The sequence below is a fragment of the Astatotilapia calliptera genome, chromosome 1 (assembly GCF_964374335.1).
Source record: "Astatotilapia calliptera chromosome 1, fAstCal68.1, whole genome shotgun sequence".
NCBI lineage: Eukaryota > Metazoa > Chordata > Actinopteri > Cichliformes > Cichlidae > Astatotilapia > Astatotilapia calliptera.
In genome coordinates this window covers 24330436-24474614 of record NC_137422.1, presented here as the reverse complement: position 1 = coordinate 24474614, position 144179 = coordinate 24330436, and the positions used below count along the sequence as shown (strand labels likewise).

Here is a 144179-nt window from a genome sequence, read left to right as displayed (position 1 = left end):
TGCATGGCCAAAAAAGCTCATACATATAGAGTTCACCAGTTTAGAACAAGTTAGAATTTAAGATACAAAAGCAAGCCAAATCACCTGCTTTTTTCAAATTGTGATCCATTTCTTGAAGATTATCTCATTAAAATGTATTCAGTGGAATTCTGGGATAATTTTAATCATAGTTTATTCAGAATCTTTATTGCCAAATGTTTTTTTTATTGATGTAAAATGTATATAAAGTAATTCAGTCTCACTTCATTAAGTTACACTGTCTTTTATATAGTGAATAGGAACACAATTCTAAATAAGACCCAGTCACACTTTTCTTTAATTAATATTAGTCTTGTTAGTTAAAATAACTGGCTATATTACTCTAATATGTATTTATTTCAAAGTGTATGAATGTGTGGAGTGTAAAAGTACACTTGACTAACTTTTTCTTCTAATATTAATATATGTTTATTTAATATAAAGACATCTTTATATAAGTTATATGATTTACTTATTATCACCACCATCCACAGCGTGGAGGTTGCACAGCTTCTTTGGGGTTTTCCTAATGTCCGAATCAGAAAATACATGACAACAGACAATAAATACACTTTCTGGCTGAGCAATACAGTTCCTAAGAACCCAATGATGACCCCAGCACCAGAGAAAACTGATCATTTATTGGTCTAAAGGTTGTTAATCCCAGCTGGTTGGTGGGAAGGTTTATAGTGCTGTGTAGACCAAGGGATGGAATCTATCTGTATCTCTGTCTGGGAACCTGACAGCTCTGGCTTTAGTCTGCACCCAGACCTCCTACATGCATGTCTCACTGTTTACTGCCCGCCTCACACTCCTCCCTCTACACATCTATCATTTCAGCAGACCACACACACATACGTGACATACACAAAGACAAATACACACATACACATACCCTAACTCAAAGGTTATTATCTCTTGATTAACCTTAACCCAAATCAAAGTCATCATCCTAATAAAAATGAGGCCATAACTCTTACTAACCCAAAGTTACTGTCCTGTAACTTAAAATAAAAGAAAGAAACTTTAACCCTTGACAATTATAGCCTCATCTTTGAAAATATCCTCATACTGAACATCTGAAACTCACTGGGTTCCCACTGGGACTCAAACACATGAACATACTGATTCTAACTGCACCGACTCACTTGCTATTCAAACTCTGACCTGCATCAGTGGGTCCCTTGGTACAGATGTGTCATAGGGAGCCAGATTGGTGCTCATTCCACACGCAATTTCCTGTAATAAAAGAGCAGTTTGAGACGATGAGCTCTGAGCAAGCTGATGCCAGCCAGTGATACCTGCACACCAGGGAATTCTGCCCACGTCTGACCCCCAAAAATTAAAGTGTTGTCTGCATTCCAATGAACATTTACCAAACACTATAAAGTTAATTACACTGGTGTAATATATGGCGTAAAAAAGAGCAAAAGATAACTGATGCATTGATGTTTAATATGTTAGCATGTATGAGGATTTGTATGGGGATGTGCTTGCATGTGAGAGGAAAGCTGTTTCTCAATCTCTGGTCATTAAAAAAGAAGACTGTTAAGGTCAGCTTAAAAAGCAGGAAGAACTTCCGCCCCATCCACCCACCATTTTCTTACTTGCACCATCCATTTATCATTAGTCAGACTGACTACAGCTCCAGGCTTATACACGCTCTAACCACAACCCTGCCACTAACCCTTAAACCCAACATGGCTGCAACTCTCAGCTTTCCCACATTAACCCATTTCCTGGGAGAGCTGGAACAGCATTTTCATGCCCACTCTCAGGAAATTACTCCAATCTCTGACTACAAACATACTCATGTTAGAATCTTTTTTTCCTCTTTTTTAGGCGTCTGTTTTTCTGTGGACTTGTGATCCCCTGGGTTGTTCACATGTCGTATTCAATGCAAGTGTGCATGCTGGTGGGTGATAAGTGACTTTACCTTGTAGGAGGGATTTGTTAGTTCTCTGCTGTCATGCTTACCAGTGGTTTACGGTACACGTAGCACTAAAGCAAATCATTATTTTCAATGGTTATGTTGTTAAAAGACCGGTTTGTTGCAACACAAATCTCTGTTTACTGTGAAGCTATTTATTCTTAACATAAAGACAGATCTGCTTAATCATTCCAGAATTTGAGATGTGTCATCTGATACTTCATTACATCACAGCTCTGTGTGACTCTGCGCTTTTACGTCAGTGTTTTTGAGAAAAAACAAAAACAAATTCAATTTAGATACCAAACAGATTACAACTGTTCCAAGTGGGAGCAAAACATGTGGAGGCATTTTACCCAACTCCATAGATATTAACCTCATGGTGGAGCTAGAGGAAAAGTCAGGGGGATCATGAAAGTTAGTAGAATAGATTGCCTGCCATGAATTTCTGCAGCTACACTGTCTGTAAAATGCTATGGCATTTAGGCCAGCAGCTGACCCACAGACTGACTTTGCTATCCACTAGAATTGTTACATTTGAGTCATTTCTGGAAACAGCATCTCTCTTAGGCTATTCAAGAGAATCCACAGAACACACTGCCAGTTTTCTTAAGGCCAATTTCTTCGGTAGACAGTTCCAATAAAAACTTGTTGATTGTATGTCATGCTGAATGGTTATCTAAGTATAGGGATGGTTTCTTAAGTTTGAGTGCTGTGAAAACCACAAATAAAATTCCATTTGCCCTCATCCTGGTGTGCAGTGGAAGAAATTTCAGATGCGGGTGCCTCAAAACCTGCAGATATTAAATCTTTTGTTAAAAGAAACAAATAACAAAATGTGTTTTTGCAATTTGGGTGAAAATACCATTTAAATAAATAAACCTATTTAAAAAGCTATGTGCAAATTCTGGTATAAAACTTTCATGCAGTCAATAAAAAATGTAATTTAATAGCTAAATTGATTACAGAAGTATAATAATCCAGTTCTATTTCTGTGAATGAGCCTCATACAAACACAGCCTCGTGTTTCTTTTCTTTCCTTGTGCTGCAATCTCAGAGGGATTACACGATCCAGCAGATTGCTGTCTAACATGAACATTTGCACCAGGTCACACAGACAGGATGTTGATAGTATCTCTGTCTCTCTTTTGCTTTCTCTCAGCCGACCTCCACTTTTGCCCACAGCAGAAAGTTCATCATAAGAAGACTGAAGCGAAAAACAAAAATGAAGATGAGAATATGCACAGGAGCAAATGTACACATGTGAATGATCAAACACAGAAAAAAACGAGATACTTGCTATCTTAATCATCGACCATCGTCCATCTCTGGTTTTACTCATGGTTGCAGAAGACGTCTTCTTTTGAGGAAATTTAGGAAAATCCATTGTTAGGATGTTGAAATTTCATTTTGAGTGTTTACACTATCCATGCACTCTTGTGTAATCTGAAATCTTTGGATTTAGGCAAAACAAAGCAATGCTACACGATAACATATTACTCAGAGTAGCAGCGCAGGACCCCAGAGAACTTTAAATGTTAAGGTGAAATGTTTCACCTTAACAACCATCTCCATTCATAAACAACTGCACACATACATGTTTAGTAATTCTGCTATATTAACATGTTAAACACTTAACTTTAAACCTCAAATTCTCTCTAAAAGTCATTCAGTTTCAAAAACACTTTTTGGCTGGCCGAGCCAAAAACATACTGACTCACAGTCACTGATGCTAAATTAAATTTACACCAGTATAAATATTAGCAGCTCTCACTGCTATGATCAACTTCTGGTTGTTTGCAGCTCGAGGCTTTGTTTTGTTTTTTTTGACCATCTTTCCCATCAGTCTGTATGGTGAATGCAGTATTTTCTTTTTTAGAACCAGGGGGTTTGCGGTTTTACATTTTATTTTGACACAGTGATACCCAAATAGCTGGAGTCCTCTCTTTGGTGGCATCACCGGAGTCTAAGTCGAAGCTCCAATATTTAGTCGTGTTTTTAAACGTTCTCAATTCTCAGCAGCTTTGTATAAATTTCTCCTCCATGCTCTGACATTAGCTAGAGCATGAGGGTTATGCTGCATTTACTTGCATGCCTCCCGTGGGTTGGCAGCTGTCCAGTGGGCTTAGGACTGCTCAAGCCCCTTGTCGAGTCCGGCCTGTAGGCAGGATCTTCTGGGCCTGATTACAATACTGTCACAGAATGACAGATGAAGGCTCTAAAGAGCTCTATCTTTAGCCCTGGGTAAGGCCGTCACTGCTTCAGCTTCCACTTAAGGGAAGAATGGTGGGACAAAGAGAGAAGCAGATGGAGAGAGAAAATAAGTCACTACATGGGAAGAAAGTCAGCTATGGCACTGGTTTGTTGTACCCAAAAGAATGAGTATGGCATGAAAATCTCTAAAAGTCTGCAGAGTAAAATGCACAAGTGAATATTAATAGTGATTCATTTAAGCATATACCTAGAGCAAGAGTGTCTTCTGTGTCTTCACTCCCTATCACTGACGCACTGCTATTGCTGTCACTGAAGAAGACAAAGCAGAATTTTCCCTGGCCTCCCTCTGTCCGTCCACCTCCCCTCTCAGGCCACTGTTGGTTTAACCCCAGTGGGCAGCAGGCAGGCTTGACAGCACCCAGACACTATCATGTAATTTATGGTACGCTCTGAGAGTGGTGAGGAGATGACCACTCACATCTGACCCCTGCCATCTTATCGGCCACTCATCAAGTAGAGAACACTCAGACTTATCGTCACTTACTCATTCGTACACCGAGCCAGCATAGAGTATAGCTAGTCATAGCAGTAGGCTGTATTTTTTAGAAGATCGTAAAGACAATGTATGCTTGTAATAGTAGATGAAAAGGATAGTTTATAGTCCTTCTGCTGTTCTAGTTTACAAATGTGGTGAAGTAATAAGCATATAAACAGATATGTATTGTATATTTCAATGAACCAACGAAGTGACATCTGTGAGTTTCATTTAAAGAAGTTCCTTCTGTTATAGTCTACCAGTGACGTTATCATAGCAATGTAGGATCAGTGGCCTCATAATTTATCATAGAAATGATAAAAGACTGGTGCCGATCATTTTATCACTTTGTAGGTTTGATATTGCTACAAAGCAGTTTGTGGATTGGGTGTGTGGAATTGTTTTTCAATTAGCAGCAAACGGTTTTGCAGTGTAGCCTAAATCCTGTAGGGGGCGTCCTGCACTACACTATCACACCTGAGGAATAACCACAGAAATCAGCACTCCACTTTGTCAGAGCTTGGAAAGCTGCAAAAGCTCATTGTCACTCTACCCGTCCAGTTAAACACTCACAGTGGTGTAAGATCTGCAAATACTTCTTCACACAGTAATATCTAAAAACTGAGACCTTTGAAGCATACTTTTGTAAATCTGTCCCAAATTAGGGCTCAGCTTCAAGATGTGAAATCGCTGTTAACTCAACCAGGGTGAATTTTATAAGTATACCTGGTGATTTCTTTCCAACCCAAAGAAAAAGAAACATTTTTTTCCACAGAGTTCACCACAGAACATCTTTCAAAACAAGCACTGGGCTGGGTTTAAGGTGATGTAAACACAAATCTATTTCTGTGGCTATGACACACCATGGTTTCTCTGGAAAGGGAACAGCAGGCCAGCATTACAACAAAGGAGGCCACACAGACAGTGGCGGTTAGAGCATCTCTTTGGACGTAGACATGGACAGAGAGAAGGATAAAAGGAGCGAGGGTAGACCTTCAAAGCCAAGTGCAATACAATACTAAGTTACTGTAGGCCTCAAACCCTAAAACATACACTGCACGTTTAATAACGGGCAAAACAGATTGCTTTGGCTAGTAGTTACAATACCTAGTACTTTCTAAACTGAGTACTTTTTAAAAGAAAAGCAGAACTACCACAGTAAAGAATAAAAAACAATTTGAAGTGCTGTAGAGGAAGAAATGAGCCAGATCACTGTGGTAAAGTCACCCTGACACAGAGACACAAAACAGACAGAGAGCTCTCCCTCGTAAACTCAGCAGTGAGTCTTCAGCAGTTCATCTCAAACCAGCACATTCAAATGCAATGAAGCCTTTTCCACTTTATAAAGATACTTTAATATGTGTGTGAACACTGAGCCATAGAAGGAATTTAATCTGTGTGCGTACCTGTGTGAACGTTTTATCAGTAGTAGAGCTTCTCTGGCCCACCACTGTGCAGGGATCGATCAGACAGCAGACAGCTGAGGGCAGATGTTACCCGACACACTCCTCCTTTCAGTGAGGCCTGGCCCACCCAATTTACTCCATCAATCAATGGATTGGGTGCCAAAAACTCTCCTCCCTAATCCAACAACCTCCCTCCCTCCCCAAACACGCAAACACATCACAACAGCTCTTGCTCACTTACACTGCAGACCAAGTTGTAGCTCATCTCTAAAGAGCAAAGGTGATTAAAGGGTGTGGTGTGTGGTAGGATGAGGCACGCTGTCCCCCAGAGACACACAATTATAAATACATTTAGGAGGTAAATATAAAAAATAGTCAAACAATAAATGACCCAAAAAACAGTTTGTTCAGATTTTGTTCATTTCAGCTCACTGGCCAAGGAAAATTGCTTAATGATGCACTAAAATCCGAGATGACATGTGGAACAACACAGGCTTACTATTCTCTTCATCACCTACAAGAACATGTGGGAGCTGGAAAAATAAAGAGCAGATGATGCTCACAGTGCGGGGGCATTGTCTGAGTGTGTGTGAGCCGGATGCAAATGACGTCTTTGATTTTGTAATCCGCAGAGCTCAGAAGCCAGTGCTTGTGCAGTTTAATGTCTGTTGTGTTTTTTTGGACTATCTGGTTTCAGCTGCACAGTTGTGGATAGTTAGCATGTAAGGTAGAGTATGGGGGATGACTTCTTTTCTGGAGGAGTATACCTGAGTCATAGATCACTGGGAGACAACAATGAAAGCCATTCAGCCACTCAGTGAAGCACTAAAATCTGCTTCACATAGATTGAGTGGCTATAATCGGAAGTGTTACAATGCTGTGCTAAAATCTCGGGCCAACCTTAATTTTTAAAAGATATTTGTCATTCAAAGCGGCAGACATTCTTGTAATTTTTCAAAATGGTCTTGACCAGCAGTTCTCCAGGTCTTCTGAAGGTCTTTCACAATTTTTCTTTCAACATTGGCTGCTTTTTCACTCCTTTTCAGACCAGACCTTGAAACTGATTATTTTTAGAGGAATGCTTTTTGTTTGCCTAGACACTTAAGACTGACCTATGAATCATTCAAGCATAAATCAAAAAAGCAGGGATGAACCAGTGTTGTTTTTACCCATAACAGATGATTTGGCAAAGAACAAATTTTAAAATATATTTTCAGGTACTTTCTATGTAGTTATTAGCAGTTTGTTACAAAAACACAGTTTTCCCCAATCACGTCAATTGGCTCTAAAGAAAATGGCAGCAATAATGCAGTTTGACAAGCATATAGTATTAGTAATAGTAATAGTATATTTGCATCAAAAAGGAGATTCCCAGAGAGCTATTAGCTGAAAGCGTGGCATTTCCCAACATGGTGTGGAGTGTGTTCTTAAAACACCTGAGAAAACTACACAAGTAGAAGACAAATACAAGTAGAAAACCTATCTAAAGCAGATAAAAGTGATCTGAAAGTCATGTCTTTAGTAATGGATAAAAACTCTAGCCAAAACACAATACTGAGAGATTGAGAGATTAAAAGTGTTCTAAGTGTTCAATGAAGCCTCATTGTTTCAGGGTGGTGTTGAGAAGCACTCTAAAGGAAGGAAAACAAGGAGATATGGGTGAGGTATGTAAAATTATACAAGAACTAGACTCAAAATCAATGGCAACGGGTCTCATGGAATCCAAGTTAAAATTTTTTGGTTCATATCCTTGTCACTCTGTGTGTAGGAGGTCAGAAGAGAAGTATGACAATGAAGGCCTATAGCGATCAGTGAAACACTTCGGAGGCTCTGGACTGAATGTCCGCCAGTGGTGTTAGACATAAAACTGAATTGCAGAAAAGTAAGAATAGACTTTAATCCCCCATCCCCTTGGCAATAGCTTTGTTTTTGAGCATAACAGTGAAAAATGTCAAACACAATGCAAATGCCGTAAAAGGCATAAAAGATGGATAGAAAAAGATACAGCTGAACACATCAGTCATGGACTGGCCTCCCCATAGACTGGACCTCAGCATCATTAGAGAACTGTGGAATCATCTTGACAGCGAATGGAATAAAAGGCAGCCAACATCCAAATAAAAGCTATGGGATGTCCATCAAGAGGTCTCGTGAATTATTCCTGAAGACTATTTAAAATTACAAAAAATTACAAGAAAGTTTGAGTTCAGGCTAGAAAAATGATGGTTATACCAAATATTGACTTCTAAGCTAATTAGAACTGTGCAACCTCTGTTTTTGCCTTATATTCTGCATTTCCATTTATGTTTCTACATACCTCAATAAATTACTGCACCCATAACCCATTTTCCTTGCAAAATAGAAAGAAATTAAGGGTTGCTCAAGATTTTTACCTAGCAGTGCTGTGCACATTCTCCACAGTTTCCCATGTCTTTTCAATTTTACTTCTATTGTACTCATCCAGTAGTTATGGCAGTTACACAAAGGTGAAAATATTTCCAGCTTGCTACAGACGCAGGTTGTTGATGACTAGCTAGCCACAAACGCGTCATTCGATTTACAAACAGATAACAACAATGATTTTTTTTGGGAACCATTAAATGTGACAACATCTCTAAACACTGATGTCATCTCTTGGTGCCCTTGAGTGAAATAGCTTCACGATGACAGGATTAAGCAACAAATCCCCAAAAAAGAAAAGAAAAGATTTATCTTAACTAGGAAAATAAAAAGTAAAAGCATTTCCTGATACTCACGATGATAAAACTGACACAAAGCCTCCCTCTATGCTTACAGTACAATAAATTATCTTATTGCCTGGGGTAAATCAAGGTAAGGCTTGTCAGCTCTTCTTCTTTTCACCCTTCTAGGCTTTACGCTAGCTTCTGGTTTATTTCCACTCTTTTCAGGTCTAGTGTGACACACATGATTTCTAATGGCAAAGAAAAAAACTGCTGCTTTTTATTGCCTTTCCAAGTAACCATTTGGGTCTCCACTTATTGTAGCAGTGGAGGAATCATACTGGTCAAGCAACCAGTGCTATCACCACGAACAAGAAGAAACGGCTTTATTCTGATGTGTCTGCGCTGGGAGAGGGAAACTGACCATCAGTTTATGTGATGTGGCCATTCTGTGGCCATGAATGAGATCACTTTTTGTATGCACATTATTTTCTCCTTGATTTTTTTCTGAGCAAAAATACTATACATTATTTTCCTTATCTAGAGTAACTGCATTTTCCATAGCAAAAAAAAAAGTATTTTGAAGAGAGACATTTAACTTGCTTTATAATCAAAAAATATTGTTTTTAATTATGCTACACATCCTGACCAGTGTGGGGTATAATCAGATTACATGTTCTGATAATTCTGTAATATCGTGCATTACTGTAGCAAATTCAGTTATCACTTTACTTTCAGTTCACTTTAATTCAGTTGAAAGTAACAAATTTGCAGTTTCATTTATATTGTTAATCACAATATCAAGGACAATTTTATTTATATAGCACATTTTATTTTAACATTATTATTTATTTTACATTTTTTTTAAATAGCTGCCTATTGTGCAGATAAGCAAAAACACCCTACCAAATGTTCCTTTTTCCCCTTTGCACTTGTGTTACAATCATCTGATTTGAGTGCAAAGAGGAGAAAAATGATCACACTATCTGCAAATTTTGAGATGTGATGATATGGATATTATTTTTATTTTTATTACATGAAAGGACAAGTGCACGATGGTAAAATCCAGGACAGAAATAAGCATTATATATGCATTAGACTGCTAACACAAAATTGTCTCTTTGCATAACACAAAATTAGCAAAACAGTGATGATAATGTTGAGCGTATGCTGACCCGCAGCCAGAGCCTGATTTCAGCAGGTAACAGAGGCTGTGATGAGCAGTTTAGTTCATTGTAGCCTCAAACTGTAAATGTTTCTGCAGTAGAGTCAAGGTAGCAATCTAAATCTAGCAAACTAAAAAAAACTGCATGTCCTAATTTTATTGTTATTTTGTAATTATGTGGCAGAATATTTCAGTACATGTTACAGAGGAATTTTAAAGCAATGCAAAAAGTAGCGCAACAAATTGCTTACTCCAAGGAGTGAGTAGGTAATTTAATTAGTTTTCAAATAAAGAAATGACTAGTAAGTAATACATAACTTTTTTGAGAAATGATCCTTTGCACTCTCCATTGCAGCAATTATATCTCAATAATGAATAAAAATAAATACTCAACGATTAATGACCAAAATAAAAACTAAAAAAAAGGATTTCATCTAAGCATGAAATTACATTTTGTGTTGGGTGACCCACATACTTACTGTGACTCAACAGGCCAGCAGTCAGTCTTCGCAGTTAAACAATGAAGTCGTGACCTCTGTTAAAAGAGCCTCCTCATTTATCAGCTATGTTGTTATTGGTGTGACACGAAGGGCCGCAGTTCAAGTAATCCAATTTATAAGTATGAGCTAAAAAAATTCAAATGGAATAATGTTGCATGGTGTTGTTCATGTGTGCTCGTGTTAACATGTGTGCATGTATGTTTGTGGCTATGATGTACACTTGTTTGTGTTAAACTGCCACTGCTTGCCTACTTTTATTTCCCCTGCAGGGACACCGATAGTCCCTCAGATAAGCCCCATCTCCATTTACAATCACAGCTCCTGAGATTGAGTCTTTTTTCTCTAATAAGTAAATTACCTCTAATACCTTCTGTGCTGTACTTGGCTGCTCTCAGTCTGCTCAGACCCTCATGGAAACCAGATGTTAAGCCAGCCTGCTTGCACATACATACGCCAATGTAATGTAGGGCTGGGCAGCAAACTACTAGCCCTGAAAGGCATGTGCATTTATATGCATGTCTCCAATGAATGTGATAAGTAGCTGGTCATCTTTTTCATTATCCAGTCTTCAGTGTAAAATGAACCCTTAAACAAACCTTCAATATTTCCATTTTATGCATTTCCTTCCTCTCAACACTACTTTCTCTCTCTTACCTTTCTTTATTTTCCTGTCTGTCACCATCTCTCCTGTCCTTTTATCGGCGCAGCCAGCTTTATCCCCACTGGGCTCATTTCTTTCTCACAATAACAAACACAGATTTGGTATTGGGTTAGGGTCACATCCAGTTGGCTAATGAAGGTATCAATCGATCTTGAGGTGTAGCACCACTAGCTGAAGGGGGATAAACCTTTTGGTGATCAATAGTCCCACCTGGAAAACATATTTATCCACGCTGCTTGTTTGACACTCCTCAGCAGCTGTGTATCAATAATGTAAACATCATGAGGCTGTTAACTATTGCTAATGATATATCCTCAGTTTACAGATGCATCCATCATTGGTTGACGATAACTTCTGGTTTTGGACAATGAAAAGAGAGGGTTAAAACCGATACCATATGTGGTGGTCAAAGTATGCTGAGTTCATGTGTGCAGAAAACTGTGTCTGTATGTAGAATGTGTGTGCGCGTGCGAGTGTGATATTGACCGGGGGTAGGACAGTGGGTTTGTGGATGCTCACACCCACTGACAAGCCTCCATGAATGGTGCACCATGGGTTCAAGTGGAGATGCTGTTCTGTATCATGAGGTTTCCAAAAATACACAGTTACAGACACACATCCACCACCTCCACCTCCACCCTACACAAACACTCAGCGCAGACACAGTGAGAAAGCACAGGCTGACCCTCCATGTGTGCTGTTGCTCGTGACCCATACCTGTTTCTGTGGGTTTTACAGGCAGCTTCACACCAACATGTCACGCATCGCCACACTGTCGGACTCTGAACACTGTCTCTTTGTGCGGCCACAGCAGTGCGTGGGAAGGATTTTCTCCCACACACCACATTGTGTTCATCTCTTAAATTTCATTTTCATATGTGATTCTCAGGGGTGAAAAGCGAGTAAAAAATGTACTCTAGAATGCGTTTAAGTAAGATTTATATAAAATAAGAAGATTTATGTGGAGAAAATACATTTGAGGTCATTTTATACTTGTAATTATTTTCTCCTACAATCTTTAGTCCACTTTATAAATGCAATTTGACAGTTTTGTTGTTCTAATAAGGAGGTTATTACGTACAAAAAAGACAGTGCACGCAAGTTGGAGGCTCTGGTGTACAACTGAGCCAGAAGACAAATACATCAGCGTCCTCAAGTAGCAGTTTAAATGGGACCCCAAAATATTAGTTTCAGTGTTAATGTTGAAGAAGTGGCTCCAGGTTGCTGGCCTACTTGGCAAAAATGCCAAAAGTAAACTTTTTTTTAACCAAATATGGCTTTTTGTTGAAATTGTCTCAAACTCACTAAGTTAAAATTCTCCATGCATGTTTGTTCATCAGTAATACTGACCCTGCAATATATTGGAACTGATGTATATTAAAATAAACTGAAAAACAATAAATATGATAATCTTAGATTTTTCTAGTGACATTTAGGTACTTATGTAGTTTCTGGTTCTCCTATGGAATCACCGCTTTGTTACTTAATTATCTTTTACACTGAGTTTTGCCGTATTACAGGATGTGCACACACTAATTGTTAATCACATCAATTTTACATGTATGTCAGTTCGTTTGTTGGACCTTGTTTGTTGTGTGTGTGTGTGTGTGTGTGTGTGTGTGTGTGTGTGTGTGTGTGTGTGTGTGTGTGTGTGTGTGTGTGTGTTGTGTCACTTAGAGCATGTGTATTGATATCCTAGTGGATTATAGTGGTCAATGCGCTGGAGCAATGCAGGGCTAATGAGCCCCATCTGGAAACCATTGGCAGAGACTGGAGCCCTGCAGCTACAAGAGCTTCTGCCCACTTTATCCTCTTCTCACAGGGCAAAGACTCTCAGTCTTTCTCTCTGTGTGTCTGTTTCTGAGTCTCTCCTTCCATCTTACTTCCGCTCAGAAGTGCATCCAGAGAAATGAAGGTCTAATGCAGATAAACTTCCAGAGGTACACATGCAGTAGAGACTACATATACAGAGAATGACTGACATAACACACGTGCGCGCACACACTTACATCCCCGTTATTGGCAGCATCTCTTCTAGTCTGAGCCCAGAGGGAAGCGGTGGACCGAACTGAAGATCTCTATCACTGCGGCCCCAGAGACATGGAGTTGATTGTGTGTGTGTTTGTGTGTGTATGTCTACGTATGTGTAGAGGACAAGCCGAGTCTCTGGAGAGCGGTGGATATAGAGGAGCCCTGAGGCCACAGGAAATCCACAGAGACAGACAGGCTGAGAGAGTGAAGGCTGTCAGAGAGAGCAGAGGAGACTGTGAGAGAGATGGGGAAAAGAAAACTGAGGGAGGGATGATGAGCTGGAAAGAGTTTGTCTGCTGATAGACGTATAAAGAGGTGGGGCTGCTGATTTTCTACAGCTCCGTGACTGTCCGCTGCTTTGCTTGATGCTGTTGGACGTCAGATTCCTTAAGAAGCACTAAACCTCACAATGGAAATGTTAACACTTTTTGAGGTATACAATTGTGATCATCACTCTTTATTTTTTAAATGGTTTTCTTAATTTTAATTTCTTTTTTGGTCATTTTCCCTGTCCAGTTGCTCATATGAACATAGAATTAGATGGTTGTAGTCAGGGCTGGCAGCAGGAGCAGGCGTGTATGACTCGAGGTCTTTTCCTTTCCTTTACTCAGACCTGGCTTTGGCTCTCCGGCTATTTAAATCTATTGAAACTTCATTAGGTGAATCGGCCATCTCATGAACGTTTCCCCTTGTGAAAGAGTTGCTTTGTAGAGGGGAGCAGCCAGGCCCATCCACAGACCTTCAGCATGTCTCAGTGGGACACCGTTCCCTGCTCTCCGTGAGCTTTTTTTCATTTTGGAATATTGTGATTTCATTCAGGCTGCTCGTGTGGCCTTTAACAGTTGACTTATACTCGCAGTGTAGAGCTTCAATGGCTGTGTGCTCTAGTTTTAGAAGACCACCCACACACACATTCGTCTGCTGTCTCATTTGCTCCCTTTTCTCTCTCTCTTTTATACGAACGCACAACACACACACACACAAACACACACAAGGCGGCATTACATGGCGTATTATCTGGAAGAATGGAAAAAATTCATTGGGGAAAAAGATAAAATTGCTAAATAACACATAGAGGGGTTGTATTTAAAAGTCTTTGCGGTGTGCTTTTTCTCCCACAATGGTTATATGTCTGTGTACGTCCTGTCCTTCGCCATGTTTGATTACTTTGACTGAGTTAAGTCCAGGGACTCTGAGTGCCACTGGACTCCATTTGGTTCCTAATCCCTTGGGTTATTATCTGGGCAAATTTCTGGTCCGTCCGTCAACATTGCTCTAGGGCTTAGACCTGTAGCAGCATCACAGAGGGGCCCAGCTAACTTATTGGGCTACAGTTTTTGTTATATCAATGAGCAAGTAAGAAAACAAAGAAAGAAAGAAAAGATTAGAATAGAAAAGAAAAGAAAAATAATCTACATGGATTTTTACGTGCATTAATGAAGGTATGTGATATGTTTATTATGTTGAGCAGTGTGACATTAACAAAAAAATGTGACGAATGATAAAAACAATTATTCTTAATGACCAGGTATCTTGGTCGTAATCATATTCAGGGTTTCTAAGGCATCAAATTACTATTATTGTTGTCATTGTAAAAATATAAACTAAGGGAAATGATACCAAAATACATAAATAAATCACTTTAGTGATTATAAAATGTAAAACTATCATATGTATTATCAGAATTTTGAACTCATAACTTTAATGTGAGTGAATATGATTTTTTTTAAAAATAATCTAAATAAAGCGTGACCAGAGAAAAATAAAACAAAATTGCTACTAAAGGTTTTGTTTCAATGCCATGGACACAGTTTCATTAAACTACATGAGAATTATTACTTTAACATGTTCAAACACTCAAGCATTCAGCCACCCACTGAGGATTTTAGAGCCACAGTGGATATCAGATAGATGGCGGATCTTCTAAAGCTCTAAAACGGAGCTTGCAAATTACCATCACCTCATCCAGTCGTTCACATGCATCCCTACTTTGGTTCAATCCCACTCTTTCCTCTTCCCTCTTTCTGCCCCCTCTCTCTCGCTCTGACATGCAGGATCTCGTGTTACTTTGTATAGCTTTTGCAAGGTTTACAAGACAGTTAAGTCTGGAGAAATCCCTGAAACCAAGACAGGAAGAATTGTTCCTGAAAAGACATCTCAGTGACATTTTTACAGAAAGAAAAAAAAAAGTCTGCTCCTATAGCCTGCACAGTGTACTGTTGCATACATACACATAACAGGAATATACTCCTTTTCTCTCTGCTGCCTTTTGTTGTTATATTACTCCAGCATAAAGACATGACAGATGGATATGTTATATAAAAACAAAATTTATTCTTATCCCCCCCCCCCCCCCCCGAATAATGCCTTGGAAAAAAAGTGTGTATAAGCTTTGTCTTGAAGGTAGGCAGTGCTGAATCAGTGCTTCTTACTTTTCTAATTTGTACTGATACTAAAAATAGTTCAATTCAAGTTGAAACCAAGGAAAGCCTGTTTTGCCCTTTTTTGCTTCTGTTATTATATCTAAATCCTTTTTTACTTACTTTATTTTACGTTTTCTTACATTACACTGACTTAATGATATTAACTTCCTGCCTCGCTGAAATCCAGTCACTCCTGTGTATAGGAGTTTGTGTGTGTGTGTGTGTGTGTGTGTGCGTGTGCTTGAGATAGAAAAAGAGGGGGTGTATTTTTACAAAGACATGCATTTGAGTGTGTTTATGTGAGTTTTGCGTATGTTTGTGTACGTGTATGTTGCATGACAGTGCATGTGTATTTTTTTGTATACGTGTGTGCGCATCCACGGCTGTGACAGAGAGAAGACAGAGAGAGCGTACCTTGTTAGGTAAACTGTTTGACATTCACGTAGAAGATGTGATAAACAGGAAGCAGTGAGACCCCCCGCACTGTCCCACAGCCACACGCCAGGGTCAAACCAAACATTCCCAATATAAACACGTCTGATATACGGACATTTATAGTTATCAAGTCTGTCAAAACATCAAAGAATAGTATGAATGTTGTCTCTTTTCATAGAAACTGAGATTCTGTGATATGACTCGCTCTCTTTCAAACCGTGATAGCCTCACATTTCTTTATGCTTGAGAAAGTTGAACAAGAATTAAAAAAAAAAAATCCAGAGCTGGTGCGATCAAATATATACACAGAAATATGGTTTGATTAACAGGAAACAAAGACAAAGCTTTCAGTTGTTTGTATATGAATTCATAAATTCATTCGATATCATTTCCGCTGTTTAAAAGAAAAATAAAACAAGTTTTGAATCGCAATCTTTAAACCTGTAGTTCTTCCGAAGGTGCTTATTGTTGCTCAGGCTCAGTGTAGCTTTCACCTCTGCAGTGAAACCTAATGGCAAAGTCAAAGAACGAGGCATAAACAACACGTTTCTGTGTGTGGCACGTCACTGTGGCAGTCATGTGGTAAATATTGTGTTTCCTGTCCACTCCTTAACTGTTCTGGTAATTGGCTTGTGTTAACCCTGTGACCCAGTTACTGCACGCCCTGGCTTGGTTTTTGCGTGTGAATGCGAGGTTCTATCAGTGCATAATGAGAAGACTGAATGATTATTTTTCTACATATTTTGATTACTTTGAATAGTTAAAACACGTGACCAATTTACCTGTAAAAATTTGTCTAAAATTTGTTTAAAAGAAACTGTTTAAGTGGACGCAATAATCTAGTTCTTTTGTTTGTGTTTTTAGCCAAATCTTATTTCCATTTCTTTAAGAACGCAAATATAGTCTTGTAATACGAGCTTTAGTCATCAATATATTTTTAAAGATAGAATGTCTACAATAATAAAATAAAATATTAAACTATTAAAAATAAAACATCAAAAAAACATGTCAGATAAGGAATAATCAAAGAAGTTGCTTAAATATGTTGATTTAAAAGTAAAGAAAGTTGTAGAGTTCCTGTAAAGATACCACTTCAGCAAAGGACTATGCAAAAATAATATTGAAAATAAAGTGTATTGGTTTTAACAAAATAGTTGAATTTGGGGTTGCAATATGTCCTCAGTGACAGTTTTGTTATCTTGCCCAGTCTCAAGCATCAGTTCCTTCTCATTGTTTAAGCTGCTGTCTAACTGTCCCGCCAAGTTAAATCAGCTTGAACCACTCTAACCACCGAACCTGACACTGGTCTGATGGACAGTTTGTCTTTTTATAAAATCGATTTGACTGGATTCCCAGTTCTCTCTGTATGAGCTGCTCTGTATGAGACCGTCTGCTAAATGTATATTTGTAACTTTGTAACTAGCTTCAAGGTCTCTGGTCTGCATTCATTTGTGTTTTCCATTTCTTGTACACATCATATTTGTAACTAAATGCCATGATTACAAGTAAACATCTACTGTGTGGGCATGTGCGTGTGTGCATGCAGTTAGTCGGAGCACAGGGGAAGGTGGGGGAGGTTGAGGCCGGGGCTAACTATTGTTGCTGAGTGGTTGGAGATACAGAACAAATGAGTAATTAGAGACCTCCTCTGTACCCCTCTTTAGTCCTGGCAGGCTGATTAGATTGGCTGTGACATGAGAACAGGCAGAGGGCTTTCTTTCAGCAAAACCTCTCATCTCTCTTTTCCACATTTCCCTCAGTCAAATCTTGGTGCCAAAAATGGCGGCAAAGCAAAATATTACATGTGGATTAAACAAATCTGAACTTAACCAGAAGCCAATGTCACACATTTGAAGAGTGAGGAAAAATTAGAAACTGAATTTAAAAAAAACAACAACAACAAACAGCATCACTTCTATCATACACGAATACACGCAAGCACAAAACCATAACGCACAATATTTAGACGTGAGCTTTTTTCAGGTTCTGAAAAACAGAGATTTTAGAATGGCAGCTATTGTAATGATCTGGGTTATTTGCAGAGTTTATGGATTATAAATAAAATGCACAGTTAAATTTTTTAAGTGAATGTTTTAAATGATTTCATTAAAATGTTAATATTTTTACTTAACAGTATTTTCAGCCAACTTCTTTCCAAATTTCAGATGATGCATTTCTGGTAGCATTTTACAGATGAAACACATGCTTCTAAAATAAAACTTAAATCAATCATATCTAAATAAAGTAATTTCATCATTCATCTGTTGCATACTTTTTCTCCTTACGTGAGAAACATACAGCACTTTCGTACTATCACTCTGTGATAGATTCCACACTCTTAATAATAATTTGGCATTACGGAAACATCTTTGGACTGGACTTAGTTGAAGTGAAAACCTGCAGGATCTCCCACAGCACGGGATTGGTTGCAGCTGAGCAGAAACATTAGGTGCACATGTATTTTGTTGTTCAGTGAAACAGCACTAGCTGAGCCAAGGTGACGTCACAAGGGGCCAGCAGTCCAACATTGTGCTTTTTCACTCTCTCTCCAATTAGGCTGCCTGCACTTCCACTCACTCATCTGGCCCTATCGCAGTGGGACATGGAAGCTGGTCCAAACACAACATCTCTTTGTTTCCACTGGCAGTGGCCACTACACAGCGTTGGATTCTCGTCAGCTCTGATCTGTAACTCTCACACTTTCTGTAAAACTAATTTCAGATTGAGTCCATGTGTCTGTGTGTGTGTAAGATGTGGCATCCTAACTGTTTGTATTTACAAATGATTGATGCACTTAGCAAATTTCCCACACTGAGCAATACATTTTTCACATTTGAGAGGAAAATAATAAGTGCCATAAATGATACTGTAATTTAGACTAAATTATATTTATGTCTTTATTAATCAACCTACTGCATCATCTTCTGAAACGAGGCAAAGCCGCAGATTCGTTATTGTCTGTTGTGCTCAAAGTGTAAGGTTATCCTCAGCAAAGCTTGTCAAACATTTGACATGCCATGCACTCAAAAGTGAATCAAGCTTAACCGGAACCAAAAGGCATTTCCTTTTCTTTCTTTTTTTTTTTTCGTTGTTTTGCGCATTGTGTTATCATGGCAGTGCAAAGATGGACTATTATGGAATATCTCCAGGGAACAGGTCACGACAGAGAGATATGACTGATATCTTCAGCTAGAGAGTCCATGACCCCAGTACATAAACAGTAGGACTGTGTGTTTTAGGACAGGAGAGGCCAAAGCAGAGGAGACACAGTGGGACAGGGCTCATGCTTCAGCCACCACCACCATCCCACCCTCAGTCTGCCATAAAACATCCATCCATCCATTCACTTTACCGCTTATCCAGCTCGGCTTGCGGGGCAGCTGGGGTATATCCCAGCTGACAGTACTGGGTGTCAGACTGAGCACATCCTGGACAGGTCCTGCTATTAGACAGATAATAAATAATCGAATGATCTTAAATGGCATCTAAGAAATACATAGTATGGGGCACATGCTTGCAGCAGCAATACATTATAAAACAATTTTACAAATTTCTTGGTTAAGTGAATAAAATAATAGTATAGTAATTATATTTTGCCTGAAGTCACCACGGTACCTTTTAAAACCTCAACAGTATAAAACACCTAAATTCTGACTGTGCTACCATACCATTCCATGTGCTAGAAAGCAGCAAGCAGCAAATGCATTTTGCTCAAATGAAAGTTGGATTTTCTAGATAGATGTTTTGTTGCTGTTTACTGCACAACTGAACTTTGTGAACACAATAATACCAGAATCCATCAGATCAGTTCCTACACAGTGCTTCTGTACTGTCACTGGCTATTCTGGAATAAATTAAACCCAAACTTGTACGTCCAGAATTTCTTGTAAGATACAGTTTTCTGTATTTCTTTGTTTTTTAGGCTGGCAATGCAGGGTTAATGTCTATGTTGATTTTGGGAAAGAGAAAAGAATCAAAACAAGCAGAATATCAGCACCTTTTTTTCTGTCTTCTTGTTTACTGTTTGGCAAAGAATGAACACGTTTCAGTTATAAAACATCATCAGTGGAAACACAATAGTTGTAACACATTTGTTGTTTGCCCCCACAATAAAGATGAGGCCACTCAGAGAGTATTCTGCTTGTTTTGATATTTTCATGACCGTGCGTTCAGGGCACATTTTACGATCTGGAGATGAGTGAGTTAGCCTTTACTTCTTATAAAGACAGGAGCACAGCCTTACAAAATAACAGAAAGGAACGAAAGACACAAATATACTGTGAGACCAAGAAAGCGATGGAGAGGGAGACCAGTACCACTTCACTGCGCTCCTGGGTGGTCCCATTTAGGAGGAGTACAGAGTACAGACAAACATTCACATGTAAACTGTAAACCAGCTCTACTCTACAATAGGCCAACGCTGCTGGCACCGACCACAGAAACAACGTGAGACTGTTGCAATGACATTTTAGGAAAGTCACAATAGTAACGATTACAGAAAGATTACCAAACACTGAACTGAGAAACACGCTGAACAACAGAAATGTGATGAATCACGAGTTTCCAGAAAGGGGGGAAGGAAAATGCTATATTTTCTTGAAAAGTAGGACGGTCGCTCTTGCAGTAAACTTCAGATGCACAGGTCACATAACAGCCTGCAAACTTTAGGCTGTCTAAGGAGATCAGACAGCCGCACGCACACATGCACACACACATGCATGGTGAGGGCTACAACAAGTAGGAAATGACACAATTTGCTTGTGATTCCAACTGTCAAACATGAGGACGCTGACCCCAGCTGAAAAGGAGCAGTGTAATCTCATAGCAATCAACTGTATGCTTAAAGAGAGCCATGGCCAAGCAGTTTACCTTTGCCACAGCATTTGGTGTCTTGTGCAGTAGGAGGAAGGGGAAGGGACCAAAAGACTAGATTTTGAGCCAACTGAGGTAGGTGGGGGGACTTGTTTGGTGACAAATCCTTTGTTGTGGATTAATTTTTGGGAAATGTGTCTGAGTGTCTGGCTTTCTCGTGGCTTTCTCTGGTACATTGGGAGCGAGGCATGTTAAACTTGCTGGAAGACAGACAAGAAGGAAGGCGGGGAGGCAGTCATCATCCCTCACCTCAGGAAATTAAAGCAAACAATCAAGACCTTGTATCCTGTCCATGTGACCACAGTATACTCTGATCAGAAAGGTTTGAAGCAGTAAATGTGTGAATGTGTGTTTGCAAGTGCACCTAAGAGTGTGTAACTGGGCTCAAACAGTCCAAACGGATCAGTGTGCTCCAGTCATTCAGATATCTGTCTGGGCACAGCTACGTGAATGAATTATACCATGCTACAATTTTCAGTGTTCTATGCATGTTTTGGGAGAATTTGTTACCTTATGAAATGTTTTAGCTTCTAATTTTTTTGTCAATAATAGACAGATTTATTTATTTTGTTTACCTGAACCTAAATAATTTCTCTCTTGAATATGTAATGAAATAAAAATAACAATGTAACTCTTTAAATTTCTCAGATGTTCTCATTATTTGCGCTGCAATAAAAACATTTAGCACTGTATGTAAAAGCATAAAGATTGCAGTCCAATTGGTTTCTAGTAAGTTGTAAATGCCAGTATCCAAATTTACAGAAATATTTACATTTTAAAGGAAAACACTTCTTTAAAAATGTAATGCTAATTATATATAAAGTATGTGAAGTTTACATGTTGACTTTCAGTATTAGGTTCCTATAAATTGCAACAAACATAAAAATGAATGCATAAACAAATAAATAAAATGAAATAAAAGCTTTACATAACCAACTTTCAAATTTAACGTGTTTCACTTTGACTTTTAGATGAAAGTGTCAATGAGTATTAATATTTAACCCTCTGAGTAAATGCAATAAATATCTATGGATATGGGGTTTGGATGCAGACTTTGTTCTTAACCAAACAAATAAAGCGTATTAGATGAAAACTTCCATCTGAATTTTTATTCAACAGTTCTGTTTGTGCAATTACTCATGTTCTGTCCCCACCTCTTTTTATTCCTCCTCACCTTCACGTCCTGCCCTCTTAATCTGTCTACTTCCCCTGGTTTCTTCTGTCCTTCCTGCACTGTTCCTCCCCTGCCTCCCCCTCTGGGGTTCTCAGGTTACCTTGCGTCGCTGGTCCAGACAAGCTGGGGATTCTTTCAGCAAGCAAATTACAGGCAATTAGGAGCCCAAAGGATAACATTTAGCATGGAGAGGAAGGCCGAAGCAAGAGGACAGAGAGTTGTGCTGTGGAACACCCAGATCCTGGACAGAAAGGGGAGAGGAGTGTGCATGTTGTGTTGTATTAAGTGTGTGTTTACATGTGTAGATTGTCTCCTGATAACTACCACTGAAGAATAAATGGTTAATCAACTACCTTGCTGGCATGTATACAAACGCTACACTTCAGAAGAAGAATCCTTAGTGAAGATACTAATGGGATAGAAACAGTCACAATGGGAGTGCCACTCACAGGAGTGTTTAGCATGTCTAAGTGAACCACTGGCATATAAACTACAGGATACTTGAGGACCTTTATAGCTTCAAATCAGTATGAAAACCATCATATGTTTGCATGTGTGTATGTGTGTGTGTGTTTGAGAGCAGGGGGGTTGGGGCGGAGGTGATGGAGTGTTAGGATCTGCTGCCATTATGCATTTACCATTCTGAACCAACAGTGAGAGAAGAAGAGATTACATCTGAGTTGGATGAATCAGTAGGAATGGAAAAATCTATCTCAGCATCTGCGCACGATGGGGTTTGATTTCTCAGAGTATCTCAAATGAGTCCAATTTATGCTGCGGGAGCTTTGTGCTAAATGCACATTTGGTTTGTGTTCTGTTTCAGTGGGGTTCAGAAGGTCAACTTCATCCCACTGATCATTGCTAGTATGATAAGGTTTCACCAAGAAACCAAGAATTAGTAGATCAGTGTCTGACCACTCATGGTTATTTGACCATTTATTATATATAGAAAAAGCCTCATCAAAGCCTTTAAGGGATAAATCCTGACACATTTCTCATTCAACCAAACTTCATGGCAACTATGCCCACCACTCTCAGCACACATGGACAGCACTCACCCGACCTGCTGAATTCACTCGTCTCATATATTTCAAAATGTGGACTTAGCAAACTATTGCAGCAATGTAACCCTCGCTGTAATGAGGTGAGAAAGGAAGGAAGAATGAGAAAGGAGGATGAGTGTACAAAGGATGCTGCACACTACAGCTGTGAACAAACCGTGCTGTAGAGCCAGCATCATAATTCCAGGCCTATCATTGTAATCACAGCTCCATCACAAAATGGATTTTGTCAGGGCACGCCAAGTCTACTAAGAGCTGCTCCAGTTAAACATTAAGCAGCTGGTCTTGCTCCCCCTCTTTCTTTCTCTCTCTCATGCACACACACACACCAGCACACACACGTGCACAAACACACACAGATGCATACTTATGAGCACCTCCAAAATATATAATTTGGCTTTGGTTGTGCACTTGTGAATGATAAGAATCTTTTGTAGATAAATGTGAGCATACCTGTGTGTATGGACGTGCGTTTTGTATATGCATGTGCGTGTATCTCTGAGTGTGTGTATCTCAAGTGAAGCCTGGAACTGGTTTGGATTAGCTCTGTGTCTTGTTCAATCTGACAACAGTGACGTGTGCCCCGGTGGCCTGCACTATTGCAGCAGCAGTGGGAGCATGCGCATTTACTCCAGCATGTGTGTTTTTTTGTGTGTGTGCATGTGCTTGTGTGTGTGAACTGGTGTTTTTGCTTGTACCTGCCGCCTTACTGGCTGGCTGGGAATGCAGGGAATGCTTGGCTCTGACCCCACCCCTTGTCCTACTTGCTCAGCCCACTCCAGTGGGACACTGATGGGGAGTGATGGGGGCGCTCGAAGGGAATGGGGGTAGTGACAGTTCAGTAACACTCACCAGAAACTGCCGTCCTCTGTCGCAGAGTGGCATCGCCCACCCTCAGTGCCAGAGGAGAGAGTTTATTTTCTTAGCTCCTGCTCTCCCGAGCGCTGGCTGCAGAGGACCACCGAGCGCGGGGTCTCTTTCCGTCTCTCTTCGCCCTAAGCCTCTTCTCCTCTGGCCGGAAAGAGATTTATTGGGGAGGGTGGAGAATGGAAGAAAAAAAAACTGCTTGTGACCTCCACTTAACTTGAAGTAAACACACGGCTGTGGTAGTTTAATCAAAAGTGCATGCTCTTCTTTTCACTGTCAGAGCACAGGGGTTATGGGAGGGCTGTAAACAGGTTCTACTGAGATGAGAACATGGAAATGTCAGTGCAAGACTCTTTGTATTTCCATCAAAATGTGGTTATAAAGGGGGGGGGGGGGAACCTGTGCTAAAATCCTGAAATGAAAATATACACAGTGTGTCCAAAATAAAAAAGAAGAAAAAGCTGAAGACTGATTAAAACCTTTAATTTAAATACATTTAGCTTTATTGAAGCAATGTGAGTTCATAACAACAGTTGCCCTATGGTAGGTTAATGTGACACAACATCGCAGCTCATGGTTTTATTTGCTGATTACATCTGTGTATTAGCGTGCAACTCATCTTTGAGCTCATCTCCATATGTAATCACATCCAAAACTCCTGCTGAGTAATTAAAACATGCCAGAGACTGTTAACCTGCATCTGTGTGACATCATATTTATGTGAGAAAACGAGAATGTCCCTGCCATTCATTAGTTTTTAATGAACGGCTAAGTGCCTCTTTCAAAATCATATAAAATAATTACTGAACATTGCAAGCTGGGTAGAGGGACAGTTGTCTCATTTTCACTAGGACACACACAAACAGACACATGCAGGGCAACACCTTTAACGCAGTTCAACAATAAAAGCCTTTCAGTGTGTTTAAAAAACTGTGAAATGTTTCTGTTGACTAATGTGAAATAAGGAGGTTAAAATAAAGTCTTCAATTTAGTTTTTAACTGGAATAAATTTCCTAATTTATCATGTTGACCACTAAGGAAGATGATATTTTACTATTTATTAAACAGTAACATTCATGATTCAAATACAGGTGCATATTTCAGTTTCATGTTCAAAATAAGCGCAATCTGCAATCTTTGCAAATTTGCACATTTAAAACATAAATCATCTCGTATGACTAATGAGATCTGCTTGATTTCCAGTAAACTGCCTGAAATTCAGGTGCATCATTATAATGACGTGGAACAGGAGTTTCACTTAAATAAATGTTAGTGATTGCACCACTGATACACAATTTTACATTTTTTTGCATGCTGGTGAAAAAAAACAGCTTTCTTCTAAAGTTGTTCTTTATTATTTTTTCTTTCAGAATGAGTCACTGCTTCCTGTCCCTCTTCCCATATCTGTATCCTGATCTTCCAGGTCAGAAATGAAAAATAATAATAACTTTGCAATGTCAGTACAAACGTTCTGCTATGATATGGATAATGGTGTTATACTGACCTGTTCCTGCCCTCCTGTTTTTCCTCACTTCCTGACATTTTCTTTCTTTTCTTGTACACTACCAGTACTGGATGCACAGACTTCTTCAGTATGAAACTAAATTACAGATAAATGTTTAATAGCAGCCCTTTGAGCGACTCTTCTTTAGGTACTCATAAGATATTTGTGAACATTTTAACTTTGTCATAAAATATCATGCACAGGAACATTTCTCTTCATTTGATCCAATTATTTTTGCACATATAAAACACTCTTTTCATTTTAATACATTTACATGTATTCAGAAGAAATGTTTTTAGACACACTGCTCTGACAATTCACACCAACAATACTTATGACTCTATTTTATTCTATACTGCTCTGAATCACTGGTGAACACAGATTTAATCCACTATCCAGCTCGTCTGCTAGGACCAGTATTCTGTGAGGCTTGAGACTGGAATTCCTGTCTGAACCACTGGAGATAGGGTTAATTAAATGCTTAACGCTGTCTGAATATTGGCTACAGCATCCATCTTCGACTCATTCCCGTTGAAGCAGACCATCACACCTCTACATACACCTATGTTTCCTCTGTCCCAAACCCTCGCCCCCTTTCTCTTCCATTGCCTGCCTCCCTTTCCTACACCCTCCAATTTCAAACACCAAATTGCACTCATTGTCACTCTGGAATTCTTCCTCCCCCACTCATCTCGCCTTCCCTCGTGCATGCGCACTGTCTTTCCAAGGAGGAGCATCGTTTACGAGACAGTCCAAGAATAAATGGTGGTCAGCAGTTCAGCGTGTTGGCTCGTCCAGCTCTGTAAATATGGCTGACTGGACCCAGGCAGAGGGAAAATATGCGAGTGTCTAAAACAGCGGCTGCACAGCTTTGCCAACAAGAGCACCTGGATGGTGTTAATCACAGCTTAACATAAACACCACTTCAAAACAACTGCACATGTATGACCAAGTGCTCATGCACACAACCTGTCTCTTTTATGTGTGGGGACAAGTACACATTATACCAACCCTTGGTGATGTAATACATATTGCATTGTACCCATCAAAAACCATCTGTTAAAATTATTTCCTTAAGTGAGCCACAAATTCACGCAAGCGAGTTCATCCCACCAGCCTGATGATGACAAAGGCCATCCAGCTAAAATTTTGTTTGATGAATGCTGGCACTCGGACATAACAGGTAGCACATGTTAGACACGCTTGTGTTTAAAGGCAGGTTAAGATAATAATATAGCGAATCATATATCATAACGTATATAAAGTGTGCACAAAATGTTCTTATATAAGATATAAGAAAAGGAGAATTGCAGATTCACTCAACTGAAAATTCGGGCAGCAATTTTTCACATCAGTACCATTATGAAAGGACATGAACTTTAAACGATTAAAAGTACTGTATACAATGCTATACATTCGTTAATGTAACAAGGTTGGACATGAGTTTATTATAAAGCAAAGCACATCAAAAAAACAATCAAAAATGAAAAAATATAGATTAAATTGTATTGCTCTCTGCCCTAAAATCAAGTAGTTCATCTGCCTTTATTGTATGATTCTGAAAATATTGCACTGAAGTTTTATATTAAGATGCAGGGAGACACATTTCATCAGTGTGATCTCCTTTCACAACAAACTTTTTTCTTTTTTCTTTTTTCTTTTTTTTTGTAGATTGGCCTCGTGGCACTCGGCCATCCAGTCTCTCTGGGACCTGGACTCGAACTTAATGGATAAGCCTCACTGTCACTTAAGATACAGTCAGCACCGTAATAAGTAAACACATGCTGTCACACATCAGCCTAACAGCCAAACCTCTTCAGGCTCTCCAGCGGAGGGGGCCCTTGGTCCAGCTTCTCTCCCCGAGCTGCGTCTGTGTTTGTCGGGCAAAGAAGAACGCACGGCTGGGCTTGGCGCTGACAACGAGTGTGCTTTATTACCCGGTGTCTGGACTGAGATAAACACAGTCAGCATGCCACAAGAAGGTTGTGTGTGAGTGAGTGTGTGTGTATATGTGCGTTTGCTTATCAGTCATAAGAGAAAGACATATTATCTGTTTAAACTCTCTCAGTGAAGCTCGGCCACACAGCAGGCCTGCTGCCTATTTTATTTCAGCTTAGACAATCTGGCCTTCCTCTCATAACTGCAATACTTAACATTTTTTTTAAATGTTATAATAAATTCCCATTCCCAATTCCCATTCCAAGCACCCGCAGTGATGTAATACCAGTGTGACAAAGGCAGGCTGTAGGAAAAACACAGTTTTCAGTCTAAATGGGTAAAATCGTATTAGTTTAACTGATTGGTCTCCTGCATTTCAAATATAGGGCCCACTGATATTGGTAGTATTGATAAATCTTAGCACAGTAGAAGCCTGTGAACGTTTTTTAACTCTCTATTTGTGCTTTCCTTGGCTCGTGGTCATGCTGGTCTGCGCTGCCAAGCTGTATATTTTTCATCATGCTAACCATATGACATTCTCTGAAATGTTTGCTTTCTCTCTGGTGTTTAAAGCCCACATTCGGGCAGACGCAGTGTCCAAACCTCTACCACAACAGGCCAGGTTGGTTTGGAAAGAGTGGTAAAGTTTTGGAGGTATATGTTACTGGATCGTATCTTTTCTCAAGAGACAATGTTATCATTTTATTGCTAAAGCTAATAGATAGTAGAGACGTACAAACTTAACCCTAAATCTGTAATCAACACTCATGAGAAAAACACAAAACAAACTAAGATTAAGGTTTTTTTTTCTTGAGTAGTAGTGCCTATTATTTTCTTTTTTTCTTCTTCTTTTTTCTTTATGTTGCAGTTTTTTTTCTTGTAAGGGATTTTGTTTTATGCTCTTTTACAGAGAAACTCAGACTGAACCCATGACCTTTACTTTATGGGAGGCACTGTAGTGGTCTTCTTATTCCTGCGGAGCCAGCTGGAGTCTCTTCACTCCCAGCCCATTAGCATTCTGTACATCCAGCTGGGTCTCTGTCAGGCAACAGGTCGGTCCACGGCACATTACCAGCTCTTCCTGCCTCACTTTTTATCCTCCTCATCCCAGGTAGTAACTGGGATCAACCAGTTAGTTTCATTGTCTCCCCACTTTTTTCCATGAGCAGCTATCCTCAAACACAGATCCAACACCATGTGCTCCACGTGGCCCCAGACCTACCCCATCTACTCACACATTGATTAACCCTGAGAGTGTTTGGCCATTAGAGCTTAATCTGCAGAAATCAAACCAATATGTGAACTCTGTGATTAGTGTCAAAAGTATTACAGCGCCTTTCACTCAGAAGCCAAAGCCCGGCACATTCCAGTCCTGCTTCCTATATCTCTGGTATGAAATACAAATACTCTCCAATGAGGGAGAGAAGCACAGGAGAGCTAAAGGGTGGGGGTTATCGAGCTGCTGCATTTTACCCATGTCAATTTGGAGAATATGTCACCCTAGTTCTCCTTTTCTCTCACTTTTCTATCACAAACACACACACAATCAGTTGTGAAAATATTTCTCCATCCCCAAATGTCCTGGGGCTGGTAAGGCAACAAGATTCTCCCCAGCGGGAGGCAGATCAGAGAAGAAGTCTACACTCTGTTTTACAGTCAGACTTCCTGAAATCCACCGGCTGCCGTTCACCTGTAAAGGCAGCCCCACTGCACAAAAACAAGCACACAGCCCGACAGAGTGAAGGGCAGCAATACAACAGAAGCTTTCTCCCAGTGCAGACGGAGCCCCCGACTCTGAACAGCAGCCAAAGACATGAATGTCTCCTGTATCGTTTTCACCGTTCCAAACCCCCAAAATCCAAGGACAGGAAAGAAAAGGAGACAGTGGGGTTACAGTACAATGGCAGGGGTGTTGGAAGGATGGAGAGGTAACAAGAAGGACCTTCACCACATTGCGTGGGTGATGAGGACACAGAGGTGGTACGATGGAAGCCCAGGGATGTCTATTTATACTAGGGGTGATTTTTCTCTCCCATCTACCACCTCTGACTCAGTGGCAACGTGCTTACTGGAAACTGCAAGAAGCCCACGTTCTACTTTATCCTGGGCCAGAATTGTCTTTTTGCTGTCAGTTTAGGAGAGAGTATGACCTCATGTAGGACATTTGGCATAGGGATGTCCCCCCTAGGGACAACACTTTCTTGTGCATAATAGCTGAAATTACAGAGTCATAATTGAGATATGATATCATATATCGCTCTGAGGGGTGGCTGGCATGAGGACAGAAGCCAAGCAGGAAGTTAGAGATAGGAACAAATTGCTAAGAGGAAGGAAATGTTTATGTGCAGAGGGATGAAAGCTGCTGATTGTGCCTTAACACACTTCTTAGGACAATTTAAGACGCTGTGAAAGTTGTGCTAACTGCGCAGCTCCTAACTGTTCCGGGCTTTTGACGAATAGGCATGCATTTTGAGGATTGATGTAGTGCTTCTTTTGTGTTAAGTCACTGTGGCAGCTATTAGTGTTCCTTTCATCCAGCCGACACCGATGTTCAAGCCAGAAACAAAGACAGGCCTAAACCGTAGCATAGCAATTTTTGTTGTGAGGTTGGGATTTCCCCGTGATACCAAACAGGAAGTGGCTTAGAAAATGGGTGGAAAGTCACCATTTTTCATTATGGAATGATAAAGTGAATACCAAGATTTTCCAGGACATATCTGACACTATCTGCTCATAACATTTACATAACAAGTCAAATGATAGAAGTATTTTTTTTTTTACAGGCAAATGAAGCTGGGCCTTTTAAGAATTTTAAAAATTATTTACGATTTTTGTTGCTCTGAAATCCCAATCATTTCAGGAATTCAGATAAATTATTATTAAATTCTCCAGTTCTGCCCTGAAGGCATGTACACTGTACAGTAAGGTTTTGGGGGTTGACTACAACAAAAACACTGACCAGAGTTAACTGACACTCACATGCCCACTCTTCACTGTGACGTAACCTGCATTATCAACAAGTTTTTGTCACATTTTGTGTTACTGCCCATGCTGGAAGAATCACATGTGGGCAACAGCCCTGCTGTGGAGCAGTGAGCCAATGGAGGACTGGAGCGCTTCTCTCCGCAGGTTTAGTCTACATGACCAGAGGACTACATACCTCACATCTGGATTTGACCACCATCAACGCCATCAGAACTAACTCAATGCCAGGGAACGAACACCACCATGCCTAATAGAATATTCTAGAAGCCCAAGTGGAAGCCTGGACAGAAACCATAACGTAATTCACCGAGTGATGGAATAGGATCTTTCAAAATAATGTGCTGTGCCATAATATAGGTGTTTACTCTTATCTACAAGATCTCCCAGCATAAAAAGAGTTTTATAGCTCTGCTTTGTCTCTGTATAGGGCTTTATCTCTTGCAGTGAAAATGTGTGCATACACCTGTGTTTTTAATGCACTTTAAATGGTTGCAGCTATGTTGTGTGGAGCCTTGCCAAGGTGTTGGGGAGTAGTAAACAGATATTGAGCAGAGCGGACTCTTATGGTCTACCAACCAAGAGGCCACTCACAGTTCACTACACATAGCACACTGGAGTACTCTTTCTCTTTATGACTTTCTGTCTTGCTGTCAGTCTCCCACACACTCAATCTTCACTGCCTCTGGGTGTGTTTTCAACTAAGATAAGGATACAGTATCATAGGTAAGATGCCAGTTTGTTTCCCGGAATGTGTACGCAGCCTTTTATATCTTTGAATACATTATTTTTCAGACCTAATAAATCCACCTTTGCTTTCGCACATTTGGCATCTGCCTGTCTTGTTTTTAGGAAGCGCATAAATTAGCTGACCTCAAAGGACAGATTGTTTTCCATTACCTTTCTTCTATTCTTTCAAATGACATACGTGGGAGCGCAGGAGCATCCAAAGTCGCATGTAATGGCAAAATTCCAGCAGCCTCACTCGGATGTCCCCTCTTCCTGCTATTCTATATATGTCACCGGGCCTTTTAGAGGGGGCTCTTATGGGAGTCTTGCTGGCGAGAGATTAGCTATCACACACTCACACCCATTTTCCTTGCACATTTATGCATGTGTGTACATATATATGCTGGACAGCTGCACAGATGTGGAGCCACATACATACACACCCATGCAGCGTTGCAGCATCTGAGTATGACAGCGAGGAATGGATAGCCAAGGGCTGCGGTCTGACACCTCTCGCTGTCTGTGTCACTGTCAGCCATGGGAAACGCTGCAGTCCAGGAGGGCTTTGGCCAGAGGGTGACGTGATGGGGCAGGATGTGTTTCCAGTGGTGAGGTTTAACCATGCATGTGGACATGCTCAGAGACCTGTGGAGGAAATTCTCAGCACCCCTTGGCCTCTTCATTTCGTGGGTGTCAGGAGCCATGTGCCCCAGCTGGCCACACACGCACGCATGCGACCAAATACATGGTTTTGCACTACAAAACAGTATGCACTATAGTAAAATCTTCAGTCTCACCTGTTAACATAGCATGTTTACCTGTAATCTTCCCTGCTCTTTAGAATTTAGACTACTTAATTAAAGGCTACATATGCTTTTTATTCATCCAGAGGAGCAATGAAAGTCCCACTGGAGACCATATGTTGGCTAAATAATAGCAGTAGTGATTCATTATGTTCCCGCTATGGAAGTTATGACCTCTCATTGTTACTCTCTAAATTTAAGCGTGCAATAAAAGCATCAGCTATTTACATTAGGATGCAATCCGTAATTTAAATTGCTCCCATGCTGCTGCACGTAAATTTCATCTGACAACAATACAAATCGTCTCTGTGCTAAAATGACTGTGACAATCCTTCGGAGTCTAACAACAAGGTCACATGTTTTTGATCCCAAACGTACCCTTCCTTTTATTTTCCCTGTTTTATCTCTGCCTCTCACGGAGTGATTATTTCTCTCAGTCTGTGTACCTATTACCCCCCCCCCCCCACCTCCACCCCCAAAAACCCCTCCTTTTGGCCTCTGATAGAATTAGGAAGCCCCTGAACCATGGTGATCATACTTCCTGAAGCAATTACTATTAAGCAGCAGTCACCAGAGAGCGCAACATGGAAAGAGCTTTAGAGGTGGGAAGATGTTTACATGAAGCGCCGCAGGGAGCCTGGTGACACCCACGCCAGATGCAGCCGATGACGGTTTCTTTAGGCTGGCATGAGAAGATTAAGTCTGTCTGTTAGAGTGTGGGTGTAACCGTGTGTTTTTACAGGTTCTAAGCTGTCAGGAATTACCCATATAGTATGAAATGTTAGGAAACGTTACATTACAGACAGATGTTGCTCTGCTGTACATGGAAAGTTGGGGTTCTGGTTGCACACACTCTATACATAATGAGAAGAAAGCAAGCTGGAGACAGCCATGCTCAGAAGTGGTGGCCCTTGAATGTGAAAAAGTTCCCTCACACAAATTCTGAAACTGAGTATTTTTTTTCATTCAGTGGCACAGTAAACATATTTTCAAATTTACAAAATCTGAAAATATCATAAAATGTAAGAAAGCTTGTTTGTAGATTATGACAGCATCCTCTGATGAGTCAGTAGTTCAGATTCCCAGAAATAAGTGATTCCATGCAGGCCTTTTAACTCAAGGATATCATGTTTTGTTTTAGTACTGCATCATTCCACTCTAATTCAGGACTCCAGTAATATGCCAGTACGTTCACGAAAATCCTCAGGAAGTTCTAAAGATTGCCTGATGCTTTTCTTAAACAAAATTTACAACCAAGTCATTATTACCTGCTCCTCTTCTGTGCCTGTAAAGCCACCTCCTCCAACAAATCATTTCATTTAATACTAGGATCAGAATAAATATATGCTTAAACCAGCTGTTTATTTTTGGAATGGCCAGTGCTAAATCTAATTTGTGCAGGATGGATGCTGGAAGACCCAGGAATCCCCTGCAGCCTTGGAGGAGGAAGATGAGGAATTTGACCCCCAGATGTCAATGGTCGCCTCTCCTGGGTTACAAGGGCTCCTGCGCAAGGGCTCGCCCAGGGTCACAGGTCAGCAGGCTCGCTCATTCGGCTCTGCCTTGGCGCCTGCCGGCATAGCCCTCAATTTGTAAAGCAGTAGAGGGTGACCCCAGAGGGCCTTTCCTGGCTTCCCTGGCCAAACACAGGTCTTAAACACTACCAGCCTCCCCCTGATTGTCTTCTCCCCAGTTCCAAAATCAGGCCCTATAGTTCAACACTCGTGCATACACACTCAACACCAATCCATCCTTAATAAGAGGAATTACCAAAGACAGGGGAAGAAGAGAAAAGGAGGGGGGTCGGGGCGGGGGGAGCATGCCACTCTTCCACCTCATTACTCTGTGGATTTATGTAGGATCATATGCCCTGTGTATAGTGGCACACTCGGCCATTTAACTCTTTGACCTTCACTGTAAATAAGTTAATTAATAAATGCAAACCTTTGGATTTTCTGTGTATAGAGGTGGGTGAGACAATAAAAACGTGATAAAGAACATTTAATACAGCAGATAGAGTGTAGCACGAAATCCAAGCACACATTTCTAACCAATTTCATGCTGATCTGTAGCGATATATAATACTGAAGTGGATAGAAAATATACATACATACTGAAAAACTAGAAAATTTGTCTCTCCTCTTGTTGTCAGAACATCTACCCTCAATAATGCCAACATCTGCAGGCTCATATTTTCGAAAAAAAACAATGGTTACCTCCAACATCTGAATGTCTGCATCTGGGTGAGTTGCCAGTCTGTCTGTTTCCACTGATGAGAGAGACTGAAATGTTCCTGATACTGACGGTTACAGAGAGACCAATTATCCTGGCCAATGAGGACAGGCCTCTGACAGCATAATTACAGGCAGCTTTGCCTTGCAGCAACCATATGCCTGAGTATGGCTACCAGTCACCGAGAAGTTGGGAACAAGAGTGGATAGGAAAGCAGAGTTGGGATACGTGGGTGGATCTGAAGGTGTCTTAATCCACCAGGACCCAATGTCCCATCTTGTCCCACATTCTGGGGCCTCTCCATGGGCTGCTGAGAGCTGGAGCTGGGGCCTGATTTGCCCCAGCTGGAGGAAGCGGGCGATCAGAGTTCAGTTGGTGCAGACAGAAGTAAAGTAAACAGCCGTGGTCATTGGGCAGGCCGTTAGCAGGCCTCGGACAGATGAGCAGGGGGCCGGGAAGACCACACACATACACATACAGGCAGACCACACAGGGGCCGGGGCTCAGGGGCCTACGCACGCAAGCACACGCCCCATCGGCAGGGTTCCCCTGTGGGCAAAAGCATACGGCAGGTCAGGGCGGAGCAACATAGAGCACCGAGGAACAACAGACTGGCACATGGTTGGCCTAGGACCTTGTGTGAACCTGGATGACACCGTCAATAGCCTCACTATTACCGAAAGACCCACAGGTTTCACACAGTGCAATCTTTCGATATAGCAGTGCTGTAACACTAAGTAAACACAAACAGGAAGGGACTCGTAAGTACACTGCTGTTCTACTGCCAAATCTCAAAGTGCAGTTTGAAGAGTGTGTCCGCCTCCATGTCGGAGGCATGCAGCCTCTTCTGGGGAAAAACCACACATAGATTAGCTGGGAAATCACATCATGGTGATTAACCAAAAGTCACAGTTGAGTTGCTTATCAAAATATAAAAATACATTTTGTTGTCTTGATCTTTACAGCACAAATGATGACACTTTGATACACTGCTTTTACTTTATGTGGGAAAAATAACTGCATCTGGAGATATCTTAATCTCACTAAATCCCACTATAACTTCATGATTAATTTCTCTGAAATATTAGATGAAGAGAAAACAGACATTTTGCAGAGAAAACACAAGGTACTGCTTTAAATCAAGCATGCACACGATTAACGATTCCTTCAAATTTCTGCTGAAATCCGAAACACGGGGGAAAAAAAGCTTATCATACTTCACAAATCTCGCCTTCACACACAATTTAGAAGTTTGGCAAACATGTTAACACGCAAAGGCTAAACAAAAATAAATATATACCACACAAACACTTACACACATACACACATCCTTTTTCTCTCTTTCCACAAGTCCACATAACCATCAGTCTCATTCTTTATCTGGACAGTGTCAGAATGACCCATGGGAGAGCCTATGAATGTGTGTGTGTCTGTGTGTGTGCGTGCTTTTTTTGGTGGTGGTGGGGGGGTATATCACCGTGACATAGGGTGGAGTGAGAAGTAATGCTCTCAATCACAATTACTCCCCACTGCCACCAGTCATGCCGCCTACCCCGCATCACTTTACCATGAGAATAGATGCGCAGAAACACACACACACACACACTGAAACACAAGGTCAGCATTTCCAGTGGAAAGACATGATGTATTCTGAGTTCAGCAACGACTCCAAGCTCACCTCCATCGAGGATCTAGTGCAGCTGTCAGGGGGATCAGGCAGAGCAGAGCTGGACTGCACCATCTGTCTGCTTACAACACACTCCCACCCGTGCATCAGTAATCCTCAGCACCGCGCCTCCTTCTTCTTTCATCGCTTATCTCCACATTTAATACCACATTTATGATAACGAATGACAGGTAGCTTGGGCTGTGTTCCCTCCTCATCTGGCCTTTATCTCATAATGGAACAAGCTAAATTCTTGGTTCTTGCACACAGCCCTCCAAGGCTTGATAAATCCCGATCACAGGATGGCCACAACACCACTATCTTTTTTTTTTTAGCTGTAAGAAAGGATAGTTGAGAACACCTATATTGCTGCTAATATATTATGATAATTGTAATATAAGGGTGGATTTTGCATTGTGCACATTAATGAGGTGCAACCAACAGAATTGCTAAAACGACCTAGGAAGCATTGTTGTACTAGCCAACAACAAGTTCCTCAAGAGCAAAAGGAAGGACTTCTTAACAAAGCTGTGAGCTAAGTTGGAAGTTTGAAGCTGCAGTGGGTCAGCTGGACAAGGACATTGGTATGGGTCAGTGTCTGGACAGGAAGAATCAGGGGTTGAGAAACTTTTGTGACTTGAGGTCAGGACTGTTTTTGAGGAAAAGAATTGGAAGCAGTGTCCCTAAAGATGGAAAATGGTGCTGTAGGGCAGATATATGATGGCGAGGTTATATCTGTTGACAGGAGTTTTGGGGATCCATGGCACTGAGGAGCCCAGGCAGAGAGTTTCAGGGGGAGCTGGACACTTGCCTGCTGAGTAGGGAGCTGGTGAAGGTCACGGAGCAGTGAAATATGGTTGACAGGTAGCAGGGAAGAATAACACAGACTCTGTCCTTCCTGGCCTGCCACAAGAGTGTCTGGGTCCCTACCAGGGAACACAATGAGGTCATGACCTGTACACGGGTTGAGCCGAAGTTCTCACACATATACATACATACATACAAGACCTCTTCCAAAGCCATAAGATATAAAATATTGATGACAGTCACGGTAAAATTCACTAGCTAAAACTAGCAATAAATGAAACTCTTGGAATAGATATTCCCTTTAGGAAATTAGTCAAAAAATAATACTTTTTAAATTTTAATATTTATTTTATGGGTAATTTGGATAATTTACAATTCTTCTTCTTTATTTATTATGTTTATTATGGTAGATTAAAAATAAATGAATACAATATAAGACATGCAGATGTCTTGGCCTAAATGGGGAGTGTAAAGTATGAATACGACCTGTTTTCAGGCTCATTTACTTCAGACACTGTCAGATTAAAAGTTAAAAGACTTTAGCTCTGAATCTTCTATTGTTTCCCTAGACAGATGAAGGCCTAAACACGCTATATTGGTCCTTAATGAGACTCTCACGTAGGCCACTTCCCTTATGCCCCCCCCCCCCCTCCCCAAACATCTTAAAGCCTGTCCCCAGGTTCCTCTTAGGAAAAAGGAGGACCAACTGGTGAGGAAACCTAGGAGAGGGAGTAGAGCCACGGCACAGGAAGGCTTGAGAGAGAGGTGACTCATTCAGTTTTTTAAAAGGTGGGCATATGGTCCTAAAATGCTTCACTGCATTTCCCATCTTAGCTCCAACCTTATGTGTGCAAAGGATGTCCTCTGAAAAAAAATCCATAAATAATTATTTAAAAACCATTTTGCACCAAATGTTTGAATTTTTCGTCCAAATTCTGAAACATTCTAAAAATCAAATTAATAATAATAATAATAATAATAATAATAATAATAATAATAATAATAATAATAATAATAATAATTTATTTTATTGTGTTTATTGTTAAAAAAAATTATTAGCCCATTTTATATAAAGAACGTAGCAAAACAGTTTTATCATTCAGAGGCTAAGAGTAGTTCATTGTGTGGAGTATTTATAGAGCAGTGGTTTGCAAAATATAAGCAGTTTATTTTAAACATGGCATTCTTCTCAATGGCAAAATCCATACTTGGAGTTTTGGTTTGTCTGGGCTCAAAGCGCACTCTGTGTTTAGCTTTCAGAGGTGAAATACCATACAACTTTTGCTACTTTCAACACGGTGGCTTGTTTTTTTTTCTGTTGTTGCTATCTAAAATGCATTGTGCCAACAACACGCTGCACGGGTTATAACCAGGATATCGTGCATGAAACATTAGAATTTGTAGCACTTATCCTGGGGATGAAAAATGGTTGTGTTCTGCACCCCTCTGCCTAAGAAATGAATAAAGTATCAGACAGGTCCCTGCCTGGCATGATGCATTTTCTTTGTTATTAAAACTATAGAAAAAAATCCATAATTTTGCAACAACATAGCAAATAAAACTATATAATGAAGATGCATCCCAGCTGTTTTAATTAAATCTATTTATTGCCACAGTCATTGTCAGTGATCACAGAACAGTTGCTTTTTCTTCTTTCTTTCGTCTTTCTTTTATCATATCTAGCAACAACATTTTAAATGTTTCCCAGATTTAAAAATGATCAAATCTGAGATTTTAAGATTGCACTTGTTGCATTTACTCTGCAGCTTTGGCAGACTTAGAATTATGACCTGCGCTCAATTTACACTTGTGTTTCCACGCCGATGATGATGACTGTCTAAAATTTCTTTAAGGATAAACAGTAGTGTATTTTTTTCCTTTGTAATATAAGAAGCTCCTTGGGTTACAGTATTGCTTTTTCTTAGAGTAATTATTTATATTATGAAAAAACCCTTCATTGTTTCAATGCTGGACATGAGTCTGAGTGTGTGGCTTAGTAGTGTGTATGGATTGCTAATAGCACCCTCTAGATGGCGTTAACATGCTTTGAGGGTCAGTGTGCTTTTACCTGAAAACGTCAGTTAAGTGAAGCTGTTTTGTAATTTGCGTTCCAATTACTCAGAAAACATGAACTCACATTTATTGCATTCTTTTATGCTGGTGGTGTGCACAAAACATCACAGTGACTGAAAAGTTGATAGCTGAGAAAAATCAACTTGGGAGCTCTACATAGAAATTAGAATCATAAAGCGCTTCTTGAAAAGATCTTAAAATCTCTGACTTCTCATACACAGACATGGTGTGACCTATTCATCATTCAGACGTTTTGGTTTGCCTGCTGCCCTTTCACATATCTTCTCATATCTGCTGTGCTAAATGCTCATAATTGTTGCATCAGTCTGTCAGCTGGAAGCACATGATTGGGCTAAAACAGTCCTGCCAAGGGGTGGGGTGGAGCATGAAGTGTCTCACAGACCTCTTATATCTAATGATTTGGGGTCCCAGGGTCCCAGGCTGCATGGCTGTGTGGTCCTGAGCAGACACAGCAGGCTCAGTGAAAAGCAGTATGCCCCCCCCCCCCCCCCCCCCCCCCCCCGCCCTTCCCGGGACAGAAACAACATTCATTCTCTGGATCAAATAGCAGCATAACACTCCAGTTAACAACAGATCGTATGATGGCACAAAAGAACTGTTGTGTCACATTATCAAAGGGTCAAGCACTTAGACAACTTCCAAGTTCAGTGTCAGGAGAATGCTTGTGAATGCTTGCTACCATGTGAAGGAATTTTACGTAGGAAATTTTCTGGAACTGTTTAAATTCAGATTTTTAATATTAAGGGGGGAAAACATTTTTCTTATTAACTTTCTCACTGCTTGAATTTGTTAATTTTGTTAGTTCCCACCCCCCTCGTCTATATATAGAAACAGTAATGGAATACAATCCCATGGAATCCAGGGATGGACTAAAAGCCAAGAGGATCTGCTACTATAAAACGTCTCCCAGGCCTTGTAGAGCTTTAAAGGACAAAGAAAGATAGTTGGACAGGCCTGTTCTCAGGCTGCAAACAGGCGTCTGGCTGCCTTCAAGACATCTCTGTCGCTCTCCCTTTCTTCCCCTCAGGGAAGCCTCTTTAATTTTCAGATTTTCTCTCTGTTCTTCTCTTTGTCTCCCTCCTTTTTTCTTTTGATCTATTTTATATCTCTCCCCTCCCCATGTCTACTCTCTAGTGTGACTTCTCTGTGTCTCAGTGTCTTTCCTTGTACAGAGAAACAACCAAGGGTCTAACACAGCTATTTAAGGGTATGTGTGCATGTGTGTGTTTGTGTCAGTGTGTTGGCAAGGGTTGCAGCACAAGTCTGGAGAAACAGTAACCAGAGAGTATCGCTGAAGTGTCGAATGGGGTCACAGAGAATGGAGGGTCTTCTGTGACCCATCACGGAGCAGAGCAGTCCACGGGGAGTTCTTGTCACACAGGCCCCGTCATTCACAGACACATGAATGATGCCAAATACACACATGCATATATGCAACTGACTTTGCCCCAGAGCTTCTGCACAAACAGCAGCTGACACATCATATGTCCTAGTACAGTGAAAACACAACTATTTCAGGCCTTACTTGTCAATGGTCCTAAATTCCTTGCGCACTCGGGAACATATAGATGCAAACATTATACCCAATACAATTTTCTAATTAGAAATTATGGGGTATTGAAATGGCATTAAAATATTCTGGCTTCATGTGCGGTGGACATCACTTCAACATAAACCAAAATATCCCCTAGTTTTCCTCACATGCAGGAACCCTTGAGAAAAAGATAAACAGTGAATCACAGCCATTAAATTTAAATTTATTTTGAGCAGAGAGTGGACTCGTGCTTATGTGGGCGAGTGTTTCTGTACCTCAGTTCCAGTCCTCTGTTTGTGTTGTGCGTTCCTGCCTCTTGTGTGTGTGAGAGAGTGTGTGTGTGTGTGTGAGTGTGCAGGCGGTTGGGGGAACAGTTCAGTATGAGGAGTTAGCCGGCTTTCAGAAAGGTCTCGAATGTCTGTTTTCCTGATGTGTGATCCATAAATATTTAAAGTGAAAAGGGCTGAGCTGCGTTGTAGGACAAATCTAATTAACCCAGAACTTCCTAAGGGTTCCTCCGTCTGTGGGGCTGTGCGGGTGTCTCTTACATTGCCAATTCACCTCCTTAAAAGGGTCTGTCTCCTCAATTAAGTCACTCAAACCTTGATATATCATTCACCCACCAATCTAAAATACATGGTTTTAGTAAAGGAGTTAAAAAGAGGAAGAACTGCTACCCATGGTAGCTTCAATGCTTGTAATCACACCTTTTGAAATTGGCTGGCTAACTGATTTCGGCTTAAACTGCATGTGACAATTTTCCATAAACTAATACCAGGACTTAATATAAATATTAGATTATTAAATTATAGTGCAAAGAAGGCAAGGGCAGCGGGTTTCATTTAGACACGATAGTCTGTATTTAGAGAGTGTTGTCACACTCTGTGGTGAGACAGAAGGAAAGACAGAGACAACCATATAACCAAAGGCAAACCTTTTTTTCGGACTTTCTGTCCTGTTTCTCATCAGACCATCCATATAAAGTTAAAATTACGACTCTTGGCATTGTCTCCAGAAAGGTCTTTGTGTTTGGTACACAACTACAGTAGCCTATGATTCAGTGCATTATACATCTCTTCCCTCTCTGTTCTCAATCTGACCCTGGCAGGGAACACAGTGCCTCTGAAACACTAAAGTGCTGCAGATTGCGAGATAGCCTACCATCCTTTTAGCCAGATGAGACACGCAGCCTTGTCTCCTTAAAACTAGCAGTGGGATGCCCAATTGAAAAGCCGGCTTGGGTGAGGATGTAGGGAATGAAAAGTGGTGCATGGACCTCATTCCTGAGGCCTAGGGTTGCTGATTTCATTAGAGTGCACCACACTATTAGAGTGGCCTCAGTTTGCTTAGCACTCGCTGCGAGCCTCAAATTTCCATAATGCAGCAGAGGATTTAGTTTCACATGAGAAGACCACGCTCGAAACATTTCCGCCTTAAACTGCTCGCTTAAGTTATTATACATTTTCACAATAAATACAAAGAGAAATGCGGCCAGCATCTCATTAGAAGAGGTTAGCTCTAAAGCAACTTCAATCCACACCGTGTTCCTGTTGGTGCTGTGTCAAGTGTCAACTTACTCTGTGATAGAAAAGTAGATTTTTTCTTCTTTTTTTAAAAAATCCGCAACATATTCAGCTGGCTGAAGAGTGCACAAGTTGAAATAAGGTGAGTGAAAGTGATGTGTGCTGCCATAGCAGGATTGTATTAAACCTCGGAAATGATCACCATACCTGGTGTCATACTATAGCCTCATAAGCAGCCAGTGAGATCTGTTTTGCTGTGCTGCCAGCAATTATTAGACGCACGGACAGAGGGCTAACGCCTGCTCCAGATGTTCCGGCACAAGGAGCAACGGGGAATTGGATGAGACCTTGAATTAAAAAGCATCACACACTGAGCATAGTGCACTTCCCCTGTGCTCCTTAGAAGTGCTATTCTATTTCACTGCATACCACCAACAGTGTACCACCGAGGCAGGATAATGAGAAGGGCCAATTAGGATCTGTTGGATAGGATAAAAAGTTTCAGAACAATACTGCCTTTATTTTGATTTTTTCCATAGCATTAGCACTGCAAGCCGCAGCTGGGAATACAGTCACCAGTGGAATACGTGTGATTTTTGTTGTCTGCGATGAAAAAGGAGAAAGTCGGAGTTTGGATTAGTGTGTTTTTTTCTGTTTCTTTTACTATTGCACTGAAGTTGTTTGCATATCACATGTTAGGAAAGCGGAGTGTGTTTACTCCAGCTGTGGGAAGTAAATTCATTACATCTGGACAAGTACAGTTCTGATTTACATGCGCTTTAAATTCACTATTCATATTTTAACTTATTTAAATAGATAGATCATTAGTCACATATAATTCAGTGCTTTTGCCTCCCACTCTGTTATATTTATTTGATTAGACGAATTAAGAATTGCAGATTAAGTTTTTACATTTGATTAACTTAAAATAATCAGTTATCGCATTTAAATAGCCAGTACGTGACTGTGTGAACTAGTAAAAAGTACAGTGGTTCTTAAATGAACGCTTTTTGAAAACAGCATTTTAACTATGCAGCATTCCTGCTTGTTCATGCTAAAATGATCACCGCTGCACGTGCACCACTGGTGTCTTAAAACTCACAGAAAGTTCACAGAAAACCGTTTGCGCCCTTTATTCTATGTGTCTACAGTCTACTCTTTGAGACAAAGACAAAAGTGCAAGACCCTTTATTCTTTTTTGTGCCATGATGCTAATGAAAGGCTATACTTCACATAACGAATGAGACATTACAAAAAGTTGTTTAGTCTCAGTGGTTGTTTAGTGCAGACCACTTCAGGCCCTGGATGGCAAACACAGAGAATTTCAGTTTTGGTGTACATTTTCTTATGCCTTGCAGCAATAGTCAACCTCGTCATATGAAGTAATCTGATTCTTTGTTCCAGCATTAATTATTAATCTCAGATGTGTCTTACGGTAAAACCATTGCATTTACTGAACTTTTTGCACTTTGGTGGCCAAAGTAAGGCACTAATATTAGTGGCTGTCACAAAGTGACATTTGAATTTGTGATGGTTGGGTTTCACACAGTCTGAATTTCGTCAACATTTAGTTTCCCAGCTCAGACAGAAATCCACAGCTACTAATTCATCAGTTCCCCTAATTGATACACACAAGGAGAAAACAGTTTGACCTAAATTGTGCTCTACTTAAGCTAATTTGTCAGATAAAATAACACGAAAAACACTATGCATGTGCCAGATAAGCTGACAAGCATCAAAGAATGTCTTTGTAGATAGTATAATTATTTAACTAGTTGATGAAAACTGTACCCTAATGGATAAAAAACTGATTTGTGAAGTTTTAAGCCTTGTAATAATAGCTCTCCTCTTCCCCCTTTTCCCTAATTTGGTCTTATCTAGGTTGTAGTGCTTGATGGTGAGACAGTGCTAGATCATAGAAGGAAATAGAGAACATGCATGCCATGTCGTCAAGTCAGATAAGAGACTACTCTGGGTGTATGTCTATGTTTAAGTGCAAGTGTGTGTGTGCATGTGTGTGTGTGTGTGGCGTAGAAAAGTCTGGGTCTCTGATTGCCTTTGCCAGGCTTCCCACATTAAAGTGGTCTCTGCCCCAGGGAAGAGATTCCTGACTACATGGCAAAATGGAGAGGGGTGGGGGACATAGCAAGAAAAAGATATGGGAGAAGAGAGTGAAGTGGGAGAGTAGGGGCATTTAGGTGAAAAGGGCTGCCAAAACAACTCCCAGGCTTCATCTGGCCTGCATCCAACTGACGGATACACACTTGTTCACTCTCTCCCTCTTTCTGTCTTACAAACACACAAATACACAGAGTCAGCCCCACCACATGTTCTTAAGTGTGGACCGCACAGGGGGTAGCCCCCTAACCTCCCTGGCCCCATATCCCGTTCCTCTCTTCCCCCTCTCAGCTTTAATTGAGAAGACAAATGGATCTTTCAGAGCCCACTACTACGCCACCATACATCAGTCATGACAATGTTAGCTTTATAACGCTGGGCCAGTCATGAGCCGAACCATATGTTTGGCCCACGCCACACGCACGAGCAAACACCTCAGTTCCATGTTAATGGTGCCCCGGTAATTGCCTGTTGTTTTATTATTAAAGGTAATTTAAGGCCTAATGGAATTCATTCAACATTGTGCATCAGCTCCACCCAGACAGCACTGTAGAGAGATGGCTTTTTTTCATGCTGGACATCATGAAAGGCTTTTATCTCCAGAGAAATAAAACATTATTTGGCATGACAAAACAGATTCAAACTTCCCTTTCATTTTAGCCCCTGCTCCAGTTGTCCCAGTACTACAGTATACGGTGTTTTCCCATCACTCTTTTTCTCTCCAGGGTTTTCATCAAAACTAAATTGATATCTCTCCTCTTCTATTTTAGCATTTGATAGCTGTTATAATGCAGTTATTAATGGAACCTGCAGCTTTTCACCACTAATACCATTTATAGTAAAAATTACTCAAGAGTTTTATTTTCAAGCTCAAGATGTATTAGGTCAATTAAGTGTAAATACAAGTCTGACAATAAGAACTTGCTAAAAAAAAACAAAAAAAAAACAGCTGAAGAGCCAAAGTGTCCTTTTATAAAGACATACCTTTTTCATCATCATCATAGAATTAGTTCAGGCTTGCCACAAAGTGAGGCTAAATCACTACCCCCCCCCCCCCCCCCCCCCCCCATATCTGATACAATTCTCTCTCTCTCGTGCTGCTTTTACCTGCAGTCTACAGGTTATCTAATCTGCAGGCTGCTTTAAAACCCACTTTTACCCCAACTCCTCCATTTCATCTGTTTTCATTGGTGCATGCTGCTCACCCTGCACATATGCGCACACAGGGACAGGAAGCATTTCATTTCTACTTTCAACACATGCACCTCATCAGGTAAGGAGGAAGAGAGAAAAGAGAAATGTCAACAAATATAATTCCAGTAGATAATTGGTCTTCACTTAAGATTGGACCAGACAGAAAGTAAGATTTAACAGATATCTACCTTATTTGGCAAATTACCTAGCACTGACAGTGCAACGGCTATCTGAAACGGTAACTCATAGGTCACCAACCCTTACACGGGAAACAAACTATTCTTCAAACGCAGCATGAGTCAGTTAATCAAGCGGTCCTATCAATGGACTTACAGTAAAACGTAAAGTTGAAAAGTCCAACAGGACAAGGTACAATGCCAACAAATATAAACTCAGCTTCACATGAATACAAAACTCATATTACTGCATCTATCAAACGCTGTATTGATATTTAGAGAATTTTTGGGAAACCAAACCAAACACATTAAAGTAAATACCAGGCTGGTAGTTCAGGATGACTGGGAGTGTCAACAATTCCAGGAATTACCTGTCTAGAAAACTAAAAACTGTGATCAATGGTGGTATTGTGTTAATATGGGCCAATAACATATAACCAGTCAGATTTTCATTACCTGACTCTATCAGGTTTTGGTAAAACGCCTCTTTTGATTGAGAAAAGTATATCATAAAAAATAATTGGCCAACTCCAATGACAGTTTGCATGTGTGCTGAAAGTTCTCTGACTGAGTGTACTGATTTCATCTAATTTATTAATGGCAGGATCTGCTTCAAGTGGACGGAAACAGGTAACTGTGGTCTTATTTATGAACAACTACACAGAGTTTTTTGTCAATGATATTTCTGAGGTACTGTGTAGCTATAAACAGAGAAATAGATTGCATAACTGCAGCTGATATTTAAAAAATGCTGATATTCTTCGGACATGTGCGAAAATGTCACACAGACTTTCACAAACTGAAAATCTGCCTGAAGATTTATTAATGCATGACACTGTGTCAGTGTAAGGTCACTTATAGAGTCCACAAGCACACAAAGCTGTGTGAGTCCTGTTGAGCGCTTATCAGTTCATCTCGTTCCCCTTCCTTCCTCTTTACTGTGATCTTTACTGCAAGTTTTCAGTTTTTTCAGCTTGATTAAAACTGAAGTGTTCTTCATCTCATTATATCTTACTTCGCCTTTTCCCGCACTTCCTACCCGTGTCTAAATCTCTTATTGCGTTTCTTTGTTTCACAACACAGGAAGTCAGCGTGGTGCCCTGGGATCTCTCTCTTCTTCCTGGTCCCTGCTCCCATGGTTTTTCATGCCTGGCGTCAAGCATGCCTATCCTCTGACTGGATTTACTCTCATCTGGGGCCAAAAACACCAAAATAACAATCTTCCCTCCCATCATCTATGCACTCGTACACTCTGGTCTGCTTTCCACTGTCTTACAACTACTGACATGTGACACATGTCTGTGAGTGAGTGTTCTCATGGTTTGTGTCGTCGTGACCCCACACAACATTTTATTACATCATTAGAGGACTCGGCAGAGGTATGTTAGGTTATTTCTGCTTTTGTGACAGTCGAAATTAATCACGCTTGCTGTTTCTACATTCTCTCTCTCTATGTCTCTTTTTCTGCCTCTCTCGCCCTCTTGTTCCCAGCAGCATGTGAACATTAGCCAGGCTTTTTTATCAGGAGCTTCCAGCAGAACTCCAACAGGCCTTCCCAGGAGAGGAGGCTACAGGAAGTCGTAGGATGATAAAATTGGGCCATTACTGGGCCAACACAGGACCCCAGGGTTCATTGCCCCTCCTCCTAATCTCACTCTTTGACCACAGCACAACCAAGCCCTGAACACACCTCAAATGTGATGCCTGTTAGTTATTTTGTTTTCCTCAGAATCTCTAGAAGTCTGGCATGCTTGAACCTAAAGAAGAGCTTTTGCCCAAATACATGACAAAGAGAGAATTTATTTTGGAAGAGGATAGTAGGAGGTAGTAACTGCAGTTAAATCATTTATAAGAAGGAAGAACATTAAAAATTCCTCAGCATTAAGCTATTACTCAGCACTCTGCCAGGCCCTGAGAGTGGGTGCAAGGAGGACATAAGAATAAAAACAGCTGCCTCTGAGACGACGTCACAGCCTTGAACACCACTGATGTAGCTCCCAGGAATAGTACGCACAACAACATGGAGCTGCTGCTCTTGAAAAGTAGTGTAGGGATGCGGAGAATTAATTGGCAGTGATGGTCTTGCAGACGTGATGACAGCTGATAGAGAGAGCAGCTGGAAGTGACAGAAGCGCCAGAGCTCAGAGTCATGTAGCAGACACAGAGCAGCGCAGAAACCACAGAGTGAGTGACAGAGGGATAGGAAGAGATCTTAGAAATATTTTTTATATGACCGGGACCAGATTTTGCATGTATAGAGTACATAACAGACAGTATTGTAATAATCATAATTGATTATTATGAAAAAATGTCTGAATGAACGTGAGATACGTTAAATGATGGCGCTTTCACCTCAGAACCCAGAATCTGCTGTGAGTGAGCAGAAACAGGCAACTTTACAGCTAACTGTTGGTAAAAGGAGGGAAAGCCTAGTGTGGCTTTGTCCAAAGGTAGCAAAACCTCTACAGGTGTAGCAGCTTTTACAGGTGCCAGTCTTTGTGCAAAAGTCTTGAGACACTTATTTCCTTTATTCTTTACGTATCGTTAGGAAAATAGAAAACAAGGCCAGTGATTTATTAAAGTATGCATAAACATATAAACATACATTATTAAATACATTACAATAAACTACATTGTTACAAATACATTATACAAAGCAAAACAAGAGTTTGTATTATTCCGAAGAGTATGGAAGTCAACATTCGGCAGGACCACCTTTATTCTTCAACACAACCTGAGGTCTCTTAGGCAAACTTTCTCTGAATTTCTTCAAGCAGTCTTCAGGAATAGTTGTCCAGGCTTCTTGAAGGACATTCAAAGCTCTTCTTTGGACATTGGCTGCCTTTTGTTCCATTCTGTGTCAGGATGGAACAAATTCCAAAGGTATTATTTTTCCTGCATTTAGACTGATGTGATGAGACTTTGGAGAACAGTAGGTAGGTAAGTCAAAATTGGTTCTTTGCTTTGCTAAGTTTTCTGTTATGTGTAGACACATCACTGGCTCATCCCTAGAGTTATGTGCCATTTTTATCGTTGAATGACTCGTAGATCAGTGTTAAGTGCCTTAACAACCTTTAAAAAAAAAAAGACCTATAGAAAAGCTGATGAAGAGCTACTGCTCATACCTTTTTAAAGACTTACAAGAAAGTCTGGCCGCTTAAAACCAATAAATAAAAAAACGGGGCTAAAAGGGGCTAGCTTAAGATTTTTGTACACTACTGTATTTTCTATACAAATTAAAATCAGTCTCCAAATGTAGCTTGGACTGGAAATACTTGTGTTCAGTATAAATATATTTCAATTAGCAGATTTAGTTTTTAATTAGTAAAAGTTTTCCACATTTGGCGACTCGACGCTTTCTTGCTATGAACATGGGCTTTATAGTTCATTTTGAGTTAACCCTACGTACCCCCTGTTGTAAATACAAAAACAGCACGCCCAGTTTACAGCTGAAATTTCGGAGAAACTCGAGTAAAAACTACAGAGTTCAGCTACTTTGTAAAGTGAATTAAACTACTAAAAGTAAACATTATATATCTACTGTAGGTTTATATTTGTGACCTTAAAACCCCCAAAACTTTGCATCCTCTGTGGGAACGCATTAGCTTTGGGTCAGAAAGTCAAAAAGAATTAAGAGACTGACTAACAAATTCTCTTTAGAAGTAGGTCTATAAAATGTGTTTGGTTGTGTCTGACATTCCACTGACAATCCAGGGAGAGCAGCCAAATGACCCTGATGCTCTGGGGACACCACCCCTTCACTCCCCCACCACCGCCTCCTCATACCAGCAGATCAACTGAGCTAGTTTCCTTATCTGTTCACCCCTCAATTACCCTGTGCTGGAGAGGGCATTTGAAGCCTCAGATGAGCAGCCTGGTGGTTACATGGGGCTGGACTGGGAGGAGGCAGAGGCTGGTGATGGCCTTTTAACCCTCGCTGCACAGATAAACGATGAAGGGGTGGGATGTAGTGGCTCAAAGGTTCACTGAGTGTAATCTGCTGTTAATTATGTAAAACTGTTTGTTTAGTGTACATAATTGCTGTGATAGTCAAGTTGCTGATTACTTCATTTGCTGATTCATATGCCTGCGAAAACAAAGTTCACCTTCCATTTTGTTATATAAAAGCGCTGCATTGAGAGAGAAATGAAATCAGAGAATGATATCATTTTACTTGACAAAACTACTTTTTTAATAGTCATTTATTATTTATTTTAATAAACCATATTATGTTTAAGCTCAGTGTATGTTGTAGATATTGTGTAATGTCTTTTGTCTACCTGTCTTCTGTCTTTCTCAGCAAAGTGTGCTGTTACTGAAATGTTTTTTTCTGAATTTTCAATTCAATTCAATTTTTTATGTAGCACCAATTCACAACAACAGTCACCTTATGGCAATTTATATTGTAGGGTGAAGAGTCTACAATATTAGCGAGGAAACCCCAGCAATCAGACGACCAAGCACTATGCAACAGTGGGAAGGAAAAACACTATTGCAACAGGAAGAATCCTCCAGCTGAACCTGACCCAGGGAAGGGAAGCCATCACATGGGACTAGTTGCAGAATGACAAAACAGAAGAGACCAGAGGAATCTGCATGCTTACTAAATGTGCAACCATTTCTCAGGTCTTTCTCACAGAGGTGAGCTTAAAGAAGATTAAAGACAACCAAATTTGTTCAAAACTAATGACTTGACTTTGGTTACATTTTTTAAACAAAAATATTCCACCCATCAATTCATTTATTTATGAATTTTATTCAGTGATCAATAACATTTTCATTGTATGTAGAATAAACTTACTGAACCTGAACTTATGCACCCGCTTCAGATGTTATCATCCATCCAGATGGAGGATCACTAAGACACCCGCTTTGGATATTATCAGTCCATACAATGGGCGTTATTAGCAGAAATCAGTCCCATAGATATGGGCCAGGAGGGACCTTCTCTGCCTCCTAGACTGTTCAATAATAAACTGTGCAACCATATTCTGCACCAGGACGTGAATGCTACCATAGAAGAACCCAAGGCTACTACTGCTAGCAATGCTAAGGTTAGCAAGACTCTGCAACCTAATCTGACAGCGTGTGTATTTGCAATGTTATACAGACTGCAAGCTGCCACACATTTCAGCAACATTTAAAACATGATTTGTTTAATGAAGAACAAGAGGAACGGTTTCATATAGCTCCTTAAAGACACACAGAATATTTGTTTGGCTAACTTTAACTTTGTGACTTTATAATTAGGAAACAGGTCCTAGTTTTAGAAGGTGCAAACTTAAATACATTTTTTTTCAGAAGCTATGTGACTCATAAATGCATATTCTGGCACATATAATGTCACTCTTCCCATATATGTCAGAGTTTCTTTAACATTCAGGAAATATTTTCTAGTATGCAGGTCAGTAAAGTCCAACGGTCTACCTCAGTCATGTTTTAGGCCGCCTAATGAAGAGGTCTGTGTGAGCTTTCTCTGGAAGCACCAGTGGAGGAAAGCTGGACAGATAAAGAAAAGGAAATAGAGTTAGGATTGAATGTATGACTGAATGAAGGCGACTGCAGTGACTGGAGAAGAGGGAATAGAACAGAGCCACCATCTCCTATCATGTCTTTCTGCATCTGTTAGATGTTTCCTTCCTTTTAAGGCAACAGCGATGTTCTGTTTTCTCTTGAAGGGTAGCTACAAAGAGTTTTGTATTTGGACTACTCCAGTAATTTAGGATCAGTTACCATTAATTTTGGTAACTGTAATGATTTGACTCATTCATTCTTTGGTATCTTAAATAAAAGGGAATTCCAAGTTAGGCGTGTTTACAGTATCTTTATCGGTCAACTTCTTTAATCAGTCCCTCGGTGCTATTTCTTAAAAGTTGCTGTTGCTGTTTGTCAGCACCTCTAACATGCGCCAGTCTCGCCAATCTACCAAGTTATCTGTGATCTGTTAGTATAAACTTATCACTCTGTTAACACCTAGTTGCTTCTTGTGAGCTATCGTGCTCTCGGTGACAAGGGTCTCCTCACCTGTCCATCCATCACAGCCAAGACCTTCAGTGGTGTCTCTGGGTGCTTGCAGGCTTGTCAGTAATTACAAGGGAGGTAGTGATACTGAAACCAGCTGTGTGCAATGCGGGCTTAGCGGTCAGTCAGATGACAAGAGTCAGACAGGGAATTCACGACATGTCCACAGGTCACATCATCCACAGTAATACAAGATAATCGCTCTTCTGTTCTGACATAACAATAACTGGAACTGAAATAACATGGAAAGCATTTTTTTCTTATGAAGCAAATGGTCATCTGATTCTGGAGGGATTGGATTTTGTGCTCAAGGTCACTACATTGTTACATGCGGGCTTGCATCACAAGCCATTCAGTTAAAGGGTGGTCTTTCTGCTCACTGCACTGCCCTACCAGGCCAAACGCCAGCAATAGAGAAAGGCTTTAAAAATGCTTTGTCGGTTTGTGTATATGTGCATGCCTACATGTGGGTCGCATGTGCATGTGTGCAGAAATCCAACTGCAGCAATGTTCTCCCCTCCTTATTTTTCTTCATGTGTGTTCCACGTGTTGCAGCCACATTTCTGCAAATATTTATACCGGGTGTAAAATGCTCTTGATCTCTCTCCTCTGTTTACTCTCCTGTTCTTTCTCATAGCTGACTCTTACACTGACCTTTTTTCATCCTGACTAAGAGTGACAGCAGGGAGGGGACCGAGAGTCGGGGGGGGGGGGGGGGGGGGGGGAAGGAGCAAGTGAGTATGGAGTGAGGTCAGGAGGAGAGAGAGAGAGAGAGAGTAAGAAGAAAGTCTGTTTGGAAGAGAGAGATGTGAGCAGGGGAGCAGGGAGAGAGAGTGTTCAGCGTGATGGATGACTTGTCATCATATTGAAATCAAAAGCCCAACTTACCAAGCCCTTTCTAGCAAAAGCACACAATGCAATCGTGCAAGGAGGCCCATTGGCCTAATTGTAGAGTAATTTGACATCTGTTGACGTCTGAAAATGTGTTAGCTACTACTGAGAGAGAGAGCGAGAGAGAGAGAGAGCGAGAGAGAGAGAGAGAGAGCGAGAGAGAGGGTGGTACTGTAATGATCTCTGCTTGATTTCTAAATGAGGCACATGCTGCTGACCAAACTGTGTGTGCACGCCTCTGAAATGAGAACAAAAACATCCAGATCCAGTTACAGGACCAAGTATCACATTTGTGGTCTTTGTCATCAACTTAGCTGAATTCACAGCGGCATGATCAATGGGCTTTTTGTAATGATATTTAACCTGAAACATGAAGTAATGTGTTGCTGAAACTAATGAGCTTTGTCGTTGGGTGGCCTATTGGACACCACACACACACAAAGGCTTAGAAACATGAATATATCCTGCTCATCTTTCCAGCTGTTATTTGTGTTTATTCTTTCATAACAAACTCTGATATTTTAATGTAATTTAGCCTTTCGGTCACGAAAAAAAGCCCAGTACGTAGATTTTAAAAATTATGAATCGGTAATTTGAAGACACTTGTCACAACATATAGAGCTTTTTTTTTTTTTAAATGAAACTACCTGTTAAATCATTAAAATCTCAGTCAAATGGAAAATATTTCTTCTTTCAAGACAGCATTAGAGAAGCTAATTCGTGGCTTATTTTTCAACAACAGAGATTTCAGAGCTGCTAACAGGGTGCTAACAAAGCTCCAGCTGTGACGAGTCCTTCATCTCTACCTTCACATTCCTTCCAGTGTGAAAGGCTGCTGTTCTCTGCTTGCTGAAAGGAAACAGAGCTGGTAGCTGGATTCCTCTGCAGTGTTTTGGCAAAAGCTATGGAAGAGGCCTTAGGCTCATTAGCGAGGCTGGCATGAGAGTTTGAAGGATATCTGCTAACACTCTGCCATTCTTCAGCTAGAACGAAGACAGCTTTTGCCTTACTCTAATCACAGGGGCAGTTTTACTCTCTTTTAAATGGCACCTGTCAAAATAAGTCTTTAAACACAAAATAGTCAAGCACCGCAGGCACGTTCCAAGTCTCTACCCATAAATGAATTGCTGACCGTGATGTGCCGTGGACCTCTGTGCACTCCCTCATAACCCGCGCGAGACCTTGCAACAGATCTGCCAGACTGGCCTTGGACTTTTCTGTCTATATCGACTGCGAACCCCTGAGCTAAGCAAAGCAAAGTGCAGGAGTTCAAGACAAACGGGAAGGAAAGGATGCTGTAAGCAGACAAGGGTGAAATGGAAAAGTGTTGGGTATAAATGAAGAATCTGAAGCATGACTAAAGGATGAGGAAAGAAAAAACAGAGAAAGGTTCCCCTCTCTGTGCTCTAGTGCATGACATCACAGCTCTCCCAGCTTCCATTAGGGCCTAATAAATGAAGGCCTAACGAGGCAGAGTGGGTGGGAAATATGGAAGGAGGGGATGGAAAGGGGAGGTGGAGGTGCCTCGCCACCCCAAGCCTCTGTCAACCCCTTCAGGAACACTTGAAGGAGGGGTGGAAGAGAGGTTCGAAGCAAAGTAAGGGTGGAAGGAGACTTCCAAAAAAAAAAACCCAACTCTCGGCCCATTAGAGAAATCAGGCCGGGACTCTAAAAACACCCTGAGAGCAGAGAGGCCGAGTGGCCCTGGTGTAAACATACGGTGGGTGGCAGCCCCTGAGCACTCTGACAGCCAACAGCGGCCATGATGGATCTGTGGAGTTATCTCATTTTCCACTGTTTTAATTAGAGGCCAGGCTGTGAGCCTCGGCAGCTGGCTCCGCTGTACTGACTCCTGCGGCCTGACAGAGAAAAATGTCCACCAATACTGCTGCCAAGTTCAGCCTGACCAGAGAAAAAGAGAAAAAAAATCAAACTTCTGGGATCCATAAGTTTGTTTACTGAGCAGGTTGCACTTTAAACAATATTATACTCTAATAATTTAAGTTTCTGTCTTTCCATATTTGTGTGTCTTTGAGAAGATGTTTTGATTCGCTAACTCAATTTACATAAGAGAGAGCCCAGTGCATAATTTGGAGGAGAAAAAAATCACCTATATTTACAGCTAATTAGAGCCATGCATTTTAGATGACAATGACAGGATGAGTTGAGGTATCAGCTATCCGTCCGCAAAATGAGCACAACTCGTGGTGCACCCTGTTATTAGGTGGCGCTCTCAACCCTATAATCCTGCAGAGCACTGCGGTGATGGGGTAAGACAGATAAAAAAAACTACCTCACACAGTCAGTAGGGGCAAATGTAAGGTTTATATCTGCCCATGTGAAATACGTGGTAGCTAACGGACATGAAGAATGTGTGATACAAAAGGTCTTTGATAAGAGTTTCTTTAAAAAATTTGAAATATTATTAAATGTTAAATGTTTCACAGGCTGTTCTGTAATTTCATCTGATATAGCTGGTGTTTTAATCGAGTAAAATGTTTGTTCTCCAGTAGTTCTGTCATTTTAAAATGTAATATATGGTTTAAGGGTGTGCAGACAATTAAAGGCTCTGTGGGGAGAAACCTTAGTATTTGTCATTCTTTTGAGTCATTTTCTCAAACTTCAGAAATCTTGAAAAATGAACTAAAAGCCAGATAAGACAATTATTAATTAATACATTTTTTAAACAAGATTTCCAGCTGTACTCTCTTTGCATGGGTCTGCTTTGCAGCTGTTTAAAGGTGATTTTTTTTTATAATTCTGACTTAAATATAAAATCTTAATGGAAATTATTTGGAGATTTCCTTTGTTTGAGCACAGATATTTGATATAGATTTAGACAGGGATGTTATAAAAGATAGTGAACAGTTTTTCTTTCTTTTAAAAGAAGCAGTTTAACATTGACATAAACTGTTATAGCTGTTTGTCTTCTTAGAACATTACAAGGGCATTTCACAGTGAAACGAGCATAATGAGCCGCAATGTGTGCTCCTCTTCATCGTGAGAAGACGTGGAAAGAAAGTGCAAGCGAGAAAGCTGGGTTACAGAGCGGTGGGAAGGAGGAAAATAAAATAAAATCATGTCATTGTTGTTTACACTGGAACACCCCCCCCCCCCCCCCCAAACTGAAGGCCCTTGTGTGCGAGTCTGTGTGTGTTCCATCATTTTCACTGTTTAGAGTTTCGGTTATTGTTAAGTTGACCTCAAAGGACATTTTGAAATTCACCACGAGACCAGTTTTGAGTTATTTTGGAATATTTTTGTTTTCATGTGAATTCAACATGCTTTACATTTAAAAATGGTTTCTTTAGATTTTTATATGTAGCTATCTTTTTTAATTATGAAAATGAAAGCGATGAAAACATGTAACAGGCATGAATAAATTTAGCTGAGCATGAAATCTGACGTGAAATATCAGGATGTGTCCTTTGGTGTCATTTATTTAGTTTAGGCTCCCATTTGCTTAATTACATGAAGCGACAGGTATAAATATATGCACTGTGATGCACATGTACCCCCTTTTAATTAAACAAACAAACAAAAAAACATGTAGGCACATGCAATCACAGATGACCTCGGGAAGCTTACTGCAGGTTTTCCAACCCTCTACCATGAAACCTTCTGAACTATTAGAAACCTGTTCACAATAGTGTAATCCTTCTTTTCTTTTTATATACTCAAGGTCAATATCTCACGCCTACCTTATCTCTACTTCTTCCCGTTCACTCACTTCCACACTTGTCGCTGCATCAGCCTCTCCCTGTTTCTCCAGGATTTCTCTCCCTCCTCCAGCTTTCTGCCTGTTTAGTATGAACAGCAGCCTCCATTGCTGAATGGCAGGGTGTTATGACAGCATGCTACTGTTAACTGTGTTTGGGTTGGGAGGACAGGGGAACACACACATTCAGACACTCCGCAGTGCACGCACATACACCAGGACATTGACATCTTCATCTTTAGAATTGCCATTGTACATGAGCGTGCTCACACATGCACAGACACACGCAGGCCCGTGATCACTTATGTGTATCTGGCACCAACTTCTCCAGATGGAGCTCATCCCCTCCCTGCCTGAAGCCATATTTTGACTGTTTACTCAAGATTGCTCTATATCTGCCCATTGTTAAGCCTGCTTGGCTCTGTGAATACATTCAGGAACATTTGAAGTGGGAGTTTAACTTATGTACATGTGGAGAAGCACCACGATGTTTAAGTGTGTGCCCTCTTTGGGTGAAGGCGAAGGGGGTCTTCAGTGAGCACTGGCCAAATGTGAACATATATTTGAGTTCATAGACTTGCACACTGCTTGACCTGTGCAGGTGGGTGTCATTCTCCAAAGTGCATCCTGCCTCCGCAAGACATTTGTTTGTACACATGATGAGTTACTGGTAGCTACAGCAGGATGTTTGTGACCTGCTGTTTGAGAGCGCCTTATGAGTGAGTGGGTGGGTTGCTGGTGTTTGTATGCATTTGCACCCAGACGTTAACCATGGGGGTTTGCAATGCCCTAAAAAGTCGTGTTATCCCTCCGAATTAAAGGCTTGCCTTCAGAAGCTCGAAATCTGTCATTGCGTCAAATTACATGCCCTGTATAGCAGCATAATATACGGTATACTATAGCAGATGCAGAGAGAGGAACATAAACACCTTCAAATCTTAGAAAATAGTGGAAAAATGAAATGGTCGTCAGAGCAGAGCCTCATTGCGCTATTGTCTTCCTCTTCTCCACATTCACTTTTTCCACATTTAGAAATGGCTGCTTTGATGCATGCTGAAGGAATGCAGGGTGAGTAATCACAGGAGGGAGCGGGAGCAGGAAGGAGAGAGGTGGATTACGCTGATGAACTAAAGAGGTGATGGAGACAATTAAAGAGGCCACGGGGCGAGAAAAGATGGACATTTAAGAAGAAAGAAAGGGAAGATAGAAATGTAAAGCAGGCGAGAAAAGGAGAAAGAAAGTACAAGGGGCCTCCCTGGTTGTCGTTGCGCTGTGTGCGATCATTTGGGTTGATTTGGATTAATGCTTTAATTGAGAAACACACACAGAGACCGTTAACATCTGTATCCCATAGCAGTATAGTGGCCGCCAAGACAAACCAGCACTGCGTCACACTGACAGATTCCCCCCAGTAACAAGAGCACTCAAGCAAAAGCTCTGTGTGAGAGAGACAGGGCTTTAATGGCAAAATTGTCCCAGTTCAAGACTTTAAGCTTTAGGTCATTAAAGTGGTACTGCCAGTCTTGAGCCAACATGACACACACAAAGAGCATCGCTGCAGAAAAGCAGAGACTCGCAGAATTATAGAAGTAACATCTGGTTTCACAATATTTCCACACTTGCCCCATGCGCACAAAAGACAAACAACTTCCCAGCATACTTCAGTGTTTTTTTGTTTTCTGTCCTGACATTTTCTCACTAAACCAGAAGGTCAAACTAATACAGTCAGGGTTCACACACCTTGTGAAAATCCAGCCGCATTTCCTAATGATAGTGTAAAAAGGAAAATACGATGATTTCACTCTCGGCTAAGTGTCCTTTCCCTGGTCCCTGCAGCCTTGTGAGCTACACAGAAGAGGCAGTAAAAGCAGCGTGAGGCCTTTTCGACAGTTCATCACTCTGACCTGCAACCTCACAGTTGGTCCATTCAGTTTTACACGTATACTGCAAAGTAGCATGCACAGAGTTTATATGCGTTGTCAGGTTGCTAATACTTTGACCATAAAATTCATGAGCGCACACTTTCTTACAGACAATTGTGAGAAAGTATTTTCATCATGACACACTGTCATTCTTACACACACACCACACTATTCTGCTGCAGAACAATGCAAGGCTACACACCCTGTCTGTGTGACTCTGACCTATGGGACCCCTGCCTCTCTTAACCAGACTGAGTCCCTACACCAATCCAGCATTGACCCCCATTCATTTGGACCGACCCCTCTTATCAGGTCTGCCAGTTTTAGCTGTTACACACACACACAGATGCAGGCAGCCCAACCGCTCTCTCCTTCCCTCCCAACCTCCCCCTCCGCTCAACTCTCCCTCAACCATACGCACGTCAAATCGTACTAGTTTCCTCCTCGTGTATTCACACACATCTGAAACCACATATTGAGGAAAACCATGCTGACTCAATCCTTATGGGCAGTACAAAGCGAAGAGTCGAGTGTCAAGGCCTCGGTCTCAGAGCGCAGGGCCAAGAAATCAGACTTTGCGGAGGGTAATTAATACAGCAGAAAGCCCAGGCTTAGTGAAAGGCCAGAGCATTCAGACAGCATTCCCTCCAAGCTCACAGCAAAGGCACTCGCACACATGACTGCCAAGACAGCTTTCGTGACTGCTTCCCCTCGTCCCTGTACGGTTTCACATTCAGCCCACTGCGTTTGATCATGCAAGCCTGCAACATACTCACATCACCATATCTAATTAACAGTGAACGGCAAGGGGAGACATTTACACGCACACAAACACCACAAAGATAAGTGCAGCCTAGAAAAACCCATAGTGTAACATGAGCCTTTACTCAAGTATGGATTAGCATCGCTGCCTGTCAGATACACATAGTTGCTCTTTGGCTGGCTACCACACACAGTGACCACTGGCTCAGTAGCAACTTGCGCACACTCTCTGCAGCAGAAAATAAGTGCCTAACTCTAAGAGAACGTGACATATAATAAGAAATGAAAAGGAAAGCAAACACATAGCATAAAAGCTTCTTTATTCACTTTGTGGAGTACTAGCAGAGCAATAAAAGAAAGTGTTTATATCACAGATAAGATCTACTGGATTTAAAAATGTCAAAACAGCAATCTAACTATGCTAAAAGGTGAGAAAGAGAAAAGAGTCCTCTCGTGCTCTGTTCACCACCTGTCTCTGCTGACACCTAAACAGTGCTCTGTCTCTGGGCTTTGGGGGATTTTGGCCAGCATTACTTGACAAGTGCACAAATATGACATGCCATCATGAGCCAATTCTGGTCTAATGAGAATTCACAGAACTCCAGAAAATTGGCAGATTCAGCATCATTAACTCTACTATGTGGAATATCACCATCTCTGCCACTAGTCTTAAAGACACAGTAAAAAAAAAAAAGTAGAGCCAGAATTAATTCCAGCTATGTACAATACAGCTGTATTGCTCATACCTAATGGTATGCTCTCATGCAGCAGCTGGTACTGTCTGATTAGCTCCATCGTTAACTTAATGAAGCTATTCCTGCCTCGCTGTGATGGATTCACATGGAGGGAATGAAGAACATATACTGTTAAAAAAACAAGAGGCTATCTCCTTTTCTTTCAACCTCCGTGAGCGTGTCCAGCCGTGGTGACCCCTCATCATTCACCAGCAGAAAAACAGAAAGATTATGCCAGCCCCAACGAGGATAAACAAGGGGTGGGCTAAATTACGGGTGCTAAAATGTGGCGGAGAAAGGTGGTTTAGCTGTGCCTATTTAGTGTCTAAAAATAAAGCCATGCCAGGCCAAAAAACTGCGTGCCCACAGAGGTATCCGTGCCAGTACCTTTTATACAAAGCATCTTCTCTTAACTTGTGAAGTGTAATGAGCATCCTGAAATGTTCAATTACAGATTTTCTACTAACGAGGTAAACAAAGCATCAAACAACTCAAAACAAAGGTCTTGATGAGGCGTTTGTATTCAGGTAATACTGGATTTCTCTGAAGTTACGGGGGTGGAAGGTGTTGACAGTGTTAGTGTTTTCCCCTGAGAGAGAAGAACTGGTGTTTTCCCATATTTACGTCAGTATTTACGCATGTGTGTACAGGTCTTTTGAGAGGTTTACATATTGCGGGTAATAGGATAACTCTGGCCTCTAGCAGCAGAGAAAACAGGTGCTTATCTTGTCACAGTTGTTGTGCTAAGCCAACCTTTGACCCCTGGTTAAGAGCCAATTCAGAAATTAAAAACAAGAAATTTGCAGGTCTCCGCCCTCTCCCAGCTCCTGGCTCTGCTCTCTTACATATGCACGTGCACTCACAAAAATTCATGCATGTGGTAAAGGTCAGCCAGCTGATGAATCATTTTACAGCTATTTCCGAGGATCCTTTCACTGGTGTTCTGCAACCCAGCTTGTTGAAGAGTGCAATAAATGAGAAGAGAGAGACATCAACTGCGAAGCAAAAAAAAAAAAAAAAAGAGTGGATAAGGACAGACCGAATCGTGCAGAGGGGGAAGATTGAGAAGTGAGGGGGGGGAGCGGAAAGGGAGAAGTTTGCCGCTGTGTGGGGTCTTTCTCGCGTGCATTCACCAACGGAGTCTGGGTTATTGATTTTCAGGCATGAAGCAGGAATATTGTCCAGGGTTTTACTTTGCTCTGCCGTGTCTGCCAAGCTCTTTCTAGTAACGCTCCTTCACTTTCACATTTCTCTCTAACAGAATAGACGGACAATGTCGCTTCAAAAATACAACTGCAGCATAACTGCTGAGCAGCTTTCCTTTAAACAACTCTGAATCTGTTCATTCTACTTCCACAATTTGAAACAAAATATATTTATATATGGTCAAAAGCAAAGGTTTTCATTTAGTCAAAGCATTGTTCATAAGGTCTTAACACAAATGCAACAAATCTGCATTTAACGTATGTCAAAAAATAAATATTTAATACTGCAGCAGTTTGCAACATCTCTTTGAAGTATGATGTGTGTAAGGCCCTTTAGTTTTACGATTTCCATGGTACATTTCATTACATTCATACATTTCAACATTTCATAAATACATCTTTGGTTTAATGATAATTATGCGGCGGTTGTTTTTTTACCACAAAACTTTGTGTCTCCGGGTGAAATTTCAATTTAACGAATGTTACAGCTCCAGTTTGTCTCTGCAAAATTATGAAACGTATGAATCACTTATTCTTGACATCTCATTCCTCTCTTGCCCTTGGGTTATTTTTGTAACGAGCATATCTGATAAAAATGCAAGGCACAGCATTACAAATATCGAATTTTCACAATATATTTATAGCTGTTTGTCTAGCTCTGACATGATCAGAATATCCTTGTCATCATATTACTAAATATTTGACTGGTCATCAGGCAGAGAGTATGCAAGTGACTGTTGTAAGAACGCAACTCCATTAACTTTAGTCATGTCCATCACCGTGCCTCTCACACCAAATATAAAACATACACACAGAAACATAAGCATGCACACACAGACATGCTGAAATGAACTCTCCCTCACATATATAAACTTGGATGCATAAACAAAGCAGCCGAAAGGCTGAAGGAAATCCTCGGACGCACCAAAACAGACGCACACGCAGCTCTTGGAGAGCACACAGTTATATGTGCCGAGAATACTTGCTAAAAATCAAATGAAAAACCCAGCACAGAATACAACGTTATTTGAATGCGACTCAGAGACTGGGTAAAGAAAACACGCAAATGTTGACGTGTCGCCATTAGAAGAAACTTTAGCAAGAAATTACATTTTTGAAACCACAATATTAGCAGGTTAATGTGAAAGACATCAATCATGTTTCGTGGATAAGACAGTGGTTCAATTCATAAAAACCCTCTTCGAGGGACTAGAAAGTTAAATACATTTAAACAGTCCGCTGTTTTGCCGATTAAAGAAAGTGATGAAAAGTACGTGCGGTGTGCCATGTGGCAGACAAAGAGTCCAGGAATAACAGCATGAGATGGAAAAAAAATCATACTGTGTTAATTTATTGACATTTATTGGTCTCCAATACAAAGTGCAATAAGTCCCCTTGTAAAAAGCCAAATTTGAGAGGAGCAGGATCCTCCAACACCGAAGCCTCAGCAGCACTACATTTTGATATTTTTCATTGCATCGATCATGATAATAATTAGATGCGGAATCCAAAAAAGCCAAAGAAATCAAAGCTTCAAAGCGAATTCTCATTTTACAGCAGACATTAATGTGGAGTTCAAACTAAAAATCAAAAGCCATTGAGATTATAATATAACTGCATCGTTTTAAATCACTTTCCATGATAAATTACCTGTTTGACAATAGGTCCATAACCTGAAACGCATCAACCTTTACACTTTATTGTTGGAAAATACCTCCCACAGAAAGAAGCTGTCAAGTGCTTGACGTTAGTTAAACTCAGCCTGTGCGTCTTCTGCATTATCTTCAGGCAGAGGAAGGTAGAGAGCAGCCTGTCCTGCTGTAGCCTCAGGGATCAGGGCAGATCTGGGATTGAGGTTGATAATGAGCAGGGGGATAAAGTAGAGTTATGGAGGTCTTATCACCCTGAGCCCCTGGGTCACACAGTACTGCTGGTGGTCACAGACAGTTTAATCATTTTAAAAAAAGCTCGCAGTTTTTCATAATAAAATGTTGTTTCTTGTAAATAAATGAGTCTACTTTTTGGCTTCTTGCAAAAGTTAATAATATGTTTACATGAGGAATGAAGGTAACAATTTTAGCATTGTGACACAGCTTTTACATCACTTTTCCAAAGATAACAGTCTCATTACTGTTTTCTTTTTTTTTCTTTTTTTTTGCCTGAAGTGTAGGATGGCTTGACTTTGGGTGATAGCAGTGTTAGACCTTGTCACTGTGAGTGTGTGGGGGTCAGAGGGAGACAGAGGTGAGTGGGGTGGGGGGTTGCTAGTCCCCAGGCTGTGATTTGTTAAAGTGCATCAGACGGGAGTTGACCAGAATCTGAATAAATCACTTCAGTGGCACCAGTGACAAAAACTTGATAATGCCCCTCTGTTATCTGCAGGCTATTTGCTGCTAATTATTGAGCCAATAAGAGGGACATTTGTGTAACTGCTTCTACCTTTTTAATGAGTCCATTTCAGTTTTAAAGATTCCCCATGGACACATATGAAGTTCTATAAAAATCCCCCAAGTTGGCTTGGCTTGAATTAAAATGGCTTTTTTTCCTCACAAGAATTTGCAATTACCTAGACAGATGTTTTTAAATGTTGCCTCTTCTAGTTCTTTGTCATCATAGCATAAATAAGTAGATGTTGAAGAGGTCTGACGTCTCTGAAAAGTCCATTCTCAACATATGCATACTGGAGGCTGCAGATTTTTACATGATATAATATATGCTATTTGCATATGGAACGGTGACTGGTTTCAAAATGGTTCACAAAACAGTCCTATATATACAGCCATTGCATTGAGCACACACTTTCCCCTTCAGCAGACCAAGTACAATAAGTACAAATACAGTTCAACATAAGCAAAATAAGCAGTAGGAATTGAATTTAAGCCATGCTCAAATAGAGATGCAAAAAAACCCCAACAAGAGTGAAATGTCCTGTATTGTGCAACACAATGAATTTGCATTGGCACCAGGGGGGAAAAGCAGGTTGGAGTAACTTGTAGGAGTATCATGTATGATCCCAGCCTGGATGAGTCAAGCAAGGATTGCCTTACCATTACCATTCTTACTTCAGGCCAACCGCAGACACAGCAGCTGATGAAAAGATTAATTAGGGGAGGTTAAAAAGCCATTTGATACTGCTGAGTTTGATTTAATGACGTGTTTTAGGATTAAAAGAGTACCAGCAAGCTGAGAGGTTAACGGCAAACAGAGCTGCCTTCTGCTAATCACTATTATTCTACTTGTTTGGTAACTTTCTCCGACCCTTTGAAAGCGAAAAACAGAATGTTTTTCAAAACAAATGTCAACAGAGATATTTAGGACGAGCAGCAGCAGTCCATCAGCATTTCCATGGCAACAGCGGTGAAAACAGGAGCAGGCCTCCACTTCTTCCCGCATGTCAGCATGTATCCCATTATGGTTGTACTGTGTGGACAGAAGAGTTCTGCCTGCTTGCCACAACTTTATTTATTTTACTGTCTTTCATCTGCAAACCACCACCAATCTGCATCAGAGAGAAATCCACTCTGTGTATCCCATAGGTGTCATTTAGGATTGATTCCCTGGAATTAGCAGGCAAAAGTAGAACCATGTGGCTGTCTGTCTCTCAGTCTGTCCTTACCAACACCTGAGATAAAGCGTTTTGGACATGGAGAAATGGCACATGGCCTCCTGGAAAATTAACATCTTGAGTGTCTGTCACTCTCTGCTTAATATTAAGGACAGAAGTGATTGTAAGTACAATCCACTACAGTGTGATTTTTAGATAAACACTGCAGAGTATTTGTTGCTTTAAACTAGATAATGCTATAAAACTAGTTCTGCACTTCATTACTGACACATATTCACCAATGAAAAAGACATGTTCAAGATTCCTGCTGAACGGCTTTAATTTCAGCGGTACAACTACAATCCATCTGATCATTTCTACTTTTTTCAGTATTCAAAATATATATTTTAAGAATGTCTGAGCTCTTCTGATTCACACGACCTCTGCAGAAACACTGATAAGCCAGCGTGAATCTGCTTTTAGCCAAACTTAGGTCCAAGGTCACAGACAACACAAGCGCTCGAGCCTGTTGTATATCACGGATAAGCAGTGCTATTATTTATTGATCAAGTGTCATTCAGTTGCAAGGTCTACTTAGCTGGAAAACTGGACAGTACAAACACTGACCTACCTACAATTCTTTGGGAAAAAAAGTTAACATAAATAAAAATGAGGACCACCAGCAGCTTCAATATTTCTGAATTTGTATCTGGCAATGTTTATCATATGTGCGCTACACCCTACCACAGAAAACCAGAGAAGTCATCATAAGGTCTTTAAGTGGTTGTTCACTTGAATTTGGCTCTAATGCTAAATTTAACTCTGATTAAGTGGTTTCATATGCAAAAGATTACCGTATGTAGAAAAAAAAGAAGCTATTGACTGAAGTTTTGCCTTGCAGTTCACCATTAGTAGGTCTTATTTAGTCGTCTGTTCATGTGTGGATTTTGTAAGTAGAGAAAGGAGGGTAAATATCAAAAATGCACAACCAGCATTTCAAGTTTGTGCAGAAATTGGACATTTATTGGTGAAAACATGGAAACTTTGTCAATTTTTGCAAAATAGCCGTTCAGTTTTTTTTCATAAAACATATAAAAACAGAAGCATAGTAACAAATACGGGATCAATTATTACACAAACACCAGCAGCCATAGGTTTAATATTTTTATATATAATTATTAGTGTCACTATTATTACAGTTTTGCGACACACACACACACACACACACACAATCTGCATTAAAGAGACAAAAAAGAACAAAGCTTTTTACTGTTATTGCAGATAAGTACAACGAAATCTTTATGTATATATATTTGTCAGTCTTTCCACTTTAGGTATTTAGCTTACTGCACAAAAAAAATTCAGAATATACAGAAAACATAAATTAACTTTATTGGAACTCCAGCTTGCGTTTCTTCCCTGTGGACAACTTAACGCTGCAAGTACTAAAGTCTTAAGGAGGTGGTAAAGAAAAAATAAGATTACGGTATATATTTCATTTTTAACATTATTCAGTTTACATATACAATAGCTAAAACGAATTGCTTTTTAAAATCAAGGTATGGCCTCACTGATGTTTTAACTTATATGAAATTATGTTCTGCTTTGATTACTGCACACAGTCATTCAAGCAATTCATATCAAGTAAAAAGCAAGCGTATAGGACAAAGTTGACTGATGCAACATGGAACATCTGCCACTTGATTGATTCCTAAATCAAATTGCCCATAGAAACGACTCAAACTATGGCTTTTAAAGGAGCTTTTTCACCCTAATACATGGCCCATTAGCAAATGGCCATTCATCAAATTAACCCTACCTCGAGAGAGCTGCCAGCGTCTCAGAAAGTACAGTGCCACAGTGCTCTCTGTCTCCAGTCAGGACACACTCAGCAGCGCGTCCACTTTGCCATGACTGTGTTTACCTCAGGAATACACAAATGCAGCTCACTGCAGGCTCTATTAAGAAAACGAGACCAAACCTCTCCTGATCCACAGAACACAGACTGCTTCACCCTCTTGTGTTATTTACAGAATTTAGTCTCATTCACTCGTAGTCATTTTGTAGATATTTTTTTTACTAATGCAGAATATTCTACGTTCTACATGCAGCATATGAAGCATGAATTATTTCTCTCCACATGTGATTATTCACAGTTTTTCTTATGAACATGAAGCAGTAAAGCTTGGCTCTAAATGTTCCTGAGAGCATACAAATGCAATAATCAGCACACTTAAAACACATAATAACACACACAACTATATTCTAAAAATTCACGAAAATAAACAGGTTTACCAAACCTTTAATTAGCATGAAGTTGTGTACTTTAGCTAGAATTAAGGAGCTTCAGGCCCAGCTGTGGTGAGCCTGATTACTTAATAATATGGTGATAAATGCAACTATCAATCAAAACCCCTGACAGGACTTACAATTCAGGAGAGATCGGCCAAAATAAGAGCTGCTGACTCTCTCATTGTGGCGGTGTGTACGGGGGTGTGTAAAAGGATACGCGGTGCAGTCAGCAATGAAGGTACTTGCACCAGTGCAATGACAGGAAGAAATAAAGTGTCACTTTTTATTTACAGAGCACAGCGGCAGTAACTACAGCTCTGTCTCGCAAACAACAGTTGTGCAATTTAAAAGCTAAAGTCACGCACAGTGGAGGACAACAATGACACTGTGGTTGAAACACTGGTGGAAGCCACAGTAAACACACCTTACAGTACACTGAACATAAAGGCTTCCTGAGCACAACACAACTGGTTTTGATGGCAATGATGAAGTAAGACCAGCGAACAGTGTTATGTTTGTCTTCCACCAGAAATTTACATTTCAGATTTCAATTGTTTTATGCATATCAGTAAAAATATGTCACCCAGAAACCCGGCTAACTTTGTACTTTTATGAAATATTTTCACACCCGTATATCGCTGTAGTCATTAGAATGGACTCTTTTTTGCTTTCATGTAATCTGCTTTGCTTTTAAAAATAAAAGAAATCACATTTATACATCAAGTATTTTAATAATCTTATAATTTTTTGGGATATTGTCCAACCTGGAGACAATTAGGAGGGTGAGATCATTTGAAATATTCAAGTAAAATGTTAAAATATGCTGCAAAGTAATTAAGGGTTTTCAAATGTTTGCTGCTTTGTTTTTTCTTTTGAAAATCATCGACTGCAAAAACTCAATCGCATAAACTCCTGGTTCAAAACAATGCCAGGTGAAAGTGTAATAGCAGTTTTAGTTAGTTATTTAATACTCCTAAAAAAATATTTGTGAAAGATGAATAACACAGTTAAATGTGCAGTGATGAGTTTTAAAAACAGCTCTTCTTAAAAACAAAGTGAATGTGTGCGAGTGTAGGTTTTCGTTTAAACACAGTGAGGTGTGAGAATGATTAAAGTGCAATTAAATTAAACGTGGTCATCTCTAACAGAACACAAAAGTCCAACATATTAAGAACTCTGTAACATCTCGATGAGATGCATTCTGCTGAAATAATTATCTTACTTATTCTAACTGTTATGTTTCCTGAAATATGCCGTATCTCTCTCTCATACGCACACCTATCCCCAGTGGCTACTACTTGTTTTGGCCCTTTTCTTCCACAAAGGTCTACTGTGCTTTTCTGCAGGTTGAAAGTTTTCACAGCAGAGATGACACGAAGCAAATTCTGGCTCTGAGGTAAATCACTGCAGCACTCGGGACTGCAGCTATTCTCTCTCACCTCGCCACTTTTAGCAGACCGTGGCTGATTTCCTTCCTTGCGTGACTCCAGAGTGTAAACACACAGCCAGAGTGACTCATCACTATTTCTCACTTCCACGGTCTGATATAAACACATGAAAAGGGTCAGGGGTCATTTTGAGGTGGTGAGTGGGTGGGTGGAGGGCCAGTATGTCTCTCCATCAGACATCTTCCATTCTCCAAAGAATTCACAGCTTCCTGTGGCCAAAGCCGCATGCCTGCCCACTCTAGCCTAGAGGAAGGAGAAAGAGAAACACAGTTAGAAGTAGGGAGAGAGATGGACGGACAGTTTGGGTGATAGATTGCCTTCTCTGCCACGCTCCTCTTCAGCAAAATGGAAAGAATGCAGTGGGGATGAGGCTGTATCTCGTTCCCCCATGACAGGACCAGAAAAAAGAGTGATGGCTAGAGAAAGGATGGAGGGGCTAAATCTGGGTTTGAGTGTATCGCAGAAATGAACTACATTGTGTTTTATGTGCTGGTAAATTGACTTATAAGTCTTGAAAACATTGTTTATCTGCACCTGCCAGCTAGTCTTTTGAGCACATTGGCACTTTGTTAAAATGAGATGCCTAAGAAAGTCCTGATCAGCTCTTGAAGCCTGCAGGGTATTTAAGGTGGAAGGGAGGGATAGCCACTTCCTTTCAGGCCCCAATCTGAAGAAGGGCCAAATACAGTCTAACATAAATCACTTTAAACTCCGCAGCTTTCGCAGTACCATTGTTATAGAGCAGACCAGCGGAAAGAGGCCGGTAGCAGGTGGAAATAAAAAGCCCTTTGACAACCATAAGGTAAGATTCTTCCCAAGATCACCACAACATTTACACAAGCCAAAGAGAGCAATGTCTGGTTGCCAGCACCAGGCTGGACACATATACACACCAATATTTAGTCAGCGAGACTCTCGTATACACTGATACATGAATACATGTATCAGTGGCATAGGCAGCTGCAAGAAGCATGTAAAAACAACAATGATGCAGCCACTGACTGCACAGAAAAGCAGACACAGAGCCAGACGGATGGATGGATTCACACTCTTATTTTTCTCAAGTCCAAAGGAACATGTAAGTGGTGCGTTGAGCTTAAACAAACACTGTTAAAATAACATCTGTTGGCTTCGTTATAGTGGCTTTAAAATGTGGTTTGTTGCAGTTGAGTTTGGAGATGAAAGCATTATCAAATTCAGGAAGGGAAATGAACAAACAAACTGCTATTTTTTTCCTTTTCTTTCTTTTTTTTTTTTTCTTGTGCAACAATATTTGTTCTGTTGTGTTTTTCTGTCACACAATTTGCACAGATTGCCACATAGGTCACACCCCCTTCATCTCAGAGCAATAACTTAGTCAAATCAAAACACACAGGCATCTGCCTTCACACACAGACACACACTTTATAGTGGTCTCCACTGAGGTTAAATTTCAAAAGATAAATAAATAGTTGGACTGCATTCATTTTTTACAGTTAAAAAACTCAGAGGCGATCATGGCCTTTTATTGTGAACAGATGTACCAAAATTTACCGAATCTGATGCCATTGCCCCTTGGAGACTTGGGCAGTGATTTGCAGTGTGCTGAGGACACTTGTTTGTTAATAACCTGGTCATTTTGAAATCATAGACACTTTCTTTTCAAGCACGCTTCCTCTCATTAAATGCAAAACTTCTGGTGGTGAGCCAATGAGGCTGTTAAAACCTCCCTGCTGTGTACACAGTTTTAAAAAATTACAAACTTCTCCATAGCACAGTGATCTACACATTTGCCCAACAAGAAAAAGATCCCTGCTTGACCTGGGAAGAGACACAAATCCCTTAGGAATTGCATCAGGAAAGCCTCCGCTGTATAAAACCTGCCAAATCAAACACGTGGAGCTACCCACTGTGGTGACCCCATCTGAATAAGGGAGGAGCTTCTTTATTTGATTTGGCTGTATGAAACATTACTGTTGTTTTGCATATTTTGTGAGCAGCTAAACTCAAAACATGAATGAAGGCGAACCTAAACAAATACAAAAATTCAACACAAAAAATGAATCTCTAAATAATTTCTAACAATTTAAAAAGGCTATTTAACAAATTAATTCACATTTTTCACAATAAATAAATAAATAATTCAGACAGATGCCACCAATTTACCCCCTTCTCTTATTGAGCTCTTGACTAGTCCTTCAGGGGTTACACTACATTGCACTTACAATATTTAAGCTTCTTTCTTCATTCCAGCCTCTCCCTGTCCTCTCATTTATTTCCCTGGCACTGCCTACCGCACCAACCACACCTCTCCTAACGGGTGTACTCATCTCTACTCCTCTCTTCACTTGGGATCACAGCCTAAACCTGGCAGGGTCTCTGTCACATGATGCCCATGCGCGTGATGCTTCGCTGGGACCCCCCTCCACTCAGGAAATGCTCCCGGCCTTTTTCCCACCCTAGTGTTCCGCTGTGGAGAGCTGGGCATTACAACTGAATCCAGTTACCATCCCAAAGCATTCCTGACTGATTCCAACCACTGCCTGGCAATGGGTTCCCACAGACGACAAGGATATGCCCTCATTTCAAGAGCACTGGGTATCAAGTTGTGAACTACCAAAAGCTGTTTATGGCAGAACAGAGGAGTTTGAGCTCCACAATAGGCAATTACAGTGCCCACTCATCCCCCTCCCCTTCATTCAATTTGTGGTTTGTCTGTAGGTGGATTCGGTTATGTGCAGATTAAAAATAGTCAACCCATTCCAGACAAAAACTGTGAGGGACATGGAACACACATTGCACAAACGATATCTCCCATTGTGGTGTACTGTTTGGGAATTCTTAATTGCTTTTTCCGAAGCAGCTTGCCACAGGAAAATCCCCCTTCAGAGTAAAGAAAAAAAGAGTCGGTGGGCTGTGCGTAAACACCATACATATTATGTAAACACATACGTATAAACCCATGTCGCCCCATGTGCACCCATCAAACTGAAATCAAGGCAATATCAAAGAAGCTAACCTGCAGCAGAGCCAATTGTGGCCTGTGTGCGCCCTCCCTCTCTCTTTTGTGTTCTCCGCTGTGGTTTCTGCTTCAGCTCTCATTATTGATGTCTTTGCCTGCATTAGACAGACCATGATGGACCGGCCCTGGGAGGTGTGCAGGACTCCAGGGTGGGGCACCAAACAGGCTCGAACTCACTGTGTGGGATTGAGTCTTTTCTTTTTAAAAAAATAGAGGGAGAGAGAGAAATAGTAAGGCCGTGATGCAGGAAAGCATCTAAAAAAATGTCATTTTTATGTTGAGCACAAAACGATGTGCAGCGACTTTTAAAAAATCCACCAGATAATGTCACACAAGAAACAAAAGATCATACTGCCTCAAGTACAATGCGTTTAATCAAGGCTTTGAATCAAATAGATACTTTTATCATGAATAAAAGCTAATTAACACACAAAGCAGCTTTGGATGAATCACACTGAGCCCTAAATTAACTTAAATGCAAAAAAACAGAACTATTGAGGAACACTCATGCATGATGACGACAAGTATGTCCTAGTTTAAATATTCTACGCATTTAAATAAAGCTTTACTAAAAGGAAAGTAAACAAATATGAAGACCACACACCATCACTCCCACTGAGGGAAACCGGAAACTTTGAGAAATATCACATGCTGTCATTCAATATTTTGCTAGTGTAACTGCTGCTTTAATCATCTCTTATTCACCAAAATAGCCAATCTTACTATTACTCTGACAAGCTTTGCAATGTATTGTTTTTGTAATTAAACTTTTGATTATAATGTTTTCAAGAAACCAAAATAAAATATTATTTAAAAAATAATGCATGAAAATCATTGAAAATTGACTATATTAAGGAACATTGTGAAATATTTTTATAAGAGAAATTGCGTTAATACAGAACTAAATATGAAAACAGCCACTGAGCCATTAAAAAAACGTACCATGAATGCTTTAACTTTGTAAATAAAATGTATATTGTGTGTCTATTGTATGCAATATACATTTTTAAATAATATTTTTCTCTTTCCTTTGAATTCTGCCCTTTTGACTTCCTTTTTAAACACACACACATCCAAAAAGTTACAAACTTACCGAAACACCAGTTTGCTGCTATATACAGGTATATAAAATTATGAAGCATTTTCCCTACAAGTGCTAACCACATTTGGAAAGTCAGGAATTTGTGAAAGCTCCGGACCTGCCAAATTCTCCCCACTGCTGTCCTTCATGTCAAATTATGTGGTACTGCTTATAATCACAAAATAAACCAGAAAGAATTTTACATATGCTTTCATGCTTGTTTTTTCATTGTCTGAAAGGAATGCTTCGACATGAGGATGTCGAAAGAAGACAATTTAAAAAAAATTTAAAAAACAGGGTCAAATTTGCTTTTACATGTGACAAACAAGTGAATCTAGAAGAAAAAGAAAGAAAACAGGAGTGGGAGTGGGCTGTCTATAATTTGACAATATGGCACACCAGGGACAGTTGCGGGAAGGCGTGTGAAGTGTCGCTGAGCAGCCTGGGGTTCTCACAATAGCGTTTTTTTAAACCAATGACTCATACTTTGGTATGATAACCTCTTTATCTGTTAACTGATAATGACAAAAAAAAAAGAAAAAAATGCTCCTTTATCCAACATATAAATCTAAAATGAATTACCAGATGACCAAAAGCTTAAAGGACTCTAGTACTAATTTTACAGTTACAGTATAAGATATTCTAACGATGCCTGGGGTTAATTTAACTAAAACAAATTCATTCAGTTCATGGTTTCAATCTGAATTCATGCTGTACGGTGTTATTATCTCTATGGAGGACTCCCAGCTGTCAGTTTAAGTCTAAGGATAAGGTCACTGACCTGACCAACCTACTCAATGTTTATTGTCTGCTGTTTCTCCGAGTTGATCTTTTTGTCTCTGCTCTCCCCCTTTAATGCTCCCCTCTCTGCGCTTCTAGTCCTGCAGGAATTTTTTTTTCTGCAGGGGACCTTCCATGACAATAGAAGGTTATTATTTTGCTAGAATGCCCTTAGATAAATCGTGTTGTGATGTGGCGCTACAGAAATAAAGCTGAATCGAAGGAATTGATAACAACACAGCTATTAGTGCGGGTGTGAGGCGGATGCAGGCAGGTGGCTGTATGTCTCTATGTGAGACGTGACACCAGAATGTAACCGATGGGAAACTTAAAACAACTAAGCAAGGCTGTGTTTCCACACTCTTCCACGAATTCCAATTAAAATGATTGCACTGTAAAATTTAATTTTCTGATTAAATAAATCCTCCCCTCCCTTTTTGGAGGGAAAGGTAACACAAATTAACTGAGATAAGATTTACTTACACATTTTTATATCCATCAGACTCCGATATCTTCAGCATGACGCACAGGCTGGAAACATTGATTTATCCTTTGATTTGTCAGTAGTGCTCATATAAGTAACTTCGGCTCAGTGTCATACTCTAGGGACCTACGGAAGCGCGATTGTGTGCATCCTTTTAATTTGAGCAAAATCAAACATTTCTATAAAAGTTGTGGACATCTCTGTCAGAATTGATGAGGTTAGAAAAAATATTGAAAACATGTCTTGATGAGCAGATTAGAGGTAACTACTTTTCTTTGTAGTACCGATATCTTATCTGGAAAATTAAATGATCATAAAGCCATTTCTGCAGCAGCTGATTACTGGAGACGGCAGTGCCCATCAAATACACTTCAAATCCACATAGTGGCCCAACGCGCGCAATCAGCGGTCTGCTAGCAATCCCGTCCCTTCTCGATCACATAAACACCACTTAAACGAAAATATACACGACCACCTACAGCGCAGGGAAAGTGATGAGGGGGTGCCCACTCCGACATTAGGACACACTGTTTTTAATTAAAGTGACAATGCTGAGTGAACTACAGGCGACACTGCAGAAGCAAAGAGCCAGAAACCCATCTTACACAGTTAAGAATACAAATTGTTTAAAAATGTTTAAAAAAAAACATCATAACCACATATATATGAATAACATTTCAATCGGATTACTTTTTTTATTTGGGTTATTAATGTTAGTCAATAAAGCATTAAATATTTATCAGAATTCTTATAAATGCGAGATAAACACTTTTATTTTCTACATTTTTCTCGAGCATTTGTGTGCAAAACTGAGAGCTCGGCACTATTTGTGCATTTAAAGAGTTGCTGACATTTCAGTTCTGTAGAACACGTAAAAATAAAATGGGTGTGAGAATAAAAAGTAAAGAGAAAAACCTATGTCGTTAAAAAATACGATAATTCAAACTCTGAACCAGATTCTCTTATTAACAGCCATTCATGTCTTTGTTAATTGATTTCAGCTCCCTGAGAGACTGAGGTTAGATCTTATTTTTTATGTGTTGATTCGAGCTCATAATAATTAAAAATGTGTTTTTCTTTCTCAGATTTGCAGTCAGTTTAGGTCAAACAAACGACATTAATGGAAACATTTATTCATGTGTTTTTTTTGTTCGGTTTTTTTGCTATCCATATCTTATTCCCGTTTTCAAGTACTGTTTATAAAATAAAAATGTATTAGAAATTTTTGCCTATAAACTTATTTCAAGTTCAAGTCGGTCGAATTTACAGCCAGTTGATCGATTACTTGTCATACACTCCTTGAAACAAGTCCCTGCGGCCTCTCTGTGACCCTCCTTTACCATTAAAGAGGTAAACGGTTTATTAGTTAAAGAAAGAAACATTTAACCAAGTTATTGCACCTAATATTTTGAGAGTCTCTCTCCACCTTAGGCCTAATCTCGCCGAGCTTGTATTTTGTTCAGAGTCCAAATCAAATTAAGATCATAGCTTCCGCTTCTTTTAAATCTGTGATCCGCCAGGTGTAGGCATAATGTAATACTCGTGACAAGGAAATTATTTCTAACTTTATAATGTCAAGTCTTTCTTAGATGATCACGGCACCTCATTTTATCATTTAATCACGTAATAACAGATATCAGTAAGTTTCTGTTTTTTTATTTTGTGCGCAGTGGCAAGACTGAGCTGAAGAACATGGCAATGCTGCTTAGACTGAATTGGAAAATAATTACATTTTATATACATACATAGTTTTTTTTCATTATTATTATTATCTATCATATGATCCTATGAAAAGTAGGCTCTCTTAAGTAAGAATGTGACAAACAAAAAATGTCTACGTACAGGTCAGCAGATTATTGTAACAACGCGATCAACCGAAAATCTGTTTCAGTAAATACTAGTGAAGCGACCCGGAAAGCCTGTCAGTACTGTGCGCTCTGCGGTGTACCTCCACCTAAGTGGACAAGCATTCCTGAGGATGCAGCGCTGTCAAATATTTCAAGATGCGACGTCACGGAAAAGTGCATGACTTCGTCTGCGACACAGCAAAGGGGAGGTTCTGACCTCGGATCTCCAGCCCCAGTGATGATGAACATAATATGCCACCTTTTAGGCAGTTTTGTGTGTGTGTGTGTGTGTGTGTGTGTGTGTGTGTGTGTGTGTGTGTGTGTGTGTGTGTGTGTGTGTGTGTGTGTGTGTGTGTGTGTGTGTTTGCATACCTGTCCATAGGAGGGGGCAAAAAGATTTTCAAAACTCGCTGTTTCCATTACATACAAAAAAGGACATTTCTTGTACTTGTACTGTATAATATTCCTGTATTCTTGTACTGCTTGTACTATGTGATATTCTGAGGGTGAATAATACCTTTAATCGATTTCTCCATTATGAAAATATATAACTTTGCACCGTGTGAATACGCAGCAGAGGCCATCAAACAGATAATTTCTTCTTAAACACAAGAGACATATCCCCTCAGCTATATAAATGCTTTTGTATATATAGATATATTTGCAAATAACCTGACTCTGAAGAGCGTGAGACAAAGAATGGTATGAAGTCATCAGCGGTAATTAAATGCAGTGGGCAGAAAGAGGACGGGAGCGCGCCTGCCCCTGGTGCGCGCTGGGTGGTCTGCTATGCTGATAAATGTGTGGCCCTCACTTCAGGCGATTGGCCGAACAGGCACTGGTTAAAACAATACTTACATTCACTTATCCGTGGTTCTAAATCTCCTCTGCAACAGTAAAATCTAACCTTGGCACAGCTATCACCTTTGGGCTGACAATGATTTTTTGTTTTTTTACAGAGAATTGTTTTCTCGATTTCCCTTTGGGCAAACTACTTGGAACAAAAGAAAACCGCCCGCTTATGTTTTGGCACTGGGGAATTTAATCAGTAGGAACATTAATAAACCGCGCGATATTTTACTTATACACTGAGTTTGATTAAAATGTGTCACCTCAAACGGAACTCCTTGAAAAGATTACAGGATTTTTGCGCACAATGGAGTCGTCAAACACTGGTTTTACGCACGAACCAAAATACATATATTCTCCTCGTATTTATGTCCACGGTGCCAAAATCAACAGTCACGAACCCCTAAAAAACAATAACGCCGACAGCGAGCAGAAACACGCGCTCATCTAACTGAATTCAAAAGGTTGCAGGCTGCAGCTATCGAGATCTCCAGGGAACAATAACCAACCTACTGTCAACAGTTTCAGGCTATACTCCTCGACTTCCAGTAGCTCTCGCTCGCAATTTTGTGAGAGAGCAATAAAGCGATCTTAAAGTTGGTTTTTCAGTGTTGGAAAAAAAGAAAACAACCATTTTCCAAGTAAACTGTCACTTAGTGCAAGAAGGCAGAGCTTGATCCAAATTTGAACTCAACTTTTCTAATTGTCCTATATTATGTAACATAGTGCAAATCGAACACTCTATGTCTCCTGCTGTGGGGATTAAAGAGCTGCATCACTAGTAATCCTGTGAAATGAAAGCCTTAAATCCACCTTACTTCAATTCCACGATCATTCGATGGAGAAGTGCCTGCAGAAGTCGATCTCAAGTCCCAGTCCGAGTTTCTGTGTTCAGAGTTCGGAGGAGCTTCCACCTCACTCCTCTTGCGTCCCCGCGTAAATATTATGACTACATTACACAAACAATATTCATGTGTTAAAACGTCCAGCATCGACTCTCCGAACAGGCAAGCATATCGCATCAGATTGAGTATTAGCTGATCTAACTGGGCTTTTGCTTGATTTTTTATTTAAAGAAGGCCAGGGAAAATGTTTACATTTTGCTGTATAAACATCCTGCCCATGTTCCTGTCTATCTTTTACAGAAATCAAGAGGGTGGTTTTGAATATGAGGGGCATGTTCTCTGGTAAATGTTTTCCATATACTAAAAATGTGATATAAAGTAGCTTTCTTTAAATCGTTTTAATTACAAAGGAGACATAACAAGGCTGCAGTCGTGTGGCTCTTGGGTTATGTGGCCTGCAATGGCGGGATACTGCTTGCAGGTTTAACAACAGATATGAGTTGTATAAATAGTGTTAAAATGATCATAACCCTAAAAAGAACATCGTATTAGAGAACAAGCAAAGCCAAAATCTGTATCCGAATGCTGAATCTAATGCATTCACTTAGTATAAGCTTATGCAAATCATTAACGGGCATTTGAATTTATTTGTGCTCTGAGGGATGTGTTAGCGTATGGGTCCTTGAAATTAAATGTTATATGTGAGATATATTCTCTATTTCTGTGTAAGGACGGAGGAAAAAGAAAGATTTCACTGAAAAGTGAACGCACACAGATGTGCAAGCTTACAGCCCACCACTTGAGTAGGAGGGCAATCGGGGAACTGGGCGGGTCCCAACATTAGGATGACCAAGACATACAGCTTCCAATGCGCCGATGGCAACAGATAAGTAAAAAGTGAGCTCCTCGGACGCACGACAACACACCAACTGAAGTGGAAAGCGGCTCCTGTTCTTCTCTTTATCCCATTTCGGGCACTGCGTACAAGGCGGTCCGGCTTCAGACTGCTGCAGGACTGAATCAAAAGCAACAGCTAAGAAGATAATCGCGCCTTCGCCTCTATCGCCACTATCATTATTCGATTTTTTTTCTTTATGACACAAATTTAGTACCTAACTTACTATTTTTTATAGGTGGAAAAGCAATTCTGTTTTTGTTTTCCGTCTCGAAGATTAAATTTAACTAATGACGGCAGAGGTTCAGCAGCCCCCAGCACAGACTCCTGCCCAGAGCAGCCCGATGTCTGCTCCGGAGAAGCCACACGGACAAACGGTGGTGATGGAAACTGCCTCCTCCACTACGAAAACCAAAAAGACAAACGCAGGGATCCGACGACCAGAGAAACCACCTTATTCCTACATAGCTTTAATAGTTATGGCTATTCAGAGCTCTCCAACAAAACGCCTGACCCTCAGTGAAATATATCAGTTTCTACAGAGCCGCTTCCCGTTTTTTCGGGGCTCGTACCAAGGATGGAAGAACTCCGTGCGTCACAACTTGTCCCTGAACGAGTGCTTCATTAAGTTGCCCAAAGGCCTCGGTCGACCGGGGAAAGGACACTACTGGACTATTGACCCGGCTAGTGAGTTTATGTTCGAGGAAGGCTCCTTCAGAAGGAGACCCAGGGGTTTTAGGCGCAAGTGCCAGGCGCTGAAGCCCATGTACAGCATGATGAACGGCCTGGGATTCAACCACATCCCCGAGTCTTACAACTTCCAAGGGAGCGGCGGGGGCCTATCCTGTCCGCCCAACAGTTTGTCTCTGGACAGTGGGATTGGGATGATGAATGGACACTTGGCAGGTAACATGGAAGGGATGGGTCTGTCCGGACACTCCATGTCACACTTGTCGACCAACAGTGGACATTCCTACATGGGAAGTTGTACAGGATCCACTGGGAGTGATTATCCCCACCACGACAATTCCGCCTCCCCTCTGCTCACCAGCGGAGGAGTCATGGAGCCTCATCCCGTATACTCGAGTTCAGCCTCTGCGTGGGCTCCAGCCCCTTCGGCCTCATTGAATAACGGGGCTTCCTACATCAAGCAGCAGCCTCTGTCCCCCTGTAATCCAGGAGCGAACCCACTGCAGCCAAGTTTGCCCACACATTCACTAGACCAACCATACCTGCACCAGAATGGCCACAGCACCACAGATTTACAAGGTAAGTTTATATATGTGTGTGTGTGTGTGTATATATATATATATATATATTTAATTTTCTAATTTAAAAAAAAAGCGCAAAAGGTTCAGAGAAGCCGGGCCTGATGATATAAAGAACATTTGCGAGCTATGACAAAGATAAAGGAAACGAAAGATTTTATTCAAATTAAGACGCTTTGGTTATTAGAGGATAGAGACAGAGATGATATACTGTCCACATATGTCTGTGGTTTACAGAATTTTATTTCACATATCATGCGCCAAACTTGGGCCTAGTGGAAATGTTGAGTAATTCTGAAGAGCATCACACTGAAATGCGCCGGATTTATTCTGCAGTCAGTAAACATAAGGCTTATCTGTGCTGTGCATAATTGAGGGATTGGAATTAAGGCTATTAAGGAAATGATACAACACAACTTAACCACTTTTTTCGTAAATAAAGTTCCAGTATTTTGTGAATCATTAAACATAATAAATCAGGTTTATTAAAATAAAACCCAGACAGAAGACCAGAGGGGTTCAAACCTCCTGAACGTGTGGTATTAAAAAATAATAAATCAAGAGATGGTTGAAAGAGTCTACCGGGAGAGTTTAGAGTCACGCCAATCTGTGGACAAAAAAACTAAAAAAACAAGCGCGGTTAGGTCCAGCCTGCCTTGCCTCGAGGCTCTCGGTCCTCCGGGACTGGCGTGCAAAGGGGCCACTGTCAATTAGCCCTGCAAGCCCGCCTCCCCTTTTGACAATCTTTATCGGGTTTACTAAATGGACTCTGGCCCTAAGAGGAATGCATGCATTTCAGTTAGTATAATAGAGTGAAGCTCAATTTACAAATATAAACTTCTTTCTTACACAGAATATAAAGTGCCTACACATACAGCAATCTTTTTGCGGTAAAATATGGTAGATATAGAGCATATTATTATTATTATTATTATTATTATTATTATTATTATTATTATCACCACATATAACAGTTTTATTATTAGGGTTTCCAGAACGCATAGCGAAGGTCTGTAGAACTGGATAATTCTAGTATCAGCAAGATTACCAATCAAATCGTGTTGCAAATAACTTGTAAGCATTTAAATAACTTTTTATTTCAGAACTATAAACAACATTTTTCTTAACTGGGGGAACATAAGGTAACATAGGTTACTAGCCTTCAAGTACATTACATTTAAAAGTGACCCTTTAAAATTATTATTATTAGTAGCATTTCCATTCATGTTTTAAATGCTTTTTTGCAGGTATTCCTCGGTACCATTCCCAGTCTCCCAGCATGTGTGACCGAAAGGAGTTCGTCTTCTCGTTCAACGCCATGACTTCCTCAGCCATGCACTCACCGAGCAGCGGCTCCTACTATCACCACCAACAGGTCTCCTACCAGGACATTAAGCCCTGCGTGATGTGATGTCCTCCGTGGACAGTCTAGAGACTAGAAGATGGTGTCACAGACTTGAGCCATGAAGCAAAACGGACTGAAATGAACAACGAATGAGTAAACTACCACTGAGAGGCATGCCCCAGTCCTGGAGAGTGCTCACTGCTTCAAGTAGATTGGACTACTTCTCTGTGCTGTTACACACAGCGACAGAGACACGGAGACAGGCCAATTAGAAAGCAACCACATAATAATATATAATAATAATTAAAACAAACTCTTTTATGCCATCTTCATCAACATCGACCAGCGGGGTAAAGCGTGGGCGTAAGACACCCTGCTGTTGTTTGGTACTTAGTCCTGCAGAGCGGATGACTACCACTTCACACTTTTGTTCTTGTGTATTCATCTTGTTAAAGTAGGTCAATGTTTAAAAAAAAGAAAAAAAAAAAAGAAAAAAATGCACACATTTCCCCGTCTCATGTTTTTACCTTTTTTTTTCCTTTCATTTTTTTGGACTTGCATACAAATGTTAGATTCTGAGATGAACAATTATGGACGTTACATAGCCTGTATAATGTAAGTCCATATACTGTATACTGTGTAAAAACAATGACGGCACTTTTTGAATAACCTATAAGCGCAACTTTCTTTTTATTTATTCTGTAGGCCTATATTTTAATTTCAGGCGAACTGGCCAAGGAGTTATATGCTTTATTGGCAATATTTGTCAGAACGCTTATTATTTGTTTTAAAATGAAAAATTGAGGATATATTGTAAACACTGTTATGTCTTTTGTGTCAGCTATATGTACACCATTACTTTCAGCATTGTATACATTGGTAGAAGAAGGGGGGGGGGGGGGGGGGGAGTCTAGCAAAGGGTCCACCAGCGAGGGTTTGTCTTTAGATTATATTACAACAAAGCATTAAGAAATAAAATATCTTTTCGGCTCTTTAAGCCGGCAATTCCACCAAACGATATCCATTTCGATTTTATCGCACACAGACAATTTTCGGGGGCGATGGTCCTGCAAGCAAACATGCCTTGTAAACAGATGCAAAGACAGTGATCCTTATTGCATAATTAACCCCAAATTAGCTTATTTAAAGATGGGAAGCTTTTTTTGTGTGTGTGTCCAATTCCTCAGCAGCCTTCTCGTGTAAATGTATATTATTGCAATTCTTTAATGTAAAGCGATGGTTCGTTTATTTGGGGTTTAAAGCACAACCGGTACCCTCGGTACTACAGACAGTTGTCACTGTGGTGCAGTTAGGTCTTCTATTTCAAGCAATTACTGCAGCAGTCTGTTGTTTTCACCTACAGTTGACGTCCAACTTTGAAAATTAGAATTATTAGAAGAAACTAAACTTTTCCCAATCCATTGGTCGACTGGTGAACATTAACAGTCAAGGGTTTGAAAGGTTAATCGTAACATGTCTTCGATCTGTTGAGAGTGTGCAGTAGTTAAGGCGTAACAAATCCGAGGCAGAGATCTCACACGCGTCTGGTTACAGGGTGAAAACCTGCAGCAGTCCCGTTGCTTTGGCAGTGAGGCAGTTGTTTTCCTCAGACGCATTTGTCCAAAGAACATTTCTTGCCATGGTGGAAATACAATAAATTGCGCTGATCTAATTTAAGGAGCATAACTTTGTAATAATTAGTTTTGGAGTGTTCCGCAAAATGCGTAATTGTACAACAGAAAATGAAAAAGAAAAAAAAGTAGGGCCGATTTTTCATAAAGAAGAACATCTTTATTTCTCATCTAAAATGAGTTGTTTTTGTTACATAAAATAGATATACCACTCATGATACTGCAAAGACAAAAATAATAAGCAGTTAAAAGTACTCATAAATAATACGCATAACGTGTATTGTACTGTGTAAAATCCTGGTTATCTTATCTCAGAGTCAAAATATTTTAATTTTACAGATGCAAATTATTATAAGGGACACGTTTTTTTTTTCTTTATCAGATTTCTGATCCATTAATTATAACTGTTGTTTTTCGACATTCACAAACACGCATGTCTGTGCGGCTTAAAACCAATTTGGCAATTTTTTCATCTGAATGACCGCAAATCATTAAAAAAAAAATAAAAAAAAATCCGGACGTCGTTTCTTATTTTAAATTTCTTCAAGTTTCAAGCAACATTTATGGCGTTTAAAAAGTTGTTCCTAATGTAAGAGTATGGTGGGTACAATCTATTAAGTGCATCAACACAGTCAGTGTAGATTAATCCGATGCTCATGCTTGTGATTTAGATTAAGTAAACCAACTGCGGTTTGAGGCCTTTTGTTATCTTCTTTAATCTTGACGGTTAAGTCATGTTTGCTGATGTTTGTGTGTACAACTACATCTTTACAAGGGGATGTAACATGCTCCACAGTGATACGCTTTGCAATCTCACCACATGACCACTGACTGAACCCCAGTAAAACGAGCATGCCATTGAGCACAGGGGTAAGCAGGCTTAACAGCAGTGGAACAGAGCATTAACAAACTGATGACATTTGCCAAGGTTCAGTGCTCTGGAGGGCTGAGGGAGAAAGATGGCGTTCCACAGCTGTTCCCTGGCCAGGGCTGGATGACAGCTCCATAAAAAGCCAGAGGCCTGGTACTGTGCAGACAGACACACTGCTTGTGTCCCAATCCTGCCAAGACTTTAGTGCAAACAGGACATCTATGGGTTAATTTCTTAGGTAATGGCAGTGCAGCTACAGAGACAGGTGTAAACAGAAGAAAAAAAAAATAGAGTCATTGGGCAGGTTATCTAGCACTTGGGTTTACAGAAGTTTGAAGGTAATGTTAACAGACACATTTTCCAAACAGAGAATAAGAAAAATGTCACTCTGCAAAAATGAATTAATCTTTTAAAGTTTTCTTTAAGCTTAAAACTATTTCAAGTTTACAAGCTGGCATTTTATATGTTACAACTGGGTGAAACACATCAAGTTTTATGAAAATCCAATAACGGGCCTGAAATATCATATTTAACCACTAACAACATAGTTCTGCCTCTTCACGAGAACGATGGTTTGAGGTGGTGGGGAACTTCAGAGTCGGATCTCCAAATTCTGCAAAACCTTGTGAACATTTATAATCCATCAATTTTCTTTTTTGTTTGTTTTTCATAAAAAGACACTCAGTGTTAACGGGTACAGTCAAACGCTTTAGTGAAGAAATAAGTAAAGTCATGTGGAGCAAATTTATCTAATATTGAGGGCAGCATCACTCTCTCACTGGCCCAACCACACCAAATACAATGAATAAATTTGTATTTAGTCACTATAATGGTGCAAATATAACTGTAAAAATGAACGCTAGCTAAAAAACAAAACAAAAACAAAGAAAACAGAACAGCAGCAATAGAGGCCTTTAGCTCTTCCCCTGTTTATCGTTGTAATCTGCCTGTTTTAGATTTTCATGGTTAAAAAAAAAAGAGAAAAAAGAAAATCATACAGTAGTAGAGACTATCCAATAATCCCGTGTTATGTACAAATCAATCAAGCCAAGAAAATCACAACTAAGTCACGGTTATTTGTAAACTCTTTACATTTCTGTAGTCTCATTAAAGTTCATTAAACTTTAAACACTTGGAGTCTGTTCACAAGTTCTGTAAATCTGGATGAACTTGGACAATGAAAAAGACAAAAATGGTCAAAGGTAGAAGCCTGCGTGGCTAGACTTTTGTTAGATGATAAAATGTTATATTTTACTCCCAGTTTTGTGACTCAAATGATCAAATGTTGTGACTTGCCACACGCAGGTGCCATTTTGAACAAAACGAACCCATTTTTAAACAAGTAGGATGCAGACAAACAGGTCTGGCAACATCATGGATGTGATAATACTGACAGCTAGTTTTGAGAAGGAAAAAAAAAAAAAAAGCACTAGCCTTTTTTATTATTATTTTTTTTAAATTATTGTATGGTAGCAAAAGCACTGCATGCAGTTTGTAGACTGAAAGAGAAAATGAGTGTTGTGTTTCTAAGAATCTCTGATAAAGGCACTTTGAAGAGAAAACGATTGGGACAAATTTAAAGAAAGAAAGCTCCTGTAGCCCACTTAACAGAGCATATAGCAAAATCTTAGTCGTTATAGAATTTGTCTGGATTCAAATCAGCACAAGGTTCACTACTCTCATAGTTTCAGGTGTTGTTAATATTTAGTCATGCCTGCTAGGTTCAAATGTGTTCTCTTCTAATAAATCACATTTTTGTTCATATTTTTTTTAAAGCAAAAAAAAAACCAATCAACTCCTTTTATGGTGTTTGCAGTTGTCCAAAACTGTAAACAACTTAAGCATTACATTAGGTATATTTCTTACTGCTTTTACTGCTCAGTTTTTTCTGTGGCATCACTCTTAGCATCTGGTGCTGATACTTCAGACTTCGGAGCCGCTGCTGGTTTTGGTCTTCTACTGGATTGTCCAGATTTCCTGCCTCCTCGCTGGCTCTTGGCCAGTTCAGCCTGCAGACTGTGACCATTGAGAGCGAGCCCCTGCAGAGCCTCCAGGGCCTGATCTGCAGAGTGGGGGTCACTGTAATCCAGGAAGGCCCTGTGCTGAGCTCCCTGCCAGGTGAGTCTCAGTGGAGTGGCCTCCCTCTCTCGGAGGGCGGTTTTCAGCTCACTAACACGCAGCCCAGCAGGGATTCCTCCCAGATAAACTGTTGTCACACTCAGATGGAGCTTACGCTGAGATTTGACTTCATTTCCACCCTCTTCTGGGACCTGCTCCTTTGTGTTCCCTCTACTTTTTCCCTTTATTGTCTTGCCAATTTCTTGCTCGTTACCTGCCTTGCCGTCTCCTCTGCTTTCTTTATTCATTCTAGTCAGATGCTGTCTGGCTTTTGGTTCTCCCGCTATTCTTTTTTCCAGTCTAGAGTCCTGGCTGGATTCTCCCTCAGCATCCTGCTGTGTGTTTGGCCTCAGCCTCCGTCTGGTTTGCCTTTTGGGTTGACTGGCGTGCAGACCAGCTTCTGCCGCAACAGGCGCTGCCCCCAGTGTTACATCCTTTCCAGCTTGTTCTTCAAGAGCACGCAGCTTCTTCAGGATGGGGATCTTTTGCAGCTTTTCTGTGTCCAGCTGAAGACAAAACTGGACAGACTCAGTAATGCTGAAACGAAAAAAATGTGTCTCACACAGCATACAAACAGACCTGCTCAGGGCCGATGCAATGCACCTATTCATAATAAAGAGAAAGCTGATAGCTCCTCACAGCCCATGCTTAAAAACCATCTTAATACCAGCAGGATATTTCACTTCCCAAGCAGTTAAAAATAAAGACTGCTATCTTGATTTGTTGGGTCTTCAAGTGTCTTGGCAGACTTTGATGCTGACCAGTCCTGTAAAGGATATACGGACCTATTGTTTTTACACTGGCCTGTTTGACCCGTCATTCCCCTGCCCCTGCAGAGCCAAGGTGGCTGGGCAGAGAAGCCTTTGATGATCAGACGCGGCCTTCCTGTCTATGAGGTCACTGGGTCCTGTTTACTTATATGCATGTTGTAAGGAACCCAGAGGTTACACACAAACTTACCACATAAGAAAAATAACCTTTACCTATGTCTAATTAAAGATAAATTATCAAGAGGAAAAACACATTTCATCTTTGTGCCACTGTCAGTAAATCAGAAGCTGTTTATGGTCCAGGCTGATTTAAATACAGACGATGATGTGAAATGAGTGGTAAATAAGACTGATAAAGCACTATAAATATATCAGTAAAATTCCCAAGATAAAACAAACTAATTAACTGTGTTTGTTTTTTAAAGTAAACAATTTTACATAAGTGTGCACTGTACACACCATCCATAAAAACTAAAACTATTTTTTTTTATTTCTAAGAAATAAAAAAGAAAATAACTGGAATTTTTTTTTTTTGGCAAAATGGCATTATTACAGTAAGTGCACTCAGAAGAATAAACAATGCTGGATAGACCGTCCTCCAGTGAGCTGTAGGTTTTCTATGTGTCCACTAGAGGGCAGTGTTACTAAGGAAACGCAACATTTTTGTCATGTAACCAAAGCAGCGCATTTTCCTATAAACTCTATGTTAATATTTGATCCCATGAAGTAATTATAAAGACTCATGTGTGCTAGTGTCATATCTCGTCTTGTCCTAAATTGTAGAAGAGATTAGTACAAGCTAATGTATACTTTCTGAACACAAAAACTTCAGTTGTTTTTTTTTTTTTTTCCTTTTTTAAATTTAGTGTTGGGCATTTATTCTCCCTCTAAATGCCGGTTTCATTATGTTGAATGACAACAGGGGTGGAGACCTGATCAAACATTCATGAAAAACATACTTTCAGAGCAAGTCATCTTACTGGAACATCCATATTATCAGATTATTGACTGAAAAACATTTTTAAAAGGTGCAGGATTTTTCCAATAACATTATTTTTCAGTAATGGAAATCCACATACTAAGAGCGAAGCATTAATCACAGATGTTAAGTCTTTCATAGATAAAGGCATTAACGTCATAATTTTTCCAGTGTTCAAATCAGTTACTTTCAGCTATGCTTTACTGAACGCTTTTTTGTATGCCCCTCTTCTAGATAAATCCATCACAGAGATTTGAGGGGAGACACGAGGAATGACATGTATCAGGTCAGGCCAGCCTTGACCTCTCAAAATCAAGTTGACTATGAAATAACTACTATGCTTTACACAAAGCAAAAACAAGCACACTCAGGTTACCTTATTCCAGATGATTCCACATGGCTTAGGCAACTGGCAATCTGTTTTAATAACTCTGGTCGGTGTGAGGATGTAGTCTACAGTCAGGTCATGACTTCCCATTAGATCTTCTGGAATGTCCATCACCTGAAAGCACAGTTATTCCTCAAGTATTCAAATTACTAATGCTGAAACAACAAGTGGGAGGAAAAAAACTCTAAATTATGTCTGTTCATGTCAGTTCGAGCTGCACATCTTTATTTAAAACTGTATTATTCCTCATTTTAATACCAACGTGTTCTTTAGCTTTGTAAAAAGGGACAAGCTGCTTATTGCAAAACAAGATCCATAAAACATTTGAACTGCTCAGTGAGATCAAACTGAATGCGCAAACCAACCTGGCAGTCATGGACAACAGTAACCACCACAGTAGACTCATTCACGGCACCCATTGAAGCCATCATTCCATACTCCAAGTCAGCAAAGCCTTCTCCTTTTCCAATCCGAAAGCCTACAGCGGAAGGCAGAGAGGGAAACTTAATTTAAAAATGTATACTGTGCAGTTTACGAAATCCTTTTGGAGATTTGTAAACTCCTTTATACTGCCTTACAGTAAAACATGTGTTTCGCTGCAGTACTGCATGAGTTATCTTGGGCATTTTAGAAATGAGGATCACCATGGAGTGCGGTTAGCAGACAATTTACATGGCGGGAAGAACACAGGAGAAGCCACAATAAGCAGAAGGGATCTGATTACGTGCATCTGCCTCAATCTTATTTCTGCTCTTTTTCCTCTATGCTGGCAGAGTGTGCAGAAGTGCCTCAATAGGCTTAGACACGTGCAGCAATCACGATACCTTTGTTCCATTCTGCTTTCAGTCAGCACAGCCTCTCATCATTTTCCACTGTGTAGTAAACAAGCCTTGCATAAAACAATTTATAATCACCCAAGTAGTGATTTAGGAGAATCGCTATATAATAACAGACTATGTTGTTCATTACTCAGCTAATAATTGTAAATTCATGCTTGAAAAAGCAGGTTTTGCAGCACATGCTGCCTTTTCCACCTTTAGAGGTTCAAGGAGACCTATTGAGCTCATTTGCAGCATAGTTTTCCTCTTGGACTGCAGCACAGTTGACTAAACTAACCTTGCTGCAGTCTCTCCGTTCATAATCTCTGTGACACCATTTTCACTCGTCTCCTTTAAGCCACCTTTCAGCTGGCTTATATATACCCTAAACTCATTGGCTGAAACTTTGGCCATGTTTAATATAAGTATCCAACAGTGTTACTATTGTATATATGAAAATAAAGAAAAAAATTGTTTCACTTTGAACTGAAAAAATATTGTCTATTCTGCAATAATAGACAGTAAATTGCACACGTGGTTCTAACTACTATTTAAGGAGTACTGCATTTTCTTTAGATTTTATATATTTTAGTGCATGTATGGTAAACTTGGTCTTGAATTCACTGCTCTGTTGCTCTCCCACAATCATAAATCATTTAGGTTACCAATATGAAACTGAAATAGTATCGTGACATGGTGTATAAGTCACCTTTCTCCGACACCGCCACAGAACCAACCACCATCAGGTCAATTTTAATTTTTGCATCCAGGCCAACAGGTACACTGAAGTCTTTCACACCCTGGAGATGGTTTGAAGGTTTCAGAAGAAAGAAGAAAGAAAATCTAATTATCATTATTGGGAATGACAATGCTGACAAATAAGAGCAAACATTAGTACATTTATACCTGAGAGGAAGAACATATGCGTAGTTGTTCTTTACTAGCCCCTTCAGGTGGAGTAATCCTATTGAAAAGGCCTGTACGAAGACGAGGAGTTGGGACCAACAAAGTTTTCCGTGCCTGCAAAAATGATTTCAGTAAAATGTTAAAAATAAATAAATAAATAAAAATAAATTAAATTAAATTAAAAAAAAGATCCTGAGTTATTTAATAGGACTAGAAATTAAAACTGAGCTGAATAAAATCAGTGGAGTGATGGCAAAATTACAAAAAACAAAAACATTTAAATTTAACTGATGCAAAACACTGATGTTGCTGAAATGTGACTTTACAAAGAACCTACAGGATATTATACAATAACTTAAACAATCTTATGTAGCAAATTCTTGACCACAGGTGCAAACTCCAGTTCTTGAGGGCCGGTGTCCTGAAACTTTTCCATGTGTCCCTGCTGCAGCACACCCGAATAACATAAGTAGGTCATTAGCAAGACTCCATAGAACAGGGGTGTCAAACTCCAGGTCTCGAGGGCCGGTGTTCTGCAGGTTTTAGATCTCAACCTGGGTCAACACACCTGAATCAAATGATTAGTTCATTACCAGGCCTCTGGAGAACCTGAGGACATGTTGAGGAGCTCATTTAGCCATTTAAATCACCTGTGTTGGATCAAGGACGCATCTAAAACACCCAGGACATCGGCCCTCGAGGCCTGGAGTTCGACACCCCTGCCATAGAACTTGACTGCATGCTGAGGTGGCAATTCAGCCATTTGATTCATGTTACAGCAGCTCATGAGTGAATGAACATGGTGCAATAAAAGTACTTTTAGAAGTAAATTTTTCCAAACACTTTACTTCAATTTACTTGAGCAGGTTCAGGGGTTGCCACCTCAGCATGCAGTTAAGTACTATAGAGTGTTGCTAATGACCTAGTTAAGTTATTCAGGTGTGCTACAGCAGGAACACATTTAAAAGTTTCAGGACACCAGCCCTCGAGGACTGGAGTTTGACACCCCTGTTCTAGACAGTAATAAAACAGTCTAAAATTTCTCATTTAAAATTCTGCTTGCATTTAAAAATTCAAAAGAAAATCATGTAATCCAGCCTGAGGCACTCTGGTTCTTGGTTTTTTTCCAACACTGCAGTGCTACCTGCAGCACTGCCAGCCGAGCACCCTCCAGAGGTTTGTCAGGATCCACCTTCACCTCAGATGTGTGGATGAACGCCTGCAGCTCCAACACCTTGGCGCAGGCCGCAAAAGCACCCTACAGCAGAAAGGAAGGCATCTGATCATAGGTTCCTCGAGTCAACTTACTTCCAAGGTGATAAAGCGTGCCTGCTGCTGGGGTCTGTCTGGGTTAACTTTGACTGTCTGGCTGGACTTGAACTCCTGCAGGCCTGCAAGGCTGTAACATGCCTTACCTGCACCCTGGTCAATAGGTGCACAGGAAAAGACATGTATGCATGCACAGAGACAAGACAGCCATTAGTGATTCAAAATTTAAGAACATCAGTCAGAAGCTGTGCTGGTACCCTGAGTGTAGCAAGAATTTCACCCCTACAGCCCTTATTATTTTCTTCAGTTATTTATTTACTTACTTACAGTACTTTACATATAACCCAGACAGTCACAGGCTCAGATTTTTCCTCTTCTTTCTTTTTTCAAGTATATATATATTTTTTAATTCGAGAAGGAGGGAGGAAAAAACTGGAGACTAGTGGCAGAGGTTGACCTGCCAGTGCATTGATTTGAATGAGAACTGCGCTGCAGCTCTTCAGCTAAACTGCTTTAACCTGCCTTGAAATTTGGGATTCTGTTGTGGACGGGCCTCGGAAAGTTTGCCAGATTCTTTTCTTCTATGTAGTCCCAAACTTTCTGACGAATGTCCCATTTCGATCCTCCTGGAGAGAAAATTGGAGTTTAACATAAACGCTAACCGAAGCAACATTTACGTTTTCAGCATCACATTTAGCGAATCGACGACTTTAACAACAATTTCAACGGCAAAACAAACGTTTTACAAAACACTTGACCTACCCGGGTTGATTTTTATGACGGGATCCATCGCTTTATTAGAGCCACGGGTAGGTTTATTCTACAACACTCGGATGCACTCCACGCAGTAATATCGTACACGTGAGCTCTGTAACATAATACTAACGGAACAGCTGCTTGTCAATGTTTATCATTGCTACGGTGGCTCAGAGGGACGATCCTAACGAAACGCGAAAGGGAAAGGTGGTTTTGAACTTCTAGGCAACCGTAGTCTGATAAGCAGAACACTCGCGCTTCTCTAAATACAGAAAATACAGTCGAGAAAAAGCTAATTTTTCTTACTATCGACACGTGTAAAGTCAATTATTTCAAACCTTTTTTGTTAAAATTTTGATCTTTATGCCTTACAACAAAATGCATTTTTATAGTGACAGCAAATGATGCATGTGGAAAATAGCAGTCAAAGCTTTGTCAGTTGTATGAGCCAAATTAAAAGAGTATGCCACTGGTTTTTTTTCTTCCATTTTTTTTGTAAGATAATCATTTCCTTTTAAACATTATTTTACAATTGGAAGACAATCAAGAGATATTTTGCATTTTTTAACATTATTTTGGAACCACTTTTTCAACAACTAGGTTTACATTATGTCTCAGGACAGGTGTAGTTTACACAACAGATGCTTTAGCATGGATTATTTTTCAAATTCATGGGTGGGACCCAAATTATCCTCCAACAGTAGAATGAAAATGACTGAAAATACCCACTTTCATTTGTTAGGAATGGGGTCACTAAATGGTTTAATGGAAACTCTGAATTATATGGTATTGATTTTGCTTTGCAGGCAACACTTCTCACCCAAGCACTGGACTGATGTGTTAGCGCCCATATCATCAATCATCAAAATAAAAAATATGTTATGAGTTGTTATATTTTCTTTGTTTTGTTTTTTGTTCTTTTGTTTCTTTTCTGTGTTTTTCTTTTCTGTTTGTTTGTTTGTTTCTTAACACAAAAAAATTAAGACAGGATGGGCTGGTGCAAATTCTTTAAGGTGGCCAGAAAAATTAAATTGCAGGGTTCCAGAGCACTATTGTCTGTGTAAGGAAAGGGCCACTTCAGCATCTGTTATGGAGTAAAAACAGGCAGGATAGGGTTGTGGCTTCAGTGTGCGCTTTAACAGCAACTGATTGTCACGAATGACAAGCTGTGATAACAGCAATCTTGCAGGAAACAGGAAATAATCTGAAAAACTTAATGATGAAGTAATTGTTAAGATGTGCTGGTGAAAACTGTTTAAAATCTCAGTTCCTGGCTATTATGGCTTGTAATTTACCTCCTAAATTTTTGATCCATTAAGACGTTTTTGAGAAATTAAACTAAAGGAGAAAGGAAATAAAATTAACGTAACCCAGACTCTATAGCATCAAAGGGTCTCTGTTTAAAACCCTCTTATATTATCTATGTCAGGTTTTACTATATATACACATATATATATATATATGTGTGTATATATATATATATATATATATATATATATATATATATATATATATAGGGTCACTAAATGGTTTAATGGAAACAAAAGAACGAGCAGAAGAAAGAATTGTAAAAGTGCTAATCATATCAAATGTGACCCATGATCTAAGAACAGTGAGAAAAACATTTTAAAATAGTTTTATTGAATCTATTAAAGTTCTAACTTCAAATATTTCAGGATCAAATTATTGTGTTACGTGTTTAAATACCAGTGCTCACATTCTGACTTTAGATAACCGACTGATTATAAAGTTCACATGATAATTTCTTCTCTTTAAGTGTTCAAGTGTGTACATATCAAGACTCATAAGAGGCACATATTAACGAATATGAATTGTTCCTTTTAAATGCACATTAACATAATTAGTTCCCTCAATGTGATGCAGTACATGGGAATAACAGGAAACACAGGGTTGTGTTACCTGGATGGTTTTGAGTGGTTGGAGGTGTTATTAATTGGGCAAAGTCAGTCTGAACGTGTTTGCTGTGGTTGTTAAGTTTGAAGTGTCCTCAATACAGTAATAATATGCCAGAGTCTAGCCTCTAAAGAGAAGGTGTGCTGTGCTTCCCCTCTGCTGTTGATTTCAAAGTCTGGTTTTGTGTGATGTAAACCTGGACGGTAAACCTAACAGATCACCTGAATACATCATATCCTGCCACTAGAGAGCGATATCCACCAGGTTATTTGCCTCAAGAGAAAGAAACACTATTTTTGAAGGCATGGGATTCATACTTCTGTCAAGTATCACACACAAAATGTATTCTGCTTTAAGTCTGACCTGCACATTATCTGGCTCAACAAAGTGCCTGCAATCCACAAATTGTTGTGTCACATCAATGCATTTGCACACTCCTGCACACTCATTCACACTCGCAGCGTGTCCCCCACTACACTGGTCCATAACCCTCCCTGATACCCCCTCTCTCTTTCTCTCCCTCTCAGTCTGGGCCCACTGCCAGCTCAGCCCTCCCTCTCTCTCTCTCTCCCTGTCTATTCTGTACATACCCAGCCAAGCCTCACAATGCTGCATTTACTAAAGCAAGTGGCTTGGAAATTCACTGCGATGTCGCTGTTCCCAGACCACCCTCCCTGTGTTGGACTCGCTCTGTGAAGCGGTGCAGCGCTCAGACAGCGCTGATGGCAGATCGGGGCACGTGGACTGTGCCAGAGGAAAAGGCGAGATCACCTGTTTGGGAAATCTAGAACAACAGCGGACAAAAAGGAAGGAGGGACAGGCAGGTGGAAGCTTAGGTCTGCTGTGTCCACCCACCCCTTACTCTATTATATACCCACACGAGACACACACTCTCTCTCTCTCTCTCTCTCTCTCTCTCTCTCTCTCTCTCTCTCTCCTTGCCTCTCCCTTTCTTCCCATTTGTCTCCCCCACTCTCTGATGCTGGTGTGGTGAACCGCAGGACACTCTCCGCTGAGCTGCATGGAGGCACAGGGAGGGGCGGGGAGCCCAGGTAAGAGCCATTTTCTATTTTTGCTCTTTTCAGTGCTATAGCGGGTTGGTCACGGCCGAGTGTCTTTTTTCCTGTTCTGATTGACTTGTGCTGTGGAAAACCTGCCTGTCCTGTTTCCTCGTACATTCATGACGTGTGCAGTTGGGGACTTGCTACATGCCCGGAGCCCGATCTCTCTGATTAATGCTTGTATCTCACGAGTGAGCAACTCTTCTGCTGTAAAGAGTTAATCACTGAAATAGTGCGTGAGGTTTATATACAGGAGTGACCCTTCTGCTCATTCTCATCACCCCGGCGTCCAGCAGTAGGGGGTTCACTGCTTCGTGTTTAATCTATTGTTTAATTATACAGGTTAATGCTCACTGTAGGTCAACCATGCTGAAGCTGCTCTGATTGAAAATTACAGAACAATAGTAGAGGCATATGGCCTTTGCGTAAAGGCCATCCAGAGAAGCCTCCGCTGCGTGGACCCACTGAGTTGGGCTTCAGTGCCAGTACGTTCACAGGGGTGATGGGATGAAGTCCTAATTCAAGTCTCCTCGTGGGACTAATTAACTTTAATAAATGTAAAACTACAGAATACTTCTCATAATGTATGAAGAGCGACAAGCAGTGTTGCTCTATAATTTTCAGTATCGCTTTTATAGTGGAACCCTGGAGAAATCGAGGAAAGCTTTACTATTTAGAGCCGTAATATTTTTGCACATAATATACGATAATGTGTTTGTAGCTGTCAGTGTATATTGCTCGGTTTTAGTATGTCCCACAAGTAATTAAAGGTTTTTGGAAGCTGGTTTCTCCTTAGTGTCTGATTTTGTGAAAGTCCATGGGCCCTATTTTCATACATTATGTATGTCCTTAATGAATGAACTTTATAAAGTCCTTGTTTCATCATACATATAATACTTTCTGGTGATTCTTTCAGGCAACTTTGTTAAAATATTCTTTTAAAATATAAAAATGGTAATTTGATAATATACAGTCAGGTATATAAATATTTGGACATGACATCATTTTGTTAATTTTGTCTCTGTACACAACCACAATGGATTTTAAATCAAACAAACATGATGAGACTTTCAGCTTGAAATGAACGGATTTGATTAAGGTATTCCATTGAGGATTATTTTTTTGTTTTGTTTTTTTCTATTGGAGGGTCATAGTCCCCAATTTTAATAAGCTCAAAAGTAGTTGGACAAACTGACATAACATGTAAGGACTGTTTTTAATAAGTGAAAGAAAATCTTTTGCAGTAATTGAGTCCCTGAAGTTTAGAACCAATGTTGCCAGACCCTTACTGTTACCACCGGCAGCTGCTGCTTATTTGAGGGTCTGTGCTTTCAGGGACTGAAAGACGTGCTCAGTTGTGTGAATATATAAGGATATTCTGAATTGAAGAATATCATATTTCTTTGTCTTGAAAAACTCCTGGGTTGCTTTTGCAGCCAGGAAAAGTGTTGGAGTGTTTTGTTTTGTTTTTATCTAAGCAGAAAGTATAGCCCTGTACACCTTATAATTCATCCTGGTACTTTGTGCTACTTCTATCAGCAGTAAACACCAGTGGCCCGTTCCCATAACTCTACATCCACCATGTTTGACAGATGATGTGTTATACTTCTGTTCATGAGGTGTTTCTCTCCTTCTCCATGCTTTTACATCATACTGATTCAAGTGAGTCTTGGTTTCATCTGTTGATTTCTGACACAACTGAATCTGACCTCTCTGTTCTTAAGTGTAACCAGTGGTTTGAACTTTGTTATAAACCCTGTGGTTGCTTTCATAAAGGCATCGCTTGATTGTAGACTTTGACAATGATACACCTGCATCCTCAAGAGCGTCCTTGGCTTGACTAGATGTTGTAAGGGGTTTCTCCTCCCTATATTTTATCTGTTTGTCATGGAATTGCAAAGGAACAGGCCTCACTTGTCCATGAAACTTTTTTTCTCAGTCAGTTTATTGCTTTTGAGACTCTGAATTGAAGCTTAAAATTTACACTTCAATCACTTCTTGATTGTTTGATTTATTATCCACTGTGGTCCACTAAGTAAAAGTATGTCGCTATAAGAGCATTTTCAGCAGTACTGAATGAAATTACATTTTAAATGGAAAATGCCATTTCCTGGCCTTGATCCCTGTACCACTGTTTTTATCTCAGCAGTGCATGTTCATGCTATCTGCCAGAGCTACCTGCCCACTACAAATAATGATCATATTTGTCCATTAAGATGTGATTGAATTAGAGTGAACATCATTACTGTGATGTATCACAGAAGTGGGTCACAAAGCATGACCTTTTGATGGCATCATGTGGCAAACACAGCAACTGCTTTGAATGAAGGGAGATTCTGAATTAAGAACAGTAACAGCTTATTAAAAAAGGCCTTTGTCTTATCTATAAGGATGAGAAATAATGTTAAAAGAAACTGCATTAAAAACACTGTAAACCATGTTAACTGTGTTCTCAATTCAGCCAAAAATTCATCATCCTCTGTATAATCACTTCCCCGTGGGAGTAATGTTTATATAAATCTGCCACTGCGGGTGTAGCGTAAAATATGAGTAGAGCATATATGGGATGTAAGACAGAGAGAAATTAGCAAGCACAATGACCTGGCAAGGTCATAGACCATGTTAACTTTTCCTGCCAGTGCAACACAGTCAAACAGCAACTGATTTATTACACCGAGGCTGTGAATTTGATTCAACTTTTGGCAGTCGTACAGTACACCATCCCACCAACCTCCCTCGCTCTGTTTCTACATCTCCCACCATCTGTCTGCATGTCTCGGGTTAGCTGATTCATAGACAGTCATGGCTGACAGCTCAAGACAGGGTCAGTGGCATCCTGAAAAAGGGCACATGTATGACTGGCTGTCTTTTAACAGCACTGACTTACATTGTCATTATTTACTCGGGCTTCTTCACAGACATTGTAGCAGTTGGTGGCTAGATCAGACCATCTGTGCAAAGTGCCTAACTGTATATGCAAAGAATACTGTGACTTCCAATAAAGACCTTTTCAGCTGTTACTGATTAATATTGCACCTTGGAGACAGTCATTTTTAACTACAATGCTAAATGCAAGCCTATACATACACACACATGTATTTGTTGGTGTCTTACATGTATCTTCTATCTAAAAGGCAACATTTCCTTATGGATGGATGGATGGAAACAAATGTTCGTTGAAGGAAATAGAAACCAGAGCTGTTTATAGTCAAAATATTGAGCAAACATTTCATTATAACAACAGGGGTAAATGTGTAGTGTTTCAGTTTGTGTGGTTCCTCACTGGGGAAATTAATCAATAGCTGGCGATAAACACTTTGCGTCTTAGGTTGCAATGAAAATCCATCACGTTCTGCTTTCACCTTGGCTGTAACATATTTTTTTCATCTGAAATAAGAAATTCCAAAGTCTGAACATACTGCAAGCAGAAATGGTACAGACCATCTGGTGAGGCCCACCAGGAAGCTGCTGTACTCCCACAAGTTGCATCTGTTCTGCATGTTATCATCAAATGCAGCCAAAGTTATTGCTACATGTTGCGCCATAAACAAATGACTCTTCTTTTCAGCTTTTTTCCCCTTACTTTCAAATGTATGGTTAATGTCTCCTTGGCAACATCAGCTGTCGCAATCTCACGACGCAGTATGTCGGGGAAGTTGATTTTTTTAGGTGTTCAAGGTCACTGTGACTTCACAAAACATGTTTTGGGTTACAACTTAGAATAATATATGCACATGCTGTAGCGCACCGATCTGAAGGAAGAGCTTACCCAGATGACAGCAGTGGTGATCAGAAAGTTTACTTATCTGATAAAACTATTGTATAATTTTAAACTCCCACCGGTGTCTGGAATACTGGTTACGCTCTCTATTCCTGTCACTAAATGTGCAGCTTACCTCATTTAGTCTCCTCACATACTGCATTGTGCTTTCAGCTCTGCCAAACAGGTGAAAATTTAACCTTGATCAAGTTTAACCAATTTAGATTTTATGCATGCTTCTGAGTGTGGAAGAATGCTATTTTAAGTCTCTACTATTTTCAGATTTTGTTAATGGCCTCTGTGAACTGTTTTCAATAGATGTTTGAGATGTTTTTGGGAACATGACCGGGCTGTTAGAATGCATTATCTTTTGTAATAGTGACTATATTGTAAAGCAGAAATGATGAATTAGGGATCTGTAAAAAGCCAACACCAATCTCACTGAAAGGAACCACACATGCTTTAATTCAAGAGGTTTAACAAAAGTATTCCATTAACTGCTTAGGAATTATAGCCATTCTTATAGATACGTAGTTCCACATTTTTGGATATTGAACTACAGTATGGCAACATTGGAGAAATGTTAAATATGAGAATATTCATTTTAATAGCTGGATAAATATTTTTTTGCAATCAGTGACTACTTGAAGTCTGTAGCCCATGGACATCACCAAATGCTGTTTTTCTTTTCTTGAAATGCTGTGTTGGGCTTTTACTGTAGCCATCTTCAGCTGTTCCTTGTTTGTGGATTCTCTGCCTTCAGCCATAGATGCAAATGCCATACTGCCTATAAATACTGCCTCCACCATACTTGGCAGATAATGTGTTATACTTCAGCTCACGAGCTCTTTCTTTCCTTCTCGATATTCTCCATCATTCCGATATAAGTTAATCATTTCAACGAATTTTTTCCAGGACTGTGCAGATTCTTGTAGACATTTTCTCAACTTGCTTAAATGTTGTGAAGGTGTGAAGGTGGAGATAATTCGATCTATGTGCAATTTAGTGCTCTTTCACTTCTTTGATCGTTCAGGCCTTTTGGTGTTGATGAAATGACCTGTTATTCCTTCCTTTTAACAATGTAGCAGATTGTTGATTTGGCCAATCCGCCATCCCAAAAACAATAAACAACCCTAACAAGTGCGAGTAAAACAATTGGAATCAGTCTGATATATTCTATCAGCTTAATATGTCATGAAATAATAAAGGAACAGACCTCATTAAACTGCTTGCCCAGTTCACTCAGTTGTCCAATTACTTTCATTTGGAAGATTGTGCATAAAAGTCACTGATTTCCTAAGCAATTAATTATTTTTGTTAAACTCCTTGAATTAAAGCTGAAAAACTGACTTTAATCAAATTGTGACTGTTTGGTTTAAATAACACTGTGGTGGTACACAGAGTGGTGTATATGTGGTTATACACAAATGTATGCATCTAACTGTGTATGACAGACATGTACCATTAAACACTAAACTGACACTGATGCGTAGGCTGCATAGATGTTGTGAAGAACTTTTTGCATTATATAACAAAAAGACAAGCAGCTGAGATGCTTGAGCGTTATAAGGTGACGCAGGTAGCTTGGGATTAATGGCCAGCTGGTGTCTGATTTGGAAAACACATAATAGTGGTTATACAAGGAGGATTATCACTAAACATGGCAAACATGGGAGCAAATAATAAGTTCTTTCAGTTCTGGAAAATTTCTGAGTACTTTGTTTCATTTCATTACTCAACATCTTCTCTGCATTATTGTGTTGCCTTAAATTGCATTTGATTAGCAACAATAAAGCATACCTAATATTTACCTGAGGCTTAAAATTCCTTAGCTTTCCTTTTAATTCTCTCTTTTATGCTCAATCTCCTTTTCTGGGTTTTCATCGGATGACAGAGCCCAATAAAGACATCCAGAAGCTGCTGAAGCCCTCCAGCTCAGGTGACCTGTCCAAGGAGCTGTTTCAGCACCCATTAGCAGAGGAGGAGGGCAGCTTGTCAGGGCACACTGCTAGCCTGCTGCACATCAACGAGAAGAGACGTGAGTACAAGCGATAGTATAAAGAGTGGGTTATTTTAGCAAAATGAAATAGTGATGAATATTCATTGGCAGTAAAGAGGTGTTACAGGCTAATTATAAATGGGAAAAGCCTTGAGCAAGATACCTGATCAATAGTCTCTAATGAAGAAAATAAGTAATGATGGAAGAGGATATTCTTCTGTGAAAATGTATTTTATCAGTGCCGGTCACGGATTGATATCATAACACAATAACAATCCCATACTAACATATCTGTGGAGCTCTAATACATACTTCACACATGTAATTATGGATTATACAAGCATTCTTTAGTCAAGTCCAGGTATATGGATCCCTTTGGATTTACTACTGCCTGTTTTATGTATTCTGGTCCAACATTCTCAAAGCACCACAGCCTCGACTGAACAGACCCATTGTGCATCAGTCTCATACAGAGGCTTCTCTGTAAGTGCCAGACTCCCAAGGCACAAAAGCACAGAGACGAATACAGGAGCTACATGGATGACAAGGCAGCCTTTTTCTGCTTCACAAACTGAACTCTTTTTCAAGGAGACACCTCATCCACAGGCCAATTTCGGTGTCTCTCTGATTTAACGTAACCCACGACATAATCGCGCTACCTGGCAGCTCAGCTTAATAGTCTATGGCAAGAGAGTCTATGGAGAGAGAGTGAAACCTAGACTGGTGGTTTGAAATGTTTCCAAAACATTTAGAGTCTGATTTGAACGAGATTACCCTTCTGATCAGTGAGAGTCATTCATTAACGCTAAAGTGCTAAAGAACACGACGTCATCCAAAAATGGCACAGAAACAAATAATCTCCTAGAGCTGCAGTTTGCTCCTGAGTCATCTGCAAGGCTTATTTTTAGGCTCAGCCTCAAAAAATCAAACATCTTAATATCCCAGAAAAGATCATTTGGTTTGCAGGAACTAAGGTGGTAAGAAAAAAAAACCCTGCAGTACATCCACAAATAAATACAAAGCCAAAGAAAGCCGCACTGTAAACCAATTGCACTCTGATTGCATGGATGGAAAGAAATAAAACATTTATGGCAACCGCCCATACTATCAGTTTCTTTAATAGGAGAAAGTGGGTAAGATCAAAGGAATTTTAATTAGGATTTTAATTCAGCTTGTGTCCTTCAAATTAAAACATCCTGTAAGGAAAAGATATTTAGATAAATGTAGGCAAATGTTGGTTTACTCTGGTTGTGTGGGCTATTGCAGAGGCCGGCGTTTGAATCGTTTCGATGAGGTATTTTAGCTCTTTTTCCTGTGTTTCCAGCGTGTTTTAATTTGGATTTCATCCCCTAGTGAAGCACTCTTCTTGCTATGTGTGTAGCATTTACACCTCATTTATTCATTAACAAGCAATCCAACAGAAAATAAGTAAACAACATTAGGCCATGTTTATCAATAACATTCAGATCCGTTAAAAAGAATGCATTATATACATGATAGAAATTTTTGACACTCTTTGTTTAATATATACATCTCAATAGCTTAGCCTGGTGTCAGTCTTATTCACTTCATTGGTCTCAGTTATTATTACAATCTGCTCAGGCTGAACTGATGACCTCAGAGCCCTGATAGGCTAGGAAAGAAAGGGGATTATACAGATCCAAGATGCACGGCGCATCCATTCCACTCTCTGATCCCTTCTCCCAAATGTGAAACCCTCCCTCTTATCCATTCTCCCTATTTTTGCTCTTCCATTTGAACCTATCTGTACATTTATACTTGTAAAGAGAGGAAAGAAAAAGGAAAAATGAGAATACTGAATAGTCATGTTGTCTTGAAGTAAATGAGACTTTTAAATGCGAGGTTCTATTGAAATCAGGGGACTTTTGTTTTGCACACATGGACTGCAAGCATGTGATGAAAAAATATAGTATTAGTGAAGAAGGAGACAAAATGAATGAATGTGAATGTGCGGGCCACCGGCCAAGAAATGGTCGTCTCTTACATCTGCTGTATGCACAGGAGTCTTTGCTTTTTGTCCTCCCCCTCTCCCCACTGACTTCTCAGAGTGCCACTGATTGGCTTTTGAACTGGAGGCAGTTGTTTCAGCGTGTCTGTCTGGGACTGGAAACCGACTGATCAATTATTCAAGGAGAAAGGGTGTGGAAAAGGGAAAAAGAAGAGATGGGGGAGAGGCGGTTAAAAGCAAGCGCAATAGAAAGGGAATAACCCTTATCAGCTGAAAATAATGACAGAACTTATAAGGAGGTATTGTGTTGTTTCACATAATGCCTCATTTCCCCCTCTTGTCTCTTTCTTCGCCATACCCGTTTTATTATTTTAGATTTAGCTCCTTACCTAACGCTCCCTCTTCTCCCATCGCCCTGCCTCTCCCTCATCTTTCTTCATCTCCTCCCCCACAGTTTTCTTCATGTTTCACTGCCTTAGTTTTTTACCTCCCAAAATGCAGTTAAAAATACTGATAACTGTAGCAAGCACCTTTCTGCCTGCAGAAAACATAATATATATTCAGAAACATGCACAAGAATCAACCTAAAGACATGAAAAAAAGAACTTTTATGATTTTTTTAAACAGTTATTGTATGTTTTAGTGCTTATTTAAAACCAATCCCAGACAGCAGAAATAGAGACCTTCAAGCTTTGGATGTGAAGTTCTGAGAGCTCTCTGCTGAGTCTTTCTGTGGCTGTTTTAATTATATGTACTGTGGTGGTTAATGGAGTGATAATGGAAGCTGGCTAGCTGAATCCTTAATATATTTCAAATGTCTACTATATTCAGTTACTTATATTTATATTCTCTTTGTCACAGCTTCCTGTTTCATTCCTCTTGGGATTTCTGCTGAGTGTTTCTCTTATATCTTAAAAATGACACAGCTACTTCCCTGGCATAATAAATAGTCTTTTAAAAATCAATATGTGCTCTATCAGGACCATGATGAATTAAATGAAATATAGCAGCAGACAAGGAGCAGCAGGAGGAGAGTGGGCTCTGCTTCTTCAGCTGCTTCAGCCTGAGACAGTGCCTTAAACTGCCTGGAAAATAGCACGCAAACAGCACGGGATAATAACAACCTGTCATGGAGCCCATCGTTTTTTTACAAGTCACGCTACAACCAGCCAATGATGTTCTTTAGTCAGGACTTTGCATGTAAGGCTAGCACCCACTGATTGATAAGGAAATGCAAGCACACGTCAGTCTGCCTCACCAGAGACCTCTTTCTCACTATACTGTTAGATTAGTCCTGCTCAATTACATCTAATTGTTTCCTAACTTGGGTAATGCTGAGACAAGCAGATGTTCTCTTGGTGCACTTTATGCAAAGATTATTTAGATCTCTGAATAAATCTGACTTTGCATACATTACATTAAAATCTCACCTTTGGAGGCACTTTGACTGGAAAGCTGAGTCAGGCGTTTGGGTGCACACCCCGTGTACATTAATACCACCCGGTTCTGTGCAGCAGCGGACGAAATGGCCTGCTGAAGAATCACAAGCTTGTGGAGAAAAGAACAGGTGCAACACACCCAAGAGAAAAAAAAATGAAGATCTGGCTATTTTCATCTCTACAGAGCTCTTGTTTCATTTCTTCAGTAAGCTCCTGAGTCAACACAAGGGGCGTCATGGTGAGAGAGGAATTCACTGAATGAAGCATCAAAATCAGACACAGATTTAAGGAAATGTACAGTATGTGAAATGCTTCTGTAATAGAGAGCACTGTACAAGTTGTACAGATTAAAGTGGATGCAGGAGCAGAAAAGAAATCGATTTTACAATAGCACTGCAAGAGCCAGGTATCGATCTGATTATCAGTACAATAGATTCAAGAGCTCCTTACTTGAGCTGTTGAAATATATGCAGTTTATCTCCTACTTCTTTGAAAGAGACACTTTTTTCTGCACTGTGAGCAAAAATGAGTGATTTTAATCTCCCATTTTCTCTCCAGACTAAAAGGACTCTTTTATTTCTCTGCTTCATAGAACCGTTGAGCAGTGTCTCTTCTTTAGAGGTGCACTTTGACCTCTTGGATCTCACTGAACTTACCGATATGTCTGACCAGGAGCTAGCTGAAGTTTTCGCTGACTCTGATGAGGAAAACCACAATGAGTCCCCAGCAGGTAAGGATTTCTGAGATTAGATATATATGTTGCAATAAACACTGATCATTAAAACATGAAAGTAAAGAGAACCAGGACTATTACAGGAGTGTACAAGTCACCCCTCATTTATTTATATTTGCCTTTGATGAAACAGACTTTATTGTAATTCTATAAAGTTTTCTTGAGCAATAGTTGTGCCGCCTGTCTCAAGGTCTCTCAATTTATTTATTTATTTTTGAGTTGCTTTTTCACTAATTTTCAGAACATTCGTTGTACCTGACCATGTTGGCATATCTCAACACGATGTGCGGTGTGTCCTTTCAAAATGTTTAGGGAATTAGACAAGTGGAGGGCCAAAGAAGTGGCAGGCCTAAAGAAACTATTTAAGGCAGATGAACATTATTTGAAAGTTGTGTCTTTAAGAAACATGATGGGAAATCCAGCAAAGACTGAGAGAAACATGGCCCTACAGCTGATCCATCTACTATTCAATGAAGCTTTTCCAGAAATGCTCTCAGTGGAATGGGAACTATCCAAAAACCATTCTTTAGGAAGGGAAACAGGGAGAAAGGTATGAGGTATGCCAATAATACAAGAACTGGACTGGAAATCCAGGTCTGATGGGGTGAGGAATCCAAATATGAAATTGTTATCAATATGTCTGAAGCAGTCAAGTGAGAGATCCAACAGTGAGTGTCTACAGCCACCTGTATAACATGGTGGAGGTGCTGTCATTGTTTGGGACTGCATTTCCACCAGTGGTTAAAAGAACCATCACATTTTGATCTAATATTCAATATCATCTGTAAAGGATCTGAGTGGCAGCAGTTTCATATTTCAGCATGACATTGATTCCAAAGAGAAATTACAAGAAACCTTACCTAGGAGTGTTCAGACTGTGTTGAAGAGTAAAGATAGTCATGTTAAATCAAGGTTCAAGTGTGTTGGATTTGTACAAATGCTGTTTTGCCTCATAGACTGTACTTCTGCACTCCCCATTCCCCTGAAATGAGAGTTTTGCACCATATGTTATATTTCCTCAAGGTTTGCTGAGACAACGGCACATACAAAAACTGATTATCCTCATTCTGCAATCTCCTTAAGATATCTTGTACTCCATGCACAGATTTTAATTTATGCAAGGCGCAAAACTTTTTTGCAACTCTTTTCCCTGTAGCTTGATTGCCGAGGGAAGCATTTCCCAGATTAGTGACTGTGGGTGTAAAAAGTAAAGAAGCAATCATTTTGTGGGGGTGGAGGGTGTGCGTAAGAGAGACAGAATGTGTATTTGTGTTACTCATTTTGTGGGGACATGCGCCTGTTTACGCAGTAACATTGTTGATCTGACATCAACAAGCCCCAACAAAATCAATCGATCAGTGTTAGTACTGTAAGACCTTGTATAAGGGTAGAGTAAGATTAGGTCAATGCAAGCAGTAAACAGGCCTTTGTCTCCAGGAACTGAATGCGAGTCAATGTAAAGTCCTCTGAAGTAATGGAAACACGACCGTGTGTGTGCAAGAGACAGATTCAAATCATTATGGCTCAGCAGGGTCCTAAAACAGCCTGCTGAGCTGTAACGATTTGAAATATCATGTGACTCCTTCACAGACTCATTAAAAACATATTTCACAGTGTCACAGTGGTTAAGTAAAAGGGGCAGTTTAACTTGGTTAATTTCCATTTTTACGTCGCCTAACAGTGAGAGGAAAGAATTTCATATTGATTATAGTGATTAAGGGCTGGAGCTGCATCACTTCAACCCCACATCAGCCAAATTAGTCAAATACAGCACATGGGGTTTGTGCGTATTAAAGAGGTGAGACGGTTCGCTGTCATAGCAGCAGGTGCAAAAAAGCTGTTGTGCAAAAACCAAACAAAAAAACACCATAGGTAGCAGCGTGCTGCACATGCAAAGTCAACTTTGTCCTCTGAGCGTCTCAACATGCACTATAGGTTTTTGTCAGCTTAAGATTTAAAAGTCTGATATAAACATTAGCAGTCTATTTTCGTTCCATGGACAGTGGGGCGTTCATTCTTTGTTTGTCCAAGAGTACCTAAAAGAAGGTTGAACACATATTAGCATAAAGTGCTGACCCTGTTTGAATCCACCGTAACACAGCAGTGCTGGTGATGATATGACATGTACACTCTTATAGGCACCTACAGTAACAGCATTAACCTCTTTCATTTTTATTTTCTGTTTATTGCTACTGTTCTATATCATGACACAGTGTGTTAAGTGTGAGTTATAGCCCCAGTGGGATCTGTGCTATATACTGCTGCCTCCAGCTCTGTAGTCATTTATTTAAATTTGAGATACAGTGGTTACTGCAGGGACATCTTATGTCCAAAAATAGACTTTTTCCTTTGTTTTTAGTAAATCCACTCTGTTTTATGTGCTGTATGTAATGGTATGCTGATAACTGTATTCTCATGGTTCACTGTAGCAACTCAGCTAGATGGAAAAAATTTAATAATTTAGTAATTTCAGTAATTTATTTAGGCTTTTAATAGAAAAAAAGAGGATGCTGTAATAATAAATATGCATATAATATTGTGTAATTGCATCATCCAAAAAAAACTGATGCACCATCTTAAACTTATAGTTAATCTATTAAAAATACATAGGTTGGGTTTGCAGTTTGTTGAAGTTGCCATGTTTGAATACAATGGCCAGGAAGGAGATCTCCCAGTGGAGTTTAATGTATGTGGCAAGAGGCCGGCCACATACGTAGTACAACAAAGCCAGAGAAAAGAAGCCATAGATTTTGGTGTGCTGTGGAAGGATATTTAATGCCTTCAGCACCTTTCAGAGTCAAGATGTGAAGGACCAGAGCTATGTTTTTTTTTTTTTTGAAAATATTTTTATTGAAAAAAGAAAACAACAGTACTTGCAGTTACCGAAATACAATCAACCTTTCTTCATTTTCCTAAGTAAATAAACTTTATATATATATATATATATATATATATATATATATATATATATATATATATATATATATATATATATATATATATATATATATATATATATATATATATATATATATATAACACCCAGCACGCCCCTGCGGGCGGTTTATCCTTCAAGCTCGGGTCCTCTACCAGAGGCCTGGGAGCTTGAGGGTCCTGCGCAGTATCTTAGCTGTTCCCAGGACTGCGCTCTTCTGGACAGAGATCTCCAATGTTGTTCCCGGGATCTGCTGGAGCCACTCGCCTATCTTGGGAGTCACCGCACCTAGTGCTCCGATTACCACGGGGACCACCGTTACCTTCACCCTCCACATCCTCTCGAGCTCTTCTCTGAGCCCTTGGTATTTCTCCAGCTTCTCGTGTTCCTTCTTCCTGATATTGCTGTCATTCGGAACCGCTACATCGATCACTACGGCCGTCTTCTTCTGTTTGTCTACCACCACTATGTCCGGTTGGTTAGCCACCACCATTTTGTCCGTCTGTATCTGGAAGTCCCACAGGATCTTAGCTCGGTCATTCTCCACCACCCTTGGGGGCATCTCCCATTTTGACCTCGGGACTTCCAGGTTATACTCGGCACAGATGTTCCTGTACACTATGCCGGCCACTTGGTTATGGCGTTCCATGTATGCCTTGCCTGCTAGCATCTTGCACCCTGCTGTTATGTGCTGGATTGTCTCTGGGGCATCTTTACACAGCCTGCACCTGGGGTCTTGCCTGGTGTGATAGACCCCAGCCTCTATGGATCTTGTGCTCAGAGCTTGTTCTTGTGCTGCCATGATTAGTGCCTCTGTGCTGTCTTTCAGTCCAGCTTTGTCCAGCCACTGGTAGGATTTCTGGATATCAGCCACCTCCTCTATCTGCCGGTGGTACATACCGTGCAGGGGCCTGTCCTTCCATGCTGGTTCCTCGTCTCCCTCCTCTTTCTTGGGTTTCTGCTGCCTGAGGTATTCACTGAGCACTCGGTCAGTTGGGGCCATCTTCCCAATGTATTCTTGGATGTTCCTTGTCTCATCCTGGACTGTGGTGCTGACACTCACCAGTCCCCGGCCCCCTTCCTTCCGCTTAGCGTACAGCCTCAGGGTGCTGGACTTGGGGTGAAACCCTCCATGCATGGTAAGGAGCTTTCTTGTCTTTATGTCAGTGGCTTCTATCTCCTCCTTTGGCCAGCCTATTACCCCAGCAGGGTACCTGATCACGGGCAGGGCGTACGTGTTGATGGCCCGGATCTTGTTCTTACCATTCAGCTGACTCCTCAGGACTTGCCTGACCCTCTGCAGGTACTTGGTGGTTGCAGCTTTTCTAGCGGCCTCTTCATGGTTCCCATTCGCCTGCGGGATCCCCAAGTACTTGTAACTGTCCTCTATGTCTGCAATGTTGCCTTCTGGTAGTTCAATCCCCTCAGTTCTGACTACCTTCCCTCTCTTTGTTACCATCCGACTACACTTCTCCAGTCCGAACGACATTCCAATGTCATTGCTGTATAGCCTGGTAGTGTGGATCAGTGAATCGATGTCTCGTTCACTCTTGGCATACAGCTTGATGTCATCCATGTATATGTATATATATATATATATATATATATATATATATATATATATATATATATATATATATATATATATATATATATATATATCCAAGTCCTGAGGAGTCAGCTGAATGGTAAGAACAAGATCCGGGCCATCAACACATACGCCCTGCCCGTGATCAGATACCCTGCTGGGGTAATAAGCTGGCCAAAGGAGGAGATAGAAACCACTGACATAAAGACAAGAAAGCTCCTTACCATGCATGGAGGGTTTCACCCCAAGTCCAGCACCCTGAGGCTGTACGATAAGCGGAAGGAAGGGGGCCGGGGACTGGTGAGTGTCAGCACCACAGTCCAGGATGAGACAAGGAACATCCAAGAATACATTGGGAAGATGGCCCCAACTGACCGAGTGCTCAGTGAATACCTCAGGCAGCAGAAACCCAAGAAAGAGGAGGGAGACGAGGAACCATCATGGAAGGACAGGCCCCTGCACGGTATGTACCACCGGCAGATAGAGGAGGTGGCTGATATCCAGAAATCCTACCAGTGGCTGGACAAAGCTGGACTGAAAGACAGCACAGAGGCACTAATCATGGCAGCACAAGAACAAGCTCTGAGCTCTGAAGATCCATAGAGGCTGGGGTCTATATATATGTATGTGTATATATATATATATATATATATATATATATATATATATATATATATATATATCCTTTTGTGTGGAATCAAGTGTAAGTGAGCGAACAGGAATCCCAAATACAGCAATCAGAGGACAAGGATGAAGAGTTACCCCAAGAACAGTTGACATAATAGCAAAATACCCTGTCCAGAAACCTTGTAGCTCAGGACACAGAAAAAACATGTGGCTAAGGTGACAAGGAGAACCATGGCATTTATTTTCCACTTCTGGATACAATTCAGAAAGTCTAGACTTAGAGAAATGCACCCTGTGTATGACTTTAAATTGAATAAGTCCAAGACGAGCACAGGAGGTGGAAGATCATACCCTCGCTATAGCCTGTTCCCAAGACTCCTCATGTATTCGAATTCCTAGTTCTCCTTCCCATGTACACTTAAGCTTAACATTAGAGTGGTTACTAAAACAGAGCTATGTTTTATTCTTAAAGAAGAGGTCCAAACTGAGAAGGAGTGAGCTTTTTACCAGCTTCTTAATAAAATGTTCTCTTTCTTCCCACCTCAAGCCTTTTCTCCTGCACTGTAGTCAAGACTCTAACACATGAAAATGTCCATAAATTTATTTTGGATTTATTTATTCTTGATGTTGTCACAGTTACTAATTGGCAGCAGCTTACACATGTGACCTTCCCTTCTTGGGACAGCTGACAAGAGCTGACTAAACAGCAACAACAGTTGGTTATAAGCTAACATTAAGCTAGGTAACATTAGCTTCAGGTGGCTTAAAAATCACTTTCCCTCTGATAAACAGTTTGATTACAGTACATCTCATGAGAGTTTATTTACTAAGCATCAGAGTCAAATGATGCTACATCTAGTTCAAAGACAGTTTCACTAATGCCAGCAAGCAGCAGCTAACATAGGCTAAGTCGATAACAGTGGCAAAAACAGTAGCGCTTAGTTTAACACAGAGGTTCCCAAAGTGTGGGGCGCAGAGCCATTGCAGGGGGGGCACGGTATGGAAAACAAAACAAAACAAAAAAAGAGTACTTGGGCACTGCTAGCATAGTGGACAGGTTTTTGATGGGGCTCCCACACAAACGCAAAGCAGGAGATGAAGTATCTCCAAATATGTTTCCAAACCAACTTCCTTCCAAGCCAAAGACTAGAAAATATGGTGAAGCATATCTTCCCTTTGGCTTCACCTGCATAAGTGCCAAGGTAGGTCTCCCCTGCAGAATTGGTTTTCCCTGCGTCGGGAGCAGCGCTGGGCTCTCGGTATCCCACTGTTGTTTATGTTTTTGAACCCATTTTGCACAGAGACAAATGTATTGATGGCAATGTTGAAACAACTACATGTAAAATAATTACACTGTGATGCCTCTGCCTTTCTAAATGGAGGGACAGTAACTGCGTGTGTATATGTAAGCATGTAAAACCTGAAGATAGTAAGATTAGCAGTATTTTGTCTCTATCTGCCATTCTGTAATTCATCTCATGTAAACAATAACGTGGCACACAGCCTGACGTGAAAAAAGGCACACGCCATTGACGTTGCATGACGAATTCTGTATTCCTCGTCCACACGTAAGGAGTTTTAAAAAATCGCAGTTTTCGGTGATTCGAAACGCCGTTTACATGTGGACGAAACAGCTGCGTTTTCAAAAATACCCGTGTAGGTGTGGCTATAGCATAAAAGAGTTAGTAGTGGATTTTATTACTACCTGTAATTTATTGCAGTTTACTTGTATTTGCTTAATTATTTACTAAATGTTTGAGGTGTGAAATAAACCGCAATCGAGTTTGGAAACAAAATATGGGTGTGTGTGGTTGGAGGATGTGTTTGTGCAGGGGGGCGAACATTTTTCTTGTAAAACAAAGGGGGGCCTAGCAAAAAAAGTTTGGGAACCACTGGCTTAACATATCCTCAACAATTCACCTCAGTCATTGGTCAGAAGGGAGCATATCAGACTCCTTTCACATGGTTTTACAGCATCTTCCAGAACAAATAAAGGTGGACACTTCTCAGCTACATTGACAGCTGAGGTAAACAGCAGCCTTCCACACATAGGGAGAAACTCCAGGGGACATCTGGATCCGGTCCAAACAGTAATAGAAAACCACCAGCCAGCCACAGCTGTTATACAGCAGAATCTAACTTTAATGTTTTGACTGACGATGAAGCAGGTTGTAGGCTTTATACGGAAACACATTATTATCATCTTATTTTTTACACCCAGTTGTTACAGATCTTTATTGTTTGCTCAGAGTTTTGTTGAAGTCTAATAATCACTCTCATTTAGTACCGCTGTAGGTCTCAGCTAGGCCCTAGGATGGTATCAGTTGTTTTCTGTTTGCTGCTGAATGGTGAACGGGTGTAGTACAGTGGATTGTAGAAGATTTTTACAAATAGCTGCCTGCTGCTGCTGCTGACAATGGCACAATAGTAAGTTGCGGGTCCCTCTTGGACAGCAAAACAGTGACCTCAAATAAACTATGAAGCTTCGAAGAGCTGAGCATAGCTGCAGGTTGATGTGATAATCCAATGGGTTTATGCAAACAACCCTTTTGCATTGTCACTTTGTCTTCATGTTGCTACTTGATAATCTATAATCAACTTATAAATCAGTTGATTATAGTGCTCTAACACAAATGAAAAAGTATGACAGGGCAGAATTGCATCTACACACTTTTGACTTTAATATCTTAAGACCTGGAGAGTTAGTGGAGTAGAATTAGAGAAAATAGTCACATGTGGTTACCCACTTGTATTTTAATGTTTACACATAAAATGGTTGTGCACTTCTTTAAAATCAGCTAAAAGGACTTGAAAACTGTTCAAATTCATTGACTCAAATCAAATGGGTAGATACATAAATGAACACATCCATGTGGTTAGAAGAATATAAGATAATCCTGCATAATCCTTATAGTCACTGAAAGTTCACAGCATTTAAAATTTGGGGGGTAAAATTTAAATGATGGTAAATTTACATGTGTTGATGATCCTTTTACAGTGGGGCAAAAAAGTATTTAGTCAGCCACCGATTGTGCAAGTTCCCCCACCTAAAATGATGACAGAGGTCAGTAATTTGCACCAGAGGTACACTTCAACTGTGAGAGACAAAATTTAAAAAAAAAAATCCATGAATCCACATGGTAGGATTTGTAAAGAATTTATTCGTAAATCAGGGTGGAAAATAAGTATTTGGTCAATAACAAAAATACAACTCAATACTTTGTAACATAACCTTTGTTGGCAATAACAGAGGTCAAACGTTTACTATAGGTCTTTACCAGGTTTGCACACACAGTAGCTGGTATTTTGGCCCATTCCTCCATGCAGATCTTCTCGAGAGCAGTGATGTTTTGGGGCTGTCGCCGAGCAACACGGACTTTCAACTCCCGCCACAGATTTTCTATGGGGTTGAGGTCTGGAGACTGGCTAGGCCACTCCAGGACTTTCAAATGCTTCTTACGGAGCCACTCCTTTGTTGCCCGGGCGGTGTGTTTTGGATCATTGTCATGTTGGAAGACCCAGCCTCGTTTCATCTTCAAAGTTCTCACTGATGGAAGGAGGTTTTGGCTCAAAATCTCACGATACATGGCCCCATTCATTCTGTCCTTAACACGGATCAGTCGTCCTGTCCCCTTGGCAGAAAAACAGCCCCATAGCATGATGTTTCCACCCCCATGCTTCACAGTAGGTATGGTGTTCTTGGGATGCAACTCAGTATTCTTCTTCCTCCAAACACGACGAGTTGAGTTTATACCAGAAAGTTCTACTTTGGTTTCATCTGACCACATGACATTCTCCCAATCCTCTGCTGTATCATCCATGTGCTCTCTGGCAAACTTCAGACGGGCCTGGACATGCACTGGCTTCAGCAGCGGAACACGTCTGGCACTGCGGGAATTGATTCCCTGCCGTTGTAGTGTGTTACTGATGGTGACCTTTGTTACTTTGGTCCCAGCTCTCTGCAGGTCATTCACCAGGTCCCCCCGTGTGGTTCTGGGATCTTTGCTCACCGTTCTCATGATCATTTTGACCCCACGGGATGAGATCTTGCGTGGAGCCCCAGATCGAGGGAGATTATCAGTGGTCTTGTATGTCTTCCATTTTCTGATGATTGCTCCCACAGTTGATTTTTTCATACCAAGCTGCTTGCCTATTGTAGATTCACTCTTCCCAGTCTGGTGCAGGTCTACAATACTTTTCCTGGTGTCCTTCGAAGGCTCTTTGGTCTTGGCCATGGCGGAGTTTGGAGTCTGACTGTTTGAGGCTGTGGACAGGTGTCTTTTATACAGATGATGAGTTCAAACAGGTGCCATTCATACAGGTAACGAGTGGGGGACAGAAAAGCTTCTTACAGAAGACGTTACAGGTCTGTGAGAGCCAGAGATTTTCCTTGTTTGAGGTGACCAAATACTTATTTTCCACCCTGATTTACGAATAAATTCTTTACAAATCCTACCATGTGAATTCATGGATTTTTTTTTCACATTCTGTCTCTCACAGTTGAAGTGTACCTCTGGTGCAAATTACTGACCTCTGTCACCATTTTAAGTGGGGGAACTTGCACAATCGGTGGCTGACTAAATACTTTTTTGCCCCACTGTAGCTGTCCTCTTCAGAACTATCTAACTAACTTTCCTCTTGTTAGTAAAAGGCCACAGCTGCTTGCAGGACGAAAGTGCAAAGGCAGGAGAACAAGCAGCCAAGCAACTTGTCAGCTGTTGCTCATTAAGATTGTGTCATGGCATCTAAAAATGAGTTCCTTTTTCTAAACGCTTTTCCTTGACCTTGATGGAAGATTGTATGACATCAGGGAAAGATGTGAAAGAGAATTTAACCGCACTCATGCTAGATTCCTTAACACCAAAACAACAGCTAAATTCGCCCCAGCATCCTCTGAGACTTGCTTCATACAAGTCATATAAATGAGAACCTTTGGTAAAAAAATATCACTTAATTAGAAAAGTGGGAATTTTAACCTTTAAGATCCCTGCTTCAGTCTCTGAAGGAAAAATTTGCTTCATCCATCATTTATCCAATTGGAGCCTATCCCTGTCAAATTTTACTTATTGGAAACCTTAAAGGCGAGCAATACCAATAATAGACATTAGTAAAGGAACCACAGCCATAGAACATACTTTGATCAATTAATTTATCTCATAATCTTGATTTAGAGATTTTATGTAAATCTATGTAAATCTACATATTTTTACAGCAGTTTGATGTTCATAGTTCATATTTTAATGGGTTTTACCAGGTGCAACAGCCTCTTGTAGAAGGTTCAAAATATATCAGCAAGTCAGTTTATTGGTCATTTTTATGAACCATCCAGTGCAGGGGTGGACAATCTCAGTCCATGAGGGCCGGTGTCCTGCAGGTTTTAGATCTCACCTTGGGTCAACACACCTGAATCACATGATTAGTTCGTTACCAGGCCTCTGGAGAACTTCAGGACATGTTGAGGAGCTAAATTAGCCATTTAAATCAGCTGTGTTGGTTCAAGGACACATCTAAAACCTGCAGGGACACCGGCCCTCGTGGACTGAGATTGCTCACCCCTGGTCTAGTGTGTCCTATGGGTGAGGCAATAAAGGAAGCAGTAAAGCACCTTAGTATTTAGAGAATCCAACCAGCTGTTATGGCTGCCACTCAGCATCCTGCTGTTAATGATACAAACAATTAGGAATCCCAGCAATGATTAAATGTTAGCACACAATAAATGATTTTTAAACTAATCATCTCATTCACTTGTGTCCTTTTAGTTGTATAATCATCATGAATAAAAATAGCTCAGCTGTCTGAGAATGTAGGCGCTACTTGTCTGAAGATTTTAACCTTTCCAAAATAAACTGTTTCATTCTGTGCAGTGTGTTTCTTCAAAAAAAAAAAAAACTCTGCTTGTAGCAATGTTTCTTTTAATCTTTCACACAGTCCTCCTCTCTTCTGTGCTCTAGGTTATCTTTATCTCTAATCCCATTGTCTGCCTCTCTCCATGTCTGCTTCAGTTTCGTGCAGTTTCAGGCTTGTATTGTATGATTTCAGGTGTCATAAAAAATTGGGTTGTGTCCAGCTCAGCAGATAGGGCAGTGCACCAAGCTGCTATTCTTGTGAGTTTGTATGAAAACTCAACACATAAAGATGAGCTAAAATGTTAAATTGGTTAAATTACTCTAAGGTAATAGAGTACAGCTTCTAATAAGGAATAACTTTATTAAATGATTCAAAGATATATATTTAAACAACATGACATAATCAAATAGGACAATAGTAGGAATCATCCAGTTTGAGGACCAGTGTATTTGTTTATCGATTCCCTAAAAACTTCATGATTCAGCCATGTAGTTTTATGCAAATTATAATTTAATAAATTGTTAACAATCCTGCTGAAAGCATGCAGTTACATATGGCAAAACAAAACACGCTAAAGGCTGTGAGACTGAGCAAACGTGGACCAAGTTTTCCCCATAAAGCCATTGGTGACCTCAGATTGAGACTTAGATTTAATTATTTTACTGGTGAAGTTTGCATTGCAAATGTGGGTCAGGTAGCACTGAGCTATGTTGCCTGAGCATAAGCCTCCATGGGAAACTACTGAGCGCAAGTAGGAGCTAAGGAAGCAGTTAAAGGAAGCAAAGTAGAGGAGAGGAGCAAAAGATGGGTGACCGAGTTCAAGCTAAATGTAGGTTCTTGAATAATTCACTTCCCCCTGCTGGAAACAAGGCCTGGTCCTTCAAAAGGCATTTAAACACTTATCATGTTCTGTGTAACTCCTCTTTCATATGACTATTGTATGTCTGCAGCATGTTTGTTTTCTTCTCTCTGCTGTCTTCTTTGTATGTTTACCTTTTCAACATTCAAAAGCTGCTTTCTTTCACTTCAATCTATCGTGTGTGTTCTTTTAAGCATTCAGTTTGAATGTTGCCAAACACGATCAGCTGAGCAGCTTCATAGTTACTGTTTCATCAAGCGTCACGTTCTAGAGCAGCGCCAGAGACAACGAACAAAAGCCTGATGTCCAGCAGGTTTGCTCTTTGTTCTTTCAATTGAGCTTGATGAGGCATAAAGTTTACCCATATCTCTGGAAAACAACAACAGGCATAGCTGTGGCCTCCCATCATTCTTTTACTGCACATTAAATCATTAAACATTGTGTCTATTTGTATTATTTTTGTTGCATATTATGGTATTAAAAGCTGTGGGTTAAATATTTTGTGGAATGGAAGTTAGGGATCATGTCATTGCCAGATCCTTTGTAGAAACTGTGAGTGATAATAGGACCCCACCCCCCACACACCAAGAGGGCCCCAGGATATGTTCATGTGCTGCAGTGCAGACGATCCCAATTATGCATGCCACACCCAGATCAATCATGTCAAAGGAGGCGTTTCCCCTCTGCTCTCAAAGACACAAAATTTGCAGTGAGTCACAGGTTGAGATGTGAAACGTATTACCTGTAAATCCACACAGTGCAATGGCAGCTTGCTGTCTGTTGCCATTCAGCGATCATTTTTATGTCACAACCCATTTTGTAAACACCTTTTCATAGATTCACGGTCTTAAATTTGCACAGTCAGATTCCAGTGAGCTGAACTCTAGGCCATGTGCTTTAAATGACATAACAGATCATTATCTTTGATAAATTCTTGCCCTAGTTCCCAAACTCTGTTGGGCTGTGCTGGAATTAGCGAGCAGAGGATTAACCCTTTAAAGCCAAATGTATCATTTGATGCACTAGTTTTTGTGAGTTTTTGAGACTTTTACATTATCGGTGTGATTTTCCTCCTGATGCATGATACAATTTTAAGGAATAAATTGTAAAAATAAATAAATAAATAAAATGCCTGTTGTAGCAAATATGATACAAATTTAAACTGATATGTGATTTTTATTTTGTTTGTTTGTTTGTTTTGTCAAAAGATTCACTAAATGCAATTCAACCTTTAAATGTTTTTTAAAAAACAAACAAACGAAAAACCATTAAGGGCTTTAAAAAACCAACCATTCTCTCAAACTGTACAATTTTAGTGTTTTGCTGCAGCTGCCTTCTTGGTACCTTCACACATGCAGGAGAATTTTGTGTTTAAGAAGCGTTGTTCTGCATTATTCTCTGTGTATCTTTCAGCTTTTTCCTGTATTCATCTTCATCCGCTTCTTCTGAGCAAAGCACACAAGGAATGCAGATCAGATTTACTGTGCATGTATTACACAGTTACATATTTATATACCAGACTTATTAGACAAACATTTATAGATCTACTTGAACACAACAAACAATCATCAGCTGCTTGTCAGCAAAACTCTTTCCAGTGCTCAGAAGGTTGCTGTCCCTCTAATTAAAACCCAGTGGAAACGCCATCAATCATGTCAGATCAATATGAAATGAAATCAAAGATGGCCAGTTTTCAGCTTTTTGTCACTTTAACAGTCTCCCATGCTGCTTTGTTATCTTCCTAGTAGGGGCAACATCGCCACCAAATGGTGTGAAATGGAAACATCTTCGTATGGCTAATACTAAAAAACAACTAACTTGATATAAAGGCGAGTTGCAGCAGTAATACAATTTTTTTTATTGATTAGTTTATTCAAAAGTGAAAAAAAATGATACAAGCAATACTCCAAATTGATTGGATTACAGAAAATGCTAAAACAGGGAAAACAGTATAACAACCCTGACAGGTGGTTATTGTTTTCACAATAGTCTATAATGAACAAAAAACTGGACCACTTATACACTGCTGATATGTGCAGCCTGCTTGTACAAGCATGGATTAAAGGATTTCATGGCTGAGAGGAAAAACAAGCAGCAGCTGTATCCTGCAAGGTTCCTGTTGCTTCTGTAGTGTTGAGTTTCTAATATCTTTTGAGCAGGTGTAAAGCTATCTATACAAATGCTCGTCAACATGAAGACTGTTGCATTTTTAAGCTCAAACATGACAGATATGTTGGATTCCATATGAGGCAAAACATTGCATCTGTATTTTTTATCAGCAAAGAATTTGCATTTGTTTTTATAATAGGCCGCTGTGTGTTTAATTCTCAGGTTCCCATCACCCTGCGCTTCCCAGAGGTGGGTACATGCGCTCCCCCTCGTGGACACGATGCAGCAAAGTTGAGCCTCCACGAGAGAGAAAGCACCACAGTGACTCAGACACCACAGAGCCCTTAATGAAGCTGGAAAGGCCAAAGCAACCATGATCTCTGACATGAACCAACCAGCCTGCAGAGAGGAAAACAAAACCCAGAGCCAGACATACAGCCAGAGCGGTCACACAAAGCGGACCAAGATGCCTCGTTCTGCCACCGTGCTCTCACATAATCTTACATGATGCTGGCGAGTTCAGGCTGAACTCTGGACACTGTGCTCTCTACTCTAACTAAAGATGCTGAGATGTGCAATGTGCACACTTTCTTCTCTCCCCGTCCCATTCTCTCCCACACTCACAAACACATGCAATCATTGTGTTGCTCAAGCAAAAGGTTCTTAGTGCACTCTGAGCTGCCAGATTATAATCTTTGTTTATTGGTTGACAGACAGGGTATTAGGTCAGCAGAATAATAGCACTTTTATCCGTGAAACCTCTCAGCATGGGCTTGCACAATGAGATTGATCCGGACATAACCACAGCGTTAGGTTAGACTTCACGTGAAACTCAGATGACAGTGAGCTTCACTCTCAATTACAAAGTCATAAGATAAATCATAAATCAAACATTTGTTTTCCTAAATGAAACATCACATCGAGCTCTTATTGAGGCTAATTCTGTAACGCCTCGAAGTAAGTTAAGTGAAGCAGGGGATGTTGGTTTCTGCAAGGCTCAGCTCTATCCACCACCTTTTCTCAATCGTAATGAAGAATGTGTGCTGTTGTTTTAAATGCCTAAATAAAAATAATGCACTTCTTCACTGAACTGTATATACAGTGCCCTGCAGAATTATTGGCATTTGGTGCAGATGATTCACAAAGATAAACAGACCAAGTAGCAGCTATATGCTATGTACTTTTCCACACCCAACTTTGTGTTTGCAAAATTTGCTCACTTTATCATTATGAATAGATTATCTGCCACAATTGCTGCTACTAGCATAAAGCAATCCAAAGTTAGTAAAAAAAAAAGTTACACTGAAACATTATGGGGTAAAACTTAAAGCAGTTAAAAAAAAAAAAGGTCAAATCTCACTATAGGCAGATTCATGCAAAACAAAGTGCCAACAATTTTATAACTCAAATCTCCCAAAAGGTGAATTTAACTCCTGATGCAATATTTCTTATTTTTTTCAGTAAAGGGAATAGCTAATTACTTGATTTATTTGTCGCATATTCAGCTTGTCTATACCAAGAATCAGAATCAGAAACTTTATTGTCATTGTCACGAGAACAACGAAATGAAGAATGGTCCCCGATCATTGCATCATCCCTAGCAAGAGTGCCAATAATTCTGAATGCTGTGACACAGTGGATTCAAAGTGACACTGGGATGGTAGAAGGAAAAAATAAAATGAAAACAGTGTAAGTTATTATGTGACTTCTGTTGTTACTAGTGTGGAGGAGACCCATTCTGTATTGTATGGTATGGAGAGCAATTGATTTCATATCAGTCTTTCGCTACAAATGTAGTCTGCGCAAATAAATATGCACATCTCTCATGTTCACTGCAGACAATGTGTTCTATAAATAGCAGGGAAACTATGGCAACTGCCAAACCCAGTCTGAGATGGCTGTTCTGTTAAAGTTTTTAAATTCAAACAGAAATTTTAAACTTTATTTCACCATCCTTGGATCTCCAAAGAATTTGAATAATCATTATTATTAAAATTATTATAGCACCAATGTACCACCGGCTTACCATTAATGGGAATCCTGGCTAAAAGTGCAAAAGTACCCACTTTACTCATATTGCAAGTTCAAGTAATGATTGGTATATATTAGTGTACATATTTGTATATAATAGTACAATAGTTACAAAAATACTATTTACCCAGCAGAGGAGCAGCTGGCATAAGAAATGCAACAGTAGATGACAGAGTGTAGACAGGAAGTAGGAAAAAATAAAATAAATACATAACTGACAGAGTAATTTCCTGAATAACAGCAAAGTTCATGTTTTTACAGTACCAAACAAATACTTTAGTGTTCGTATTACTTTAAGCTGTTGCTAATTTCTTTTATCCTCATTAAATGTGCTGAAAACACAGTTTGAAAGAATAAAAGGACAGAAATCTTTCTTAATCACTACTTTGACCAGTGAACTATGCAGGTGATATTTTCATATATTCTAAGGGACAGTTTGTAACACAGAGACAAGACAAACAATTTGACCCATACTGAGCTACACTTTCCCAGTGCTAATCCGAAGTTCTTATATCTACATAAATGTTTACCCTGATTATTATGAGACACTGGGAGACACTGATTAGTATGCGCAGAGAGAAAGCTAGAAAACATTGACTGATTTCTAATTACCTTTACTGATAAATATACGCAGACTCCAAGGAAAACAACATCTGCAAAAGGATTGAAATATAAAACAATCAACAATCAAATAGATCTGAACTTTAAACATGTGGCAAATAATAGGATAGAATAGAAAACTGTATCTGCAAAAGGATGAAAATCCAAACCTCAAAATAAAACTTAACACATGATTCCTGCAGCTGATAAGAACATAGCATGATGGCTTATTCCCTTCTAATAACATAATATAATTCTCTTCTAATTATTCATGGTATGTTTTGTTAGTATTATTGCACTTAGAGACTTCCACAGAGTGGAAAAAGGAAACATAAGGCAACTGCAGCAAAATAGTGCACTTGTACATAAAAACTACAATGAAAAAAATTGCAGATTGCACAAAACCTTGGGCAACACATCACCATCTTTTATCCTAAGGTTGTCAGTCACATGAACCACTAACAGACCTCTGACAAACTGCAGTCCAGACCAGATGGTGCCGCACATGAGAGACAACCTTAAAGACAACCTACAGGTAAAGGGCTGATGTGTTTTGCCGATTCTGCAGGTGTTTTGTATCTCCTTTGTTGTTTTGCCAGTCTGTTAGTCCTTCAGGTAGAAAAGTGTCTTCTTTAGATTTCTCCAAGCAATCAACAACCTCTTGATATGAGGACTTCTCTTGAAAGGGGCGAGGTCCTAGCAGTTCCACCATGTCAGCCCTGTCTAGAATCTCTTGGTCTAGAAGATGCTTTGCCACCTGCATTACATGACCAACAGGAAACATCAAGCTTTGAGGTCATTAAAATACACATTTTTTTCATACTCCAAATATATGACAGTTTTGAAAAATGCTCAGCACAAATGAAAATCCATTTGCAGCATCACACTCTGCAAATGTCTCTGAAGCACTTACTACAAATGTTAAAAAGTTCGCACCTTCTCCACCATTTCCTTCTTGTCAAGTATGAGCTCAAGTGTTCGTTGGAAGGCAGCATCTATGAGTGAGCGAACTTCCTGGTCTATAACCTGGGCTGTAGATTCACTGAAAGGTTTGTCAGTTATAAGGCTGCCCCATTGCGGTAGGTCAAAAGAAACCTGACCCACCGCACCATTCATTCCAAACTGTACAATCTAAAATATGAAGAGAAGAAGAATATGAAGACTGGAACAGAAATATATAGTCAATAAAAATCATAAATTATTCTCTATGAGTCATTTGAACTCCATGGATGGTTATGCTTTTTTTTTTGTTGTTGGACAAAATACGGTTTGGTTACGCCTAAATTTCTACAATAAGCCTGTTCTGCAGTGAGGCGAGTACCTGTGCATAGGCAGACTGTGTGACTTTCCTGAGATCATCTTGTGCCCTGGTGGTGACTTGACGAAAGAAAACCTGCTCAGCCACTCGACCACCCAGCATCATGCACATTCTGTCAAACAGCTGCTCCTGTGTGAATAGGTACTGCTCTTTAGGTAGATACTGTGCATAGCCCAAACCTGTCCCTCTAGGAACAAGTGACACCTGGTGGAGTACATTATAATGATGAATCTATAATCAGTTAATCATTATAATTATTACAGGATTACTGCAAAAAGAGAGCAAGAAATGTAAATAATACCTTAAAAAGTGGGTCTGCATGTTCAAGAAACCACCCAGTGACAGCATGCCCAGCTTCATGATATGCCAGAGTAGTTTTTTCTGGAAGTTGCAGAACCTGAGATCTTTTCTCTAGACCTGAGAACACGACAGAGATCTTAAAAAAATGCTTAAATCATAATATTAACATCAGGTTAATGGATTGACATAAAATAACATATAAGCTCTATATTTTGACACCACTGCTTTTATAACTCAGTTGTACTGTATTGTCATTGTATTTATGTAATCAAAAAAGTGGTTATGGAAAGATTCACATATATACTATCAGTTTCTTTTGGTTCATTTTGTTTGACTTACCTCCAACAACCCTTTCAACTGCCCACTCAAAGTGTTTGCTACTGACATACTGGCTGAGACGACGTGCAGCTATTAGAGCTGCCTCATTACACACATTTGCAATGTCAGCCCCTTATACAAACACAGAGAAGCAACAAATAAGTTAGAGTGTGATGAAATTAAAGCAAGAATCAGCTGAAACTGTATGATTTTCTTTTTTAGATTTGTTTGGTATTCAGTGATCATGATCTTTTATTCCCACCAGTAAAATCTGGGGTTAAAGCAGCAAGATTCCTGGCCAGCGTCTCTACATCTACACTGGAGTCCAACTTCAGAGGTCTTAAATGCACCTTAAAGATTGATGCCCTGCCTTTCATATCTGGTGGACCTGCAAAAAACAAAAAAGAAGACCACTGTCTGTATAATTCATTAATAAATCACTCTGCTTCAAGTTCTGTCACATATACAGCACTGTGCAAAAGTCTCACTCCTTAATTCCTTTATATTTGGTTTTCATTGAGCTAGACTTTTCTAAAGTGATCTTGAGAAAAAGTTCATCAGGCTTTCGAGCAAAGACCTGACACAGGACCAGAGATGCATTTGGTCCTTCAATTAATCAATCTGCTGTTCACCAAAGCCTCATTAATAATGGTCTAAGTGGAAGGGTGGCTTTCAAGAAGCAATTCTAAAGGAAGAGCAACCGGAAGAAAAGGCTGAAGTATGTCAAATTATGCAAGAATTGGACTCAAAATGAAGTACTGAAACCAAATTTACAATTTTTAGTTTAAAGGCTCATCAATATGTATGGAGGAACTCATAAGAGAACCTGCCCAGATCCTGAAGATCAACATTATTGAACCTGAGTGGGATCATTTTGATAGTGTAGAGAACAAAAGGAGCCAACATCTGAAAATAACTTTGATTGTCCTTCAAGAAGCCTATTCCTGAAGACTACTTGAAGAAATTACAAGAAAATTGCCTGAGAGAGTTAAGGCTGTTTTGAAGAATAAAGGTGGTCATATCAATGAATGCAATGAACAGCCTACGTCCATTGCAGCCCTTAGTTATGCTGCAATAGATGTAGGCTGCCGGGGATTCCCATGATGCATTGAGTTTTTTCTTTCCAGTCACCTTTCTCACTCAGTATGTGTTAATAGACCTCTCTGCATCGAATCATATCTGTTATTAACCTCTGTCTCTCTTCCACAGCATGTCTTTATCCTGATTTCCTTCTCTCACCCCAACCAGTCGCAGCAGATGGCCGCCCCTCCCTGAGCCTGGTTCTGCTGGGGGTTTCTCCCTGTTAAAAGGGAGTTTTTCCTTCCTACTGTCGCCAAAGTGCTTGCTCATAGGGGGTCATATGTTTGGTGGGTTTTTCTCTGTATCTATTATTGTGCAATCTACTGTACAATATAAAGCGCCTTGAGGCAACTTTTGTTGTAATTAATTAATTAATTAATTTGGCGCTATATAAATAAAATTGAATTGAATTGAACTGAATTTAACTTGAATGTTTTTACCTAATATACTGTATTTCCATGTATGTTTGAAAATGCTTTAATAAATTACTGCACATATGTTCAGTTTATTTAGCAAAATATAAAGAATCGAGAGGCAGCTCAAATTTGTTTGCACAGTACTGTGCAAACAAAAAGCTTATAGAGCTGATGCTGACAATTACTCAGCCTTCTGCTGCATTACACGTGCACAATTAGCAACTGCAAAAATAGTTCACTGAAACCATGCCAGCATGAAAAGGTGGTGAATCTTGTTTGTAGAAACTTTACAATAACACTTTTTTTTAAAGGTTTATATTCGGTCGAAAGGCAGAGCAAATTCTAAAACAACAATGTATTGACTTAAAAGTTTCAGTACAGAAGCATTAACTCTTACTGGAGGAGAAATGTTTTAATTCGCTTTTAAAGCCATGAATTCAGCGTAATTTATTTTACCATTTAAAAACCCTTTGTCATTTGCAAGCATCCAGGAAAGGAGCCAATATAAGTCCTAAGGCAGTGGCCAAACTTGTGGCTTGGAATACCAAGTTACATAACTAATTGCTCATTAAACCAATTAGAAATGTGAACTTTTTCAGCACTCCCATCTTTCTGTCATCTGTTTACAAAAGACAATATACACAGACAGAAGGACGGGGAACAGAGAATAACAGGGAAATGAGCAACATATCCCATCCCTCGTGTTGGCCTCCAGTTACCTAATCTGTCCTTTATAGAAAAACAGCTCTCTCATTATGATCTTGTTTTCTTTGATAGAGAAAAGTGGTCTGGCCACCCACCCTGTAGTCCTGGTGTTAGGAAAATTAGATCTTAGCAGGCAGGAAATATCAAATTAACCGAAGATAAAAGCAAACATTATGCAACACGTGCTTTTAATGACATAAGACGTAAACAGGCAAGAAGAAACATACAGTAAGTACAAGATATGAGTTTCAATAATGTCAAACGTAACACCTCATCTAAAGCAGGGAAAGTCAAAGTTATGCAGACCATCTGGGTCTGCATGCACACCAGAGCCAGTGAATCACATGTGGAATAATAAACTGGGAAACAGAAATCAAAAAGAAAATAAACTTAATCACAGCAAAAGTAAAAGTGAGCTTGGTGTTGTGGTCAGACACCAATAATCTGAAAATTAACTGAAATTTGAAATGCATCTTAATAAACAAAGAAATAATGGTTTTATATTTATAGTTTTCATAAAAGGTAACTGAGTTGCAACAAGCGAGGAGACTGCAGAGGAAGTAGGCAGATCTGAGGTTAATATTTATACTTCACCTATGTATACATGTCGATCAAAGCGTCCAGGCCTCATCAGAGCTGGATCCAGGATATCGGCTCGATTTGTTGCAGCTAAAACCACGATGTTAGTGCTGCTGTTGAATCCTGCAATGACAAAAGCATTTAGAGGACTGAGGGCTTGTGAAAAAATAGCATCAGAAATGTTGACATAAAACATAATTACCCACCATCCATTTCCACAAGCAGCTGGTTGAGGGTGTTCTCCTGTTCGCCCTCATCACCAAAGTTTTCTTTGCCCCGCTTTCTGCCGATGGCATCAATCTCATCAATGAAAAGAATGCAAGGAGCATTTTTTCGAGCTGTGGCAAACAAATCTCTTATCTAATAAAACACAGAAAAGATCTATTTATTTCTACAGTTATACTAATTTTTGACATTGCCAAAACACCCAAAAGTAGAAAGTCTTCATCATTTTAATTTGATACGAGAATGAGTAATTCAGTGATCTGCTGTATTTGCACATATTGTGGTCACACTGCAGCATCACAAGCATGTGACCCATCATTTTGTTTTCAGACCTGTTGAGAGTCCAATCATTCAGCTCCGTACTAACCCTTGCTGCACCCACACCGACAAACATTTCCTGGAACTCCGAGCCGTTGACTGTGATGAAAGGAACGTTGGCCTCTCCTGCAGTGGCCTTAGCTAGCAAAGTCTTCCCATTTCCAGATGGACCCCATAGCACTGCACCCTGTAAACAAGGGAGTTAATCAGATTTAATGTATTTTCTATCTTAAGGAATTTTTTGTTCCAGTGAGTATGATCAGAATACAGAAGTGCAGAATTGCTTTATTTTAATAAAAATAATAAATTTCTTTATCAAGAAATGACACACCTTAGGAATCTTAGCACCCAGGTCATGATACTGACGTGGGCTTTTCAGGAAATTGATAAACTCCAAGATATCTTGTTTGGCCTCCTCACACCCTGCAACATCTTTAAAATGGACACTGACATTGTTTTTAATTATCCTGGCTTTGGATTCACTTATCCCAAAGAGGCCTCCTCTCCCCCAGCCACCAAGTCCTCCTGCCATCGGCCCCTGCCGTGTTGCAAAAAGTAAAAATCCGACCACAAGTAAGATTGGGAGAACACTCAAAAACAGAGTCCTATGGGAAGAGAAAAACCTTAGTTAGGACATCGATTCTAATAACCTATATATGCAGTAACTTTAAAGTGAAGCTGCTGTACTTTCTCACCCATCACTTTCACTGCTGTAGAGCACAGGTACTTTCTGAATGGAGTCCAGACCTATTTCCTGCTGTGCTAGCTCCAGGTTATGCTCAAATGAGTCTGCGCTGCCAATGTTGAACCACAAATAGTTCTGAAACATGAAGACAACAGCATGTAGTATATGTAGTAAGTATATCTACCTTTACTGTACTTTGACTGACTCTTCATCTGGACTGCAGCCCCTCGGAGGAGGCACACTACCATTGTGCATTGTTAGAATAGCAATTGTTCCTCGTGTGATTTTCTCAGTGTAATCAGTCAAATGCCTGCTGCAAATAAAGGTTAGCAAGCTTTATTTAGAAAAAAAAAGCAATTGATAAGGAAAGACAGTGAGAAAATGAAAACGAAAGTACTTATGTGCCAAATACAAATATGTCGACTGCTGAGATCTGTATTTTAAAACTTGTGCTCTTGGAATTTCAGAAAGTATGTGTCCTCTACCAACAAAAGCAAATGGGAATACAGTGTGTGAGAAAAAGAAAGATGTTTGTTTTGTTTGTTTATACAGTCATTTTTATCAATATAGTGAAGTACATTTTGTCGATTCTCATCAGTTTAACAGTAAAAATAAATGCATTTAGTTTGTATAAGACACTGCAATTACACACTGGGACATTTAATGAAACTGACCACTCGTGATGTGTTCACGCCGGGGGCTGGAAATACTTTGACATACTGTTTGTTGACAACCTCGACATGGCCCACCTGGGAGGAGAGCAGAAGGAATCATTTGTTCACATGGTTGCAAACACAAGCACAGACACACAGGTGTAAGGAAGACACCGTAATTAAAACGATCTCTGCCTCTCACCAAGCCTCTACTCAAGTAGTGATGCACAAAATCCTTCCAGGAGATCTGGACTCCTGTTTCTCTAAAGTGAAAGTACAAGAAAGCTGAGGCCATGCCTGCTGCACCGGCTGCTAGGTTCTGGACCGTTTTATCATCAAAGGGAAATTCCTCCTGTTAGAAATAGGATAATGAAAAAATATTTTAGTTTACAACTCCTATATAGAATCATTTTAGTAAGCATATTTTGTTATTATTTAGTGACTGAAGACGAGGCAGTTATTGCCACAATTCTGGCTATGATTCACACCTGAAAGCGTGACCACCAGTATGATTCCCCTTTTTTCCATCGTTTTCGTCTTTGGTCCTTCCCGTTATTTGAGTCCTGCCATTCCCTTCCACGAGACTCTTCTTTTATATTTCCATCTGAACAGCAATAATAACACAACTGTTCATTGCGGCAGAGCTGAGAAATACAGGGCTTACAAACTCACTGGGTAAAGAAATTATACACAGTTCAACAATACATAGAAAAGTAAGCAATTGTGTTCTTCACACTGCCCTTAAGGTTTACAGTCTATGTGCACACTGATTTAGAGTCATTAAAAAGGTAAACAGCACTAAAAGATGGACTACCTTTTGGCTGTTTCCTTGAGCTAAGTAACCGAGTAACTTGGAAAATGTGTTGATGTAAACCTCCGCATCTTCTTTGGATGAGTGATTTCTTCTGAAATAGGTTAGCAGTGAAGTCAGTCATCAAAAGCCATGTATAAAAAGAAATGTACATGAAATAGATTCAGTTCAATTAAATTTTATTTATATACTGCCAAATCACAACAACAGTTGCCTACAATAATACAAAGAAAACAGAGATGTAAACAAACTAACTGAGAGAAAGGATACAGTCTCATGAAGCAGAGACTGTATTCGTGTTTTTACATTTTAAAAAAAACTCTTTTGTTTGCTCACATGTTTAAGGATTACTGAAATCTGATTAAGATCTAGGCACACTGAAATGTGTTGCATATAACCTAATTATATGCAGTCATTGCAACAATAACACTGAACAGCTGCTGTTAAGGTCAAATATTTACTTCATTTTGGCCATCTGCACATATTTAATGTTGATTCAGTTATGTTTATGGTTTGACTAAACTGATTACCATACAACTGCTCAAATTGTGATTCACTATGAGAGAGCATTTCTCAGTATCAAACATACATAATAGTGCACGCAATAAAACCATTGCTGCAGGTTATGACTCTGGAAAATTAATCTTACACAGCTCAACCATACACATTCACACCGGTAAAAATAATGATCCCATAGTGGAATACAGGCACCTGTTGGTGACAATTTTCCCCTATACAGTTGACTACAGAAAGAAACTGAATACTATGAATGTATTTTTAATAGTAGTTAGTAGATTTTTTTTTTTATGAAGGAGAGACAATGGGTGATGCAATTCATCTTCTTAAACAGTTTTAAATATTAAAGGAAACTGGATGGATAAATGAGCGAGAGAGAGAGAGCCCCTTTAAAAACAAATGTATTATGAAACTGAGGAAACTGATTTATAAACTACATTAACGGAACGGACATCGCCTACCGTGAGAGAACAAACAATGCAGGAATGATAAATAAACACTGCTGCAGCTTGCTTGGGTTTTTTTGGAGTTGACTGCTATATCTGGATTTTAAAAAATACCAAAAAACAAACTTTTAACATAATTCCTTGCAAACCATTGTTAGCAAACGCAGGTGACAAAAAAACTTGCGTCATCTATTTATTTATTTTTTTAAGTGTAGTTAAGCTGATATAAAACAATAACGGCGTTTTTACAACCTACCGACGTGAGAACCACGAAGAAGCGAAAAGTAGATGAAGAGGAATAGTTGCGGCTCAGCGTCCGGACTCGGTTCCTACAGTAGCCGACAGTCAAAGAGAGGAGACTCATCCTGTCAGCCCGACTGACTGACGGACCGACTCACCGCAGAGCCATTAGGAGAGGCACCGGAGGCACGGTGCGTATCACAGTCATCTCGCGAGATTTTGGTTACAGACGCTACAGGTAGGCACCAGTCTTCCAGCGGGTTTTTGTTGTTGTTGTTGTTGTTGTTGTTTTTGTTAAGCCCAGTTTTAATGTTGGAAAGCCAAAGAGATCTATCTTCATTTGGATTTTTTGTTGTTCTTAGTTGCAGACCGGTCATTAACAGACAGAATTAAAACCATTGCTTAAATGCATTTCATTAATTTATTCATGCACTACTCATATGTTTAACAAGCCATGGTGTTTACCAACACCATATAAGTCCATTAGTTTGGAAAAAATATATATACAATACATCATGCTGAAAGATAACACAGCCAAAACTCATTATTTTAAAACAAATACATAAAGGTCAGCATTTACACATTAACCAAGGTTTGCCACTTAACATACAGAGACTTAATTAAGGGAATTTAGACTGAAACAACTACCATGATGGTATGAAAGGGTTTGGATAACAGCTGTTAAGTAACCTGACAGCCTTAGGCACACAATTTTCATGAGCATCAACAGACATTTGCTACACTGCATGAAAACAGCACTGATTAAACACATATTAAACTGCACAGCATTAGTTCACAGTTTTGAATTTAAAAAAATGAAAGCACATAAAACAACTCTCATAGTCTTTGTGTCTTACAGTTTAACAATTTTCTTTACAAGGAAAAGTACCGTACTGCTAATGCATGCTTTCATTATTTTTATATATATATATATATATATATATATATATATATATATATATATATATATATATATATATATATATATATATATATATATATATATATATATCTGTTGCCAATACAGTACACATATTTGAAGTTATGTTTTCAGTGATTGTATGTATACACATTAATTTTTTTGTTCACCTATACCATTCGGTACAGTGCAAATAGGAAAAGAGCTGAAAATAAACAGTTAAGGCCTGAAAATATACATAATTGAAGACTTTATGAAATATCAACAGATCAATATATTGGTTCTAAATAAACAGCAATTGAACTCATAGAAAATATGTCCAAAAAGGGGAGATGGGTAAGTGGCAGTGACCAACTGGTCACACAGTCTAACAGATTTAATCCCATTTTAAACTATGTCAACATATAGCTTTTTTTGTGCAACATCACCCATCTGAACCTAATAAACTGAAACTTGGACATGGCAGCACAGGAACTGGATGCTGAAAGGCATATTTTTGGCGATTTTCTTATTGGACGCTGGGCTTCTAAACTTTAAAATTCTGATATATGGCAACTTTAAAGTTCAGCATTATTGGCAGTTTGGATTAAAGTAGTTGAGGCTTGTAACAGTAAATATACAATTTCTGCATGCATAACCACCTACTGATCAGGTGGATTTTTTTCTCTACAGAGCATTTACTTGTAAATTTAGAAACACACACCAACATTAAACATACACGCAGTGGTTTGTACATCTAAGTTCTGTAGGAATGCAAAGGTTTGATAAAAATATATTAATTTCCAGATGAATTTTAAATACCCTGCCTCATAATGCAGTGCACAGGAAAAACAAAAGTCAGAGCATAATCATAAAACAAGATAAAGAAAGATTGTGGGTTTTTTTTTCCCATAACGAAGCAAAGTGCAGCATCCACTTAAATCCCAGGGTCCTTTCCAGAGTTAGCTTTCTTTCACATCCAGCTCCTCTTCATCCTGCTTACGCTCAGTCATTCGTGCACATCGTGGACAAGTTGTGGAATTGTCAAAGTAACAATCTCTACAGAGGTACACAACAAAAAAACATCAACATTCATGTCAGTTTGGTTATTTCTTTTAGTAACAGTTTAATAATTGGGAAATCATAGTGCTTTGCAAATTGAAGTACCATTTGTTAAACAGAAATACTCCTAATTACCACTTTAGCAATGGAATTTGAAGGTATGTTATTCTGAAGATCTGTTTTATTATTGGTATCTCCACTCAAAACTTTTATACAAACAATTTCCTTTTATCAATTAATTTTAAACACTTCACAAAGAGAAAATTTGCTGTATTTTTGAGCCCAAATCATTGGTGATGACTAACCTGTGAAAGACAGCAGAGCAGTCATGGCACACTGAGGTGTGACTGTCAAAGGGGAACAGGATGTCTCCCTCCTTGCAAAGCTCACACACAAATCCTTTGGCCTGACAGCGCTACAAATACACACATGGACAGCACAAACCATTAATATGGCACAGAAAGATACAATGATATCAACAAATACTAAAAACATTTCAGCCATATATTAGTACATGGTGAATTTGCAAGTCCAACACAGCCCCTCTTCTTCATGATATAGTTCAACAGTGCCATCAGTAGGGAAGTTTGTGCTTTATGTATGAGCTCACCTCGCAGTCTAGTTTGATGTGCTTAGCAAATGTGGTGTGGATCTCTGTGAGGGAACAGCTCAGTCTGCCAGTGGAAATGTCAATCAAATCCTGTAGTGAGTACATGTCGTCGTTCTCGACAAAGTGTTGGCGATCTTGTAGCTGGAAAATATAAATGCAAAAAAAGGAAATGGGCAACTTTCATATTATGAGACTCAACTCTTTAGTGCAAAAAAAGGATATCAGACTCAAGCATAGTTTTAAACATATTATTTATTTATTTTAACAGTAGGGAAACATTTTAAAACAATTCAAACTGACAATTCATAAAAATATGTTTAGTATAGATTAAAACTGAGCTAATACAGAACTTGAGATCACAAGAGTCAATTTAATTTATGCAAGCTAATTAGTGATATCCAGTGGCTCACCCGACTGTACATCATCAGCCTTCTTTAGTTCAGTACTCTTCACTTCTATCACATGGTGGTGCTGTTTTAACATACTGCTAATAGGCTGCCTGTGTCAGTGCTTCCATTTGCATTTTTCTAAATGGTAAGTAAATTGATAGCAAGTTTTCCAAACTGGGTTGTTTACATTCTTGCTAACTTTGAAGGGTTAAATTGTAAACTCTGATCATCCAGTGGAGACTGAAACAATATTAACTGTTTATAATATGATAATGAAAAAAAAAACTTTCTTAATGCACATGTTTGTTTGTACAAATACACACACGCTTATATACAGCTGAGAAAAAAAGGCCTAGTCTAAATTTGTAAATGCCAGTTTAAAAAAGTTGAGGCTATCAGTTCTTCATCCCAACCTTATATGAAAAGAATCTATTAGCCTATTAGACATTGGGCAATTACAAGATAATTTTATGATTTACATGCAGAATTGTCTAATAGGCTAATAGTATTGCTTGGATCAGGTTTAATTGAGATAATTTATTATAACTAGATAACGTTTCTGCTTGAAAGCAAGTCCTTGTTTTACCCAATAAAATTCAGTGTTGGTCAAGTTACTTGAAAAAAGTAATCAGTAACTAATTACTGATTACTTCCCCCAAAAAGTTATCCTGTTACTTTACTGATTACTTATTTTCAAAAGTAATTAATTACCTAGTTACTTAGTTACTTTTTAAAAACACGATTTACAACCTGAATAGGTGATAAAGCGATAGATCTTTCAGCCCAATTCTACTTTTTCTGCATAATCCATCATACAAAATGTAATCAAATGGAAAAGTCTCTTTTTAAAACTTTAAATCTTTTAACTTTATGCATCAAGCAAAAACTTAATTATATGCAACATTCTCTGACTGGAATAAATTAGTTTAACATTTAAACCTATTTTCTGCACATTCCAGCACATAAAATAAAATAGTTTTTTGTGTTTACACTCACTCTTTCAAATAAATGCAAGTAAAACACAGCAGAAAATAAATAAAATCAAAGACTAGCGGTCCTGTTGCTCTATTTTCACCTATAAAGCAGGAGTAGGGTAGGCAGAGGTTTGCCCTGGTGCAGGTGTGCAGCAGCGGTCAGTTGAAGAATCCGCGAGTTTCTCTGTGAATTTCCCATTACGTCGTTGTGCACTCGGTGCTTGCTTGGAAGTTTAGGGGGGTTTTTTCGCTGTAAAAAGACGTTTTCTTCCCATGCACAACGGACACTAATGTTTTCGTCACTTTTTATGGAATCAAACTCAAAATAAGGTCAGTACTTCCACGCTTTAAACGCTGCACGCTCATACTCTCTCCCACACTCGATATATTATCCATTGTTCATCTGTACACAGCTGTTGTCACGAACGTCGCTTACATCACTGTCATGAGACATTCTCGCAAAAAAATCACAGTTTTAGTAACGCAGCATGCTTACGTGAAAGTAACAGTAATCTAATTACCGTTTTTGCAATAGTAATCCCTTAAGTTACTCGTTATTTGAAAAAAGTAATCAGATTACGCGTTACTGCCCATCTCTGATAAAATTTACTAAAATCTACTAAAAAATTACATCTTAAACCTCTGACAATAAAAAGTTACTGACCTGTAGTAGCAGCCGAGCTTCCATTGCCTCCTTGCAGGTGATAAAATAGGGTTTCATTAACAGAATATCTTGACGAAGTTTCTGTGGGAGAAAACACACACAAACATTTCTGTCACTCTTAGTGAATGGAGTGACTCACCCACTTGCCTGTCCTGGCAACACTGAATAAAAAAAAAAAAATTTAGGGATAGGTTGGCTGACAACACAACTGTGAAAGTAATTATTTATTTAAAACAAGTCTATTAAAAATAAGCTGAAAAATAAACTTCAATGGGAAGCTACCCACCCTGATTTCAACCAGTTCCTCCACAAAGTTGAATAGCAGCGGGTTTATTTCTTTCAGCCTTAGCACGGGGCGTGACATCATCAGGGCCAGGTAGCGCATTGAGGAGCGACAGACCTGAGATAATAATAATAATAATAATAATAATGGATACTTTATTGATCCCCATGGGGAAATTACTTGTTTTTCTCTGCATTTGACCCATTCACTCAGTGAAGCAGTGGGCAGCCCACTAAGCAGGCGCCCGGGGAGCAGTGTGTAGGGACGGTACCTTGCTCAGGGGTACCTCAGGGTAGCCGTTAAGTGGATTCGAACCGCCGACCTTCCGATCATGGGGCGACCACTTTACCTACTGAGCTATCCCTGCCCCCAATAGAGACACTATCAGAACACAAACTGGCTCAATACGCCCTCAAAACACACTGACATACCTTCATCATAAAACAGTGAGCTTGGTTAATCCTTCACTGGTCAACAGCTTTAACGAGTAAATGTGCATCATCTGATTCAAATTCACAAACCTCGCCCTGCACTGGGATGATTTTAAAAGTAGGTCACATGCCACCAGATAAATGATTCTACCAGACACGGGAATGTAATTGAGTTGAGTGACATATAAATAACATTAATCTGACTTCCCTTGAGTAAATTTTTAAAACCTGGGGAAACTTCTTTAAAGGATGGTTTCGCAGTTTTGTAGTACTCTAGTAAATTGAGTTAATCAGTGGAATGTCCATGCGTGATATGCATGTATATGTATACGATTCTGTCTAACTTTGATGTAAAGCAGTAGCATCCACTAAATAATATTAAAAGCACATTTACAAATTCTAGCCTCTTTCAGTCCAATCAAAATGTTCAGATAACATGTTAATGAAATTTAGTTTACACATTTATAAATTTTATTTTCATGTGCTGAGTGTATCTGCGGTTGTTGAGGTTACCTTCCTTGATTCAAACTCCCAGTTGTGGATGACACGAGCTGGAATGACAGCCGTGTCATTCCAATGACATGTGCTGCAGTAATACTGGCCAGTGTAGTCACACTGTCTGGCTTCACTAGGTACGCCCCCTGCAAGATAAATACAAAAAAGTACAGTTAAACTATAAAACAAAAGAACATGTACACATCACCAAAATGCATTTAAAATACTATAGAAAACATAAATATCTAAATTTTCCACAACTAAGGCAACCAGAGGTCGTTTTATATATATATATATACACTCCTAATTGGGCTAACCAAACATAAACACATTGAATTTGTACTCACTCAGTGAAATTTGTGCACGACATTCTGCACAGCGGTAATCTTGCCGGTCTAGTCCTATTTCAGGACAAATACTGAGCTCGTACTCAGACTGGTGGCTGACCTTTGACCTGACACAGGGTTTAGTGATCAGATTCATACACTTACTATGGCAACGATAATAGCATCCTGAAAAAAGAAAGAGATAACTTCAAATTATAATATATAGTTTTGTTTTCGCCATCAAGATTACTCATTGTCTCACCTGTCACTGGTTCAGACAGAAACATTTCATACAACAGAATGGAAGTTAAGCCTCTTTGAACTAGGGGGCAAATGGATTGCACAGATCTCTAATTACCTTCTGAGTGTATTAAGGCTTGAGAGCACAGCAAATGATATTAGAAGTCTGAATTTTGAGCAGTGTTAACAGAAATGTTTCAAACTTTTGGGAACTAAACTTTCGGTAATCTTACAGCGCTCTATCAGTATCTACTATGTCTCACCTGTGCAGGTATACCAAGTCTGGATAAGGCCCCAGATAATAGTGCTACACTTATCACAGGTCTGTTTCACACTCTTGCTCTTTTCCTTGGAGAAGCGGTGTTCCAGTAGGACTCTCAGATTAGGCTCATCTTCCTCTGGATCCTTTAAAATGATGCATGCGAAAAACAGAACACACAAAACATGGCTGTAACACTGTTTTGTGTACATCTGCAAGAGATAGCAACCTATGTGCAATTAAGTTTGTTTACACTTACACTACCTTGTGTTTTGTATAGCCTAAACAAAACTGATGGGAATGCATAAAAAAACATCAAGGATTAATTTCCTGATGTATGAAACTCTTTTGATTCACAAAACTTTTCTGCTGAACTTGGACCAGAAGGCATAACAGCGGTCTTACGATGGAATTTGAAGTGCTCTGGGTAAATTTCATAGATAGAGATATAATTTGAGTTGCTTCACATGATAAAGTTCAAAATGAAAGAGATTATGGATGTTAAGAATCAAGCTAAGCAATTGGATATGTTTCACTGCTTTATTTAAAAAAAAAAGAAGAAGAAGAAGAAGATTCCTTTGTCCGTTATTATCACCGTGACTTATTCTTTAACATTTTTATTATGTTACAGTAATCAGTGTGACACACTGCCTGTGTGTTAAAGTGCTCTTGTTAGTGTTTAAGTGTTGTTAAAGTGAAGAAACTGTCAAATTGTTAAGACATGGGGGGTGACTTCAGAGTAATCTTTCTTGGTCAACCGGGATCTTGCTATTGGAAACAAACTAATGCACTGAAAAACAAAGCCAGATGATAACTGATACTTTCTTTACTGTTGATGAATGGGCTTGATTAATGAGCTTGTTTATTTGAAAGCCCTTTAATACACTAGACTGTAAAACTTTGTTTTCTATCATTTATAAACAAAAAAGGGAATTTATGCAAACTCTTCGCCAACTCTTCTCCAAGAATGTCTGCAATGCATTTTCACACATTTCATAAAGGGCAAAATACTCAAATCAAAGCAGTTTGGAGTGTTTTAGATGTTTTCCTACCATAGTTATCACCCTGTATACTTACAGGCCCAACATGATCACTAAGAATCTCCTCCTCCTCTGACATCAATCCTCCACACATGGTCACTTCTCTAAGGGTTTCTTAAGAGTTCAACTTGATTTTAAGGTTTTGACCTTACTAAGTCTTTCAGATGACATTATAATTTAAAACTATATTAATAAAACTGAACTTTGCATTTGTACAGATTTCCATTAATATTTAAAGCCTGTTACACTTATCCAAGAACACACAACTACAATATAATGTCATGCCCTTCTCAATTTTCCCCTCAGTCCCAACCTTAAGTTCTTGCAGTTTGAGGCGCAGGTGGATAAGTTTCACTACATTGTCTTTTTGTCTCTCTGAATGCTCTGGCAGCTCCAAGATCAGCTTCTTACATTCTTCTATTGCCAGTTTAAGCTGTTCAATGTCTGATGCCACAAAAGAACCCTGTAACATGATATGAAAATGGAAGACAAGGAAGTTTCACATTTTACAGTATAAACAGTTAAATTGAAAGTGATAAATTATTTTTACTGGGTTACAAATCAGAAAAACGTAAGGAGTACTTACCACAGGCCTTGAGAAGTGATCCTCAGCTAGACCGAGGTCCATGGTTCGATCTGAACTGTGTGTTCTGGTCCCAGGGAAAACCTCAGGTCTTGCTTCTAAATTGAGGAAAACATGGCATAAAGCGCTGTTCTTCTTGCAAGCATACACACTACATTCTGGCAAGTGCACTCGGTCACGCTTGCTAATTTCATCCACATGACTATTGTGGAATGAACTTTGAGTTGCTTTATTACTGCTTTATTACTGTCACATTTACATGTCTGCAACCAATCTCTTTCACAATTATTCGTTCTGAATGTGTCGAAATTAGTTAAACCATCCGACATCCCAGGGCTAGCGATTTTTCCAGTCGGGCTACCAAAATCCATCTCAGCCCTGCCTGTCGGGCTATCATAGGAAGGAAAAATATATGTCAATGCTTCTGCATTCTTTCGCAAATGTATCTGGGTAATTTTGTCATTGGCATCAATGAGTCACTGTCAATATGTGACATATTGAAATGCCGTTTGAATTTGTGCTTTTTTTGCGTTCACTTTCACGTTGCGATCGCATGAACTGTGTATAGAGAGCGGCAGTACTGATTGGTGAGTGACAGATTAATTGCGCACCAATTCCTCTGGCATCGTCTTATCAATCGTTAGCTTACTATTCAAACATGACAAGTAAAATCTCCCGCAGCAAGCTTAAACATGTGATAGAGGTTGATTGCGCAGAGAATCACTGACCGTTATGTAAGTACGTGTGTAAAAGCAGATGGATTTACGCAGGTATTTTAGTTCTGCAGAGCCAAATAAGACAGTTCAGGGTGAAGAAGGGAGAGCCAAAGAAAAGCCTACCACAAAACAGAAAAGTTATTACAAATCAGACGATGAAGCAAAAAGAAAGCGCAGCTTTTTTGGTTTCATGGACAAAATAATTTCTGTGGCTGGAATATGATAAGCTAAGTAACATAATGTTCTGCCGGGTGTGTCGTGAGTTTCCCTCAAATTCTGAGTAGGCAAGCGCCTTTGTTACTGGGACCAGTAATTTTAAGAAAGACCCCATCAGAACCCATGAGAAATGCAAGAAATGCATTATTGCTCAGTCTGCAGTATCGTTCCCAGAACAAACACCAATTTCAAAAAACATACTAAAAATAAACCAAGCACAACAAGAAGTCCTGGAAAATCTGTTTAGAACAGCGTACTATGTTGCAAAGAGTGAACTACCATTGGCAAAATTTAGCAGCCTTTGCAAACTTCAAAAGGCAAATGGCCTAGATCTCGGTTCCACTTACCTGTGATTTCAGTGGAAATTTCAAAATCAGGATCTGACACACACTGATTCATGTCCTACACAGTTCTTACAAGTTCATAGAAATTTCTGTTCAATTTGAACCAAATATTTGAGTTGATGATTGTAATTTTTATACAGTTGTTGTAATTTGTGTTTTAACTATTTTTTGATTGATGTTTTGTTTCCTTTACAATATAATATTGTAAAGGAAACAAAACATTAATCTTTTTTTTTTATTTGGGCAACTTAAATTTATTTTGGATTACCAAAAACGAAGAGTGCCTGCCCGAAGGGCTACCAGGGATTTTGAAATTCTGCGAGCCCTGTATGACTTGTACTTTTGTTTAAAAACAACAACAACAAGAACAACTTTGTATAGAATTTGTGTTTTACCAATCTCAATTTCTTTCATACAGTTTAATAATTGGCACTAGATGTTGGCAGAATGATCCAAATATCAATATTATTGATGCAAATGCTGGCCATGGCATTAGACAGATACTAGTGTGATAGGATCGATGCTTCGTTTCTATCCTCCAAGTTCAGTATGTAGCCTACTGAATTGCGTTAAATAAATGTTTGTTTTTTTATAGTTTAGTATATTTTAAATTTAAAATATACTAAACTATACACTATATGCTACTATACTAAATTAACATTCATAAAAATATACACAAAATATATACTTTGTGTTGACTGTCACATCTATTTTTTCATATATAACATATTTAATCAACAGAAGTTCACCCAAAGTGCTTTAGAGACAGCACATTTACATTACTGGTCTTCAAAAAACCCCAAGTTTCAAGATACATGAAAATCTGAAAGATGTTTTTATCTATGTGTTATGGTGGAAAGTAAAATTACAGTGACAGTGATTAAAATGTGATCAGCATTAGCAAATTAATGACAATTCTTCTCATAAATGATTACGCACTAGCCTGGCCTACATAACCTGTCTACAAGTTAAAACTATCAGTATCAGTACTGATATCAGCAATAACTGGCCCTGCATTTACTTGGTGTAAATACATCAATATCAAAATTCGCGCAGCAGTAATTGACACCAACACTTTCACAGTCTGATCAATATCCATTCTTTACTCAAACTGATGTTTGGCATTTTCATCTGTTACAATACAAGTCTGAATTTAAATTAAAGCAAGTGACAAATTAACATTTAAAGTGCAGTGAGAGTAAACTTTCAGCTATCCATACTGACAACTGAGATTATTCTGATGAAGTGAAAAATTAGTAAACAGAACTGAATGATGGAATTTAAAGGTTGAACAAATTCAAATATATTTAAAAAGATTAAGTCAGTGTTTAGCTATTCAAATAATGTTTAATAAACTAAAAGAATCACATTATACAAACAGTGTTGTTACCTGCGTACACCTCTGAACAAAACATGTTGAAGGAATTCAGCCTTGTAGTTCCCAATAGACTCAGAGTAATGAGGCACCGTAGAATCAGAACAGCTATCAGTGAGTCATTCTTGCTCATCAAAAAGCAAAAAGTGTATTTTTCCAAGTCCTAAATTACAGGAAGTGTTACTGAAGTACTGCTTACTCCCATGCGTTTCATTTCCTCTACTTCAGCTACAGCATTTCCAACTTCCTTTTCCTTAGTCACAACAGACCAGTGTCCTTGCTCCTTATGCATTAGCAGGATCTGCCCTACATTACAAGGAAACTATTAAACTAAGTGCACAAATTGATGCAAGCTCAATCATTCAGGTAGGGAAATCTCAAAAAGTTGACTCTGTTCATCTGGATGTAGCGTTTTCCATAGGAGAAATGTTTCGTCACTCATCCAAGTGACTTCTTCTGTCTCAGCTGACTGCTTAATGATCAAGAAACTGACCTCACAGCCCATGTTTGTCAGTGGTGCTAGTTTCAGTTATTATGCAAATGTCCTGTTTATACGGTTGGGAAAACCTGCTGAGACTGAACAAGTCACCTGGATGAGTGATGAAACGTTTCTGCACAAATTAACTTTAATGAGGGATTTATTGCCTATACAGTAACTGAGATATACTGCTTGTGTTTTTGAAAAGGAAGCAAACATACATAGTGACATTAAGAAAAAACTGGAACCATGAATGCAAAAAAACCCCACTTCCCACTGCAACAACAAACTGTTTTAGAAAGGTAAATGCCAAGATCACAAATACCACTCGCTGTAATGCAGCCGCAAAGCATCACAAAGCCACCACCAGGCTATACAGATGGCTGTATAACTGCAACTTTAGCTTCCCGCAATTAAATGAACATGATTGAGCAATATTTAAAATGTGTGCGCTCCCAATTAAAATCCAAAGTAAAAACAAATCAAGCACTGTGATTGGCACATGCCTCCATGTGTTAATCACAGCTGTTGGCGGTTCCTGGACTAATTTGGAGTAACACTATGTTGAAAGACAGATATGAAGAGCTTGTCCCTCAAAACATCATCATCTGTTGCTTGGGAATCCTTTGGATTTAGCACAAGTGTCCTGGAACAAATCATATACAGCTACTTCTATGTGTCTGTACTGCAAAGCAACACAACTTCAATCACCTAAAAAGACACCAAAAACTGCAGTAAAATTCATGCATGAAGGCCAAGAAAACCATTGCAGTGCTTGCTAGCATGAATCATTCAGTACCATTGCAGACATACACCACGTGTGCCCACTAAAGAAGTTGAGTAACAAATCTTTCAGGAAAATGGTAAACTTACTGCGCAAACCATATGTTATCCTGTCATGCAGTGTCCTGATAATTTTGTTTAGTTAGGTTTTGGTACTGGTTTTTTTCTTTTAAATATTTGTTATTTTTCTTTAAAGATAATTTAGGTGAATAAAAAGGACCAATTTTATTTTCATGCAAAGATCTGGACAGATGTGAAGATAGGAAAGCAGTGTTGTGGTTACATGTGATCTCAATCCATCCATCCACTGTCTTCCACTTATAATTGTCAGGGTCATGGTGGGGGCTGGAACGTATTCCAGCTACCATAGGGCGAGAGAGGCAAAGCACACCCAGGACAGGTCGCTAATCTGTCACAGGGCCAACACATAGAGACAGACAACAATTCACACTCACATTCACACATGAGCAATTTAGAATTACCAATTAACCAAACCCCACTAACTGCATGTCTTTGGACTGTGGGAGGAAGCCAAAGTACTTGGAGAGAACCCACACAAACACAGAGAAAACGGAAAAGGGACAAGAACACTCCACACAGAAAGGCCCCGGCCAGATGGTGGAATCAAACTCAGGACCTGTGGTGTTAATCACCACACCACCGTGCTGCCCCTGTGCGATCTCAATATTAGTCAAAATAATCATAATCAAAAAATTAAAATAATCTTGATTATCAGTTGTCAGTGCTGGGGAGTAAAGGAATACATGTTACCTTATGTATTTAAAATAGACTGCAGACTGTTAAGACTTGATGGATAGCAGTAACAATAATCATGTGAAGTTCTGAAAGCAGTCTATGAACTAAACTCAACTAAAGCCAGCTAACAATGTTAGCTCGGTGGCGAGTAGCCTTCAGTAATAGTAATAAATCACAGAGCATTAGCGCAATAATGTAGATGTGAAAGGCATTACAATATATTAATCCAAAGTATTTAGAATACGTTACTCACATTGAGTAACGTATTACATTGCAAACTACATTTTTGGGCATGTATTCTGTAATCTGCAGTGGAATTTGAAAAGTAATCTTCCAAGCACTGTCAGTTGTGCAGCCCTAATTGTATTTCTCTTCATCACTCCATAAGTACTGTTGCCATTGATTTTCTGTCCAGTTCTTGTGCAATTTGTAATTTTCTCAGTGTTTTCCTTTATTAATAATGGCTTCTTTCACTGAGACCATTTCTGACGACGCTTCAGCAAACAGCAGATACATCACTGGAAGACCAGATGCAATTTTTTTGTATATTCAACTTTTTTCCTGTCTATCAAACTAGTCACCTTTTACAGGCACGGCTAAATTCAAAATTTGCATCATCATGATAAAGAGATTTAAAAAATGTTAAATACGCATGTGACGATGAAGGAAGACAGTCAGAGAAATCGATCAGTGTGAGGTGTAAACTCTGTCTATATGGCTTAATACTAAGATGAAGCAGGCAAATGAAAGACAACAAAGAAAACAATGTATATTATTTTCCTGAATTTAACTACAGGTGTGAAAGCAATCCTTAGACAGTTGTATCATAACTTGTGGCAAACCTCACCATGTTGCGGGGGTGTTTTGTCTCCTTGGGGACCATCCTCTTCCTCTCCACGATCAAATGGATTGAGGCGGGTTTGGCGAAAAAGTGCAAGTCTCTCATCATACTCCATTTTATTGGCTACATCTAAGAAAGACAAACAAAACAAAGCAATTGTCTTCTCTTGGCTTTATGTATTGAAACATTACGAGGAATCTCAGTTTCCTTTCAGAAGGAAGCTGGTTAGCCAGTGTTTATACTTGGTTCGGCTTACTGTGCAGTGATAGACATTGTGTTGACATTTACTTGGTCATGAGCTGTTCATGGGTCATAACTCTCACTAAGAGCCCAATGGTTTCAAGAAAAATAAAGGCAAAATATGTTCTGCATGTTACAAGCAGAAATATGAATCCGTGCACATCTTTAACTTCGTTCAAATACATAATACATAGTCCTGAATGAGAGTTATACCAAGGCTACTGCTATTTTATACTTGCAATTTAGGTCAGATCTTAAAAAAGATTTAGTCTTACACATTACAGAAAAAGTTCCTTTACATCTAAAATGAAACAAAATCTACTTTTTCATCAGATCCTCCCTACCTCACAAAACTCTTTCAAACTTTCAAACTCCACATCCATATGCTAGAATACCAGAGAATACAAATGTCCTGTTGAAAATTGTAACCATAACGAAGGAAACTCTGATACATAATTAAAGGGTTAAGGGTAGTAGTAATTGTAATTTAATTCCATGTAGATTTTATGAAGCTACACTAGAGACAGCCTGACAGGTACACTAGCACTCCCTTTGGCTGGTTAATTACCATTAAGTCTAATTTTCACTGAGGCTGAAGATGCATGAATCTCAGTGGTATGTGTAAGCTCTACTTCAACAGTCAACAAAAACACGCCCTACAGACATTTTATGGACGACTTAAGTAAATAAGGTCAAACGAGGTAACACTGCAAATACTGAAAAGACCGAGAAACGTTAAGTTGGAGCTTTATTTCACTAATTATTACCACTTAAGGATGATGCTGCAGTAAGTCATAATGTGCTAAGAGGTAACCTTAATGTTATTTCGTTCATCACAGCTAAACAGCTTAACAGGGCGTTAACAGGGCGCTAAAAGGGCAAGTCCATATCCAAACACGGATGTCAACAAACAGCTAATGCTAGCTAGCTAACAAGCTTTTAAACCAGCAAGTCGTCCGTTGATTTGATGCTAATGTTTGGTCATTAAAGCGGCCGTCTAGTTGGAAGCTTACCCCGTTGTTGAACGAATTTATCAGCAGCAAACTAGCAGCTATATTATAATATAATAATATATTTTGTGGACGACGTTTATGATGAATATAGACAGCCGTCCCCGTTTTGTTTTGCCTTTGTCATGGGTAACATCACACAGGGGGAAAAAAACGTCAAGTCATACTTCGTCAAAGTAGCGAGTTCCGGCGAGATTTTCAAAATAAAAAAATAACCATTGCCATAATGAAGTAGTGTAGAAGAAATAAAAGAAACTCAAGTGGTAAATAAAGGCTACATTTAAAGCGACATCTGTATTTGCAACTTAGTAAATATGTTTTGACACGTGGTATACCAATATAGATTACTGTTAATGGTGTAAAATAAAGCGGTA

General features: G+C 39.6%; 5 protein-coding genes and 2 long non-coding RNA genes across 14 annotated transcripts; 3 read left to right on the top strand and 4 right to left on the bottom strand.

Annotated features, from left to right (window-relative positions):
• Positions 1 to 65064: 65064 nt before the first annotated feature.
• LOC113022285 (uncharacterized) lies at positions 65065 to 76907 on the bottom strand. The gene is made up of 3 exons (XR_003272418.2): positions 76671 to 76907; positions 70809 to 71008; positions 65065 to 68053 (listed from the first exon to the last, which is right to left on the bottom strand). It is a non-coding gene; the product is annotated as an uncharacterized LOC113022285 (long non-coding RNA).
• Positions 76908 to 77571: 664 nt separating this feature from the next.
• On the top strand, positions 77572 to 81023 carry foxf1 (forkhead box F1). The gene is made up of 2 exons (XM_026169667.2): positions 77572 to 78861; positions 80108 to 81023. Exons 1-2 carry the CDS (start codon positions 77883 to 77885, stop codon positions 80269 to 80271), a joined length of 1143 nt encoding a protein of 380 aa, XP_026025452.1. The 5' UTR covers positions 77572 to 77882; the 3' UTR covers positions 80272 to 81023.
• A 951-nt stretch (positions 81024 to 81974) lies between these two features.
• On the bottom strand, positions 81975 to 90909 carry mthfsd (methenyltetrahydrofolate synthetase domain containing). 4 transcript variants are annotated; one of them, XM_026169653.2, is made up of 9 exons: positions 90718 to 90909; positions 90478 to 90581; positions 89995 to 90108; positions 89831 to 89944; positions 88687 to 88800; positions 88490 to 88580; positions 87328 to 87440; positions 86951 to 87076; positions 81975 to 85331 (listed from the first exon to the last, which is right to left on the bottom strand). In XM_026169653.2, the coding sequence occupies exons 1-9, from the start codon at positions 90743 to 90745 to the stop codon at positions 84579 to 84581; spliced, it is 1557 nt and encodes a 518-aa protein (XP_026025438.1). In that variant the 5' UTR covers positions 90746 to 90909; the 3' UTR covers positions 81975 to 84578. The 4 variants fall into 4 exon arrangements, with proteins under 4 accessions (XP_026025438.1, XP_026025397.1, XP_026025404.1 ...); XM_026169612.2 differs by lacking the exon at positions 89831 to 89944 and having other exon boundaries at positions 90718 to 90908; XM_026169619.2 differs by lacking the exon at positions 89995 to 90108 and having other exon boundaries at positions 90718 to 90908.
• On the top strand, positions 89630 to 92142 carry LOC145429486 (uncharacterized). The gene is made up of 3 exons (XR_013909736.1): positions 89630 to 89706; positions 89825 to 90001; positions 91518 to 92142. It is a non-coding gene; the product is annotated as an uncharacterized LOC145429486 (long non-coding RNA).
• A 930-nt stretch (positions 92143 to 93072) lies between these two features.
• On the top strand, positions 93073 to 118646 carry dbndd1 (dysbindin domain containing 1). 3 transcript variants are annotated; one of them, XM_080303044.1, is made up of 5 exons: positions 93073 to 93461; positions 93627 to 93677; positions 99341 to 99484; positions 103446 to 103583; positions 117774 to 118646. In XM_080303044.1, the coding sequence occupies exons 2-5, from the start codon at positions 93647 to 93649 to the stop codon at positions 117926 to 117928; spliced, it is 468 nt and encodes a 155-aa protein (XP_080159170.1). In that variant the 5' UTR covers positions 93073 to 93461; positions 93627 to 93646; the 3' UTR covers positions 117929 to 118646. The 3 variants fall into 3 exon arrangements, with proteins under 3 accessions (XP_080159170.1, XP_080159173.1, XP_026025384.1); XM_080303047.1 differs by having other exon boundaries at positions 93242 to 93445; XM_026169599.2 differs by having other exon boundaries at positions 93262 to 93677.
• Positions 118647 to 118898: 252 nt separating this feature from the next.
• On the bottom strand, positions 118899 to 129068 carry LOC113023517 (mitochondrial inner membrane m-AAA protease component AFG3L1-like). Of its 2 annotated transcripts, XM_026169589.2 has the most exons (16): positions 128809 to 129068; positions 127594 to 127684; positions 127268 to 127383; positions 126982 to 127131; positions 126801 to 126875; positions 126137 to 126261; positions 125773 to 126046; positions 125491 to 125628; positions 125105 to 125258; positions 124914 to 125021; positions 122381 to 122506; positions 122140 to 122250; positions 121802 to 121917; positions 121504 to 121704; positions 121119 to 121313; positions 118899 to 120939 (listed from the first exon to the last, which is right to left on the bottom strand). In XM_026169589.2, exons 1-16 carry the CDS (start codon positions 128914 to 128916, stop codon positions 120712 to 120714), a joined length of 2316 nt encoding a protein of 771 aa, XP_026025374.1. In that variant the 5' UTR covers positions 128917 to 129068; the 3' UTR covers positions 118899 to 120711. The 2 variants fall into 2 exon arrangements, with proteins under 2 accessions (XP_026025374.1, XP_080159159.1); XM_080303033.1 differs by lacking the exon at positions 127594 to 127684 and having other exon boundaries at positions 128809 to 128928.
• A 131-nt stretch (positions 129069 to 129199) lies between these two features.
• def8 (differentially expressed in FDCP 8 homolog) lies at positions 129200 to 143968 on the bottom strand. Of its 2 annotated transcripts, none has more exons than XM_026169569.2 (12): positions 143809 to 143968; positions 142562 to 142684; positions 137050 to 137144; positions 136777 to 136926; positions 135428 to 135569; positions 134946 to 135110; positions 134617 to 134744; positions 133676 to 133789; positions 133390 to 133470; positions 131363 to 131503; positions 131058 to 131167; positions 129200 to 130749 (listed from the first exon to the last, which is right to left on the bottom strand). In XM_026169569.2, exons 2-12 carry the CDS (start codon positions 142668 to 142670, stop codon positions 130653 to 130655), a joined length of 1332 nt encoding a protein of 443 aa, XP_026025354.1. In that variant the 5' UTR covers positions 142671 to 142684; positions 143809 to 143968; the 3' UTR covers positions 129200 to 130652. The 2 variants fall into 2 exon arrangements, with proteins under 2 accessions (XP_026025354.1, XP_026025361.1); XM_026169576.2 differs by having other exon boundaries at positions 137050 to 137141.
• Between the last annotated feature and the right edge of the window lie 211 nt (positions 143969 to 144179).

Coding starts and splice junctions, on each gene's coding strand:
- LOC113023517 (XM_026169589.2), bottom strand. CDS start 128,916: ATGAGTCTCCTCTCTTTGACTGTCGGCTACTGTAGGAACCGAGTCCGG. Junction 125,629..125,772: donor TGGGTGCTAAGATTCCTAAG/GTGTGTCATTTC, acceptor CCTTGTTTACAG/GGTGCAGTGCTATGGGGTCC. Junction 125,022..125,104: donor GCTGCTTGTGGAAATGGATG/GTGGGTAATTAT, acceptor TTGTCATTGCAG/GATTCAACAGCAGCACTAAC.
- mthfsd (XM_026169653.2), bottom strand. CDS start 90,745: ATGGATCCCGTCATAAAAATCAACCCGG. Junction 90,582..90,717: donor CGTCATAAAAATCAACCCGG/GTAGGTCAAGTG, acceptor TTTTCTCTCCAG/GAGGATCGAAATGGGACATT. Junction 87,441..88,489: donor TGTGGCGGTGTCGGAGAAAG/GTGACTTATACA, acceptor CTTCCGCTGTAG/GCTTTCGGATTGGAAAAGGA.
- def8 (XM_026169569.2), bottom strand. CDS start 142,670: ATGGAGTATGATGAGAGACTTGCACTTTTTCGCCAAACCCGCCTCAAT. Junction 131,168..131,362: donor ACATCAAACTAGACTGCGAG/GTGAGCTCATAC, acceptor GTGTATTTGTAG/CGCTGTCAGGCCAAAGGATT. Junction 130,750..131,057: donor TGCTCTGCTGTCTTTCACAG/GTTAGTCATCAC, acceptor GTACCTCTGTAG/AGATTGTTACTTTGACAATT.
- dbndd1 (XM_080303044.1), top strand. CDS start 93,647: ATGGAGGCACAGGGAGGGGCGGGGAGCCCAG. Junction 93,678..99,340: donor GGGAGGGGCGGGGAGCCCAG/GTAAGAGCCATT, acceptor ATCGGATGACAG/AGCCCAATAAAGACATCCAG. Junction 99,485..103,445: donor GCACATCAACGAGAAGAGAC/GTGAGTACAAGC, acceptor TCTGCTTCATAG/AACCGTTGAGCAGTGTCTCT.
- foxf1 (XM_026169667.2), top strand. CDS start 77,883: ATGACGGCAGAGGTTCAGCAGCCCCCAGCACAGACTCCTGCCCAGAGC. Junction 78,862..80,107: donor CAGCACCACAGATTTACAAG/GTAAGTTTATAT, acceptor GCTTTTTTGCAG/GTATTCCTCGGTACCATTCC.